The sequence below is a fragment of the Lagenorhynchus albirostris genome, chromosome 14, assembly GCF_949774975.1.
Source record: "Lagenorhynchus albirostris chromosome 14, mLagAlb1.1, whole genome shotgun sequence".
Classification (NCBI taxonomy): domain Eukaryota; kingdom Metazoa; phylum Chordata; class Mammalia; order Artiodactyla; family Delphinidae; genus Lagenorhynchus; species Lagenorhynchus albirostris.
The window spans coordinates 66,094,364-66,208,230 of NC_083108.1; the positions used below are offsets into that span (position 1 = coordinate 66,094,364).

General features: G+C 48.9%; 3 protein-coding genes across 8 annotated transcripts; 2 read left to right on the forward strand and 1 right to left on the reverse strand.

Annotated features, from left to right (window-relative positions):
• Positions 1 to 6,619: 6,619 nt before the first annotated feature.
• NIPSNAP1 (nipsnap homolog 1) lies at positions 6,620 to 22,829 on the forward strand. Its single transcript, XM_060122120.1, has 10 exons — positions 6,620 to 6,748; positions 14,235 to 14,362; positions 14,562 to 14,607; positions 14,858 to 14,952; positions 18,323 to 18,393; positions 18,539 to 18,679; positions 18,983 to 19,014; positions 19,366 to 19,460; positions 20,769 to 20,852; positions 22,494 to 22,829. The coding sequence occupies exons 1-10, from the start codon at positions 6,651 to 6,653 to the stop codon at positions 22,556 to 22,558; spliced, it is 855 nt and encodes a 284-aa protein (XP_059978103.1). The 5' UTR covers positions 6,620 to 6,650; the 3' UTR covers positions 22,559 to 22,829.
• Positions 22,830 to 22,955: 126 nt separating this feature from the next.
• THOC5 (THO complex subunit 5) lies at positions 22,956 to 56,664 on the forward strand. 6 transcript variants are annotated; one of them, XM_060122113.1, is made up of 23 exons: positions 24,116 to 24,546; positions 25,261 to 25,335; positions 26,549 to 26,680; positions 29,288 to 29,431; positions 30,546 to 30,659; positions 30,808 to 30,905; positions 32,777 to 32,923; positions 34,539 to 34,653; positions 38,065 to 38,197; positions 38,920 to 38,952; positions 40,237 to 40,314; positions 40,981 to 41,021; positions 41,250 to 41,349; positions 42,000 to 42,136; positions 42,968 to 43,080; positions 46,708 to 46,809; positions 47,382 to 47,478; positions 47,994 to 48,108; positions 50,150 to 50,253; positions 50,398 to 50,485; positions 52,646 to 52,761; positions 53,434 to 53,624; positions 56,427 to 56,664. In XM_060122113.1, exons 3-23 carry the CDS (start codon positions 26,585 to 26,587, stop codon positions 56,488 to 56,490), a joined length of 2,226 nt encoding a protein of 741 aa, XP_059978096.1. In that variant the 5' UTR covers positions 24,116 to 24,546; positions 25,261 to 25,335; positions 26,549 to 26,584; the 3' UTR covers positions 56,491 to 56,664. The 6 variants fall into 6 exon arrangements, with proteins under 6 accessions (XP_059978100.1, XP_059978096.1, XP_059978097.1 ...); XM_060122114.1 differs by having other exon boundaries at positions 24,494 to 24,546; positions 25,223 to 25,335; XM_060122115.1 differs by having other exon boundaries at positions 24,512 to 24,530.
• Positions 56,665 to 69,408: 12,744 nt separating this feature from the next.
• On the reverse strand, positions 69,409 to 76,896 carry NEFH (neurofilament heavy chain). Its single transcript, XM_060121241.1, has 4 exons — positions 76,029 to 76,896; positions 73,956 to 74,155; positions 72,854 to 72,978; positions 69,409 to 71,233 (listed from the first exon to the last, which is right to left on the reverse strand). Exons 1-4 carry the CDS (start codon positions 76,894 to 76,896, stop codon positions 69,409 to 69,411), a joined length of 3,018 nt encoding a protein of 1,005 aa, XP_059977224.1.
• Positions 76,897 to 113,867: the final 36,971 nt, after the last annotated feature.

Below are 113,867 nucleotides of genomic sequence, written 5' to 3' on the forward strand. Positions count from 1 at the left end.
CTACAGCAGGCACTGAAAAATGACTGTTTTCTGGCCTAAAATTCATGCTCATGCCTAATTCGAAATTTTCTGCTATTTCTTTTTCTTTCTTTTCTTTTTTTGAAGATGTTGGGGGTAGGAGTTTATTAATTAATTTATTTATTTTGGCTGTGTTGGGTCTTCATTTCTGTACAAGGGCTTTCTCTAGTTGTGGCAAGCGGGGCCCACTTCATCGCGGTGTGCGGGCCTCTCACTATCATGGCCTCTCTTGTTGCGAAACACAGGCTCCAGACGCGCAGGCTCAGTAGTTGTGGCTCACGGGCCTAGTTGCTCCGCGGCATGTGGGATCCTCCCAGACCAGGGCTCGAACCCGTGTCCCCTGCATCAGCAGGCAGATTCTCAACCACTGTACCACCAGGGAAGCCCAATTTTCTGCTATTTCTGTGCTCCTTACTGTGGCAGATAATTTTGAGTCTCAAGCTGACATTCTGTATTAGTTTCCAAGGCTGCTGTAGCAAAATCACACAAACTGGGTGGCCCAGAACAACAGAAATGTATTGTCTCACAGCTCTGGAGGCTAGAAGTCTGAGATCAAGGTGTCAGCAGGGCCCTGCTCCTTCTGTAACCTGTAGGGGAGGATCTTTTCCTTGACTCTTGTAGCTTCTGGAATCTCCAGATGTTCTCTGGCTTGTGGCTGCATCGCTCCAGTTTTCCCATGGTGTTCTCCGTGTGTCTCTTCACATCCTCTTCCCTCTGTGCATGGCTGTCTATGTGTCTGTTTCCCCTTTTTATAAGGACACCAGTCAGGCTGGGCTAGAGCCCACCCTAATGACTTCATTATAACTTGATGACCTCTGTAAAGACCCTATTTCCAAATAATGTCACATTCTGAGGTGCTGGGCTTAGGACTTCAATATCATTTTTAGGGGACATATATGAGAAAAACACTCCTGTGTTTCTCCTTTACTCTCATACCCACAATACTTCTGACACCAAATGCATGGGTTTTCCACACTAAGCAATCCTCTGGGACACCAGCTGCATGTCGTATAATTTAATCCAATTCTGATACTAACTAGAGTTAGTACAGACCCCACAGGTTAAGGGCTCAGTCCCACGAGACTGCCCCCCACCCTCGCCCCTGGCTTCAGACGCCAATCAGAATTCCAGGTTGTAATCTAAACTTCTGGAGGACTGGTTATAAATCAGGGATCCTGTGACCTCCTCCTTAGGTTTGATAATTTGCTAGAATGGCTTGTAGAACTCAAGGAAACACTTAGGTTAACCGGTTTTTTATTTAATAAAGGGTACAGATGAACAGCCAGATGAAGAGACACATAGGATGAGGTTTGCAGTGGTCCAGGGAGCAGGAACTTCCGTTCCCATGGAATTGGGGTGCACCACCTTCCAAGCACATGCATGTGTTCACCAACCTGGAAACTCTCTGAACCCCATACTTTTGGGATTTTTATGGAAGCTTCCTCATGTAGGCATGATCCATCATCAACTCAACCTCTAGCCTTTCTTCCCTTCCAGGAGGATGGGGGCTGGTGCTAAAAGCTCCAGGCTTCTAATGATGGTTTAATCTTTCTAGTAACCAGCCCCCCGTCCAGGAGCCCATCAAACATTGCCTCATTAGAGCAAAAGATGCTCCCATCACCCCGGAAATTCCAAGGGATTTAGGAGCTCTGTGTTAGGAACCAGGATCAAAGACCAAATAATTTGAATACACAGGGCTCCTGGTGCTTTTATCACTTAGGAAATTACAAGAGTTTTAGGAGCTCAGGTGCCAGGAACTGGGGTCAGAGACCACATAAAGATTTTCTATTATTTCACAGGACACAATTCAACCTACAACATTCCCCTTCGAGCAGTGGGCTCCAGGAGCCATATTTCTACCAGGATATCTGGGTAGGTCCAGGGAAGTCCCATTTTTTTCAGGAAGGATGCCTTCTGTAAACTTCACAGGATTCAAAACGTTGCATACCAAGACCCGTTTCCCCATAGGAATGAATGTGAAGGAGGCGATGAAACGCGCTCGCACAGCTCGTAAATCTATAACCATCTTACCATATCTTTGCTTTTGATGCTGCTTCGTGTCTTTGCTGCGTTATCTCTATCCGCTGGCACTCTCCCAAATTTTCTGCACCGCCTGTCACGGAGGTGGTTCAATCTTATTCACGGTGTTCTATCACGTCCAATAGCCGCTCCGAAGTACTGATTTGGGGGCGTGGTTTTCAGCATTGACCTCTCTACTTCGTGAACGATGTTGTTGAATGACGTTGTTATAGCTTTTTAAAGTTGTTTATAATGACAGTGAGTGGCAAAATAACAGCTCAGTAGTCACAAAGAGGCAGTTGCTGGAGTCCAAAGCATGCTAACAACTGTGTGATTTGCTCCATAGTGACACAGAATGTGGTCGTTTTCCGGCTGTAGTGGCGCCGCCTTATGGCATCAGCGTAAACACAATTTATAATTTGTTCCAACCCAACAGCTGTGAAATCGTTCAGTATTTAACCGGTTAAAATGTTCTCTTTCTCTGGCATTTGTATGATTTCCAGTTTACACATGGGGTGGCACTTTGATCATGTTTTTATGTGGCACTGTGTCAAAGTCACAAAATTCATATACGTATATGATGCATACTACAGAAAAGCTGGAACTTGGCAGTGCGGCTCATGCCCCAGCCGAGACATAAAAGCTTTCTTGTCTTTCCTGTCACTCCTGTTCGGGGTCTCATAGGAACTGGAGGATGCAATTCTCAGAGAGCAGTTGGGCCCGAGCATAAGAGCCCATCAATAAGGAGCAGGTGACACTGCCACAGCTGGATAATTTGTCTCTTTGCTCTTCTGCAGCCCATTTGGTGATGATCTATTTGTCCCAGGGAATAGATGATGGCAGGTTTGTCCATATTTTACACTTATGAACCTGCCTGCTCCTCTTCGCCTGGCTCTGCCCATCTATCTTTGTCCCTGCTCCTCTCATTTCACTTCACAGATTGGGCAGTAGGTCTTGGCAATGAGTTATGAAGGTAGATTCCATGAGGGCATCTTTGGGAAACAAGGGAGGGAGAAGAAGAAATGGGTCAGCTCCCTGCAGAGAGGGGAGGATGAACAGGTTCAGGAGAAAGAGATGTCACAGACTCAGTGGTGAGCAGAAAGGGACCTCAGAGAAGAAGGGGAAGGGGAGATCCTAGAACAGAAGACAATGATGCTGGGGAGTCCTGCTCGTAGAAGATGGCTTGAAGAGCTGAGTCCAATCCCAATAATTAAGTTGGGCCTAGTGCAGAACATAATTGTGGTAGCCAGCCTCCAGGAGTCTTGCGTGTAGATATTCACACCCTTGTAATGTCCCCTCCCACACTGAGCAGGGCTGACAGGTGTAACCAATGGGATATTCAGAAATGACAGAGTGTGATTTCCAAGGCCAATTCATAAAAGTCCTTGGGGGACTTCCCTGGCGGTCCAGTGGTTACGACTCCACGCTTCCACTGCAGGGGGCACAGGTTTGATCCCTGTTCGGTGGAACTAAGATCCCACATGCTGCATGGCCTGGCCGAATTAAAAAAAAAAAAAAAAGTCCTTGAAGTTTCCACCTTACTCTCTCTTGGATCACTCGCGCTCGGGGAAGCCACCTGCCATGGGGTGAAGACACCCAAGCAGCATCTGGAGAAGCACACGTGGCAAGGAACTGAGGCACCTGGCCAACAACCAGTACTGACTTGCCAGGTGTGTGAGTGGCCCACCTTGGAAGCAGATCCCACAGCCTCCGTCAGGCCTTCAGATGACCACAGCCCAAGACAATATCTTGACTGCAAAATTGTGGGAGACCCTGAGCCAGAAACAGCCCAGCTAATCACTCATTCCTGAATTCCTGACCCATTTGGAACCATGTGAGATCATAAATGTTTATTGTTTCAAGCTGCTAAATTTGGGGGTAATTTATTCTGCAGTAATTGGAAATGGTCTAATTATATAACTCCTTATTTGCAGAATTGTCATCCAACATCCATCTGGTTACTGCCCAGAATGCATGGTCCATGGGGCAGGGACCTATTCATACCAGGTGCTCAGTTAACGAGCATTGCATGTCACTGAGTGCCATAAAGACAGCCCCCCTGCCCTGCTACTTCAAGCAGGGTAAATGGGGTTAGTTAAGCAAGGAAAAGATTCTGGGGTGGAGTTGATGTGTGTCCCGGGGAGAGGGAAAGGGCCACAATTAGGATAACCATACATCCCAGTTTGCCCAGGATAGAGGGGTTTCCTGGGATAGGGGACATCTAGTGCCCAAACTGGGAAAGTCTGGGGTAAACTGGAATGAGCTGATCACCCTAGCTGGGGTGGGGGTGGAGATCTCGAAGCTGAATTTCCAGTGAGCCAGCCGCACTTGTTCACATGGCCTGGGTATGGAGACTCATCTCCCATCTCTCCTGGTCAGGGGTGAGACCATGCTCCCGGAGGACCTAGTTTGAGCCTCCTATCCCACTCGAATAGGGGGAGATGGGAAGACCATCTTAGAAATGCCTAGACCAGTGTGAGGAGGCTGCAGGTCAGCCCTCCCTTGTTTTCTCCAGCAGAGGTGGCCAGAAACACCAAGAATTTGGTGAGGACTCTCACCCTAGACCAGGAGGGCCAGCCCTTCCCTGTCCTGGCTTGGAAGCCAGGGGTCCTGGCTTCCTGTGGCTCGATTGCCAAATGCCCTACACCACATGGCCAATAAGTTGCTGTGCAGCCTCTGTTGGCACAATCCAGTGACAGGTCACCAAGGCTGCCCACTCCATTGTTAGGAAAGTATTCCTTGTACTGAGAGAGATGCCTTCACATCATCTCCACCCTCTGATGACATTCGATGGTGCTGAACAATCCAAACCTCTTCCTTCCTGGGGGCCCTTTCGCGTACTGTGCACATATTGCCTCCTCTGCCTGAGGCTCTCCTTGCCCTGCTCCCTTCTGGCTGACTCTCCCTGCTTAGCCTTTAAAGCTTAGGTCTAAAATCAGGCCACCTGTGAGGCCCGATCAAGATGGTCACACCCACCTCTACACGCCTGCCACACCTGGTTCCTCCACAGCATGACACCAGTGACACGTTACTTGCTACACCTCCATCTACCCATCAGGGCTTTTCCTGAGTGGCTGTGTCTGGGAACCCTCCAATCATGCTGACTTCCAGAATGAGGAGCCCACTCTTTTTGTCCCTCTGATAAACCCAAGGAGCAACTGGGCCCAGCTGTGTCTTCTTTGTTAACACAGAGAGCAGGCTCCAGGCTCATGGCCCTCTGCCTTAGCTACAAGGTACCGGCGATACTGTTATCTGTTGCAGTATCTGTTGCAAATACTTTTGCATTTATTTTGATGGTTCTGCCTGTGTATAACAGTTGATTTCGGTTTTTATTTATCATGATGATATACAGTATCCTTTTAAAATAAATCATGCAAAGAATACATGTTCATTGTAGCAACTTTAGAAAACACAAGAAAAAAAAATCATAGTTCAAGCCTCACTTCCTTATAGAAGTTATCATTGACCCTCAAAGTCTATATAGGACCTCGAATTTTCTCTTTCCCGCTCCCCATTATAAGTCCTCATAGCTTCACATACTTCTTCATAGCCTCTATCACAGTTGGCAAAAAATATTTTTGTGTATATTTTTCACTTATTCAGTAAATATTTAGTATGTCAGGCAGGAGAGGGGAGGGGAGGGGTAGGCCTAAGGCCTCTGCCCAGGAGGTTAGTACCAGTTTGATTTTGTCTCCCTGGCCAGGCCTTAAGTTCCAAGAGGGCTGGGGGATTGTTGTTCTGGCCGCCTTTGGTGTCTCAGAGTTAACCACATGGCCTAGCCACGTGGACTCAGTATTTGCTGAAGGAATCACAAAATCAAAGCCTGTCCTCACTCCTCCACCCCAGGCACACCACACTGACCGTTAGTGTCAGCCTCAGCGGGTGGACATTCTTTTACACATACAGTCTCTCTGGAAGTTATTAGTCTCCTGGGCCCCCCTGTGGGGTCTGCAGGGCCTCTGCTCCTGCTAAGGTCTGTGACCTGGGGGATTGTGGGCCGAGAGGAGACTAGTTTGGAAGTGAGGCACAAGACCTGGGCAGAGCAGGAGAAGGGCATGGGGCCCCAGGAGGCCCAGGCAGCGATGGTAGGCGGGGATGGAAAGGGAAAAGGAGATGATAGAGAGAAAGTGTCCCTGCAACCCAGAGCCTTGTCCATCTGTCTTAAATCGTTACGGGGTTTTCCTTTCATAATGTGATAAACGCTACCTGTGCCGCCCCCACCCCACCCCCGCCCAGGAACGCACAGGCGCACATAACTGTATAGGATTTCAGGGGGCTTACTCGCCCTCTGCCCCCTCATCCTTGAGTGCCCCGTTAAGAACCCCTGGTATTATTGTTCAATGCTCCCATTTTACCGGGGTGGACACCGAGGCCCAGAGTAGGCAGAGGGTTTGCTCCAGGTCACAGAGCAAGTCTGTAGCAGGGTTGCAGAGGCTCAGAGGACAAGAATCCGGACTTCTGCCCAGCATCTAAGTTGCTGAACGCACAGGGACTACACCCACCAGTCTGGGTGGAGAAGGGGCGGGCTACCAGGTGGGGCGGGGCTTACTCACGTTCCGCCTCCGCCGCCGGGTTCGGGGGCGGGGCCTTCCTCCAATCAGCAGCGCTCCAACATGGCTCCGCGTCTGTGCAGCATCTCTGCGGCGGCTCGGCGGCTGCTGGGGCGCCCGGGGCCCGGGGGCCGGGACGTTGCGGCTGTGGCTGCAGCGCGGTATGAGCCGGGCCGGGCCAGGCGGGGGCGGCGCGCGTGGCGGGTGCACGCGTGGGGGCCAGGGTCTGGGCTTGGGGGATGGGCAGAGACTCGGGCTTGTAATCTAGTGGTTAGAAGTGGAGCCATGGGGAGGAGGTCTGGTCAAAGAACGGGGGAGGTGGGAAAAGTAAGCTCAGGGTCTTTGTCCTGTTGGGTGCCTGGCTCTGGGCTAAGAATGAAGGGTAGGGTGAATGAGAGGGGCGGGTCCTGGGTCCTGGGGAGTGGGAGCTGTCAGAGGGCAGGAGGAGTGGCCCCTTCCCAGGCCTTTGCGGTGATTGTGAGATAGTCCCCCTGGGGGCTTCGAGGAGAGGCAGCACCTCCTTCCGGAAGTTCTGGGGGTAAGAGATATGGGGAGCAAATGGGAGATCCCTAAAGGCCGTGGCTGCACAGATCCTTTGCTCCCCAACCGTGAACAGTAGAAGTGGGGCAAAGGAGGCCTGAGAAAGGATGTGAGTTGCCCAAGGTCACTCCCCCTGCCATCCTGTGGCGGCACTGGGTCTGGACCCAGGCCTCCTGACACCCCTGTGCTCTTTGCACCACAACTGGTGGCCTCCTGGGAGAGGGAGGCTGGCTGGGCCATGGGCTGGGCCTGGGCTTTTGTTTGGTCCCTGCTCTGGGCTGAGGCAGGGCTGGGCCTCCCTGACTCCGTCTCTAGTACCCTATACTTCCCCCATCTCTGCTCTTACCACCCTGTACACACTTGCCTGTCCCTGCCACTAGAGCATCACCTCATATTTCTGTTTCCCCAGCCCCTGGCACAGGGCTCACAACAGTGTATGCTCAAGAACATTGGCCAAAGAAGTGAGGACACCTGTCCCCCCACCTGTGGAAAGGAGGGGTCTGTGCTGCCCAGCAGCGCAGGCATGAAGCTGCTGAGTTCTGTTAGGCTTTGCTGTGAGATGATCTAGAGTGCTGTGCAGTGGGGGTCAGGGGAGGCTGGGAAAGAGGAGCCAGGTATGTGCCCCCAACCTGACTGCCCAGTAATTGGGGAGAAAGCTGATAACATGGAGAGAGCCTACCTAGAGTTTGCCGGGCACCAGCACATCTAACTCAGCCTTTTTCAGTGGGGTGACCTTGCATGAGTCATTTGGCCTCTTGAAGTCTCAGATTCCTAATCTGTAAAATGGGGGTGATAAAGTAGGATGTATTTCATAGAGTTGTTGAGGATTAACAAGGCCATGTGTGCGACGTACCCAGCCGCTGATGAATTTGCTGCAAATGTTGCCCCTTGCCCAAACCTGTGTCTCAAGCAATTTCTTCATGAGCCCCGAAGATGTCAGGGCTGAAGGGGCTTTGGGGAGATCACCTCCTGTGAGCCCCTTGTTTTCCAGATAAGGAAATGGAAGCTGTGGGTGGGACCACACTGCCCCAGGGTTACAAAATTGGTTGGTGGTAAAGCCATTTGTGTGGCGAATAGCCAGAGGCCACAAAAGGAGCGTGGGACATTAAGGCAGCCTGCTGCTCCTCCCTTATCCACTCCTTAACCTTGGATGGGGCACTGAACCTCTGGGATCCTTGGTTTCCTTCTCTGTAAAGTGGGAATGGAGATCCCTGCCTGGTGTTTTTCGTAGGATTGCTGTGCAGGTACTTGGATTAATACTTATCAAGTCCCTAAAGGACTGCTTCAAAGTTACTTACTCCCTGGTCCCACCTTGGATACCTGGGAATCCTGCCGACCCTCCATCTGCCCCGTATCTCTCTGGAGTCACTAGAGGGGCCCTCTGGCCTCTGAGCTTTGGGGGCCACTGGGGTATAGACACCGTGTGGGCTTTGAAATCGGATAGACCTGGATTGGAATCCTCTTGGCCATTGAGTAATTGTTCTCGAATAAGGCCTGGTACATCTCTGAGCCTCATTTTTCTCTATTTTGTTTTTGAGCCTCATTTTTCTCAAGAACATATTGTGAGGATCTGTTCTCAGCACATAGAAAGTGCTCAGTACACAGCAGTTGCTACCGCTGCATCAGTAATGCTCTCGTTAACAGAACTTTAGTTCTTCCAGTTTGTCTTCTAAAGACACACTTCAGGAACAATAAGCAGAAATGTGGCCCCTTTTTTTTTAATTTATTATTTTTGGCTGCATTGGGTCTTCGTTGCTACGCACTGGCTTTCTCTAGTTGTGGCGAGCGGGGGCTGCTCTTCGTTGCAGTGCGCGGACTTCTTATTACCATGTCTCCTCTTGTTGTGGAGCACAGGCTCTAGGCACACGGGCTTCGGTAGTTGCAGCAGGTGGGCTCAGTAGTTGCGGCGCACAGGCTCTAGGGCACATGGGCTTCAGTAGTTGTGGCACGCGGGCTCAGTAGTTGTGGTACACAGACTTAGTTGCTCCGCGGCATGTGGAATCTTCCCGGACCAAGGCTCAAACCCGTGTCCCCTGCATTGGCAGGTGGATTCTTTTTTTTTTTTAATTAATTAATTAATTTATTTATTTTTGGCTGTGTTGGGTCTTCGTTGCTGCGTGTGGGCCCTCTCTAGTTGTGGCAAGCAGGGGCTACTCTTCATTGTGGTGCATGGGCTTCTTATTGCCGTGGCTTCTCTTGTTGTGGAGCACGAGCTCTAGGCACGTGGGCCTCAGTAGTTGTGGCACGTGAGCTCAGTAGTTGTGGCTCACAGGCTTAGTAGTTGTGGCGCACAGGCTTAATTGCTCCGCGGCATGTGGGATCTTCTTAGACCAGGGATCAAACCAGTGTCCCCTGCATTGGCAGGCAGATTCTTAACCAGTGCGCCACCAGGAAAGTCCTGTGGCCCCTTTCAGCCAACTCAAAACAGAAGAGTGTTTCAGGAATGTGCACAGAGCCAAACTTCCTAGCATATCAATCTAGAACATTCCAGAGCATTTTCATGTGGTGAGGCACCAGATCATTGATCCCTATTGAGAGTGCAAATGTGTCTCAGAAGTTCTCATCTGGGACAGATATTTACTGAGCAACTCCCATGCTAAAAGCATTGTGCTGATACCTTGAGGGGTGGACACCGTCAGCTCTGGGCTTCCGGTGTGGCTGGGGAGACGAGACATATTCACATGAAAATGATGGAGGGGCTGAGGGCGAAATAGGAGAGGTTTTTTTTTTGGCCGAGCCCCACATGTGGGATTTTAGTTCCCCTGACCAGGGATCTAACCTGTGCCCCCTGCAGTGGAAGCACAGTCTTTTTTTTTTTTTTAAATTGGAGTATAATTGCTTTACAATATTGTGTTAGTTTCTACTGTACAGTGAAGTGAATCAGCTATATGTATACATATATCCCCTCCTTCTTGGACCTCCCTCCCTGCCCCCCCTCCAGCCCCCCAGCCATCCCACCCATCTAGGTCATCACAGAGCACCCAGCTGAGCTCCCTGAAGCACAGAGTCTTAACCACTGGACCTCCAGGGAAGTCCCAGGAGAGATGTGTTTATGGAAAGGGTTGAACTGGTTTTTCTAGTCCTAAGGGGTGTTCTTCTTTTTCTTTTTTTAATTTATTTTATTTTTTGGCTGCATTGGGTCTTCATTGCTGCGCGCGGGCTTTCTCTAGTCGCGGCGAGCGGGGGGCTGCTCTTCATTGCGGTGCGAGGGCTTATTGCAGTGGCTTCTCTTTGTTGCAGAGCTTGGGCTCTAGGCGCGCAGACTTCAGTAGTTGTGGCATGAGGGCTCAGTAGTTGTGGCTCTCAGGCTCTAGAGCACAGGCTCAGTAGTTGTGGCACACGGGCTTAGTTGCTCTGCAGCATGTGGAATCTTCCTGGACCAGGGCTCGAACCCGTGTCCTCTGCATTGGCAGGCGGGTTCTTAATACTGCACCACCAGGGAAGCCCCACCTTAATACATTCTTAATATAGTTTAGATACCAGACTCTTTGGTGTTTCTGGGATGATTTACTGAGATTACATGAAGAAAAGAAGGAAAGAAAGTAAGTTGGGACTGCCTTAGAGCAGTGATTTTCGGGCCTGAGTGTGAATCAGAATCCCTTGGCAGGCTTGTTAAAACCCAGATTGCTAGGCCCACCCCCAGAGTTTCTGTTGCAGTAGGTCTGGGATGGGGTCTGAAAACTTCTAACACGTTCTCAGGTGTTGCTAACGATAGGGAATCTTGGCTCTGTGGTCACCAAATTTAAGAGGGAATTGGGGACTTCTCCGGGAGTCCAGTGGTTAGGACTCTGCACTTCCACTGCTGGGGGCATGGGTTCAGTCCCCGGTTGGTCGTGGAGCTAAGATCCCACATGCTGTGTGGGGCGGCCAAAAAAATAAACAAATAAAAATTAAAAATAAAAAAAAAAAGGGGAACTGACTCTGGAAAGCTTGGCAAAATAGATTAGAGCTAGAATCCCAAGTGGAGACATCCAGCCTTGTTTTATGGGCAGTAGGGATCCATAGAAGATTTTCAAGTGGACGAATAGCATCACAACCATGGTGCATTACAAAATTGATGGCCAGGTTAGGAAAAAAGGGAAAGAATGGGAGGCAGGAGCTCAGTTAGGAAGTTAGGTAGGAAGAGTGATATTAGCTGCACTGCCGTGTCTGCCCCATTCTCTACAAGGCAATCCTATTGCTGTTATTTTATGGATGAGGTAAATGAGTCTCAGAGAGATGACGCTGGGCTGGGATTAGTCCTGGATTTGTCCAGAACCTGTGTTCTTAAGCACTAATTCTGCTGGTGGTGGTGGGGATGGAAAGGGCCCCTGAGTCCCGAGTCCACACTCTGAGCCAAGGTCCACACTTTCTCTCCTTTCTTACCGCTCAGATTTCATCATTTTCATGCACCCGTGTCCCCCCACACGCCTGCACTCATTCCCCAAACGTGGTCTGAGCATGTGCCACATCCCAACACTTTTCCAGGCACTGGGGATACAGCAGGGATACACGAGACAGACAAGCTCCCTATCCTCCTGGGGCTCTGCTTCTAGTGGGAGACAATAAACAAGGCACATAATAAACAAAAACATTCTATAACGTGTTAGAAGGAGCTACAGAAAAATAGAGAGCAGGGTAAGAAGAGTTGGGGAGTTCAGGGACAGGAGAATGTTGTGATTTCATTGAGAAAGTGAGATTTGAACTCTTGAAAATGTGAACCCTCGGATGCTAGCTTCAAGTTCAGACCCTGCCCTGGGATATTCTTGGGACTTGTAGAAAAGATCCTTAGAGATAGGCTGCTCTACCCTGCTCTTTTGACACGTGGGGAAACGGAGACCCAGAGGCAGGAAAGATTAGACAGTGGTGGGAGGAGATGGGAGCCCATCAGAGCTCCTGGACCCCCTCACTCCCCAGCCCCCGGGGTCCCAGGCTGTCTCTTCAGGGCTGGCCACTTGGCTGTTTATCTTGGTCAGTGCTGATGTTAATAAATTACTCAAAGCCCAGTCCTGGAGCAAAGGTCTTGGTTGACAAATAGTAGGAGTGGCTGCCCTCCCTGTCACCACCCCTTCCAGCGGAAGCAGCCTCTCTACATTCAGACCAAAGGTCAGGTCCCTCTGCCGTGGCTTTGTTAAAAACACCTGGTTCTTCACAGTATCTACCTGATGCTAGTTCCCCAGGTTGGTGCCAGATCTGAGGTGGGGCTGACTATAGAGGAAAGAGATCTGGGTTCTTTCCTGAACTCTCTGTCCCTGATTTGCTATGTGACCTGGGGACAAGTTTCTTAACCCTCCCACCTCCGACCTTCTACTTTCTCATCTTGAAAATGGGGGCATTAATAATATCAACATTATGATATCCTTACATAGATTCAGCGGGATCACGTTAAGCTGATCACAGGTCCCTGGCACAGAGGATATCCTCAGCCAACGTTAGCCATAGTGAGGCTCCCTTATTCTGGTCCCAAATTTTTCACAGTCTACATCGACCATCTGACGATAACTGTCTGTTTTTTGTTAATGAAGCAAATACACACAAAATGATAGAAAGCCTATGAATTTGGAAATACTTTAAACAGTTTTTTTTTACCTTTACAAAAAATTATAATGAATAACGAAAAGTTTAACCATCTTCCTCTTCCCTCTCCCAGGTAAGCAGTATTAACAGTTTGGGACTGGGATTTCCTGGGCAGTTCAGTGGTTGGGACTCGGCACTTTTACTGCTGTGGCCCGGGTTCATTCCCTGGTCGGGGAACTAGGATCCCGCAGGCTGCTTGGCGTGGCCAAAAACCAACCAACCAACCAAGCAACAAAAAGCAGTCTGGGACAGATTGTTACTTATCTTTCTCTATGCTTATACAAATATTTCACCACTTTAAGTTGCTTTTTAAATTTTATCAGTCCCAGTACTTGCTCCATATTTTGGAAAAAAGCAATACTTTGATTTACAAAACGTTTATCCTAGCCACAGAAGAGGCTTGAAAAAGGAGAGGACTTGCTGATGGGGCCCCCACTGCCAGGCTCCTTGGCTAGAAATCATCCAGCGGGAGGTTAGTGTTTCAGGCCTGGCTACAAGCTGCACCACTGCTGTTAAGTAAGATGATTTACCACATTTGGCAGCCTAAAAGTAATCCCCACCCCTGCTGGGACCTTGTGTGGGGAGTGCAGTTATGATCTGGCAGGACCTGGTGGTTGGTCCCCCTGCTCTGAACAAGGCACGTCATTCATTCATTCATTCTCACAGCAACACAGCAATGTGCACAGGGCAGATATTTGTCAGGTAAGTGTTGGCTGGATGAGTGAATGAATCTTGCCTTGTGATGCCTTTGACCCCCTCTACCTGCCTTTATCTGCCAAATCAGCCCTGGAGATTTGGAGACTGGCCAGATCACCTCCTCTGGAGAGCCAGCCCAGACTTCCAGAGGCCAAGTTCAGGCTAACACATCTGGGCTCTCCCAGAGACCTCTGGCTGTAACTGTGTTCCAAGGTCCACTTCTCCCAGCAGACTGTGACCTCCTCAAGGACAAAGTGTGCTTGTCTTGGGCTCTCCATTTGTGGGGCTGGGATTGGGCACAGGCCAGGTGTAGTGTGAGCACCAGGGAGGACGGTGAGTGCAGCCCTCTTGTCAGAGGGGACAGAAATTGCAAAGAAAGCACAGAGTGAAAGAGCCTGGTTGGTTCAGGGAGAAACATAGCTGGAGAGCGGGATACGCAGGTTGGGGATGGACAGGATGGGAGGCTGCCAAGGTAGGTTGGGCTGTCATGGGCTTTGGACATCAGGCAAGATGGGTGCGGGGTTGATCCTCTTGGCAAGGGATGCAGTTGTGTGGTCCAAGTGGACGACCTCTTGGAAAGGGGTGAATTGGAGGCAGGGAGGCTGGAGAGAGAGGCGGGAGGTGGGGCTGCCTCTCCTGGCCTCCTGAGCCTCCGCAGAGCTTCAAGAAGCGAACTGGGGAGCCAGGATCTCTGTAGAAAGGACCAGCTGTGCTCAGCTGGCTCCAATGATATGACATCTTCTGGAGCTGCCATGGGATTCCGTGGCTTCATTCCCAGAAATGTGTGTCACTAGCATTGGGGAGCAAGGCGTCCGAGCAGATGTAAGCAGGTCCCCCCTGAACTCTGTCCCGCAGCTTCTATTCCAAGGACAATGAAGGCAGCTGGTTCCGTTCTCTGTTCGTACACAAGGTGGATCCCCGGAAGGACGCCCACTCCACCCTGCTGTCCAAGAAGGAGACCAGCAACCTCTACAAGATCCAGTGTGAGTGGCTGCTGAGTTGGCCAGCCCTCCCTCCCAGGGCCTCTGGGGGCCTGCAAGGCTCTGGCTGGGACTTGAGAGGGTCTGGGACATCCCGAGCTGTCCTGGAAGCCCACACCCTGTGGGGCTACCCCCAGCACAGCTCCCCACAGACACCCCGCTCCCCCTCGCTTCACCTCCTGCTCTCTATCCTCTGTTGCAGTTCACAATGTGAAGCCCGAGTATCTGGATGCCTACAACAGCCTGACGTGAGCTGACCCTAACCCTAACCCTCGTGTCCCAGTCCCTGCTTGGGTGGGGACCTCTATGCAAGCCCTGTTCTCCATGCAGAAATCCAGGGGGGTATAGATTTCAGAGCCACACATCCTCTCGTGCAGCCTCTGCATCTTAGAGATGGGGAGACTGAGGCCCAACTCTGCGGGCCTGAGTTGGAAGCCTCATCTCAGGGGCTCTGGTGGCTGGTGTGAGCCCTCCCCCTTCTCTGTGCCCCTCCCACAGGGAGGCTGTGCTGCCCAAGCTGCACCTGGATGAGGATTACCCCTGCTCACTCGTGGGCAACTGGAACACATGGTACGGGGAACAGGACCAGGCAGGTGAGCTGCCCACCCCCCAGCGCCACTGCTGCCCAGCCCAGGTGGCTGCCCTCCACTCCCTCTGCAGCGGCACCCAGAGGGGTCTTTCTAAGTGCAGCCCCCGTCAGCTCACTCTCCTGCCCAAACATCTGTGGCGGCTCCCTCTGCCCTTGGGGTGCCCCACGAGGCTCTTGAGCCCTTCCCTGCCCAGCGTCAAGCCTTGTCTCGCCACGTCCTGCTGCTCGCTGCACGATCCCACCCAGGACTCTTTTCTGTTCTTCAGATGGATAGTTTTTCCCTCTAGTTCCACGCTCTTGTTCATGCTGTTTCGTCAGCCTGAAGCATTCTTTCTCCTTTGCCTCCTCTACTTGGCTCACTCCTCTACTCACCTTTTATTTTGGTGTAGACATCACCTCCTCCTGGAAGCCTCCCCTGATTCCCTCCACCCCAGCTGGGTGAGGCACCTCTCCTGGCTCCCCAGCCCCCAGGACTTGCCTCTTCACAGCCCTGATCATGTGCCCTGTTCTGTCTGTCTCCCCGTGGAGGTGGTGAGTTCCAAGCGGGCGGGGGCCCTGCCTTTCTTCACCACTGAACCCCTGGTATGCCGTACATATTTGTGGAATAAAAGGGACTCTTGTCTGAGCTGGTTCCTTACAGCTTCCCAGCGGTACCCCAAGCATGCCCCATCCCACCCCAACATGCCCACCTCAGTTGGCACCAGCTGTGAGGACCCACACATGCATTTGGTTCACTCACAGCATCCCAGCCACTTACAGGGGCCTTGGCATTTAGATCTGCACTGTCCAGGAAAGTAACCACTAACCACATGTAGCTACTTAAATTTAAATTGAGTAAAGTTAAATAAAATGAAAAATTCAGTTCCTCAGTCACACTAGCCACATTTCAAGTGCCCATTGATAGAAATATGTGGCTCGTGGCTACCGTCTTGGATGGCACAGCTGTAGAACTTTTCCATCATAGTAGGAAGTCCTTTTGGACAGTGCTGATTAGACTGCGTACAGCACAGGGAGCTCCTCTGGTGCAGCCTTGATAGAGGGTCCTCTATGCTTCCCTTGAACACTCACAGCTATGGGGAGCTCACTACCACACAAGCCAACTTATCTCATCCTTCAACTACCCTGATAATTGTATGTGTTTTGTTTGTTTGTTTTTTAAATCTGTGATCTGCAGTTAGGTAGATTCTCTTAATCATATATTCTGTTTCAGTAACAGTCACTGACACATTAATAGTGGGGTAGGAGAAAAGCTGTCTTCCGTTCCAGCCCCTACAGTTTCCCCATTTTAGGTACAACCTAATCAGTTCCAGCAGTACTTCTTGGATTCTTCTAAGTATCTGTTAATTGAGAAATGAACTTTGAGGAATGGGAGCATGAATTTTTTTTTTTTTTTTTTTTTTTTTTTTTTTTTTTGCGGTACGCGAGCCTCTCACTGCTGTGGCCTCTCGCGTCGCGGAGCACAGGCTCCGGACGCGCAGGCCCAGCGACCACGGCTCACGGACCCAGCCGCTCCGCGGCATGTGGGATCCTCCCGGACCGGGGCACGAACCCGTGTCCCCTGCATTGGCAGGCGGACTCCCAACCACTACGCCACCGGGGAAGCCCGGGAGCATGAATTTTAAAGCATGCCCTGTATTTTGTGTATCTTGAGGGGTTGTCCCCTATGTAGAATCATCTGGGGAGCAGATCCACTGAGCCACCCCCTGGGAGTAGGGCTCAGGAATCTACATTTTAATGAATTTGTAGATTCGGGTTTTTTGTAAAAAACCTCCAATCCATCGTCCACTATCATTGTTAGAAAATTCTTTCTTCTCATGGGCCTTGGATGCCCTCTTTGTAACTTTTACCTCTTGGCCCCTAGAATTAGGCTAATGCCTCTTCCACAGGTCAGCATTCCTGGTCTTAATAGACTGCCATCCATACAGTACTTTTGCTGTTTCCCTTGGGAAAGAGGCCTTTAAACCCTAGGGCCAGACCATTTTGCAGATGGGAAAATCAAGGCAGAGATGGAGTCAAAAGGCAGGTGAGCGACCAGCTGGGGATAAGTAACAAGAGTCTGAAATGCCAAGCCACTGGCCAACCAAATGCTCTCAGCCTTAGCCTGCCCGATTGACCTTTTAGGGACCTTGCTCCCTTGGCCCCAGCCATGCTCCCAAGCATGACAAGACTGTTCCTTCTCTTGCACACAGACTAGGTTTCTTTATTACTGGAAGGTGTATCAGGGTTTTCCTGGGGCTGCTGTAAAAAGTACCAACTACTGGTGGGCTTAAAACAACAGAAATCTATTCTCTCAAGTTCTGGAGTCCAGAAGTCTGAAATCAAGGTGTCGGTAGGGGCATGCTCCCTCCAAAGGCTCTAGGGGAGAATCTTTTCTTGCCTTTTCCAGCTTCTAGTGGTGGCCGGAAATCCTTGGCACTCCTTGGCTCACAGATGCATTGCTCCAATCTCTGCCTCCTTAGTCACGTGGTGTTCTCCCTGGGTGTCTGTCTTCACGTGGTGTTGCCCTCTGTGTCCAAGTCTCCCTCTTCTTATAAGGACATCAGTCATTGAAGTTAGGGCCAACCCAATATGACCTCATCTTAGCTTGACTACCACTAGAAAGACCCTATTTCAAATAAAGTCACATTCTGAGGTTCTGGGTTGGCATGAATTTGGGGGTGGAGGTGGAGGACACTATTTAACCCAGTACAGAGACGGTGATAAAATATGCAAACGGTACAAAGAGTTTGCAACGAAAAGTAAGCCTCCCTCCTGCCTGTGAACCCCAGGCCTCAGTTCTTTGCCCCAAGGGCATCTCCTGTCACAATCTCGATGGCTCTCCATCAAGAGGTGGTACATAGACCAGCATCTCTGGATATGTTCTTCCCCCTCTAAACACACGTGGTACCATACCTCACATGCTGTTCTGTTCCTTAGCTTTTTTCCTTTAATTCAGTGTTTTGGAGTCATCCATCTCTGCCCATCAGACCTACCCCTTCCTCTGGCCCAGCCTGTCCCCCACAGGCCTGGTGGTCTGCTTTACGCATGCGCAGCTCCTAGGGTACAAGTTCATGTCTGATCCTCTTGTTGCTACTTAAAGAAGTTTGGGTGGGAGCGTTATTCTCATTTTCAAGATGAGGACATTGAGTCCTAGAGGGGTCAAAGGCCACCTGGCAAAGCTGCACCTCAAACCTAGGTCTCCGGGTCTTGTGTCTGGCTTTTCCGCCTGCCTAGAGCTGCCCGCACCAAGGCAGAGGGAACTCAGAGAGTCCTGGTGCTATAGGGAACCAGACTGGAGCCTCCCCTTTTACATACACACCTAACCAGCCTCGGGGTAAGCAGGGCAGGGTCCCCGCAGCCCCCTGACCTGTACCGTCCTCCCTGCCTCCCAACAGTGCACCTGTGGCGATTCTCAGGTGGCTACCCAGCCCTCATGGACTGCATGAACAAGCTCAAAAACAACAAGGTATGTTGGCATACACTCGGCAAACCTCTCCAGATGCTGGTTCTGGCTCAGCCCTGTGCTGGGGGCTGCCTCCGTCACCCTGTGGGACACACCGATGGGGCCGGGGCACTTCCTGGCTGCCGTGCCCAAACCACCATGCCCGCAGGAGTACCTAGAGTTCCGAAAGGAGCGGAGCCAGATGCTGCTGTCCAGGAGGAACCAGCTGCTCCTCGAGTTCAGCTTCTGGAACGAGCCACAGCCTAGAGACGGCCCCAACATCTACGAGCTGAGGACGTACAAGCTCAAGGTGCTTCCCCCGCCAGCTCCCCGCCTGTCTCCCACCCCTCCTGCAGCAGCGCTGCTTTCCTGGTACCCTGAGGTGGGCGGGCCTGGTGCCCCAGCACCTAGATTGGGGCTTCTGGCCCCAGAACAGAGGTGTGTGTGCATGTGTGCACATGTGCACACCCAGGCGTGAGTCAGGGCCCCATGAATAAGGTGAAGCGGCCCCAGGAGCTGCAGAAACGTGACAGTTTCCCATCCCCACCCAACAGTGATGCTTGAAGTACCAGAAGGGGGCTCATTCGCCTCCTCTGCTCTGGTTCTCTTTCAGCCGGGAACCATGATCGAATGGGGGAACAACTGGTGAGTGGTGGTTCTGGGGAGTTGGGGGTACCCTGCCCACCTGCCCTATCAAGGCCCCTGGTGGACCACCTTTCCCAGGGCCCTGTAGCAGGGAACCCGTCATCCTCCATGCCATCTCCAGGAGATGGTGATGATCCAACCAGGGGGGTGAGGATTCTCTAGACCACTGTGGTAGAACACCCAGCCAGCGGCTGCACCTCCGTCACCCTGGTCCCTGATCATTTCTGAGAGCCAAGGGCCCTACCTCAGGTTCCTCCCTTGATGTGTAACTGAGAAACCAGCCTGGGAACACCCCGGAGGGCCCTTTGCACCGGCCCTGGCCTCTGCCCCACACTTTTCTGCCATCCCCAGGGCTCGGGCCATCAAGTACCGGCAGGAGAACCAGGAGGCAGTGGGCGGCTTCTTCTCGCAGATAGGAGAGCTATACGTTGTGCACCATCTCTGGGGTAGGCTGGGGACCCTCCAGGACCCTCTGTGGCCCCCTTTCTCTACTTTCAGTCCATGTCAACAATGCGAATACATTAGGGCCCTTGTGGAGCTTACATTCCAGCAGAGGGAGATACCACCTCAGACATAAAGTAACAAAAAAGATAATTTCAGATTATTACAAATCATAAAGAGAGAGGGAGAAATAATGAAGAAAAATATGGGAAGTTTTATTGGCTTAGATAGACTAGAACGCCTCTCTAAGGAGGTGAAATGTAAGCTCAGCTAAAGGATGAGGAGTCAGCTGTGAATTGCCAGGGAAGGGTATTCCAAGTAGAGGGAACAACACGTGCAAAGGCCCTGCGGTGGGGAAAGGCCTTCAGGGTTTTGAGGAGTGCAAAGGAGGCCTATGTGGAGGGAGTGGGGAAGAGAGTGGGAAGATGTGGATCGACCAGGTTAGACTAGGTCTTGCAGGCCATGGGGATGAGATGAGTTGGGATTTATTCTTTTACTTTTTCTCCTTTTTTTTTTTTTGGCTGCACTGCGAGGCTTGAGGGATCTTAGTTCCCCAACCAGAGATCGAACCTGATCCCCCTGCACTGGAAGTGTAGAGTCCTAACCACTGGACCATCAGGGAATTCCTGGGATTTATTCTAACTTCAGTGGGCGACTGCTACAGCGTTTCAAGCAGCATGAAATGACCTGATTTGTGTTCTAATGGTTCCTCTGGCTGCCATGTGCTTTGTTGGGAGCACTTTGTAGGGGAGTGAGAGAGGATGTGGGGCATCAGGAGGTGGTTATAGTAGCTCAGGGGGGAGAGGATGGTGGCCTGGCCTAAGGTGGTGACAGTGAGGATGCTGAGAAGTCCACAGATTCTTTGGTCTGGAGGTGGAACCAATCGGACTGGTGGATGAATTTTCTGTCTGGGGTGGGGGAGGGAAAGAGGACCCCAGGACACCAAGACTCCTGTTTGAGCAGCTCTGTATTGCTTACTGAGACCCTTGGAGGAGCAGGTTGGAGAGTCAGGAGTGTACTTTTGGTCCTTAGAAGTGTTACCTTTGAGACACTGACAGATCTGAGTGGAAATGTCAAGTGGACACTGGATAATCGAGTCTAGAGCTCAAGGGAGAGTTCTGGGCTGGAAATACACAAGAAATGTACTGATTGGATGAGATTGTCAAAGCAGACAATGTTTGCTAACAGTTGGAGGCATCCGGGGAGGAAGAGACAGCAGGGCAGGGTTTGGGGCACCGGAAGGAGGGCCTTGTGCTGGATACAGGCTCAGATCCTCTGTGCCTCAGGAATGAGCCTATGCCTTCCCCCCACAGCCTATAAAGACCTGCAGTCTCGGGAGGAGACCAGAAATGCTGCCTGGAGGAAGAGGGGCTGGGACGAAAATGTCTACTACACAGGTGAGCACCTCCTCTGAGGTCATCTGCCAAGAGCCCTATCTGAGGATGGAATCCCCTCTGCAAGTAGATCTGACCTCGTTTGATTACCTCTCGTGATGGAGAACTCACTTTCAGGACAATGAGTTAGTAGGTTCCTGTCCTGGTGGCATGCTCCCCGGGATGCAGGCTGTCCTGGGTGAGTGCCCTAAGGGGCAATAACACAGCCAGGTGGTCCCTGCCTCAGAGAAGTGTTGTAGTTGAGCACACAGTGTGACCTTGGGCCTGGTTCTTCACCTCACTGATGCTGTTTTCAATCTGTAAGGTGGCAATGGTGAGAAAGCCTCCCTCAGAGGGCTGGAGAAGCTAATTTATGAAAAGTGCTTGGCCTAGACTCTGGCGCAGAGGAGGCGCACAGTCAATTTTTTCGAGCAAGTTTTTTGCCTACAGCATTTGCCACTTTGCAGGGACCCCTGGGAACCACCTGGAGTCAGTAGGTGCTGGGTGAGCACTCACTGTGTACCAGGGACTGTGGTGGGCGGGAGTTGGGAGGCAGAGAATGCCCTGCCCTTAAGGAACTTACAGCTGAGCTTCCACACTTACCAGCTGGTGTGTGGGAGAATGCATCTCCTGAAGGAGTTAGCGGGAGCCTCACTCTTCCAAGTGTGGTCCCAAATGACAGTGTCAGCATCCCCTGGAAGCTTGTTAGAAATGCCCAATCTCAACCCCCTACCTCCCCGCACTGAATCAAGATCTGCACTTGAACGAGAACTGTAGGTAATTTGTAAGCATGGTAAAGTTTAACTGCACGGAGCAGGAGGAAAGAGTCTGACCTTCTGGGTGACCTTGGGGTGATCCACTCTGAGCTGCAGTGTCCCCACCTGTAAAATGAGTCAGTTGAACTAAATCAGTGTTTTTCAAACTTTAGCCCCTTGAGGACACCCTCACAGCTTTTGTCCTGCCAATTTTCTTCTGCTACAATTATTTTCTTGATCTCTTCCTTTAAATCCCCCTGCTCTGTTCTTCACCTAGCTTTGTCCTAAGCAATAATATCTGTGAAATCACTTTTAAGCTATGCTGGTTGTTTTTTCACATACATAGGAAGTAAATACATAATTATGAAAAAAAATTTAATAAATAAATTTATTTATTTATTTATTTATTTATGGCTGTGTTGGGTCTTCGTTGCTGCGTGCAGGCTTTCTCTAGTTGCGGCGAGCGCGGGCTACTCTTTGTTGCGGTGCGCGGGCTTCTTATTGTGGTGGCTTCTCTTGTTGTGGAGGACAGGCTCTAGGCATGTGGGCTTCAGTAGTTGCAGCACGCAGGCTCAGTAGTTGTGGCGCACAGGCTTAGTTGCTCCACGGCATGTGGGATCTTCCCGGACCGGGGCTCGAACCCGTGTCGCCTGCATTGGCAGGCGGATTCTTAACTACTGCACCACCAGGAAAGTCCCAATTATGAAAAACTTTAAAAGCTGCCTTTCATCACAGCCTAAGTCCCCTCATATCCCACAGTTTGGGAGATGTGGCGCTCTCCATGGGCCATTCCAGGAGAGCAGTGGGGTTTCCCTGTCTCAGCATCCCAGGCCTCCTCCTCCTTCAGGGGCTAGTTTTGGGCGGTTGGCTCACCTCAGCCCCCTCGTGACCTCTGCCTCTCTCTCTGCAGTCCCCCTGGTTCGACACATGGAGTCTCGGATCATGATCCCTTTGAAGATCTCACCTCTCCAGTGATGCTGCCGCTGCCTCCACCTCCTCCCACCTCTCCCTCAGGGTAGCCATGGACAGAGGAGATCCCAGCCCTGATGTCTTGGTTTTCTCTCAGACTCTGTGGACTCTGGGAGTAGTGCTCAGCTCAGAGAAGGGGGAGCTGAAGGATGATGGGGTTCTGAGGACTCGCAGCCCTGTCCAGACCCTTCCCACCTTCCCCGCACACCCGTCCCCCTTGCTGGAAGCAGTTGTTAATTTCTCTGAATGAAGAACAGCAACCTTTTGTGTCTTTTCACATTTTCCCCTAAGATTCCTCATCTCAAGGCCACCAGTCCATAATCATCACCATGGAAATCCTCAGCTTTGCTTAAGTTGTACAAAAGGTAGTGTGTCCATTGGTTAGAGGTGGGGTGGGAAGGGAGGAGGTCAGACCAGGCCAGGCTCTCAGGAATTCCCTGGTCTCTACTGGCCCACCCACTTGGTGGACAGTCTGAGCCAAGTCCCTTCTGCTGGAGAAAAGCCTAGAACTGCCTCAAGAAGCAAAAGGGAAAACCCTCAAGTTAGCTAAGTCAGCAGGACATCCACATATTCCACCCAGAAAGGCTGGGAAAAGGGATGGGAGCTGGGAAGGACCTGGGGGAGGGAAGCAGAATGGAACAGGAACCCAGAAGGTAGAACTTAGAACTCAGAACTTGGGTTTGAACTGAAGAATTTGGAATACAGAATTGGGAAGATAGAACAGAGATGACAGAAGACCACTTGGGGAGGGGTTCCTAATACAAGACAGTTGGAGAGAGGTGCATCTCTTTCTTCCCACATAATGAGGTTGAGAACTTGAACAAGTTGTTCCAGCCCTTCTGTGCAGGGAGTGTCTTCTGCCCTCCCTATTGCCTTCCTGCAGGCAGAACTACGGACTAGGTCCCGTATTTCCCTCACCCCGTATTCCTTTTCTCCCTCTTCACATTCTCTCAGCCCAACCCTCATTCCACTGGGCCATCAGGTGTGTTTAGTGGGGTCAGTGACTTTGGGGACCTCCTCAGTGACCCCCACACCTCATGAACTTCTGAGTATCTTGATTCTGCCTCCGTTTCAGGAAAACTTGTGGTGGAGTCACTGATGGAACCAGTTAAATATTTACTATAACCATGGTGTCTTTTCTTCATCTGCAAGGAAATTTGGCAAGTGCCCCAGGCAGGGCCAGCTTCGCAGGTCCACCTGGCTGATCTACCCCACTGGAGGTTATTGCGTTCCCTGAGCTACTTTTGGGGAGGGCCTCCTTCTATGGCAGAAGGAAATACACTGCATAACCAGGGATTCAGGACATCAGTGTTTCTATCTTCAGATGAGTAGGATTTACTGAACCTCATCAGTACAATTCATACCAGGGGTAGAAAATACTTGAAGCTGTCAAATGCGTTAGATTTGTGACTCTGTCCTAGGGCAAATCGGGCCTAAAATAGGGATGAACTTGTGGGGGGAAAGAGGCGGGGTTAGATGGGATTAATGCCCACCTTGACTTGCTGCTCTCGCTAGTGTGGGATGTTCGGGAGAGTATGACAGTGGTTAAGAATCCAGGTTATGGAAGCAAATTCACAAGTGTCCAAATCGTGGCACTACTACATTCTTGCGTTATCTTGGGCTCTCGACAAATTCATTCAACAAATACTTGGCCGAGCACCTACTAGTTGCTGGGCATAGCTTTAGGCGCTGGGGAAAGAATGAACGAGGCACATAGTCTTTGCCCTTGCAACTTCGGTTTCCTGGTTTCAGAGGGCAGCATGAGGCTGTTGGCCGGCTGGGACCCGCCCAGACAACCCAGGTGCCACCAGCTCCTAGACCCCTTGCAGCCCAGCAGCCACCCGCACCGCTTGGTGGCTGCGTCGGGACCCTTCGCGCTCCGCTTCCGGCCTCCACGCCTCACTTCCGGTCGGCCACTCCTTCCTTCCGCTTCTCTGTGGTGCGGGAGCTGTGGGAAGTGGCTCGCTGGCCGCGACAGGTCGGGGTGCAGTGTGGTGAGGAGAGGACCGGGGTGGGGCTGGGCGCGCTGGGACTGGTGTGCGGACCTCCCGAGGGCGTCCCCGGGCTGGGGTCTGACCCGGTTCTCCGTCCTTATTCTCCGGGGACCCCGGCCGCTCGGCGCCGCACTCTCAGTTTCCTCCTGTGGAAAATGGTGGCTGCAGCATCGTCAGGCCTTATGGGGCAGCTTCTAGATAACGACCACCACGGTGGTGGTGATATCAGCTCACATTTATTATGCGCTTGTGTGTGCCAGGCACTGTCTACTGTCTTGCCAAAGTCAGGATTTCGCACACTTAACGCTTTTCGGGTCCCTCTGTGAAAAATCAACTTATCTTGTACGATTGTTTACTAAAGGCTTTTAATTGAGTCACTTTTAAAATTTAAATTTACTTTAAAAGAAAAATTTAAATCTTTACCATAAATAGAAAACTTTTCTCACTTGTCCTATGCAGAAGGTAGTGATAAAAATTAATGTATTTAATATGTAAAGGTTATCGTTAATAATTGTGGCTAGATTTCATTGTCTAAGGGTCTGAGATAGAGTCCTTTTGTTAACAAAAGGACGTTGTCATTCATAGGTGTTAAAGACTAACTAGGGAAATGACACGTTCTTCTTGAAGCAATCAGAAGTTTCTAAAAAGAATTGAAAGGGATTAACTTTCTCCGTAGGTGTTTAACATTATTAACCACTTGTGTACCATCTAAAGCCCTGCTCTCAGATCATCTTCATCACCTGCCCCAGTGGAGCGCCTCCTGCGTTAATGTCCACAGCCACCTCTGAGGTAGGGATGGCTATTTTCATTTGATATGGGAGGAAGTAGATGCAGAGAAAAGTGAAGTGACTTGTTGCAGGACTCAGCCATGAAATAGAGGACTGGAGACTCCAGCCCAGGGTTTCTCTGACACAACTCTGTTGAGGCATTGGCTCCCTCAATAAGTGTTGGTGACAGATTCACTGGGGTAGGGGGGTTAGTGCTGCCCACCTCAGAGGCTGCTGGTGACAGTCAGTAGAGGTAGCAGAGAGAGGATACTTTGTGACGCTAGAGGCCCATGAATGTATGTTCTGTTCTTTTAAATTTTTTATTTTCTATTTTATTTTATTATTTTCTTGGCTGCGTTGGGTCTTCGTTGCTGTGCGCGGGCTTTCTCTAGTTGCGGTGAGCAGGGGCTACTCTTCGTGGCTTCTCTTGTTGTGGAGTAGGCTCTAGGCGTGTAGGCTTCAGTAGTTGTGGCACGTGGGCTCAGTAGTTGTGGCTTGCGGGCTCTAGAGCTCAGGCTCAGTAGCTGTGGTGCATGGGCTTAGTTGCTGCGCGGCATGTGGGATCTTCCCGGACCAGGGCTCAAACCCGTGTCCCCTGCACTGGCAGGCGGATTCTTAACCACTGCGCCACCAGGGAAGTCCCTATTCTGTTCTTTTAAATTTTCGCGTCAACCAGGGAGTTGATGGCATCGCCAGATGACATGGTGGCAGCACTACAAGATACAGTAACGTAGTTGTCAGGAGCACTGCTGTGGCATGGGTTGGACCCTAGCTTTAGCACACTAGCTGTGTGACCTTGGGCAAGTCATTCACCTTCCTGACCCTCAGTGTTCTCACCTGTAAAATGGTGCTTGTTCATATCTGAGAGGATCCTTGTTATAAGAACCAAATGAGAACATACCTTTGAAGTGCTTAGATCAAGGTCCAGCACACAATGATCAATCAGCTGTGTTGAGAATGGGCTTATGTGCCTGGCTGAGGAGTTTGGTCAGTGGGGTTGTGGTGGTGCCTTTAAAGGAGGTGGAGTTGGGGAAGATGAGTTCATTTTGAACAGTCTGAGGGATGATTCTGCTTTTTACAGAGGATTAAATTGAGGCTTTGGAGGGTTGATGACTTTTCTTGAGTTACCAAGAGTGTAAGCGGGCACAACTGCTAGTTAGACTTCAGTATTCTGACTCTAGGAAAATCTCCAGTTCCAACTCTGGAAAAGCTCAGAAGCTTTCTCCTCTTAACAGGTCTCTGCTGTTTCCTCCTGACTTCACCAAACAACCATGTCATCGGAATCGAGCAAAAAACGAAAGCCCAAAGTGATCCGAAGTGATGGAGCTCCAGCTGAAGGGAAGCGTAATCGTTCTGACATTGAACAGGTGAGATCAGCCAGGGCTGCTGTGCTGCTGAGAAATTGCAGCTCGTGGCCAAGCACCTGGCTGTGGGTTTGCAGCAGCCGAGGATCATAGGCGTAACCTCCCAGGTGGCCTCTGTTTGACCAGGTGCCTGGAATTCCCTTGGCTCTTCAAGACCTGAGAATCCATATCAGATTTAGCTGCAGCATCCCAAGAACCAACAAGCCTGTACTAGACACGATTAGTGCCTGAACAGAGAATGCATTCTAGTATGGTGTGTGTCTCCAGCTTTCCTGATGGTCAGAAGAAGGCAGTCCATCCGCAGCGGCCACTAAGGCTTTGGAGATGTGACATCCCTGGTCTGCTACCGAGACAGTACCAGAACCATGTAGCTAAAGAACGTCTTCTGAGGCCTGAGTGCTGTTGTAGTCAGCAGGTTCTTCTTTTGCTGTTTCTCTGTCCTTGAATCTGTCAAGCTAATTTATGACTTAACAATTTTTTTCTTCTCCATTATGGTTTATTACAGAATCTTGAATATAGTTCCTTGTGCAATGCAGTAGAACCTTGTTGTTTATCCATTCTATGTATAATAGTTTGCATCTGCTAATCCCAAACTCCCAATCCATCCTTCCCCTTGGCAACCACAAATCTGTTCTCTGTGTCTGTGAACCTGTTTTGTAAGTAAGTTCATTTGTGTCATATTTTAGATTCCACATGTAAGTGGTATCATATGATATTTGTCTTTCTCTTTATGACTGACTTCACTTTGTACCTAATCTCTAGGTCCATCCATGTTGCTGCAAATGCTATTATTTCATTCTTTCTTATGGCTGAGTAGTATTCCATTGTCTGTATATACACCACATCTTCTTTATCCATTCATCTGTCGATGGACAGTTAGGTTGCTTCTATGTCTTGGCTATTGTGAACAGTGCTGCTATGAATGTTGAGGTGCATGTATCATTTCTAATTAGAGTTTTGTCTGGATGTGCCCAGGAATGGGATTGCTGGATCATATGGCAACTCTATTTTTAGTTTTTTGAGGAACCTCCATACTGTTTTACATAGTGTGCACCAGTTTACGTTCCCACCAACAGTGTAGGAAGGTTCCCTTTTCTTTACTCCCTCTCCAGCATTTATTTGTAGACTTTAATGATGGCCATTCTGACTGGCATGAGGTGGTACCTCACTGTAGTTTTGATTTGCATTTCTCTAATAATTAGCGATGTGGAGCATCTTTTCATGTGCTTCTTGGCCATCTGTATGCCTTCGTTGGAGAAATGTCTGTTTACTCTTCTGCCCACTTTTTGATTGGGTTGTTTGGTTTCTTGTTATTGAGTTGTATGAGCTGTTTGTGTATTTTGGAAATTAAGCCCTTGTTGGTCGCATCGCTTGCAAATATTTTCTCCCAGTCCATAGATTGTATGACTTAACTTGATTTTTTGGTTGGTTGTGGTTTTTGTTTGTTTTTTAACTAGAATAGAGAAACATACCAGCTTCAACTTAAATGGAAGATGATGCTTTCCTCAGATTTAGGAAATTAAAATTAACGAAGAACCTTATCCTTTGGGAGGTATTGATTCTGACTCTTTTTTAAAAAAATTAAATTGAGGTATAATTGGTATATAACATTATATTAATTTCAGGTGTACAACATAATGGTTGATATTTGTTTATTTTGTGAAAAGATCACCGAAATAAGTCTAGTTAACATCCAACGTGTTACATAGTTGTTACAAAAATTTTTTTCTTGTGATGAGAACTTTTAAGATCCACTCTTTTAGCAACTTTCAAATATGCAATGCAATATTTTTAATTGTAACTGACTCTCTCTTAAAGAGATGTGTTTGTTTATTCCAAAGTCTGGGAGACCAATTAGGATATTTTAGTTTCTGCTAAAGCTTGATTTGACCGTCTAAACACCCATCAGTAGAAATTTGGTTAAATGAATTCTGGTTCATCTATATGTAGCCATTTTGATGGAGATTTATATTTATTGTGATGGGAAATTGCACTAAATAGCATGAACAATATCCCATTTTATTTTATTTATTTATTTATTTATTTATATTTTTTATTTTATTTATTTTTTTGCGGTATGTGGGCCTCTCACTGTTGTGGCCTCTCACTGTTGTGGCCTCTCCCGTTGCGGAGCACAGGCTCTGGATGCGCAGGCTCAGCGGCAATGGCTCACGGGCCCAGCCGCTCCGCGGCACGTGGGATCCTCCCAGACCGGGGCACGAACCCGTGTCCCCTGCATCGGCAGGCTGACTCTTAACCACTGCGCCACCAGGGAAGCCCTTAATTATTTTTTTAATGTATTTATCCACAATACTAACAATGGAGTTACTTCAGGCTGGGAGGTGAGATTATAGGCAAGTTTTCGTTTTGTTTTTGATACTCCTCTCTATGTTCTGAATCTCTGACACCAAGCATGCATTACTTTATAATCAGAAAGAGGAAAAGAGGAATTCTTTTCCATTTTGAAAAAAAGAAAAACATTTGATTTGCAGATCAGATCCTTTAGAGACCTGATTTGGGGCTTCATTGTTACTCATCTCAGCCAAGTGTCCCTGTTCCAACAGAGAGACTTTTACTCTCCACCCAAGGCCTATATCCTTGCCTCCACAGGAAGGTAAATACTACAGCGAGGAGGCTGAGGTGGACCTGCGGGACCCTGGCAGAGACTATGAGCTGTACAAGTACACGTGCCAGGAGTTGCAGAGGCTCATGGCGGAGATCCAGGACCTGAAGAGCAGGGGAGGCAAGGATGTGGTAAGGAGTGGGGCTGGGAGGACACGGACCTGGTGGGTCTGCATGGATGGACCTGTTTCGCACCTATCAGAGCCCTTCTTTATATTGGTCTTATGTCTTGCCATCATCATGGGGTTAGAGCCTGAGGGCTCCAGAGACCTGCCTATTAATTTATTGTAACATCACCACCCAGTCATCAATTACAGTCATGAAAGTACAGGATAATTAATGTTTTCCATAACTGTAATTTGATAATTCATCCAAATGATATTTATTAAGTGCTGGGCGTGGAGAAATTATGGTACATGTCAATCACCATTGCTATTATAAGGCTAGATATGTACAAATAAATCAGAGACCAAAAATTAAAGTATTAATATTAAATGAAAAAAAAGGTTTCAGAGCAGAGAAGCAAAACAGTGTGACTGAAACTAAATGGGTAAGTTCAAAATAAAACAATCCATATTTTTCCAGGAATCTCACTTATTTGTTCTTATACTGGCCAATATTGTTAAGATTATTACATTCTATCTATTTTACTGTAGTCAAGTTTTACAGCTGTAATTCTGCTATTTTCATTTAAATTATTCTATAATGTTGTTTACAGAGGTCAAGTTGTATGGCATGATGTTGTCGTTGTTAGGATCTCTGTGTACCTTGTGTAGAGACAGCTGTTGTTTGCATTGGCTGCCTTTGCTCCATCTTTGATTCCTGTTACTTTGGTCCAAGTAGAAATTAGTTTTTTATGCCTGGGAACCTTAAGCATTCCCTTATACAGTCATTCTTCCATTTCCCCCGACACTTCTTATGGTTCTGAGCTCCTTCCAGTGTCTGTTTTTTTTTTTTCCCCCCCGGTATGCGGGCCTCTCACTGTTGTGGCCCCTCCCGTTGCTCCGGACGTGCAGGCTCAGTGGCCATGGCTCACGGGCCCAGCCGCTCCGTGGCATGTGGGATCCTCCCAGACCAGGGCACGAACCCATGTCCCCTGCATCGACAGGCGGACTCTCAACCACTGCGCCACCAGGGAAGCCCTAGTGTCTGTTTTTGACTCTGGATGAGGATGAGCAGTGAGGGGCTGAAGGAAGCTGAGCCAGCTCCAGTTGTCAAGGTCTTTACCAGTTTTTTTGGCCTGTAGGCAATTGAGATCGAAGATCGGAAGATCCAGAGCTGTGTGCATTTCATGACTCTAAAAAAGCTTAACCGATTAGCCCACATCAGGTTGAAGAAAGGAAGAGATCAGACTCATGAGGTAGGAGCTGAGAGATTTAACCCTCCTCTTCCTCCTTCTCATCCCATCTTTAATCTCCTTTACCCCTTTTCTGAGTTTGCTGCTGCTCTGCTTTGCCCCACCCCACCCCGACTTGCCCCACTCACCTCTGACCTTGTCCTCCTTTCAGGCCAAGCAGAAAGTGGACGCCTATCACCTGCAGCTCCAGAACCTGTTGTATGAGGTGATGCACCTGCAGAAGGAGATCACCAAATGTCTGGAGTTTAAGTGAGTGTTGGAGCACAGGGCTTTGGCAAGATGGTCTGTTGGTAACTGCTTTTTCCTACATAGCTCAGTATGAGCCATTTTTTTTAAAAAGAAGTCAGATGCCCTTGGAGACTACAGGATCTGGGGGAAGGCTGAATAGATCACTTTGAGTGGGAGAATTGGAAGCAGTAGTTCCAGGCTGCACAAAGAACCTCAGAAGCCTGTCTGACCCTTTTGAGTTTTGTGCTCTGAACCTGGTGAAAAACAGTTGTCTCTCCCCAGCAGGCAGCGCCTTTGCATTACCAGTTTGATTCCTGAGCACGTTGTATGGGAGCAGCTCACTTCCAATTACATCTTTTTAACCTTTTGGCCCAGCTTTCCTCTCTAAAGTTCCAGCAATTCATTTTTGCAACTGGATTTCATTATTTGGAACCTGAACTTCTTGCTGCCTAGCTGCCTTTAGGTGAACAAACTACAGTTTGTCAGTGTCCTTAAACTGTGATGCCCCTTGGCAAATCCAAGCTGAGAGATGTGAAAGAGGAAGGAATAGACAAAATAAGAGAAGGGAACGTGTTCTTGCCTTGTCAGATCTATTTGTGTAAACTGTAAGGAGTCAGGTTTTATTTGTAATAAACTTGGGATGAGGGGGACCACGTTAGGCATTGGGTCTGGTGTATGCTGATTTTTGAGAGGTTTCTTTATCTGCTTCACGAGTCCATCCACATAATAATATTTAAATACTAATAGAAGTGAAATCCACATCAGGTACCTGAGTTAATAGTATTGTACAATTGTCAGTTTCCTAGTTTTGACAATGTATTATGCTTAGATAAGATATTATCATTGGGGGAACCTGGGAGAAGGGTTCATGGAGGAAATAAACTCTCAGTTTAAGACTTACAAGAAGTTTCAAAAATAGTACTGTTTAAAAAGAAGAAAGATAGGATGCTCCACCTGTAACCGTTGTTCAGATGAAAGCCAGCAAACCCTGTAGCGAGGCAGGTGGCCATGTGGAAGGATCAGGGGCCCTGGAATCAGACAGTCTGGGTTCAAATCCCAGCTCTCCCTCTCCCTAGCTGTGTGACCTTGGGCAAGCTGCTTACTGATGGAAGCCTCTATCATTTGAAAAATGGAGATAAAAATCCCCATCTCAGTTATTGTGTGTCACTGTACATCAACAGTTAGAGCCTCTAGATCTTTTCACATCTGATCATATTATGTTGGATCTTCCCCATGCTATATTTAGGCAGTTAATAATTTGAACTTAAGTGTAGACTCTTATGTTTATTCCTGTTAAATGGCATTTCTTGGTTTCAACCTGACAGTCTAGACCTAGACCATGGTGTTTTTATTTGATTCTTTAAGCTCTTAGCTCTCTTGCACAGCTTGGAGAGGTCTATAAATTTCATAAGTGTATTTTTAGGTTTTCAGCTAAATCATGGATATAAAGCTTGGGCAACATGGATAAGGATCCTGTGGCATGTCACCAACTACCTCTCTTCACATTGAAACACCTGCTAATGAGCATTTGCTGAGAAGACTGGATTCTAGGTTCCTGGGTAGCTGTAGACCAGGGCTGAGTTGACGTACACGGGGTGGAACTCTGGGCCTGTTTAAGCCACAGTTTGGGTTTCTGAGGGCAGCAGCTTGACATTGAGTTTTTTGGGTTTTTTTTTCTGCGGTACACGGGCCTCTTACTGTTGTGGCCTCTCCCGTCGTGGAGCACAGGCTCCGGACGTACAGGCTCAGCGGCCATGGCTCACGGGCGTAGCCACTCCGCGGCATGCGGGATCTTCCCGGACCAGGGCACAAACCATGTCCCCTGCATCGGCAGGCGGACTCTCAACCACTGCACCACCAGGGAAGCCCTGACATTGAGTTTTTGACTGCAGGTCAAAGCACGAAGAAATCGATCTGGTCAGCTTAGAGGAGTTTTATAAGGAGGCTCCTCCAGATATCAGCAAGGTGGAAGTCACCATGGGAGACCCTCACCAGCAAACCCTTGCACGTCTGGACTGGGAGCTGGAGCAGCGGAAAAGGTAGCGTTTCCTCCTTCCTGCCCTTGTTCACCTGTGCAGACACGGACCTTTATCCATGAGGGACAGTGCTTTGTCCTGACCCAGGATCACATAGCAAAGCACTGTGGAACCAGCAGAATAGTCTCTAAGACCAAATCCCGTTTTGTGATTAATTCACACTTAGCAGTTCACACTTGACCAACTGAACTGCATCATAAGTGGGGTCGGAATTGCTTAACGCCGTTATGTGAAAGAGTAACCTTTTCTTTAAAATTTTAGTGCCTAAGACCTAAATACCTTTTGTATTATTAATCTGATTTTTTTTTGCCTTTTCCCCCACCTGTAAGCATATTTGTGTGGTATTGCAAAGCTGTGCAAACATTATTTTAGAAGGTTGTACAACATTCCAGGGTAAATTGTAAATCACATAATTGTTCCCATATTGAATTGGACTTTAAGTTGTTTGCATTGTTTTGGTATTATAAATAATGCTTTGAGGCACCCCTTTACATATAAAACTTTTTGTACTAATAAAGAGCTTTTATTTATTAACCGTAAGTAGAATGTCTATACTGTATAATTTAATCTAGATCTTCCTTAGAATATGGTATGTATATTTTTTTCATCCTGAACTTTTTTTCTTTTTTTTGCGGTATGCGGGCCTCTCACTGCTGTGGCCTCTCCCGCTGCGGAGCACAGGCTCCGGACGGGCAGGCCCAGCGGCCACGGCTCACGGGCCCAGCCGCTCCACGGCACGTGGGATCCTCCCAGACCGGGGCACGAACCCATGTCCCCCACATCAGCAGGCGGACTCCCAACGACTGCACCACCAGGGAAGCCCCATCCTGAACTTTTTATGGTTGCATCCCTTCCATCATGGTGACCTTTTTCCCTTTCATGTTTGTACACGAGTTCCAGGGCTTTTGGTTGGCACATTTGTTGTTTTCTGTCAGAGAAGCTGCTGTTTTTAATTCCTTACCTTTTTCTGTTGTTGAGTATATTTTGTGCCTTTGGTCTACATAATGAATTTAATAAGTACTGAGTCTGGATCTTAGGGACTTGGTGTCAGTTTTTTAGCAGATGGGGCTGGCCTGTCACACCCCTGTCCAGTACATCACTTGCCCTTGGCTAAGCCATAAGTGTTCCATTCCTGTGGCTCTGGTCTGGAATCTATCCCCACTCTGCCCCACTCAGGTCCATGGGCCTCATTTGTGTCCTATAGCTGCTGAGTCCATATATTTGTGAAAGTTCTGGGTCTAGCCTCTGAGGCAAGAAACGGAGCAGTAGGTGATACCAGTGGTCATGGGCACAGCCTTTGGAGCAGACAGGCATGGGTTCAGAGCCCAGCTCTGTGCTTGCTCTTACTGGATGACCTTGGGCAAGTTATCTACCTCCCTGAGCCTTTGTTTCCTCCTTCGGGGATAAAAAAAAGTCCCTATCTTCCAGGGTTTTTATAAGGATTAAATGCCATAATGCTTGTACACCATTTTCCAAACTGCCTGGCACATAGTAAGTGCTAGGTAAACATTAGCAGATAATCGTGACTGCTGTCATTAGGTAGAGTCTGATAGTGAACAGGTGTGTTGGGGTGTCCCTGGAGAGCATCAGGCGACAGTGCTCTGTCTTCCCCCAACAGGCTGGCGGAGAAGTACCGAGAGTGCCTGTCCAACAAGGAGAAGATCCTTAAGGAGATTGAAGTAAAGAAGGAGTACCTGAGTAGCCTCCAGCCTCGTCTCAACAGCATCATGCAGGTGAGGGTCTCCCCACACCCTGCCACCTCCTCGGCTTTTGCTTTGCCTTCACCACTCAGTGGCACATTGCTGACCTGAGGCCTCCAGCAGCCACATCACCCTGTGGGTTTTGTCGGGTCTGTTACCCTAATCAGTGTTAGAGCACAGTGCAAGGATGGTCCCGTCTGCATGCCCACAGCAGGTGTGATAAGGTTGTGTCCTGTGTGGAGGAATTGCTAGCAGGATTCGCTCTGGAACGTATACACACACGTACCTCGGCGTATTCTTTTCACCAGCGCCTATTCCGGGTAAAACGCTTTCACAAACTGTAAGTTTAGTTTACACCTTGTGTGATCTCCGCCAGCCCACAGTCCCCAGGTATCTAAGCATGCTTCCACAGATGTCTATTAGATCCCCCTGACTGCACCACAGGGGCCAGCTGCTCAGCAAATCTACTTGCTCTGCAAAGAACTTTACTCATATTTGAAAACCGTTAGGTACCTTAGGAGGAAAAGTCCCCACTTTACCTGTAAAATGTAATTTCTTTCTATATGGGTGACCTGATTTTTGTTTGCTTTGTGAAGCCAAGTTTGATCTAAATATAGTTTGATAAAGCAGGGTAAATGGCTAATATGGAGGAACTTTGTAAAAGGACCCTAGTGAAATTGAAAATTCACTTTTGTAGGATTTGGCAAGATCTACATTTCTTCTCTTCAACTCTAGGCATAGAATTAGAGTTAACAAATATGCTCAGTAACACTTCATATGGGACAAAAATCAGAAACTAAAAATTTTGGTTGTACTTCAATTTTTCCTGTTAACTGGAAACACTGAATGCTCCTAAATAGGGTACAGGTTAAATAAATTCTTGTGTGGTTCAGTCTTACACCTATAATGGAAGTATGGAGCATCCTGTTACTGACAGAATAACTGGACAGAAAGATCTATTAAATTATGAAATCAAAAACTGCACGTTGTAGAACATGTATAATCCCATTTGTATACCTTCATTTACAAAGTATTCGAATGGCTGTATATATGTGTAAGTCATGTATGTGCTTAGAAAAGTATGTTTTCACACCAAACCATTAACAGTTACCTTTGGTGGTTGGGAACTGGGAATTTTTGCCTTATAAACTAGAATACAACTTTAAAAAAAAATGTACATATACTACTTAAAAAAAATAATTTTATATAAAGAAAAGCATACAACTCGTAAGCATACTCACAGTTCAGTGGATAATTCCCTGTGTACACATTTGTGAACACATCTGTGTAATCACCCAAATCAAGAACATTAGCAATTTTCCAGAAGATACTTTATTCCCCTCCCAGTCACTGTCCCCCCACCCCATAACCTTTAATCTTGACTTCTAACATCACAGGTTAGCTTGGCCTGTTTTTGTTGGTTTGTTTGTTTTGTTTTTTTGACTGCTACGGGTCTTCGTTGCTGCGCGCGGGCTTTCTCTAGTTGCAGCGAGCAGGGGCTACTCTGTTGTGGTGTGCGGGCTTCTCATTGTGGTGGCTTGTTGCGGAGCACGGGCTCTAGGCACACAGGCTTCAGTAGTTGTGGCATGCGGGCTCTAGAGTGCAGGCTCAGTAGTTGTGGCCTATGGGCTTAGTTTCTCCGCGGCATGTGGGATCTTCCCAGACCAGCGCTCGAACCCATGTCCCCTGCATTGGCAGGCGGATTCTTAACCACTGTGCCACCAGGGAAGTCCTGGCCTGTTTTTTAACTTAAATAGATGGAATGATATAATACATATTCTTTTGTGTCTGGCTTCTTTTTTTTTTTTTTTTTTTTTTTTTTTTGGCGGTAGGCGGTCTCACTGTTGTGGCCACTCCCATTGCGGAGCACAGGCTCCGGACACGCAGGCTCAGCGGCCATGGCTCACGGGCCCAGCCGCTCCGCGGCATGTGGGATCTTCCCAGACCAGGGCACAAACCGGTGTCCCCTGCATCGGCAGGCTGACTCTCAACCACTGCACCACCAGGGAAGCCCTGTGTCTGGCTTCTTTGATTCAACAGTTTGTGAGATTTATCTAGGTTGTTGTGAGTACCAGGAGTTCATTTATTCTCGTTGATGTTTAGTGTTTGATTTGGGGTGTTTCCAGTTTGGGGCTGTTGCGAATAATGCCACTAGGAGCCTTCTTACACGTGTCCTTTGGTGTACATGTGTACACATTTCTTTTGAATATATACCCAGGAATGAAATTGTTGGATCATAGTATGCTATGCGTATATTTAGTTTTGGTATTCAGTGAAACAATTTTCTAAAGTGATTGTACTGATTTTTGAAATTCCCACCATCACCATGTGAAAGTTCTAATTTTCCACATCCTTGTCAACTCTTGATGTTGTCATTTTTCTTGATTATAGCCATTCTGGAGGGTATCTTTTATGGTTTAAATTTCCATTTCCCTGGGGACCAGTGACGTTGAGCACAGCACATTTTATATACTAACTGGCTTTTGGAGTACCTCATTTGTGAAGGGCCTGTTAAAGTCTTTTGCTCATTTTTCTGTTGGGTTGCCCGGAATTCTTTATATTTTCTGGAGATGAGTCTTCTGCAGATATCTTTCCTTTTCACTTTCATAATAGTATCCTTTAATGAGCAGATGTTCTTAATTTTAACACGATCCAGTTATCAGTCTTTTCCTTTCTCTGTCCCAAGGTCATGGAAATATTCTCGTATTTTCTTATAGAGCCCTATTGTTTAACCTTCCACATTGAAATCTATAGTCTTCCTGGAAGTGAATTTTGTATATAGTGTGAGGTGAAGGTCAGATTCTTTCCCCACATAGGTATTCAGCTGATTCATTTATTGAAAAGACCATTCTTTCCCCCACTGTTCTGCAGTGCCTTTTTTGTCATAAATCAGATATCTGTATATGTTTGGGTTTGTGTGTGCGTGATCTAGTTGTCTCTGCACCAATATCACACTGACTTATTACTCTAGCTGTATCAGAAGTCTTGATGCTCAATAATGTAAGTCCTCCAATTTAATTTTTCAGGATTATCTCTGTTATTCTTGGCCTCTTTTATTTACATATAAGTTTTAGAATCAGCTAGTCTATTTTCATCTGCTGGGATTTAGATTGGATTGCATTGAATCCATAGATACTTTGGGGAGAATTGACATCTGGGTGGTATTAAGCCTTGGAGGCCATTAACATGGCATATATCTGCATTCATTTAGATCTTTCATTTCTCAGGTGTTTGTGTAGAGGTTGACACACTTTTGACATTTAGATATTTGTTGTTTTCTTGATGCTAGACGAAATGGTATCTTTTTTTAAAGTTCATTTTCTTACTGTTTATTGCTGCTATCACTTTCATAAATAAAAAACTGTATACTAAGTAACTAAGAAGCCACATGTTCCTGTGTGTGCCTGTAAAAGAAAAACAAAATCCCTCCTTCCTTGCTCGCAGGCTTCCCTACCGGTGCAGGAGTATCTGTTTATGCCCTTCGACCAAGCTCACAAGCAGTATGAGACAGCCCGACACCTACCACCTCCCCTCTATGTCCTCTTTGTCCAGGCCACTGCATATGGGCAAGCCTGTGGTGAGTATGGGGCTGGGCAGGGAGGGGCTGTGGGAGCAGCAGCTGTGGCCAATTGAGTCATTTGGAAGCACCTCCTGCTGAGGAAAGCTCCCTGGCCCTACTCAGAAGCCCTCAGGTGATAGATGCTGCCTCCCCTCTGCACTGCCCGGCATGGCTGTTTTGACCAGCTGGCCTGAGGCTGGACTAACCTGATGGGCATTTCAGAATGGATGGCTTTGAATCTTTGATGAGCCTGACTGGTCGGCTGTTGTGTTCAGTGCCCAGGCAGCCTGTCTGGCCTCCCAAGCACTCACCCCATCAAGGCACACTTGGCAGGTGGATCAGTGCCTCCTGCTCTCTTCACAGAGAGGGTTTGGTGAACACAGGTCCCAGCCAGCTGTCTCAGGCTTTCACCAAGCCCTGGAACAGGCTGCATGTCATAACAGTGAATTACGGAAGGAGAGGAGGTGTCCTCATTAAGCTTGAAGGCAGCCCATGACTCCACTAGGATTTTGAGAAGCTTTTAGAGATCCTGCCTTTTGCCCTACTGCAAGCTTTCACCCAGCACCTAAAGTTTTCTTCCCTACGCCCACCCCACTGCATCAGACAGACACACATTGCGCCAGTGCATGCCTCTCCTCCCAGCCATGGGCATCAACACATTACTGTCTCTCTTCTTGTGTCTTCCTGGTCCTTTTGATCCTCTCCCTCCCCTTTCTTCTCCCTCCTGTTTTCATCATCAGCTCATATGAAATCCTCCCAGCCCCCTAGACAGGGTGAGTAATTTTCTTTTCTTTTGTGTTTAAAACCCAGCCTGTTTCCATTCCCATTTTACTGTAGAATTCCAGGAATAAACTAGTCAAAAGAACAGTCTAGCATTTGCCAGTGTTAATGGGGGCAGCCAGCTTGTTTGGGATGAGGTGTGATGGTTCATGAGGGTTGTCAGAGATAAGCAGTGGTCAGCCACTGAGGAATATCCCAAGGGCCCGCCACTTGGGGGAAGTTTGTCATCCCTCTTTGTGCACTTGAACAAACCCTTTCAGGCTCCTGTGACTATCTGCGTCTCTGTATACCCTTTTGAATGGAGAAGGAAGGGTGATGGCCTATCTGATCTCTCAGCGCTAGACCCACGGAGTTGCACAGAGGCAGGCCCAGGCATTGCTCATTGAGGTGTCAGGCCTGGTGCAGGGAGCAGGCCACTTAGCTTTGTGTTTGAGATACCAAGCTCAAGTTGAATAGACTTGGTCTTGAATCCTAACTTATTTACCTCTTGGTTGTTGTATCTAACTTCCTTGAGCCTTAATTTTCTCATCTGTAAATGGCTAGAGTAATAGTATTGCTCCTATAGGATTGCTGTGAGGATTGAAAATTAATTTTTAAAAGTAATTTTATAATTAAAATTCAGTCCTCCTAACCCAACTGGGCAGCCACCATTTGTCAAGTCCCTGTTTCATAGGTGCAGAAACTGAGGCTCAGAGCAGTGACATAACTTTCCAGGTTGTAAGTTTGGGAGTTGGTTGAGCAGAGACTCAGGCCGGGACTGGACTGCAGGTTCCAGGTTCCTACCCACTGTCCTGCTGCCTCCCAGTTAAATGTTGTGGTATCAGGCAGGTGCCAGGTGCTAGGTGTAGTGCAGAACAGAGAATAAGAACTGAGGGGAGAGCTGTCGTTTCCAGAATGTGGACAGTTACAGGTTCTGGATGAGAACCTTTAAGACAGTTGGTAGAATTGTGCCGTGTGGCTTTAGGCCATCGATTTGGATTTCTGTGCCTTGGTGTAAGCCTGAAAAGAGAAGCATTCACCCCTAGTCTCAGGTGATGCTTGGCCAGGAATCTGCATTTTGGGTTCCTTGTTTTCAGTAAATGATGGGAAAAAATGATGGGAAACTTAGGTTTCCCACCTTGCTCCTCTTCATCTGGAGAAAGGACTTTTGCCCTCCAGGCCCGGTCAGTAAGAAGCTGTGACAGAAGCAGAGGAAGTGCAGCCCCAGGGCGGGCCTGGTCGTGTAGCTTAGCTCCATCTCTCAGCAACTTTCACAGAAAGCTGTTTCTTGCTCCTAGATAAGACGTTGTCTGTGGCGATTGAAGGCAGCGTGGATGAGGCCAAGGCTCTGTTCAAGCCTCCCGAGGACTCCCAAGGTAAGTGGTGGTCAGGATCCTCCCCCACGTCTACTGTAGCTGGTTCCAGGAATGCCAGGTCACCACCCAGGGCCAGTGCTGGTCCTTTGGTAATTAGCCGTCCTGGTTCTGTGTGGCAGGGAGCTTAGCTTTAATGTCTTAGTGCTCGGGGTAGACAGGGAAAAGCACTGCCTTTGGATTTCAGCCTGCCTCTCACCAGCTCACTGATCCTAGGGAAGTTCTTTAACGTTTCGGAGCCTCGGTTTACTCTCCTGTCAAAACAAGATAGTAATACCTCATGTAGAATTATTGTGTGGATTAAATGAGGTCATGCATGCAGACCCCTTAGCATCATCCTCAGCACACAGTAACCCCTCAAATTATATGAGCTTCTGTTATTGTTGTTTATACTACTGTTATTACTGCCACCACCACCACCAATGGAGGAGCTTGTGGTCCATAGGATGACATTAAAAATCACTGAAAAAAAAACAGGGTGATGGGATTATAAGTCATTTTTCTTTTCCTTGCATCACTCTGTTTTCTATACTGAATAAGAAGCAGCAAATATTTATTCTAAAGGAACCCATTTACAAAAGCCTGGGCCCTATTATGCGCCCTGGGTTGAGGTGCTCTCAGGAGAATTGGGAGCCCTCACCTCGAGCTGCCTTCTCTCTGTCGCTGCAGATGACGAGAGTGACTCGGATGCTGAGGAGGAGCAGACCACGGTGAGAGTGTGGGGAGTGCCGAGCGGCTGCCCTAGGGGCCCACTAGTTGGCGGGTGCCATCCTCCCTAGAAGCAGAAGAAAGAGGTTTGAAAGAAAGGGAGCTGGGATCCTGGCAGCTGGAGAGCTGAAGCACGGGTCCCAGTGGTGAGGCCCTGGCCAGCAGGGAGAAGGGGACGGGGGAGATTCCCGTGAGCAGTGCTTACCGGCTCGACCCTTTCCTTTGTCCAGAAACGCCGGCGACCCACACTGGGAGTTCAGCTGGACGACAAGCGCAAGGAGATGCTGAAGAGGCACCCGCTGTCCGTCATGCTGGACCTGAGGTGCAAAGGTCTGGCTCCCCTTGGTCTGGGGGATCTCGTAGCGCCTAGGAGTGCAGCCAGCTGCCGCTCTGCGGGGTCCAGCAAGCTGATGCCTCCTTACCCAGGAAAAGATTCTGGTTTCATATTTCTGTTTTCCTTTGTTGTTCTTCATGGAGTTTGATTTTTTTCCCCCTCCTAAGCCATAACTTTGAAAACATAGCAAAAACATCAGACACATTAGGGATGCTTGATGGAACTACACCTCTTTCTGAACTTGACAGGTTAGATACACAGAGCAAGTTGCCAAGAGTATGCAGGCTTTGAGTAATATGACCAACCTGCTTAATTTAATAAATATAAGTAGAACTTCGTATTTTGCAGAGACAGTGGGTTTTGAAACTGGCTTCATATGGGTAAAGGAGCACATGGTAAAGCATCCCAGCAGGATGAGAGTTAGCAGTCAGATGTAAGTTTCCTTCTCACCCCAGACTTCCAGACCCTGGTCCTGGTCATTACCTTCAAGGGCAACCATTGTGACAGTTTCCTATGTATTTTCAAGAAATAAACTATGCATTTAGAAGCTTTTACACAAGTTTATACTTAACCCCTTCGCCTTTTATTTATTTATTTTTTTTGGTGGTACGCGGGCCTCTCACTGTTGTGGCATCTCCCGTTGCAGAGCACAGGCTCCGGACGCGCAGGCTCAGCGGCCATGGCTCACGGGCCCAGCCGCTCCACGGCATGTGGGATCTTCCCGGACCGGGGCACGAACTGGTGTCCCCTGCATCGGCAGGCGGACTCTCAACCACTGCGCCACCAGGGAAGCCCCGCCTTTTATTTTTTACATAAATGGAAACACTCTACACACTTGTCTTCTCTTTGCCTTTTTATAAAAAAATTTTTGAGATAATTTTAGACTCAGAAGAGTTTCAGTGATGATACAAAGATTTCACACCTGCTCTTCACCCCAATATCAACATCTTTCTTAACCACAGTAATCAAAATCAGTGTCAATTTCATTGGTACAGTACTATTAACTACCAAACTTATTCACATTCCCCTGGTTTTTCCACCAGTGTCCTTTTTCTCTTCCAGGATCCAATCCAGGATCTCACATTGCATTTAGTCGTCATGCCTATTAGTCTCCTGCAGTCTTTGCTTGTCTTTCATGACCTTGACACTTTGGAAGATGAGGTTTATGTATTATGTAGAAAGGCTCTCAATTTGGGCTTGTCTGTTGTTTTCTCCTGGTTAGACTGAGGTTGTGGGTTTTGGGGAAGGAATACCACAGATGGCAGTGTTCACCGTCACGTCTAATCGGGTCGGAGGTATCAATTCGTCTCGTTAATAGTGATGTTAACCCATATCACTTGGTGATCCCTTGATCGCTTCCTTTCCATGTTGTGTTAGTTAGAAGCAGAGTCTCTAAGTCCAGTCCACACTCAAGGGAGGGAAATGAAGCTCCACCTCTTGGAGAGAGTAGTAGCAAAGAATTTGTAGAGACTTTTTTTACTCAATGTTAAGTTGCCATCAAGTTGTTTTTATAGTGAAAGATCTTAAAAGTCTTGTTGACTTTGCTTTCTATAATACTGTTGACGCTCTTCTAGTGTTTAACTCATAAATGATGTCTTCTTTTCCTCCTCCCCTCCAGATGACAGTGTACTGCACCTGACTTTCTACTACCTCATGAACCTCAACATCATGACGGTAAAAGCCAAAGTGACAACTGCCACAGAACTGATCACCCCCATCAGTGCAGGGTATTGGACAGGTGCTGCGGGGGGTGGGGCATGGGAGGGGGGTGTGGTGGCAGCCTTGGTGCTGGGCTCCTCTCGGATCCTCCCTCATCTGGCTCTGAGTGGAGTTCATGGCCACCCTGGCTTCTGTTGTCACGTCCACACAGCCCCGAAGTCCTGGTACATCACAGGTATTTGGAAAGCACTCACTGACTTGAATTGGTGAAGTCCTCTCACTACACAGCAGATGCTAGAAGTGACTACAGCCTGTTGTAAATTGAGTGGGCAGGGCACCACCTTTTACACCAGTGGAAAGAGTGTGAATGTGAAAGTGAGATTTGGCAGACCTTACCAGGTTGACAAATTTAGGCCTCTCTTTTTCTTGTCTCTTTCTGTCCCAAGGTGCTGGGATTTCACTTTGCAGCTCAGCTCAATCCCAGGTTGTCCTTACCTGGGCAGTGGGAGGAAGACTGGCGGGTCCCTGTGGGGGTTTTGAGGAGGGTGAGCAGAGGCACGTAGTGGCAGCCACAGGTGGAGCATCCCCAGAAAGGCCCTGACCGTGGCTGCTTGTTCCACAGCCAGCGTGGGAAGAAGGGAGGAGGACCGAGAGGGCCTGGGGGTGAAATAGGCTCACCTGGCCTGGCACACCTCCCGACCCTGCCCCACCTGCTTCCAGTGAGTCCTCACGTCAGGTGTAGAAAGATCAGTGAGGGAGACGTGGGTCTGGTGGGATGGAACTCTTCCCAGGCCTGCCTGATGGTGGCGTTTCCCCTGGGTTTTCAACCCTGCACTTAGAGTCCACACCCCCTTCAGGCTGCATCCTTGGTCCCTGTGCTTGAGAGTGTTGCTGGACCACCCCGAGCACTCTGGATGGAGTTGACCTTGTTCCCACCTCACCCCAGCAGAGGGAGCCTAGGGCTGGCTTCTTCAGAGAACCCAGTTGCAGTGCTGGTCCAGTGAGCAGCTCGAGGGCCCCATGATGGCCCTGGCCACAGTGGAGCTCTTTGTCGTGATCGTTCTGCCTGCTCACTTCTCGGATGTCCTGTCTGCTAAGTCACGGGGCTGCAGGCTGGCCCCAGTGTGCACTGAAGCCCACTCCCCTGTGGGGCACTGCACATACCGTGATAGGGGCAGGACTGCACACTGGCTACGAGCTCTGCGAGTGCCGGGTCTCCCCTCACAGCTGTGTGTGCACCTTTAGCCAGATTACCTGACCTCTGAGTCTGTTTCCTCACTCCAGTCATTAATTAGATCCCCTCCCAGGGTGCCTGTGTGAGTCAGGTAAAATGCTTAGCATAGGTGAAATGCTTGGTAAATGACAGCTGTTTGTCATCATCAGATTTAATTCTCACAGTAGCTCTACAAGGTGAAGAAACTGAGGCTCTGCAGAGTTAAGAGGCTGCCCCAGGGTCACAGGTAGTGCATGGAGAGTGATGATTCAAAGCCAGCTGGGCCTGTGTACCATGGTACTACACTACTGTCATTGCCCTGGTCCCCAAAGGGGAGAAAACCCAAAAGGAAACACCACCCTGAAGCCAGGATTAGCTCTTTAAGGGCCTTCAGGTGTTGTCTAGCTCATCCCCCCCTATTTTACAGATGGAGAAACTGAGTTCAGGGGCATATGTCCAATTATGGAAGTGCTGGGCCTAGACTTCAGACTCGCAGCCTAGAGGCCTTTGCTCAAGGCTGCTTTTGCCCCATGGAGACACCATGGTGTGTGGTTTTATTTATTTATCAACTAAAACAGGGATACTTTTAAAAATTTCAATTTAATCACAGTATGACACTAATTCCTTAATATCAATTATCTAGTCAGAGTTCAGATTTCCCTATAAGTGTTCTTTGTTAGTTTTGTTCTTACAGTTTGGGTTTTGAATCTGGATCTTTTTAAGATCCATGTGTTGCAGTTGGATGAAGCTTCTTTCAGGTGTCTTCCCATCTGAATGTCCTGCCATCTTTTATTTGTTGAGGAAAGTAGGTTGTTTGCTCTGTAGGTTTCCCCCAGGCTGCATTTTGATGATTGCATCCCTGCGGTACAATTGAACGTGTTACTCCCTCCCCCTGTATTTCCTGTAAATTGTAGGTAGATTTAGAGACCTGATCAGATTCCATTTTTAGCGGGGGAGGTGGGTGTGCAGCACTGTGTCAGAGATGTTGCATGATTTTATCAGGAGGCACAGGCTGTCTCTATTTTTGAGATGTTAGCAACATTGACGACTGATGCCAGGATCTCTTAATTCATTAGGAAATTCATGTTTTTATTATAAACATTTTATTCAGAATTATATGAACCTTGCTGAATTTTCCTCAAGAAATTGTTTTCCAGAATGATCTCCATTAGGCCACTTTAATTCATTAATCAGTTTTTCATTAAGGCATTGAATTATTTTAAATTATTTTCCATTTCCACTTTACGAAGATTTTAAAAATCTCTTTTTTTAAAACTTTATAACAAAGACTTGAGTAATTGAACAGTGTTTTGAATAGTCATATTTTTATGAGTATATAGCCTTCTCTTTAATGGCCATTATTTTTACCAAATTCAGTTGTCCTGAGCCACATACTGCAGATGGAAATTTTGTCGAGAAGATTTGATTCTTCCATCAGGTTTCATCAATTTAAAATCCTAATCTTGTGCATTTTTAGCTGTTCTGTTTCATTTTGGCTGATTCTGTATATTAGTAACAGTCACTAAACATTGGCTAAAAGACTGACAATTATTCATTTTCTAGCCGGTTCTCTGTGTGAAGCAGCGAAGGGGACAGAGACCCTTGGGGGTCGTGGTGGTGCAGGGAGACACTGTCAGGAGAGAGAGCAGGGCAGAGCCAGAAGCTGCCACCCTCCCGGTGCTAAGTTCCTGGAGGCCTGCTGGCTCAGAGCAGCAGTTTCCGCCTGAGTCACTCCTGACGCTGTCCCTGGAAGGCGAAGGGGAACTCCCTTTGGTGAAGGGAAAGAATGGGCCTCGTTGACCTTTGTGATCAAATTACTCCATTCTCTCCCCATCTCTTCTCTGATTGTCACGTTTAATTACATGTTTAACCGTTGTGAGTAGGTGGCTGTGGCATCACCGTGTCTCTCTGCTTACAGCACTAGGTCACCTTGTCTCCAGTCTATGTGATATATCTTTTTCTGGGAATTTTAAAGGGGACCTATTTCTGTGATAGCATGAGATTTGGTAAAAAGTGAGATAAGCACAATATCAAAGCTTCACACTGGATCTCTCTGGGGTAGAAGGGATCTGTTTTGCTCCTATGAAAATTCTGATTATTCCTATTGTGTCACAGGGCTTTGCTCCCCTGAGGAAAAGGCTCTGGTCACCATGTAACTCTTGAAGGGATAGGTTTCTTAAAAAATTGGTGGTTAAGAGTATTACTGTCTTTGATGGAATAGAGTAAATCCTGGCTCCAGCACTTAATAGCAGTGTGATCTTGGACAAGCCATATCTTTTAAAGCCTTGATCTTCTCCTCTGTAGAATGGAAATGATGATACTCCCTACCTCATAGGGTTATGACTATCTGATGACCTCAGGCATGTAAAGGGTCTGGCTTTGATCATCAGTGAGAGGGGGCGTTACCACCGCCAAATGCCCACGTCTGCGTGGAAGCAATGGGTTGGCCGGCGTTCTCACTGCAGTCTTTTTCCTCTTCCAGTGACTTGCTGTCTCCTGACTCAGTACTGAGCTGTTTGTATCCTGGGGATCATGGAAAGAAAACTCCAAATCCAGCCAATCAGTATCAGTTTGATAAAGTTGGGTGAGTCAGCAGCATTTCCTCCTCTCCCAGCCTCTCTGCTTCTGAGTTTCTCCTGTGGCTCAAACCCAAAGCTGGAGACCTGTTAGGGCCAGAGGCCTCCCAGGGGACAGGGGAGGCGGCTGGGCAAGAGGGAGTGCTCTGTCCAGAGAAGGGAACACATGCCTTTTCCTGCTTATGAGGCCATGGAGGGTGGGGAAGGGTGGAAGGATCAAAACTCTGGGAACGTGATAATAGATGTATTTAACATTTTAATTCTCTGAGGATTAAAGTTTAAAAAATATTTTATAAATTGGTGGACTGATGAAGAGATCAAGTGTACTGCCTTTTTATTGATATTTGCTAATGAGTTGAAGGCTGCCAAGGGAAAAAGAGAAAAGTGACTAGGAGAGATGAAATTCACAGTAGGGAACTGATGAAGTTAAGAGGCTTTGCTGGCAGCCTGGCCGTGGGTGCAGCTGAGCCTGTGGGACCGTTCTGTTTTGGGGGGATGAGAAGGTGGGAGGAGGGATATATCCGGGGACCACTGCAGAAATGACTTATAGAATCATTTCATTCTGTGTTCTTATCTGCAGCATCCTGACTTTGAGGGACTACGTACTTGACTTAGGGCATCCCTATTTGTGGGTGCAGAAGATGGGTGGCCTCCACTTCCCCAAAGAGCAGCCCCAGGTGTGTCTACTGATCCGGTCCCCTCGGCTGAGGACCTCTATTCCTCTTGTCCCATACAGACTCCAGAAGGGCTTTGGGACTTTGAACTAGCAGAATGCTATCCCTCTGGGCTATGATCTATCTTCCCTCCACTCAGGATACTAAAATGTCCAAGGCCTACAAGTGTTTAAGTACCTTTTGCCTTTGCCATGAGCCTGTTAGCCCTCTAGGTCAAAGTAACTTGGATCCTTGCCCTGCGTGCAGTGCAGCTCCAGGCGCTGCTACCCCTTGGTCTTATGTAAGAAGGTGCCAGAAATGAACCCTAGGGGACCTCTTAAGATCTCAGCACCTTGTATCGTTCCTGTTGGGACTCAGCCTCTGGCCTGTCACAGTAGGGAAACCCTGCTGTCCCCAGAAGGCATCTCAGGACGTGGGTAGTCCAGGTTGCCACAGGCAGGCAGGTCCTAGGAGAGAGGGGTGCCTGGAGGAAGGGATGGGGAGCTACTAACATGTGTGCCACTCGCTGTCCTCCACAGCACACTGTGATCACTGACCACTCTTTGAGCGCCAGCCACATGGAGACCACCATGAAACTGCTGAAGACCAGGGTGCAGTCCCGCTTGGCCCTCCACAAGCAGTTTGCCTCCCTGGGTAAGCTGGTGCTAGTTAGGGCTGTGACCTGAGAGCCACTCAGACAACACAGGGACAAAGACAACGGAGCCCTGCACTCAGATTTCTTGAATCCTGATGACAAATCAAAACGGGCTGGCTTTCTGGCTCTTGTTGAGCAGAGGTGTTAGCTGGGCCACTGGGGAGAGCTGTAGGCTGCCAAGCAGAGGTCTGAGCTCTCCTCAGGGCCACCAGGGCTGTCTCAGCCCAAAGCCTTTTGGGGGCCCAGGTTAGCAGATTGGTCAGGAGCATCATGCTAGGTCAGTGCACGTCAGACTTTGATGTGCGTTTTATTTATTTAAAAAATATATATTTTTAATTATTTATTTATTTGGGTCTGTGTTGGGTCTTCGTTGCTATGTGCAGGCTTTCTCTAGTTGTGGCAAGCGGAAGCTACTCTTCGTTGGGGTGCACGGACTTCTCATTGCAGTGGCTTCTCTTGTTGCAGAGCACGGGCTCTAGGCACGCAGGCTTCAGTAGTTGTGGCTCACAGGCTTCAGTAGTTGTGGCTCGCGGACTCTAGAGCACAGGCTCAATAGTTGTGGTACACGGGCTTCGTTCCTCTGCAGCATGTGGGATCTTCCTAGACTAGGGATCGAACCCGTGTCCTCTGCATTGGCAGGCAGATTCTTTTTTATATATATATAAATTTATTTTATTTTATTTATTTATTTGTTATTTTTTGCTGCATTGGGTCTTTGTTGCCACGCGCGGGCTTTCTCTCGTTGCAGTGAGCAGGGGCTACTCTTTTGTTGCGGTGTGCAGGCTTCTCATTGCGGTGCCTTCTCTTGTGGAGCACAGGCTCTAGGCATGCGGGCTTCAGTAGTTGTGGCACACGAGCTCAGTAGTTGTGGCTCGCGGGCTCTAGATCACAGCCTCAGTAGTTGTGGTGCACAGGCTTAGTTGCTCCGCGGCATGTGAGATCTTCCCAGACCAGGGCTCGAACCCATGTCCCCTGCACTGGTAGGCAGATTCTCAACCACTGCACCACCAGGGAAGCCCCAGCAGGCGGATTCTTAAACACCGTGCCACCAGGGAAGTCCTGATGTGCGTTTTAATAGGAACCTAATTCATTCCAGGCAGCCAGAATAGTGCTGGGAGAAGAGCCATGAGCACAAGACAGAGCCCTGCTTTTGTGGAGCTTACGCTCAGCTTACTTGAATACAGCTGTCCAGGGATCTACGCCTCATCCCTCCCCTGACACCTGAGCTGACATCCTCCAGGGTGGGGCTGAGCCCCTGTGTTTTCCATAAGGTCCCAGGTTATTCTGATGAGCCCTTGACCAAGATGATGGCCATGTGGGGCTTTTCATTTGTTCATTCTGTAAATACTTGTAAGAGCCTACCATGTACAAGGGACTTGTAAGGAGTGAGGGTTAAGATCTTTCTGATCTAAAAGAGCCACTGTCAGGAAAGGCTTTGAGTTCCCAGGACCCGTCTGGAGGCCTCATGTGGACCCTATTTTCTCCAGGGCAGCATTACTTGCTCCCCATCAGCATTGCTTAGTTTGTTTTGTCCCAGGGTTGGGTGATTGTCATCCTGGACAGCGTTTACCATGTTGGCACGTTTGCTTATTGAAACGCCAGCAGGAATTCACCCTGGAGCAGTCCTCCTGCTCTTTTCCCTTAGAGGAACCAACACAGAACACTTCAGTCCTTTCTCCATCAAGGTCAGCTCTGAGAACAGCCCTCTTGGCTATTTGGTCTAATTAACAGTCACTGCTGCAGAGACACCGTACATCTCTGTTTCTGGCTGCAGGGGGTTTTTTTGTTTGGCAGGCCATCATTTGCATTAAGGATAAAGTGCTGTGAATGCTGGTGCTGGGTCCGGCCTCAAGCACAAGCACTGGGTAAAGGTCAGGTTGGTGTGCCTTCGTTTCTGGCACATGTTGACCTGGGCACCTGAGTACCGAGTGTACCTGGACAGTTGGCAGGGCCATCTGAGCCCTACAGAAGATGCTAGTTACACAGCTAGTTACCCAGCTGATTCCTACCTGTGACACCACCTGTCCTGCTCTCTTTTAGAACACGGCATTGTGCCAGTTACCAGTGACTGCCAGTACCTCTTCCCTGCAAAGGTTGTCTCTCGCCTGGTGAAGTGGGTGACGATTCCCCATGAGGATTATACGGTAGGTGGAGGGGTGACAGGCCACTGTTGCTGTCCTGGGGACTGCAGGCCCACGTCACCTTTCAGCTCCTGCTCCTCCACCAGAAGAGCAGGTGATTTGACTAGAGGAGCCAGCAGTTCACCCCTTGTCCTTGGTGACTTCTAGGAACTGCATTTTACCAAAGACATCATGGAGGCGGGACTGGCTGGGGACACCAATCTCTACTATATGGCACTCGTGGAAAGGGGCACAGGTAATTGCTCTGCTGATCACAGTTGCTCTAGGCAAGGGGAGCCGCTGAGAATAAAACACTCCTGGGAGTTGCCCAAAGGAAGCGAAAGATCCTGGAATCCTGTAGTGGGGACTTAGCAAACAGTCATAGTTGTGAGAGGCAGCATTCAGCCAGGACTTGTTCTGCAACAGTCATGTCCGTGGTTTATCAGCTAATCCTTAGGACAGTCCTGGGGCTGGTGATATTCCTGCTTTGTAGATGAGGAAAGTAGGGCTTAGTTACAAACCCAGTCTGACCTCTGAGCCTGAGCTCTTAGCCCCTTTGTTTCATTACATTTTAGAATCAGATGCTTGCTCGTCCCCCTCTTCAGGGAAGGGCTGTCAGTCTCAGGATGTGAAGTGCAGGACCCTCCTCCCTCTGCAGTCCCTGCACTCACTTGGGAGGCATCGAGAGCTGTGATACCTCACAGCTGTCCTGGCATCTGATCGGCCAGGGTTTCCTGCTGGAGCCACCCTGATGCTGCCTGTGGTGCTGTCATCCGGCCCCAGCCTTGGCAGGTCTGGCACAGCCTGCAGGATCCCACCCCAGGGGCTCAGTGCTGAGGCCACCGGGTGGAGGAAGTTGTCTGTAGTTCCAAGACAGTACGAGACATGTCAGGAAAGCTTGCACTCTTTGATGTTCAATTGTCTCTATTTCTTCCCTTCTCCTTTTTTTTTCTTTGCATGTTTTTAGAAATATTCTGAGGAAATTAAATAATTTCAGATACAGTTGAGGCTCCTTGATCCCACTTCATTCTCACCCTGACGATAGGTGACTGCTATTTGGAATTTTGCATTTGCTTTCCATCCTCTCCCCTTTTAAAAAATACTTTAACCTCATCCCTAAACAACAGAGTGCTATTTTGAAAGGGCACAAAATACGCATCCAGTAAATTTACAAAGCCCCAAGGGTGGGAGGTCATTGGAGGACATCATTTCTGCTTCCTGGTTGAGCGGAAGAAAGCTTGGAAAGATGATAAGTATTCTAGATTCATACATGGAATGAATGTGATCATTTAAATTTTCATTAGATGCATTATAGAATTTGAAAAATTAAGAGTGAAATTTAAATGAATAAGTGGACAACAGTTACATGGTATGGGTTAAAAAGCAAAAATTAGTGAATAGAGATAAACCCCGAAATATGTGCAAACTGTTACGGCAGAAACAACAGGAAAGTGTCACTTTTTAATAAATGTTGTTGTGACTGTCAGGGAAGAATTGTTTTAACCTACACTCTCTTGTTCTCTTATTTATTTGAATTACTGGTGGGTCAGAGAGTTCCTTTTTTCCTCCATAAATAATGAAAAGGAGTGGCTAAATGCCTAGCCCATTGATGGAGAGGATAAATGTCATCCTATTGAAAAAGGCAAAGGCTATCACCAGAGAAAAAATGAAAAAGTTAAAAAATGCAAATATTTCATTTAATGATTATGAACACAGCTTTGGCATCAGGTAGTTCTGATTAAACTCAGCATTGCTGCTTTGCAGCTGCTTGATGATCTTAAGGAAGTTTCTGTCAGAGCCTCAGTTTTTTTATATGTAAAATGGGATGATAATAATGGTACCTACCTCAGAATCGTTATTAGGATGAAATAAAATGTGTGCAAAGGGCTTAGCACAATGCTTGGAAAACAGTAGGTAGTCATTAAATGTTAGCTATGAAAAAGCTACACATAACAAAATAGATAAAGATAAAGAACAGAATAGAAAAAATATATTTGACTAATGTAACAGTTAATACCCAATATTGTTGAAAAGGAAAAACAGGAAACCTTCACATGGGAAAATCCTTAACTTGCTGGCAAATAAATGCCAATGAAAACAAACTTCTGCCAAAGGAGTAAATAGAACTCTTGGGCAAACTCATTGTGGACCAGACTCTGGGGAGTCCACACAGCTCTGTGTCCTTGGAGGGACCAGAGTCACAGGACCTCACTTCCTGCAACTTGGCAGTTCCACTTGGGAGATTCTAGAACAAAAGTAAAAGTCAGTACCAGAATGTGCTTTGAGCACTTGGATTAATGTGAGACACAGAGGGGTGTCGTGGCTCGTGTCCCCTCAGGGGTCCAGCGGGGAGCGTGCCTCGGCTAACAAGCCAGGTCTCAGAACTGAGTTTTCCTCCTTTCCCATCCCTTCCCAGCTAAGCTCCAGGCTGCCGTGGTGCTGAACCCCGGCTACTCCTCCATCCCACCCATTTTCCAGCTCTGTCTGAACTGGAAAGGGGAGAAAACCAACAACAACGACGACAATATTCGGGTAAGGACCTGCTGGGGGTGGTGGGAGGAGCAGGGAGAACCTTCTTGGGGAGGTGGGCAGTGGCCGAACCTGCCGCAGCTGAGGGCTTGGGCACTGGCACAATTCCCGGGGCAGAGGGGTCTGCCGGGATTTGTAGAGTTTGCTGGAGGGTGCATGACATAGTAGCAGAAAGAGCTCAGACCCATCCCAACCCCTTATCTAGCTTGGGGTCCACAGGTTCACCCTATTTATGAAATAGGGGTAATATAAATACCTGCTGTGAAAGGTTGTTGTTTGGGCTTCTGTGGAAATGAGAATAAACTCAGATGCACAGAAAGTGCTGGAATGAGATGATGTCCGAGATCATTGCACCTGTTAATTATTGTTATACCTGTGGATTTGATTCAGTAGTCATGGAGCACGTTTTTAACCCTAACACCTGATTTGGATCTCATCTTGAGATTCATCTTCTACACATCTTCGTCTCTGTCTGTGGATGTGCAAGGCAGGGAAAGTTCCGAGTCAGGATCAGGAAGACCCCATTGTCTTGAGGAGAGGGAGCCTCGGGACAAGTCGGTCCGGCTTGATCTGCAGAGGCCCAGCTCCTGCGGAGGCCCGGGTGCACTTCTTGTGAAACCATCAGACCCAGCTGGCCTGAAAGTGGTGCTTAGTTTCTGGTTTTCCCACCCATAGGCCATGGAGAGTGAAGTCAATGTGTGCTACAAGGAGCTGTGTGGCCCCTGGCCCGGCCACCAGCTCTTGACGAACCAGCTGCAGCGCCTGTGCGTGCTGCTGGATGTCTACCTGGAGACGGAGAGCCACGACGACAGCGTGGAGGGGCCCAAGGAATTTCCCCAGGAGAAAATGTGTCTGCGGCTTTTCAGGTGAGGTGAGGGGAGGGGTGGGGGTGCCGGGTCCAGGGACCTCCAGCCCTGCCTCTCACAGGGACCTGGGGCAGAGGTGAGCCTGGCATGGAAGGCACGCACGTTTCCCAGTGCACTAATCTCCATTCACTGTGGAAATTAAAATCCTGCTGCCAGATTTCCTGGGGAGAGCTTGCTCCCTTATTCCTAAAACTTTCCCTGTGGCCCCCATCCTACCAGCCTGGTCCAGTTTTTCATCATGCACACCCCCCAGAGGTGGGTCACACGCCAAGTGAGCAAGAGGATTTGACTGAACTTTCCTTTCTCTACTTTCTGTGGAAAACAGTAGGTTTGCTTTTCATGGTCCAAATGAATTTTTTAAACTCTATGCATTCCACCAGTCCCCAGAGTCTGCTATACTTCCTAAGGTACTCAAACATCTCGGGGGATCGCAGCTATAGGCAGTCAGGCGTCACAGAAGGAACCAGCTTTGAAGTAACACAAACACAAGTGCAGATCTCTGCTTTCCTGCTCACCAGCTGTGTGACTTTGGAAGAGTCACTTCAGCTCAGCTCTGAACCTTTCCCAAAGGTGTTACTTTCTAACTCATGATGAAGTAGAGAGAGTTCATGTAAAGCTTCCAGAATGGATCCTGGCACAGGCGGAGGCTCAGAAAATGCCAGCAGGCCCTGACAGCTTGGTATTTAGCGTGTCTACATGCACGGCACTGCTAGCTGCTTTTCCTTTCTCCTTGATGTTGGGTCCTTTCTTTCCCTTTCATCCCTTAACTAGCGTTCTTAGAGCCAGTTTCAGAACTCTATAGAGTCCACACTGCTCAGGCATCCCTTCCCTTTTGGGCAAGGGGTTGGGGAGGAATGATGTCTGCGAAGGGCTAGCATCTGTATCTAATCAGGACATCCCTTTGTTCTCTGTCAGTCTAAAAGGTGCCTTACCTGCCCCTTACCTTCTTCTCACACAGCCAGCTTCAGCTCCTGGAAGCTGTCCCAGCATCCTCCCACCTCCGTCTGGCACCTCCACCTGGCCTGGTTTGTCATGCTAGCTGATAATAACCAGCTGCAGCCCCGGAGTGGCTGCTGACAGGCAGAGCTGGCGGCTAGATGTTGGTGCCTTCTAGGACTTGCTTTCCTTGGTGTGTCTGCGTGAGAACTCAACTCTTACCCCCGCTCCCAGCCTGCTGTAGCACATTTCCAGGGTGGGAGTTCTCACACAGCCAGTGTTTATATTCTGTTATCTAATGGTTCCCGAAGGACCCATTTTCTGAAGTGGTTGGTATGTCTCCCAGGCTGAGCTCCTCTGGCAGGACATTCTGGGAAGGTGCTCCTTTGGCTACTCAGATCCAGTTAATTCCATGACTGATGAGATGTGGGATGTGAGGTTCTTGGCCTGGAATTCAGCTGACCACTGGGATCAGGCCAAGGGGCTGGGCTGCAAAGGGCTGGCCTGGGCCGCAGGAAACGCAAGGTCTGGCTCTGCCTGTGGCTGGGTACCTTCAGGCTATGGGGTCTCCATCAGCTGTATGCCTAGACTTACCTGGATGACTGCACCCTTCTGATGTTGGGGAGGTACATGACGTCATGGCTAGGAGCAGAGGCTTTGGGGGACTTGCCCTGGTGGTCCAGTGGTTAAGAGTCCGTGCTTCCAACGCAGGGGGCTCGGGTTCGATCCCTGGTCAGGGAACTAAGATCCCACATGCAGTGCGGCACGGTCGAAAAAAAAAGAGCAAAGCCTTTGGGGCCAGAAAGGCCTAGGTTCAAATTGCAGCTCCAGCCTATGTGATTGGGGTCTGTACTTAACCCCTCTGAGATTCAGATTCCTCATCCCTAAAATGGCATCCACTTCAGGTGTTGTTGGGAGGATGAAATTAAACCAGGCAGAGCATGCAAAGTGCCAAGCACAGTGCAGGCAGAGTAAGCCCTCCCTTAAGTAAGTGATTGCACACCCCTACACACACACATACCACACACTGCCTCTCACCCTCCCTCAGACCAAGATCCAAGGTGTCACCTCCTGGTTACCATTGAATGTCAGTCATAGGCAGATAAACGAGAGGTCCTTTAGCTGGATGCCATTCACTGTGGAGTTGTATGGAAAAGAACCCTGTGTGAAGTTTTGCTTGGGGGGCTCAGGATTGGAGCTGAAGCACCTAAGCTTCTCAGGGTCCAGGCTTTGGCTGTGATTGTCAGCCTGCCTGTGGCCAGCAGGCTTTGGCATCAGACCTGGTTTTGAATTTGTGCTGTGCTGCTTTCTGACCATATAATGTTGGGCAGACAGTTTACGTCCCTAAGCCTGTTTCTTCATCTTTAAAATCTATAAAATGATAGAAATAGCGTCTGAGAAGTAATGAGTATAAAGCACGTGGCTCTTGGCAGGAACTTTGTACAGATTCTTTTCACACCCAGACTCCTACCTGCATGGGAATCTCCCTGCAAAGGAGGATTTTATGGTTTTTCTTTAATCATAGAAATAAAACATGTTTGTTGTTAAGTATAACAAACAACAGTGAGCAGTTTGGTAAAAACACTAAAAAGTGAGGGTGCCCAGGCGCTGTCCCCCAAAGTGCACATCGTCAGTGAGGGCCCTTCCAGGTTTGTGTTCATGCCTTTGCAGGCACATAAAGACATTTTTTCAGAAGTGCATCACACCTTTCATGTTGTTCTGCAGTCTGCTTTTCTTACAACATTCCTTTTTTTTTTTTCCTTAACAGCTAATAGTAGTCCCTATTAGTGTGGATGAATTGTAATTTATTTTATCAGCCCAAAGGGTATAGTATTAACACTATTCTCCCTTCTCCTGTTTCTCTAGGGGCCCCAGCAGGATGAAGCCATTTAAATATAACCATCCTCAAGGATTCTTCAGCCATCGCTGACCTCCCACTCAGCCTGTTGTTTCCCCCAGACCCAACTGCTGCGCCTCTGCTTTCTGCTCTGGCGCACATGTGGCTCTTTTTTTTTTTTTTTTTTACATCTTTATTGGAGTATAATTGCTTTACAATGGTGTGTTAGGTTCTGCTTTATAATAAAGTGAATCAGTTATAAATATACATATGTTCCCATATCTCTTCCCTCTTGCGTCTCCCTCCCTCCCACCCCTCCAGGCGGTCACAAAGCACCGAGCGGATCTCCCTGTGCTATTATGCGGCTGCTTCCCACTAGTTATCTATCTTACGTTTGGTAGGATACAAAATTAATGCACAGAAATCTCCTGCATTCCTATACACTAATGATGAAAAATCTGAAAGTGAAATCAAGAAAACACTCCCATTTACCATTGCAACAAAAAGAATAAAATATCTAGGAATAAACCTACCTAAGGAGACAAAAGACCTGTATGCAGAAAATTATAAGACACTAATGAAAGAAATTAAAGGTGATACAAATAGATGGAGAGATATACCATGTTCTTGGATTGGAAGAACCAACATTGTGAAAATGACTCTACAACCCAAAGCAATCTACAGATTCAATGCAATCCCTATCAAACTACCACTGGCATTTTTCAGAGAACTAGAACAAAAAATTTCACAATTTGTATGGAAACACAAAAGACCCCAAATAGCCAAAGCAATCTCGAGAACGAAAAACGGAGCTGGAGGAATCAGGCTTCCTGACTTCAGACTATACTACAAAGCTACAATAATCAAGACAGTATGGTACTGGCACAAAAACAAAGATCAATGGAACAGGATAGAAAGCCCAGAGATAAACCCACACACATATGGTCACCTTATCTTTGATAAAGGGGCAAGAATGTACAGTGGAGAAAGGACAGCCTCTTCAATAAGTGGTGCTGGGAAAACCGGACAGGTACATGTAAAGCATGTGGCTCTTGATAGTCTCCAAAGACAGGTTTTCTATTTCTAGCCTATTAAAGTGTCACCTGACCATGTGGCCTTTGTGTCTCCTTAGGGAAGAAGGGGTGGCTTTGCAGTCTGCATGGGCAGGTGGGAGCCAAGGCACAATGTGAAAGAGCATGTGTGGATAGGCTTTCCCTAGGTGGCCAAGAAAAGCAGAGTGAGAACAATTCACCTTGCTTTGGCAGGTCCTCATTATCTTGGTATTTGTTATGCTAAGTCCCTGCTGTTAGCAGGTGGCCGGGGAAGCCAAAGTCGCATAGCACAAAAAGCAAAAGCTCTTTTTCCCCCTTCCCCTCACTCTTTCCACTGTCTCTGATGGCCAAATTCTCCTGATTGGTGGCTGTTATAAACATCTGACAATGAACTAAGAGACTCCTAGTCCTGCCAGGACCCTGCACTTTATAGGTGGAAGCCTGAGACCAGTGAGGAAAGGAGAATGGCACCTCTGGGGGTTGTTAAATAACCACCACCACCTGTGCCTTTCCTTCCCCTCAGTCTGGATCATTCCTTTGAATTCTAGACCTAGATACTCTCCAGCCCTCAGGTCCTTGAACTTCATTGTGTGTGAGAGTCACCTACCCTGGGAGTAGGTTGGAAACACACATCCCCACTGTAATATTTGGACTCAGATAAGATGAGCCAGGGAGGTATATTTTTAATGAGCTCCCCAGGTGCATGTTGCCCTAGTCTCTTTTTGGAAGTCGCTGTACTTTCCTCATTTTTCTTGGTGACTCCTCAGGTAATGCAGGAGGGCTGATTCTCTGAAAAGCTCCCCTCGTCTGTCTCCTGCACCTTGGACAGCAACATGAACCTCTGGGAGCTTCTTTCTCTCCCATAGTGAGATTTCTTTGTCTTTTCCCTGACCTACTTGCCTGGGACTCTGTCTCCGCCAGCATCTCCTTGGTCTGGCCACTTTCAAGCCTAGCATCTCACAGCCTGTGCTGAATAAGATTGAAATGGAGCCTAAAAATAGTTCCTTTAATGGCCCCTGCATTGCAGCCTTCACTGTCTTCTTGGCTGGAAGGCGGCCAAACTGACTCAGCACACAAGCCCGTCTCCGAGAGCTGGGACAAGGTTGCAAAGACAGCTTGTGAGGGCTGGGAGGAGGCTCTGCTTCCTGGGCAGAGGATATCAGGGCCTGTCACCCTCCAGAAGAGATTTTCCCTCTTGAAAGGAACAAGCTGAACAAAAGAATCCTTTGGCCTTAAGGAGTAAGGTTTTAAAACTAGTGAGAAGCCCAAGACAATCCAGCCCCTTTGAGTTACTGAACTGAGCCTTTTGTGTCACCAGTGGGCAGTTTAGGGGGAAGGGGCCTGGCTTGGGAGGACCTCAAAGCTTCCTCTTCAGCCTTGGCCTTGGCCTTGACTGGGGCACATCCCAGATGGCAGCCCCCTTCTGTCATCCTCCCACACCTGGGACTCAGCCCAGGTTCCTTGCCTTTTTAAAGCTACTACCCATATTTTTGATTTCTCTGTGTCTCCTAGTCTCTCCCTTTTTCCAAGCTTGCCCTCCCCTAATTGTTTTCTCTGCAAGTAAATCCAAAGACCCCTTTTATTTTAAGGGCATTCCTGATGATCACTCTGGGGAAACAAAGCTAAAAGCCCTATCCATGGGATGGAGCAGAGCTGCCAGGCTTCCAAAGGAACTTTCTCCCTGTCTCTGTAGCTAGCCCCAACTCTGGCCTTTCCATGGTGTTCAGCAGCCTCTCTGTTGAGCTCAGATGTCAAGCATCGACTTTGGGTCAGGCCCTGTGCTAGTCATGATTTTACATTCACTGTCCTATTTAATTACTGCAGGCTGCCAAGGGTACACATTCCCTTCATGTTTACAGATGAGGAAACTGAGACTCAGAGGGTTAAATGACTTGTCCATTGCTCACAGGGTTCTTGAGCTGCCCACCCAGGATGCAAGCCCAGCGAGGTCTGTCTGCCTCCAAGGCTTTCCTTTCCACAAGAGTAGCTTCAGGCTCAACGTAGCTTCAGGCTGGTGCTCCTTCTGGGCCATTTATTCATTTCAGCAACACAAGTACACCAAGAGTACTGTGGTGGTCAAGAGTTACAGCCTGGTGTCAGACCTACCAGCTGGATCCTGTCCCACCCCTGAGCAGCTGTGTACCCTGGGCAGATTGCATGAATCACTCGAAGCCTCAGGGGGTCCTCATCTGCAACTAGAGGTGACAGTCAACCTTCCTCCCAGGGTGGTTGTGGGAATTAAGAATCAACTCAGGACCGTGTCCAACACCAAGCACCACTCAGTAAAGGGGAGCGATTCTTGTCTCTGCCTCCAGGTTTCCGCCTGGAGAAGAGGCCTCCTGAGTGAGGAAGGCCTTACCTTCCTGATGCCCTTTCCCCTGCTGGAGTGTTCCCAGGCTCTGGAAGCCTCGCTCTCTCTGGCCCTGTCCCTCCTTTTCGGCCTCATGTCCACCAGTCAGTGGCCAAGCTGGGCTCTGTCCTCATCTGGAGTCAGGATCTCATTACCCATCACACTAGGCCAACCACAGCCTGTTAGCCACACCTATTCCCTGCTGTCTGTGGGCCTGTGTCCTGGTCCCCACCAGAGGATCACCTCAACTTCCTGGGCTTTCACCACATCTTGTTCTAACTTGGCTTTCCCCCACCTCTGCAGATGACCTAAGGTGGGAAAGGAAACCCCAGCACTCCCCAGTGGGGCTGGTGGAGAAGGACCCTCAGAGTATTTGTGAAATGAGTGAATGGATGGGGGTCCCAAAATATTTCGAAGATGAACCCAGTCTAACAAGTTGAAATGTAAAGTCCTACAAAAAGACCTAAAATCCAGTCACTCACCCATGTGCTGGGATGTAAAAACAGCTTGAGTTAAAATATGTGACAGTTTGGGTGAGCAACTGGTTTAAAATGCCGATGGGGCACCTGTTCTGGCAATGCAGAGAGTTGGTAGACCCTGAAATTATGCTATTCCTTCCCTGATTCCACAGAACCAGTACAATATTTACTTCCCACTGTATCCAGAATAACCACTTATAGGCTAGATGTTTTCTATTTTCTGATTTCATGCACATTTATTTTCTTACTAAACTTGGATCACAGTGTACAAATTGGTTTTTTTTAATCTAATTTTTAGAATAAGTGTAATACATTCACAAGCTTCAAAACCCAGAAAACATAAGAAGTGAAATACAGTGAAAGGTTTCACTACCAATCTTATCCCCCACCTGCCTAGTTCCCATCTCCCTCACAAATAGGCAACCAAGTTGCTTAGTTTCTTTTGTATCCTTTCAAATTCTTTAAGCAAACACAATTATTTTTGCACACAAATATCATACTATATGCATCTTGATTTTTTTTCATATCTTGGATATCTTTCCTTATCAGTACAGAGATACAAAGTTTCCTTGTTCTTTTTTAGAGCTGCATAATATTCTATTGAATGGATGTATTATAATTTATTTAGTCTTATTAATGGATATTTGGTTACTAACCTTTGCTTTAGTAAATAACCTGTGCACAGAGCCATTTCACCCATATGCTAATACATCTGTAGGTTAAACTTTCAAAAGTAGAAATACCAGAGTAGAGGGTCTCTGTTTTCATAATTTGGAAGGATATTTCCCAATTCTCCTCCATGAGAGATATACCAGCTTATGTTCCCACCAGCAACCTATGAGAGGACTAGTTTCTCCACAGCCTCACCAAAATATTATTAAACTTTTGGATTTTTGTTGATACAATAACTAAAAAATTGCATTCATTATAGTTGTTTGTTTGTTTGTTTTTTTATTTTTAAGCAAAAGAGAGAATTCATTGACCCAGGTAACTAAGAAGTCCCGCAGAGGAAGACTTCAGGCATGGCTCGATTCAGCTGTTCAAACCATGTCATTGTCACCTGAACACTATCAGTAATTCCAAGGTGCTGTCTTCTCTGCTGCTATTTGTTCTCGGGGTAGCCTTTGGTAAGGCTTCTCTGCACAAACAGCTCCCACAGTATCATTGGAATTGGCTCTCATTGGATAAACTTGCATCACATGTGAATCTGTGAACTAATCACAGAGGCCAGGGGATAGTGCATGATCCGCAATGCCTGGAACATGTTCATCTCTGAGTTCTGGGTACATGGGGTCACCCAAACCACGTGGCCTATATTAGGTTTCTGTGGCTGCTGTAACAAATTACCACTAACTTACTGGCCTAAAAACAACGCCAATTTATTCTCTTACTATTTTGGAAGCCAGAAGTGCAAAATCAATTTCACTGGGCTAAAGTCAAGATTTTGGCAGGGCTGGGGGCTCCAGGAGGGAATCTATTTCCTTGCTTTTTCCAGCTTCTAGAGCTAGCTTCCTGTTTTACTTGGCTTGTGGTCCCTTCCTCCATCTTCAAAGTGCATCACTCCAATCTCTGCTTCCATCATCACATCACTTTCTCCTCTGACTCCTGCTCCCTCTAATAAGGAGCCTTATGATGACATTGGGCCCATCCAAGTAATTCAGGGTAATCTCCCATCTCAAAATCCTTGACTTAATCACATATGAAAAGTGTCCAGGGATTAGGACTTAGACATCTTTGGGGGATCATTATTCACCCTAATACATGGCATGAGAGTGGGGACATGTGGTTTCTCTTTTTATCAGTAAAAGAAAAAATGGAAGCTAGAGTGGCAAAAGCCAACAGAGACCCACAAGAATGTAACATACAACCAATTTTATTACATAACCCTTTGTGTTTACTCTTCTTTATTTGCTCTCCTGCTAGACTGCAGGCTCCAGAAAAGGCAGAACACACCTCTATCTTGCTCACCTCTATATCTCCAGGATCTTGCACAAGGTGGGTACAGTAGGAGATCAATAAATATCTCTTGAGGGGCTTCCCTGGTGGCACAGTGGTTAAGAATCTGCCTGCCAATGCAGGGGACACAGGGTCGAGCCCTGGTCCAGGAAGATCCCACATGCCATGGAGTAACTAAGCCCATGCACCACAACTACCGAGCCTGCTCTCTGGAGCCCATGAGCCACAACTACTGAAGCCCGTGTGCCTAGAGCCTGTGCTCTGCAATAAGAGAAGTCACTGCAATGAGAAGCCCGCGCACCGCAACGAAGGGTAGTTTCTACTGTTTCTACCTTTTGGCTGTTGTGAATAGTTCTGCTATGAACATGTGTGTATATTTTTGTTTGAGTATCTGTTTTCAATTCTTTTGAGTATATAGCTAGGAGTGAAATTGCTCAGTTACATACTAATTCTATGTTTATCTTTTTGAGGACCCACCAAACTGCTTTCCACAGCAGCTACACCATTTAACATTCCTACCAGCAATGTATGATACAAGGTTTCCATTTTCTCCACATTCTCACCAACACTTGTTATCTCCCATTTTTATTGTATTATTATTTTTTAAAATATTTATTTATTTATTTTGCTGTGTCAGGCCTTAGTGGCCGCATGCAGGATCTTCATTGCGGCATGTGGGCTCTTCAGCTGCGGCATGTGGGATCTAGGTCCCTGACCAGGGATCGAACCTGGGTCCCCTGCATTGGGAGCTCAGAGTCTTAACCACTGGACCACCAGGGAAGTCCCTCCATTTTCAATCCTTTTAAAGTTATTGAGGCTTGTTTATGGCCTAAGATATATGATCTGTCCTGGAGAATGTTCCATGTGCACTGGAGAAGAAATGTGTATTCTACTGTTGTTGCATGCAGTGTTCTATAGATATCTGTTAGGTCTCATTGATATAAATTACTTTTAAAATTAAAAACTTGTTTCTTTTTTGCAGCAACATGTTTACTAATATAGAGGTAATTTAGGGACTTCCCTGGTGGTCCAGTGGGTAAGACTCCATGCTCCCAATGCAGGGGGCCGGGGTTTGATCCCTGGTTGGGGAACTAGATCCCACATGCATGCTACAACTAAGAAGTCCACATGCCACAATTAAAAGAACCTGCATGCTGCAACTAAGACCCGGCACAGCCAAAATAAATAAAAATAAACAATAAATAAATATTTTAAAAAATAGAGGTAATTTAATTTATTTAGCCAATCTCCTATTGTATATTCAGAGTATTTTCCATTTTTCCAAAACATAAAACGAAGTGAATATGTTTTGTATTTGAATATTTCTGTACAGACCTGATTATTTAGGATACATTCCTAAAAGTGGCATACTTTGGTTAGAGTGTCTAAGCTTTTAAGGCTTTTAATATGTCTCATTATGTTGCCTTCCAGGAAGGTTTTGTCAATTTTCATTCCAATCATTAGTGTCAGAAAGTTCAAGTTTCTCTGCACACCCACAAACACTCGGTATTACTGCCTATTTGGATCTTCTGCTACAAGCACTCAAGCCACTGTGGACAGTTATCATTGTTGCTGCCCAGCATCCACTCCTTTTTCTTCTGCTAACCATCCTCTAATTTTCTTTTGGAACCACACCTCACAAACTCTCAGTTTCAGTTTGAGGGCCCCAACGAGAATCAACCCCTGGACTTTTCCTGGAATATTGAAAAAGAGTTCTTTTTTCCCTCCCAAGTTTCCTAAACAGGTGGGATGTAAGCCTGAAGCTTCTGGAGACCACATGAAGAGGTCCTGCCTGAGAATGAAGCCTACACAAAAGGAAACAGCTGAGAGATGAAGAAACGAGTGACAGGATCTTGGGGAACATTACTTGAGAATTCTCCTGGCTCTAGCTGTATCTGAAGCAAGTCAACCTTCTTAAACTCCTTGGTTATGTAAGCTAATATGTTATATCAATCATTATTATCAGTAGCAAGTATTTTGCTTAAACTAGTTTGATTCTGTTTGATTCCCCCTAAAAGAGTCCCTACTCTCCTCCCTCCAGGCACTTGGTAGGACTGCTCTGCCCATCCCCTCTGATGTTAGATATAACTGTGTGGATTGCTTTGGCTGATAAAATGTTGTCAGAAGAGACCTGTATCACTTCTAGGTAGAAGTTTTAAGAGCCTGTGCCTGGTGTGCCACATCCTCTCGCCCTACCTTAGTGAACTTGGAAGCCTGGGTCTAGATGGATCCCCTATTAGCTTGGCCTTTGAATGACCATTATGAACAGAGACCCCTGCTGACCTACCCAGAGTGTATAGCATAAGTGAGAAAGATGCTTTTTTTGTGTTAAGCCACCGAGATGTAGTTGTTCATTATTATAGACAGAACCTAACCTCTTCTTTCTGAAACAATCCCCCTGGGAAAAAAATGAAGGATGGTTTTCATCAGCTCAGCTGTATCTGCAGGGCCAACAGCTAACCAGCAGGAAGGGCACATCCTAAAGCAGTCAGCTCCTTCCACATTTCGTCTCTGTCCCCCAGGCCTCTAACATCTGACAAGCAATTCCATAGCAAATTGACTCTATTGGTTTTTCCTAAGATTTGTTATCCTCCCAGAGGGAGGATGATTTTGTTTGGCAGATGGTTAAAGTCAGTCTGGCTGGTATCTGACCAGCGAATCCTGCCTACAGCATTGGGTACACGTCCAGTTAGGGCAAAAAAGGAGGGGCATCCTGGTCAGATCCTTCTGCCCTGCCTGTGCCACTTAGGGCCACCATGAGAATGATATCATCAAGGAGGGCTGGGGCTTTTGGCATTCTAAATACCTTCAGCATCTGGTTTAGGGGTGGCCATGTAATATGTCCCTGGAGAGGATGGAGGCAGGATGGCAGAGTAAGGACGAGCCTGGGTTCTGTGGTCAGGCAGGCCTGAATTTAAATCCAGGCTCCACCTCTTCCTGGCTCTGGACTTTGGGCAAGGTCTGCTTCTCTGAGCCTCAGTTTCCTCAACTGAGAAATGCAGGTTCAATAGTGCTCACTTCATTGGGCTGGCTGCTTTAGACTGTGGACATAGAGTGTATAGTCCAGGGCCCAGTCCTTGGGGATGCTCAGTAAGTGGTGACCATGGATTCTAGTCTGGACAAGTCCCATCTTTTCTTCTGTGGACATCAGCTGAGACAATGATTCATGAGAGAGAGCCCTTGTAGCTCTAATACCTTTCATGTCTTCCCTGTGGTTTCAAAACTAAGAAAATGTAGATTTTCTAAGTAAGGGTCACTGAGGATAATTTATTAAAAAATCAGATTCTTAAAAAAATTAATATCCATGTAATTCATGTTTTCTCTATAGAACAAATAGGAAAATGTAGCTCTGCTACCAACTGGCTGTTGGGCCTTAGGCAGGCTCCTGTCTCTCTGGCCTCAATTTCCTCATCTGTATAATGGGATTGGACTAGATGCTATTTGGGTCCCTATTTGCTTTGACTGGTTATGATTTACTTATAGTAATATACAGGGGCCTTTGCCTTCTCTTCCCAACCCCCATCTATTCTTATTTTCTTTCTTTTTTTTTAAGTCTTTATTGAATTTGTTGCAATATTGCTTCTGTTTTATGTTTCGGTTTATTGGTGGGGAGACATGTGGGATCTTAGCTCCCTGACCAGGGATCGAACACACACCCTCTGCATTGGAAGTCAAAGTCTTAACCACTGGGCTGCCAAGGAAGTCCCTATTCTTATTTTCAACCATAGCTCTTAGGTTTTGGTATTTACCTCCATGTTTTTAATCATATACAATTTATTGATATATCTTAAACTTTTTTCTTAAACTTTTTATTTTGAAGTAATTTTAAATTTACTGAAAAGTTGCAAAGACAGCATAGAGAGCTCCTGAATGTTCTCACCCAGCTCCATCTCATGTTGACATCTTACATGATCATGGTACATTTGTCAAAACTAAAATTAAAATTAATGTTGGTACATTACTATTAACTGAATTACAAACTTTATTTGGAGGTCACCGTGTTTTCCACGAATGTTGCAGGATCCAGTCCAGGGTTCCACATTGCCCTGTGTCATTATGTCATCTTAGTCTCCTCTAGTCTGTGATAGTTTCTCAGTCTTTCTTTTCATTTATCAATATTAAGCATTTTCTCCAGAGGAGTATAAGAGATGAGTATTTTTGTCAATTACACACTCCATTTTCCCTTTCCCATTTTTTATCTTGCTTTTTGGTATAATCCATATTCATTGCTTTTGTTATTTTTATGTAAATATTGTTACCTGTTGATCTGACTAATGTGTTATAATTACACTTCCTCTTATACGTAATTTTTTTGTTTCTCTTGGAGTTACTTTGTTTTCTTTGAAATTGACTAAATTTTCCCACACTCTCCAATAGTTCAGTAAAGGGCTTTCAATTCAATTTTATACATGGTGGATCATGTCAAATAATTTATCAGTTTAATTTTTTTCTTGGAACCCCCCCTTCTCTCCCCAGACCCACTCTAGTCTAGACAGGGCTGCACAGCTCTTGTCCATCAACTCTCCTCTGTCGTCATCCTGGGGATTCCCTTCTTGTCTCTTCTTTGTTATAGTCCCTGTTTTCTGTATTCTTAGATTTTCTATTTCTTGGTTTATAGTCTCCTGTTGTTGGAGCATGTCCCCCTAGTGATTTCAGAGAAAGGGTTTATGGGAAGTAAACTTTTGGGACCTTGTATGCTTTAAATTGCCCTTTATCTATCCTCACACTTGATTTATCAGTATAGACTTCTAGGCATTTCCCATCATTGAGAAGTTTGGGACCATTCTTGTTCTTGATCCTTTTTTTTTTTTTCCTCCTCTCTCTCTCTCTCTCTAGAAGATTTTAGAATCCTCTCTATCCCTGAGTTCTGAAATGTCAGGTCCAGTTTATATAATTCAGATGGCTGCCTCCACCCTGGATCTAGAGTTTGACATGTGACCCAGCAGGTCCAATTAGTATGTTCCATTAATTTCAGGATGGGCACATAACCTGACCATGTAATGAGACTCAGTTCTCAGACTTTGGTTGAACTGGTGAGGACACAATCTCTCTCTCCCTGATTTGTACCTGGAAGGGTGCAAGCCCATAGCTACTTAGGATCTCCATGAAAAGAAGGCCTTCCTGAGAGAGAAGCTGTATTAGTTAACTATTTTCTTTTATTTATATTTTTTGGCTGCGCTGGGTCTTCGTTGCTGCAAGCGGGCTTTTCTAGTTGTGGCGAGTGGGGGCTACTCTTTCTCGCAGTGCATGGGCTTCTCATCGTGGTGGCCTCTCTTGTTGCGGAGCACAGGCTCTAGGCACGTGGGCTTCAGTAGTTGCAGCACACGGGCTCAGTAGTTGCGGTTCACAGGCTCTAGAGCACAGGCTCAGTAGTTGTGGCACACGGGCTTAGTTGCTCCGTGGCATGTGGGATCTTCCTGGATCAGGACTCGAACCCGTGTCCCCTGCATTGGCAGGCGGATTCTTAACCACTGTGCCACCAGGGAAGTCCAGTCATCTATTTCTATGTAACATATTACCCCAAAACTTAGTGGCTTAAAACAACAAACATCTATCATCCAGGTGCCGTTTCGCTGGGTGCTTCTTCCTTAAGGTCTCTCAGAAGGCTGCAGCCAGTGTGTTGTCTGGGGCTGAAGGCTCAGCAGGGGAGAATCTGCATCTATGCTCAACAGTGTGGTTGTTGGCAGGATTTGGTTTCTTGTTGTACTGAGGACCGCAGTTCCTCACTGGCTGTTGGCCAGGGGCCTCTTTCAGTTCCTGGCCATGTAGGCTTCTCCTTCTTCCATTGGAATGAGCAAGTAGAATGAGCAAGAGAGAATAAGCAAAACAGAAGCCAGAATCTTTTTGTAATCTACTCTCAGAAATGACATCCCATCACTTTGCCATATTCTAGTCATTACAAGTAAGTCATGAGGTCAAAATTTTACAGTAAAGACCCCACATAAATCCACAAGAGCACCACAGCTTTCAAACTTGTGTCTGGAGAAGCATGTTGGAGTCCAGTTAAGTGACTATTGACAAATTGTTCCCAATAGTGGTGACTATAGTCTTCACTACAGGTGAATTAGCTACATATGGCCCCTATTCAGAAAGCTCGTCCCTCCTTACAAAAAAGGACACATGCAGAACTCTTAAACAGATGGCTCAGTGTCCTCAGGACCTCACCTGTTCCCAGGCTTCAGCGTGCATTAGAATCAAGTGGGACTTGGTGAAGCATTCACTGTCCCAGGCCTACCCCTCGGATTCTGATTCGGTGGTGTGGGGTGGAATCAAGGAGTGTGCCTATTCATAAGGCTCCCAGATGATGCTTATGTAGGTGGTCCATGGACCTCACTGAGAAACCACACACCAGGCCACCTGTCCACAAGATTTTAAAATAAAGCACCGAGCACATTGCCTGGCACATGGTGTGTGCCCGGGAAATAGCCCAAGAGAGGCCTTGTGACTGGTCCCAGACCCGCACAAGACCTCTGATTCCCATTCAGTCCTGTGTGTTCTTAAGAGTGAGATCAAGACCTCCCTCGCCCATCCCCCAGCCTGCCCACGGGAAAAGAATAAATAACAACAGCAGCATTTTCATTTTATAAGCACTTGGTTTTATTGCACAGAAGCAATTGAAAGTGGACTCCAGTGGAAAAGTGCGCCCTGGCATGGTTCAGTGGCCAGCGCCCAGCCCCACCTGCTCCAGCTCTTCCAGGACAGAGAGCTTTGGGCAAGGGCTCGACCACTCCTTTGGAAAACAGAAGGCATTCAGGAATAGGTTAAGACATCTCAAGCATAATATGTTTCTAACTGCTCATTCATTATTGCGGTCATCTGTCAGTTGCACATACAGGAAATAAATGCACTTATTTGGAGAGGAGGGGGCAGTTTTTATAGTCAAGTGTTTACATGTGGCATTCTGCATATATCACATTCGGCTACATAAGCTATCATAACATAATTGTCCATCGCCTAGGGAGGGTTTGGGGCGTGGGGCCGGGGTTTGGAAGGACCCTCTCTTGCTAACACATTGCTAAAAGAAATTCCTGTTTGGTGAAGGAGGGCCCATAGTCTAAGCAGAGTTTCTTCTTAAAGAAAAGGGAGAAAAAATGAAAATTGGTTACACCGACCCTTGAGCTCCCAGACCCTCCTGAGTTTCTTTGGCTGCTCTGGACGTTCCTCTCTCCCTGCCTTACTTCTCTCCCTTGGTGGCCTTGTCTTCTGTGGCCTTCTCTGGAGGCCTGCTGTCTTTCTGGTCTGTGCTAGAGGATTTCTCAGCCTTTTCTGCCTTGGCTTTGCCTGGTGTGGAGGCCTCCTTGCTGGGCTCCTTGGCTTGGGCCTCTGCTTTGGGTTTCTCCTCAGGCTTCTTGGCCTCTGTGGCCTTCCCCTCCTTGGCGTCTTTTTTCTCAGGTGCCGCTGGCGTCTCTTCCTTCTTTGGCTTTTCCGGCTCTTTCTCTGCTGCTTTGCTGGGTTCTTTGGCCTTGGCATCATCTGGTTCCTTCTTGGCCACCTCAGTCTTCTCTTTGGGTTTGGCTTCTTCCTTCCCCTTGGCAGCAGCCTCCTTCTCTGGGGTGGTTGCTTTTTTCTTATCTTCAGCCTCTTCCTTCTTGGCTTCACCTTTGGGTTCTTTGGGCTTTTCCACAGCAGGGTCCTTCTTCTCCTGGACCTCGGGCTTTGGAGCCTCCTTCTTGGGCACCTCATCTTTCTTGCTGTCCTTCTTCTCCTCAGTTTTCAGTGTGGCTGGAGCTTTCTCTTCCTCTGTCTTCTTTGGGGGCTCTTTGGCTTTCACCTCCTGGGCTTTCTCTTCCTCCTTCATGGGGGACTTTGCCTCCTCCTTCTTTGGGACCTCCTTCACAGGAGACTTGACCTTCTCTGGGGATTTGGCCTCCTCCTTGACAGGGCTTTTGGCCTTCTCCGGGGACTTTGCTTCTTCCTTCTCTGGGGACTTGGCCTTCTCTGGGGATTTGGCCTCTTCCTTCACTGGGGACTTGGCCTTCTCTGGGGATTTGGCCTCTTCCTTCACTGGGGACTTGACCTTCTCTGGGGATTTGGCCTCTTCCTTCTCTGGGGACTTGGCCTTCTCTGGGGATTTGGCCTCTTCCTTCACAGGGGACTTGGCCTTCTCTGGGGATTTGGCCTTTTCCTTCTCTGGGGACTTGGCCTTCTCTGGGGATTTGGCTTCTTCCTTCTCTGGGGACTTGGCCTTCTCTGGGGATTTGGCCTCTTCCTTCACAGGGGACTTGACCTTCTCTGGGGATTTGGCCTCCTCCTTGACAGGGCTTTTGGCCTTCTCCGGGGACTTTGCTTCTTCCTTCTCTGGGGACTTGGCCTTCTCTGGGGATTTGGCCTCTTCCTTCACAGGGGACTTGGCCTTCTCTGGGGACTTGGCCTTCTCTGGGGACTTGGCCTCTTCCTTCACAGGGGACTTGGCCTTCTCTGGGGACTTGGCCTTCTCTGGGGACTTGGCCTCTTCCTTCACTGGGGACTTGGCCTTCTCTGGGGATTTGGCCTCTTCCTTCTCTGGGGATTTGGCCTTCTCTGGGGATTTGGCCTCTTCCTTCTCTGGGGACTTGGCCTTCTCTGGAGACTTCACTCCTTCTGGGGACTTGGCCTTCTCAGGAGACTTGGCCTCAGCTGGCGATTTTGCTTCTTCTTTCATAGGGGACTCAGCCTTTTCTGGGGACTTGCCTTCTTCCTTCACTGGGGACTTGGCCTCCTCTTTCTCTGGAGATGCGGCCTCTTCTGCTGGGGGAGATTTTGCTGCTTCTTCTCCCCCTTCCTCCTCCTCTTTGGCCTCTTTCTCTTCTTCTTCAGTCACTTCCTCAGTCAGCTGGACCTCCTCTGTCTGTTCCTGCACAATCACAGTTTCCTTCTCTGACTTTTCTACCACCTTGATCTTCTCTTCGCTTTTGACTTTTATATGAGTGGATATGGCAGGGATTTTGGGGAGTCCTTCTAGAAGGGAGAAAGGACTCGGGCCAAAGCCAATCCGACACTCTTCACCCTCCAGGAGTTTTCTGCAGAATGGATAATGGAACACGTTACTATTAACTCAGAGCCGATCAATAAGTTAGGGGGCTTCCTGAGCTACTCTGAAGGTCCACCACATCCAGTGATATGCACTTTGGTGAAGGAAGGGGTGTGAATGGTGGGCACTTTGAGACTGGAGAAGGTCGCTTAGCAGATCATCCCAGGGACCACTCAGAATCCACACCCCAATGGCACTGCTCTTGTTTAATGCAGCTAAGCTTGCAACTTATAAAACTTTTTCTCCTGAAAAAATGGCCCTCAAGAGAAAACACCTATATTAGCAACATTTATACTTATTGTCCCTCAACTAAAATGTTATTCAAGAGAAAGGTGGGAATATGAGCAAGGAATTCCACATGTATAAACCTGGGTTTAAGAGGTCTTAGAATGTTCCCATTTGAATTTCAAGGGTCTCCTGTTACCTTATAGTCTCATCCTTTGGGTTTTAGGAACATGGTGGGGGCAGTTTCCACTCTTTCCTACTCACTAGATGTGTGACTTTAGCTAAGCCACTCAAACTCTTTCATCCTCAGTCTCCTCATTGGTAAAAACAGGGTCATTAAGAGTCCTAACCTCACAGGGTTGTTTCAGTGAAATAATAAATTAAAAAAACCTGGCAATACCTACCTCAGAGTAAGTGTAGGGGTTACCCATACAGACCAGTGCTTTGCGAATTTAACGGCATGCAAATCACCCAGGGATCTGATTAAAATGCAGATTTTGATTCAGCAGGTCTGGGGTGCCTTTCTAACCAGCTTTCAGATAATGTTGATTGTGCTACTCCATGGACAACACTTTGAGTAGCAAGACTACAGATTAGAGCCAAGACGTGGGAAGTGAAGGGCCATTAGCCAACAACTGGGACAGGTCTTCACGGGGTCAGTCCTGTTCCTTAGCAGGAAACTGCTAAGCTGGGAGGTCTCTTGGCTTTCTCATGGCTACTTTTTACTGAGGGCTTTCTCTGTGGCCGCCCAGTGGTACCTGTGTTACCTGGATTAGCTCAGGAACAGGATTAGCACCTCCTCCCAACAATCCCAGGACGTGGGTACCGTTATTATCACCCCTATTTTATTTCTCCAGGAAACAACTGCTCAGAGAGCTAGGAATCTCTAAGAGGTAGAGTTGTGAAGGCCCTTGACAACTGAAGTACCTCCTTTCCCTCCAAGCCAACCTCTAGCTGGCTGGATTTGGGAAGAGGGTGAGGAGCTTTAACCCTCTGAATCACTGTCAGAATGAAACTAAGTCACTCTCAATATATTTGTCTCTCAAAAGGTAGAATGGTGGTTGCCAGGGCTGGGGGGAGGGAAGGGAAGGGAGTGGAGAGTTACTGTTTAATGAGCACTGAATTTCAGTTTGGGAAGATGAAAAACGGTCTGGACATAGATGATGGTGATGATTGCACAATAATGTAAATATTTTTAATGCCCCTGAACTGTATACTTAAAAATGGTTAAATGGTAAATTTTCTGTTATATACATTTCACCGCAATACGAAAAGAAAAAATTTTTTTTTGTCTCTAAGACTGGCAGGCTACCTCACTGTGGGGCTTAAAATCCAAGGCTTCTCCTTCTAAGAAGCACCACCCAAAGGCCCCCTGGCCCCTCACCTGTAAGCAGCAATCTCAATATCCAGAGCCATCTTGACATTGAGCAGGTCCTGATACTCTCGGAGCTGGGCTGCCATCTCCCACTTGGTGTTCCTGAGCTCAGCATCCAGCTGCTGGATGGCTTCCTGGGGAGGAGAAGTCACATACATGTCACGCGCCAGTCAGCATTCTGGCCCTCAGCACTGGAGGAGCTGGGGCGGGCTACGCAAACCCAACGTAGTCCTGTTCAGCCAGGCGTGCTGGGGCCAACCCCCACCCGGTGAAAGCTACGGATCTCATTCATGGACGTGAAAGCCACCTGGCACAAAACTCCTGCTGTGTGTATAACCTCAGCCTGGGGAGTGGTCTGGAACGAAACACACCAGACACCAACAATGGTCATCACAGGTCAGTGGGATGATGGGTGAATTTTTACAGATCTTAAGCTTAGAAAGGGCTCAGTGGGAACACGGCCTTGTCTGCTTTGGCTCCCTATCGTTTCCCCAGTGCTCCAAAGTGCCTGCCACACAGTACAGGCTTGGGAGGCATCTGTTAACCGAGACAATACACAGAAGCACACTCAATACGAGCTGAAGCTTCTCCCCTGACCCCAAGGCCACTTAGCCACTGCTTGGAGTGAATCAGTATGGCTGATTTTTATTGCCTCCTTTTTCTACAGTCACCATATATTACTTGCATAATAAGCTCTTTAAAAGCAATATTTTCTTTTGGCGGTTGTCTTTAACGGGAGGTATCTGCCAAGGCCTTCCCCAGGCTACCCTCACTCATAGACACTGGTTATTGTTTACTGAATGCCCACTATGACCAAGACCCTGCTGAGCACACTCACGCCTCACGTGAAAAGTTCGTCTCTCTCTTTAAGCTTCATAGCTCTGCAAAGGAGGCTTTTTTTTCCCCCATTGCATTGAGGGAATTCAGAGTCAGAGAGGCAGACACTTTCCTGGGGTCACACGGCTAGAAAGACATACTGGTACCCCTGGTATGTCTGACTCCAAGGCCCATGGTCTTAACTACGATGACCCCACTCACAGAGGGGCAATGACTTGTCCAGGGTCACCCAACCAGGTGAGACAATCTGGCTCTCTGCCCCACCCCTGCCCACCTGGTAGGATGCGATGTCAGCCTGATGACGGTCCTCCAGCTCAGAGCGCTGCCTCTCCAGTGAGTCCTTGGTGCTTTTGAGCGCCTCCAGCTCTGTGGTCCTGGCCTGCAGCTGCCGCCGGTACTCAGTTATCTCCTCCTGTGCCAAGCGCATGGCGTCTGTGTTCACCTTGGCTGCCTCTGACAGTCGGTCCAGTCTCACTGGGAGAGAAGGGAGTAGGGCACAGGGTTAGACACAACTGGATTTGGATTCTACTGCCCAGATCTGGAAGGTGACACACATGGGTTGAGGACCTTCTGAGTGCCGGTGCCATCTTGGATGTTTAACTCACCGTATCCTTTGTGATAGGCAAATGACCACTGCCCAAGGCCGGTAGGCCAGTTTGAGCAGCAGAGCTGGGATTCAGATCTAGTGTCTATCTGGCTCTAAAGATCACACTGTCTCCCCAAACTCAGGATCTGGAAACTCTGCAGGGCAAAAGAAGCCCACATTTCTGGTCCTCCTGGTTCAGCTCCCCAGCAAAGGCTGGCAGTGCTGAGGGTCATATGTGAAACCTGACCCATGGGGCTTAACTCTGAGCTTGTGGTTGAACAAGTTAATGAGTCTGTGACCTTTAGAGGCATGAGGGCGCCGTGAGCCACCATGTAGCCATAGCCCCTTCCTTGCAGGTGTCTGCTTTGCAGAGACCAAGGTCACTGCAGAGCCTGGGGCCTGCGTCCCTTCCTCCCCCTTGTTGCGCATTCTCTAGCACAGGAGCCCCTGTGCCAATGGCAGCCACACCCTGGCCCCTGTGAGCAATGGGCTGCAGGTTCCCAGAAGACTTTTCAGGGACCAGTGGGGGTCTGGAGGCTAGTCTGAACCTCCTGAATGTGGACATCCTGAATCCTGAGATAATGACATTCAGGACCTGAGTCTTGGGAGTGGGGGAGGAAGAAGGGATGCCAGCTGGGTGGTCCAGAAGTCCTGAGATGGATGAAGGGCAACGCCCAAGAGAGCAGAGAGGTTTGCTTTGGGAGGAGCCTTGCTGCAGAGATGGGGGAGGGGATGGTTCTGCCACTGCAGAGGAGAGGAAGGAACTGGAAAAGCAATGCATCAAAATCCCAGCTTTTCTGGTTTTTCTCTGCTAGTACTGGCAAAGACTTAGAAACCATCCAAGTGGGTGAGGATTCTTATGCACTGTGGATCACAGACCTGTCTGAAAATCACTGAAGCCTCTGTACCCTCTCCCAAGAACAATGCAGAAGTTTTACAGACAGTTTCAGGAAGGCTCATGGAGCTCCCCAGGGTAAGAAGCCCAGTTAGTCGACCCCCCTTTCAACCCCAAAAGAAAACCAGAGAGGGCAAGTGTTGGTCAAAGTCACCCTGCAGGTGCTGCGCACAGCTTCAGAGCTGCTGCAGCTGCAACCTAGCTGACTCGGGGTGGCACGGAGTTGGGGGAGGGAGATGGGTTTGGGAGGCTCCCGGCTTTTCTGAAGGGGAGCAAGGACATTAAAGGGCCCACAAGCCACTTCAGCTTCAGGCACCAATTGGTTGTAATGGTGGTCCCTCTGGGGAGAAAGAATGTGAGAATGACCCACTCTCCCCAACTGTAGTGGGGAGGAGCCCGATAGGTGTCTGAATAGGGTTCCCTGCAGTGTGCAAGAAAGGGGGCGGGCAGCATTGGACAGGGAAGCCATGTTACTTTGAAGGGCAAAGAGCGCCCCAGCGACTAGAAGCCGGCACCGCTCTGGAGCAGTAGAGGGAACCTGATGAAAAGGGGCCTCATAGTGGGGTTACCAAAACTCGGGAGAAGGAGCAGAGAGGACCCAGAGTTGAAGGACAGATATAAGGACCCTGGAGAAGGCCAAAGGAGAACCTAGAGTTGCGGGGAAGGGGGGTGTTCCACAAGAGACCCAGAGTAAAACTGTTTTTTAACTAAGGGGCATTCACTCTGCAGGAGGAAGCTGAGCAGCGCACCATCCAGTCCAGCCACCTCTATGCAGAGTCCACCAGCACCCTGTCACGCCACCCTTCCCCTCACTGACCGACCAACAGAGGGCGCCCCATCCTCCCTGTCCCCGCTCGCCTGCGAACCTCGGAACCACTCCTCGGACTGTAGCGTGCTCTGCACTGCGTGGCCTTCCAGCTGCGCGCGGATCTCGCGCAGTGCCGACGTCACGTCGCACTTGAGGGCGTCGCGCGCCTCGGCCTGCGCCTGAGTCTGCGCGGCGCTGCTGCCCTGGATCTGGCCGAGCAACTCGCCCACCTCCTGCTGGTGGTGACGCCGCAGGTAGCCGCACTCTTCCTGCAGGGCCTGAGCTTTCTTCTGCAGCTCGACGCGCGCCGCTTCGGCCTCCTGCGCAAAGCGCGCAAGTGCGCGCGCCGCCGCCTCAGCCTCCTCGCGCTGCCGGGCCTCGTCGTCTAGGCGCTGGCGCACGTGCGCGATGTCCTCCAGCAGGTGCTCTTGCTCCAGGCGCAGCTGGCCGCGGGCCGCGCCCAAGCGCAGCACAGCGCCGCGCATCTCGCGCACCTCGCGCTCGTATAGCTCGCCCATGGCGGCGCGGCCCGCCTGCTGCTGCCGCAGCGCCGCCGCCTCTCCCTCCAGGCTGCGGTTATGTGCCTCGAGCTGCCGCACCTTGTCGATGTAGCCCGCGAAGCGGTCATTCAGCGCCTGCAGCTGTTCCTTCTCGCTGCGCGCCGCCGCCGCCGCCACCACACAGCCCTCCGGTCCGTTGCTCAGCGTGTCTAGCGAGTCGGTGCTGGAGGCGGCTCCCGCGCCGCGGAAGCGGCTCGGCGAGGCCGACACGGAGCTCACGGACGTCCGCGCCCATGAGTGGAAGCCGCTGGAGGAGCCGGCTGCAGAGCGCGCGCCGCCCTTGCGAGTCAGCCCATAGTGCAGACTGCCGCCTCCGTGGAGCGGCGCGAAGGCGCCCAGCAGCGCCTCAGCGCCGCTGAAGCTCATCTTGGCCGGAGCAGGTGCGGCTGCCGGCGGAGTGGGAACCCGAGGCCGGGACGGGGCGGGCGGCACTGCGGTAGCACCCGGCCGGCCGGCCCTTTTATAGCAGCCCGGCGGGGTCCAGCCCCTCAGCAGTTGCTGGGGGGGTGAGCAGGGGAGGAGGGCCCCGCCCTCTCCGCCTCCTCCCCCAGCGGCCCGGGGCCGGCTGGCTCCGCCGCAGTGAGAGGGGCGGGGCAGGGAAACCAAGGAGTGGAGGGGAATCGACGACGCAGCGTCAGAGAAGCACCCCCGAAGCAGTCAGGCGGTAGAGGACTCCCGGAGTGGACCGAAGGGGAGCCCCCTGGTGCGTGTCGGGAGACCCTGCTACTATGTTCGGAATTAAAGAAGGAGCCTGAAATGGAGGGAGGGCAAGGAGACCTGATGGGAATAGGGGCAGGATGCCTTCGGGATGGAGCGATAGAAAACTCGGTAGGATGGGAGGACCCCCGAATGAGAGGGAGCACAGGTTTTTCCTCATAGTTAGACCTTCAGGATAGGGGATGCAGAGTGTCTGCAGCCGGCCCGGAATAGGGGAGGGAGAAAAGTAATCCTGAATGGAAGCATAGTGGGCACTACAGAGGGTAGAGGTAGAAAACCCCTGAGTGGAGGTACACTGTTCCCCTAGTAGCTAGAGGGGCCACCAGGAGAGGGCTCAAGGAACTTTGCAGCCGGCTCCGGAATAGAGGGGGAGGACCTGGAGTTGGGGAGGGCGACAAGGCTGCCCTGAATTGGGCGTGTGGGAGACACTGCAGAGGATGGAGAAGGGAAGCCTGGATTGGGGGACACAGTGGTCTCCGCAGGATAGGAGGCAGGAGACCCTACAACCGGCCCCAGCAAGGAGGGCCCTCAGTGAAGTGGCAGAGGGTCCCCTGTAAAGGCAGGGTGTGTGAGGGTCAGAGAACCAAGAGTGGGCGTGCTGCGGGGAACTTGGCATGAAGCTGGGAGAGTTGATGCCTGTGGGGAGTTGGGGAAGTGACAGGAGGGCTAGGAGTCACTCAGGCCAGGGTCTGCACACTGAGGTCAGCTCCACAGTTGCTGGCAAATGACCTTGGACAAGTTGTCCCCCATCCCCCCCACTCGGTTTTCCCATCTTTACAGAGAAAGGACCTTGCCCTGGGTCAGGCTGCAACTTGAGACCCCCTGCTCCCCCAGCAGCTTCTGACTTGGGGGATCTCTGGCAGAATTGGGGGAGGAGAACCTCCTACTGCCCGTGGATATAGCAGCCACTTTCCCACAACTAGGAAGTCCATCTTTGTTCCTCTCCCCTCCCCATCTCCTCAGCTTCAACTTGTAGTCTCTCCCCAACACCCACAACAGACAAGTGGGTGCCATGATAGATTTCCCTTCTCCCCCCCAGAGAAGTGATGGGATGCTTTCAGGGTACCAGAGTCCCTCACCCCCATAAACCCTAATTCACGTAGAAAAGAGGACCCTGGTATTTGGAGGGCCCTGCAACAGCTGGTGGTTATTTGGCTTTTTCTTGGGTTTGGCTCCTGTCAAGTGCCTTGGGAGTGGGGGCGGCGCTGCGGCTGGTGCTTCAGCACCAGGGACAGGGCCTACTGCTCATTGTTGGGGAGGAAGGGGTTAATTAGCCTCTGCCTTTCCCTTGAGGGATGGGACGGAGGAATGCTATCTCCCCCTTGCCTGATCCCTGTGTTATGCAGATAGGGAGCTGAGGAGGGATGGGTGAATGATCCAGTGGAGAAACACCGGCAGCCAGAGACCCAGCCCCTTGACCTTCTGCTAGGGATCCGGTCCCCTGTTTTCTGTGACGTTCTCCCACATACACACCTGGGCTGTCTTGCCTCTCCATTGGGAGCTGAAGGGACACCCCTAGATGCCAGATGCCAGGAGGGAACCTTGAGACCTCCTGGGGAGTCAGTGTAGACTCCCCTCCCAGACCTGAGCCTCCCTCAGGCAGTTAACCCAAACCCCACTACATTTCCAGTTTAACATGGTTTTCATTCTGTAGGATCCCCAGGATGGGGACAGAAAAATACCCTAGGAAAGACCTATGCCAGTTCTTTTCTCTTTGCCCTCCACCTCACTCCCAGACCCCTGGTTCTAAGCAGACCCTCAGAGATGGGGAAGTGATGGCGCTGTCCCTTTAACCACGTTTTACAGGGAGGAGAGTGCGCTGGGGAGGAGGAGGGAGGGGGAAGGGAGTTTCTGGTTTTGCATGGAGAAGCAGAACATGATGAAGCATTTTTCCCCTGTTTAAAGATCCAGCCATGCTCCAGTTTGCAGGGGGCAGAAGGGCACCTTTGCAGTTGGTGGAGGATGGAGGTGAGTGTCTGGTCTGAGGCTTCTGAGAATGGCATTTGGGGGGCTCAAGAGGACTCCCATGCTCTCACATGGCTCCCCATTACTTGTCATTCTGCTTGGAATCTTGCCATTAGAGCCCAGTTCCTTTGGGTCTTTTCAGTCATCTGCATAATGCAGATGCATCCTCTGGGTGTGGGGAGGCTGACAAGCAGCTGACAGCAAGGGAGAGTGGTAGCAGAGGCTGGGTAAAAGAGGGGAGGGGCCAAGATGGATTCTGCCAAGCCTGGGGGGCCACAAACATGAGATTCTAAGCAAGAAGTCCCAAGCATGATTCATGTGGCTGGGGAAAATGACATGAGGGTGGGAGTCCTGGGGTCAGTGCCCCCCAAAGGGCCCTTCAGGCTCACCTCCAGGAAGCCATCCATTTTACCCCTACATGTAGTCAGTTATCCCCTCCATGGTCCCCAGTGCTAATCCACCACATCACACTTACCACTCCGAGTTGTCATTGGGTGAATGAATGGATGGATGAATAAATTCCATCAGTTCTCCAGCCAAACTTGTGGTCTAGAGGGGACTAAAAATGATCCTGCCCTGAGTCCTTGAGTCTCAAATCACTTTCATCTTCCTGCCCTCAATTCTTACCATTTGAAAGTGAGTAGAACAACATATTCATTCATTCATTCATTCATTCATTCATCCATTCTTCACATGTTTACTGAGTGCCTGCTATGTGATAGGCACACACAAAACACAGAGGTTCAGAACCCCATAAACCTCTAAAATTGCCTCCCTGGGACAAGGGTTCTCAAGTCCTTCCCAAATCCCAGTGCAGCATTTCCCAGGGCAACTTCTTGAGGATGGTGATAAGTGTTCCCCAAAAAGGAGAGGAAAAGAAGAATTTCACAGTTAAAGGAGTTAAACAGGGCTCTTGGGGCAACCCTTGGAGCCTGGACGTGGTAATGAGCATTGGGAATCTCCCAGAGGTGCCGACTTCCCCAAACTTATTAGACCACAGGCCCTTCTTGTCCCCAAGTGTCGCCCACATCGGCCCTCACTGCAGAACCCACTCAGACATGGGCTTCAGCCCCTGTTCCCCCTGGGCTGCCATCTGGGCTCCTGCGTACCCCCAAGGTTAGTGTTCTTCAGGAACAGGGCTGCAGTGTGAAGGGTAAAGCAGTACAGCCCTCGGTGAATATCAGCCAAGCATTGCTGCCACTTACTTCATTCATTCAGTGTCTACAGGATTAGACCCTGTGGTGAGCAGTGGGGACTCTGAAGAATGAGACCCTAGTGAGGGGGAATCCCCCCATGTGTACAGCAGAGAGAACTCGGCCACCACTTTCTCCTTGGTACCTCCTCAAACTTGGCAAGGATCACTAGGCAAGGATCGCTGTCCCTATTATAGATGAGTAAATGAAGGCCAGAGTAAGGTAGTGAGTTGCCCGAGTTGACCCAGTGACAGGGTCTCAAATCATCCAAGTTTAAGCTGGTGCTGTACACAGTGGGTGGAAATCCATTTCTCAGGCACAGTCGGGGCCCAGATGGCCTGAGGTTGGAGGAATGAGAGGCCCCCAGAGAGAGAACAGGCAGCTGGCTGGAATTGGGGTCTGGCCCCTGACAGATCGCCCAGCTGAAAGCCTCTGTGACCTGTGACCAAATGTCAGCACATCCTTTATGTGGGGGCTCACTCTCAGCCTGGGCATCCTGCACCACTGTGTCACCTCTCTGTGACCACTGTTTGGGGGTGCATTTGCTAAACTCATTCTCTTCCTCCTTTCCATAGAACTTGACCTTTTCTAACATGGAAAATTCTACTATCTTGTCTCCTCCCATACAATTTCAGCTTCATAAGGACAGGGACTTTTGCCTGTCTTATTCAGTACAGCTTTCCTCAGCCCTTGGAACAATGGCTGGCAAACAGTAGGTGTTTAACAAGTAGTCGAATACCTGAGCAGTCCTGCCTGAGAAGCTGGTGAGCACCTGGTCATTTCAGCACCAGGCATCTGGACAGCTCCAGGCCAGCTCAGCCCTTGGAGCGTGGCCGCCGCAGGCTTGGAGCCCCCCAGCCAGCCTGAGCTGCGCGCGGTCACCTTTGCTGGGGCTCAAGCCCTGCCCACTGCATTGCTTGCAAACTCACCTCAGTAATACCTTTTCCTTTTTGAGTTCCTCAATTACTTTTATGTATTTGTGAAGTGCCAAGCATTTCTCTTTCTCCTTATCTCTCTTTGGTGCTCATCATGCCTCACATACTCTCTCTCCTTCCCTTCTCTCTGTTCCTTCTTCTATCACGTTCTTCCATCTCTCCCCCACCCCCAGTTTCTCTGTCCTCCTTATCCCTTTCCTCCTCCCCTCTTCCTCCTCCCGCTCCTTAGAGTTGTCCTATTTTTGCAGGCCTTGATTTATAGTAAAGGGGAGGCAGCCTCCCTCCCCCTACTCCCTTTATGAAACAGACAGTAAAAACTGAACTACGTGCAGTTTTGCATAAGCCTCCCCCTCCTAGTATCCGCCCATAGTTGTAACCACAAGGGGACTGGCCCAAAGCTGATGAAAGCCTGCAGCAGGTCTGCCTGCCCACCCATCTGTCTGCCGCCCTGGGATGACACCGTGTGGGAGGCTGAATTCTGCCACAAAGGTCAGGAGCTGGTGGGTGGATTTACAGATCCGCCCCATCTCTCCCGCTCTGGTTCCCTTTGCGAGCAATTATGGATGAATGATTCTCCGGCTGTGGTTCCCGAGTCTGAGGGTGAGACGGTTCATTCGTTTTCCCTAAGGAAAAAGTTCTAGCAACTGGATGAGGCATTCGAAGTTACACACGCTCTAGGGCTGTTTTATTCTTGTTATCTAGTGCAAAAGGCTAAGCAATAATAGGACTCAAGGCTCTCAGCTAAGGAGGGGAAGACGTGCCTCTGCTTTTTTTTTTGGATGCATTTTATTTGCTTCAGTAATGGAAATCAAATAGTTGTGCTTTAACTAACATGATTTCATAAAAAAAGCATTATTGCATGGTTTGACATTTTTGCAGGGATCATCAAATATTTTCTTTAAAGCTTTGAACCAGTCATGTTCATTCATCATTATTTCAAAACATGTTCATCATTATTTCAGTTGAGTATGACACATCAACTGAAATTTTACATACGTGCAAAAATGTCCATCTCGTCATAATTTCACTATGCTTTTCTTTTTTTTTTTGGTTTTGTTTATTTCTTTTTTCTTTTTCTTTTTCTTTTTTTTTTTTTTTTTTTTTTTTTTTTTGCAGTACGCGGGCCTCTCACTGTTGTGGCCTCTCCCGTTGCAGAGCACAGGCTCCGGACGCGCAGGCTCAGCGGCCATGGCTCACGGGCCCAGCCGCTCCGTGGCATGTGGGATCTTCCCGGACCGGGGCACGAACTGGTGTCCCCTGCATCGGCAGGTGGACTCTCAACCACCGTGCCACCAGGGAAGCCCTCTTTTTTTTTTTTTAACTTAATTTTTATTGGAGTATAGTTGTGAGGTACCTCTGCTTTTGCACCTGGCCTCTTTTACACCTGGCCTCTCTCATTCCAGCAACCCTATGAAATAGAGACGGTTACTATCCCCACTTCATGGTTTGGGAAATGGAGGATCGGAGAGGTTGGGAAACTTGCCCCAGGTCACAGCTAGTAAGTGGTGAAGGTGGGATTCAAACCCAGGTCTGATGGGCTCCACAGCAAGTATGCTCCACTACAAGACTGTGCTATCACCTCTCACATTCATAGGAAGGCCCAGCTAGGTTCCCACAGGACCACTGCTTTAGAACTGGACCCAGCACTTTCCTGGTCCCATCACACTGGCTGGAGCTTTGCTCTGGGAGTTCCTTCCAGCATCTTGATGGAAGCAAGGGGGGTTGAGAACTGGCATTGTCTTGGGGAAGGAGGCCCCCAAGGCAGTACAGTCAGGAAGTTGAAATGACAGCTGGCAGCTTTCTGGATGGCCTACCCTGAGGAGACAGATAACTAGACAGCAGTCATGGAACCATGATTGATGTTCACAGTGTAGATCTTGAGTCATCAAGAAAACGATTTTGGCAACCTCTGTGTGGTGAGCACTTGCCTGCTGTGTGCTGGCCCCCTGTGTATGTGGTGTCTGCAACAACTGCCCTAGGTCTGCAGGGTCATCCCCCAATACAGAGTAGGACGTCTAAGTCAGAGAAAGTGACCTGCCAAGGTCACTGAGCAAGGTGGTGGTGGGGCTGTGGCTCACAGCAGGGCCACCTGCACTTCCTGGGATCCACAATGGATCTCAGTGGTGCTTCATCTCTTTATTCTGGAGGAGAAGGCTGTCCATAGTACCTTTGAGAAAGATTCTATGCAAATGAGTTTAAATTGGGGTGTTGAGGCTTAGGGGGAGAACTATCAGTTGGATAAAAGTTCATTTCTGATGGTTGGTGTTGGCAGGTAGATGAGGCATTACTGGGCCTTAAAAGAGGCCCCTACAAATGGGCACAGCCAGGGCTCCGGGGACATGAAGCTTGCTTTGCTGAGGGGCAGCCACATCCTGGCCCATCCCTTTGAAGTCAGTCCGCATAAGGACACACAGGGCCTGGCAGCAGCCTGGCACCACCCAAAAGTAGCAAACGCCAGCAGCAAGGAGACATGCCAGGTAGGTTTCTAAAACCTCTTCCTCGGCCCTGAGCCAGGCGCCTGCCACGGATGGGTGGACGGAAGACTGCAGGAGCCCATAGCAGACCTGGACCGGGCACTCGGTCACACACGCCGGTAAAAACTCTGCTGGGCACCTGAACCGTCTTCTGGCTTCTGGGGAGGTTAGTGGTGAAGGAAGGAGGAGACAGAGCTGACCTTGAGGTCTTTGCTCTCTCAGGGGGAGTTAGTGGAGAAAATGTGCTTTTTATTTAAAAATTTAAAACATTCTGCCACAATGCTGGTCACCAAAGCAAATCCCCCGGCCCGCCCATAACCTCTGAGTCAGAATCTCTGGTGGAGGGGCCTGGGGATGTACATCCTGAACCAGTGTCCCTACAGCAGTACTGCCTGTGTTGATCTGGCCTTGACCAACCTTCCAAGTTCACTGATTGAGCCCTGCTGTTAAGTCTTTTACATACCTTATCTCATTTAGGTGTCACATCCACTCTAAGAAATTTTGGTGAGAAAAATTGAGGCCTGGAGAGGTTAAATCACTTGCCAAGCACAAAACTTGGCTCTAGAACACGGCCACCAGGTCCCACCTCCCTGTCTTTGCTCACAACTGGACCTCTCCTGGGAATGCTGCCCCGCCTCATCTCTTCAGTCCGAGACTTCCTCCTCCTCCATGTCCTTCCTGCTGCCTTGAACCCCATTCATCACCTAGGTGCCTGTCCTGGGACCTAGGTGATGGCATGTGCTGGAGTCCCTGGTGCCTGTGCCTTCACATCCTTCCTAGACCATGAGCCCATGAGTGCAGGGAGTGGTCCTTGTACTGGGGCACTCAGGATGTGTGCAGTGGGTGAACATATGGGGGGGATATAAACACTTGAGGCACAGAGAGAAGGACACAAGAATGTTTCCTGGCGGTGGCTTTGGAGGGGGCAGGGCTGGATGGAAAGGACAGAGAGAGCTGGTATGCCCTCCCCTGCCCACATCCCTCTCTGCCCAAATCTCTCCTGCCTTCCAGGCCCACCTCCGTGAAATTTTTTTTTAATTTAATTAATTAATTAATTAATTTATTTATTTGGCTGCGTTGGGTCTTCATTGCTGTGTGCGGGTTTTCTCTAGTTGTGGCAAGCGGGGACTACTCTTGGTTGCAGTGTGCGGACTTCTCATTGTGCTGCGGAGCACGGGCTCTAGGCGCAGGGGCTTCGGTAGTTGTGTCACGCGTGCTCAGTAGTTGTGGCTCGTGGGCTCTAGAGCACAGGCTCAGTAGTTGTGGCACACGGGCTTAGTTGCTCCGTGGCGTGTGGGATCTTCCTGGAGCAGGGCTGGAACCCGTGTCCCCTGCCTTGGCAGGCGGATTCTTAACCACTGTGCCACCAGGGAAGTCCCTCCATGAAATTCTTGATTCTGCCATAATCTCTTGTACCCGGAACTTCTTCTCTGACATCCTTTCCCCCACCCCAAATTCACTTCCCCCATTTACATAACTTCTCTTTATGCTTTAGCTATTCCATGTTAACTCTGCCTTCAGGGAGCCTTCCCTACCCGCAACGTGTGGGCTCCCATAGCCCCCTGCCTTTCCCTCATTCTAGCCTAACACTGTATTCTAAAGGGCTATTTGTCTCCTAACTGTACTTTGGGCAAGGGTGACAGGCATCTCTTATTCAATGTTGCTTCCCTAGGACCTGGTACCAGAGTATTACCTCAGTGAAGTTTGTTGAATGAATAAATGCCAGTCCACGGTGACTTCCTATAGACTGTCCTCCACCTTATCCATCTATAATTAGAGCCATCTTGGACTGCGTTTCACAACCCAGAGTTCAAGGAAGCCAGGCTAGAGGGCCTTAAAGGCCATCAGTTGTACAGATGAGGAAACTGAGGCCAAGTGGTCCGTGGCAGGTCTGACTCCCAGCCAGTGCTTTCACTGCGGCTCACAGCTACCTTGCTTCTGGTTCTGAGGCTGAAGGTCCTTGGAAGCAGGAATAGACACGTGGACTTTATTTCCTGTCTTGGCAAGGAGGGTGCTTTGCCCATTATCACAATCATTGCCTTTTACTGGGTGCTTACAAGGTGCCAGATCTTTTACATGTATCTTTCCCACAGTTTGCAATTCTCACAATTTACACAGGAAAGGAAGGTACAATTACCCTTAATTACAATGAACAAACTGAGGCAAGTTAAATAGCGTGGATATTTACCAATGTGTCTTCTAGTTTCTCTCAAAAACTTATCGGGGTTCCATTGGAGCCTCTCAAGACTTGTCATCAGCCCATTTTCCAGAGGAAGTAATGGAGGCTCCAGGGTTACAGAGCCTGTTTCTGTGCCTGCTAATACGTAGGCCGGCTCTCTGGCCTGACAGACTCGCGCCAGCTGGGACTCCACCTTTGAATTAGGAGCTAAAGGCTGAAAGAAGAAAGGATATACAGAATTTGTCAGGCTCTCTGGCCTGACAGACTCTACAGGCGGAGGCGGGTACGCCTGCGTTCACCGTCAGCCTCGCCCCTCGGCGCCGGAAATGCCCGAGCGCTCCCTCCGGCTTCCGAAGACTGTCAAGCACTCCGAAGCACGGACTCGGAGTAGCCGCGAGTGCTCCCTACAACTCGGACCTAACTCCCAAGCAGCCTTGGTCAGAAGTCATCGGGTCAAAAGCATGTCTGGAGGGCTTGGCTTCCCTGGTGGTGCAATGGTTAAGAATCTGCCTGCCAATGCAAAGGACACAGGTTCGAGCTCTGGCCTGGGAAGATCCCACGTGCCGCGGAGCAACTAAGCCCGTGCGCCACAACTACTGAGCCTGAGCTCTAGAGCCCGCAAGCCACAACTGCTGAGCCCACGTGCCACAACTACTGAAGCCTACGCGCCTAGAGCCCGTGCTCCGCAGCAAGAGAAGCCACGACAGTGAGAAGCCCGCGCACTGCAACAAAGAGTAGCCCCCGCTCACCACAACTAGAGAAAGCCCGCACACAGCAACGAAGACCCAACGCGGCCAGTAAATAAATAAATAAATATTATTAAAAAAAAAATTATCCCTGGAGACCGCAGAAAGGTGGCGACGGCCTTGGTTGCCATCGCTCCCTTTGTCTTAAATAAAGCCGGGACAGAGGCCAAGAGGCCACCGGAAGGGCGGGACGAACAGCCTCGAACGCAGGGGGCGGGGCTCTGGGAGGGGCCCGGCCAGCGCTCTTCGGAGGCGGGGGCTCCTGGGGAAGGGCATCGTCCCTGGGGTGCCACAAGCGAGGACACCGGTGCGTCATGCCACGGGCCTGTGTCCGGGCGTCTGTGCATCTGTGGGCAGCAACCTTCCCCTCCCCAGACCTCAGTTTCTGCACCTGTACAATGGGGGGCTCTTCCAGGACACTTCCACAACTGCAAAAATCGGAATTTCGTCCAGCATTTCCAGAATTCCCGTCTCCAGGCAGGCACTGAGAAATTAGAGCTGCGTCCCCATGGAGGCGCAGAGCTCTGAGATCTCCTTCCCTTGCTGCGTTAGCACTCCTGACACTGGAGAGTTCTGGAGATTGGGGACCAGATCCTTCCTGGTGGAGCAGGCGCCCTGCAGCCAGAGATGTGACAGACATGCGACATGGCCATGAAAGTAATAAGTAATTGTGGTAGCTCAAATATGTTGAGCACTTACTATATGCCTCGCTTTGCATTAAACCTGTCACGTGTATTATTTCCATCACCCAACAGCCCTGCCTGGTAGGTCCTGTATTTGCCATCCCCAGTTTACTGATGAGACATTTGAAGCCCAGAGTCAGAAAGTAGTAACCAGTCCAAAGTCACCCAGCTAACAAGTGGCTGAAGCAGTAGTCCACAGTCTTACCCACTGTACTGTACCGAGAAACGTTTGACCTGGAAGGCAGATGGCAGAGGAGGAAAATGACAAGAGCCTACCAGTGTTAATAAAATATACCGTGAATTGAGCACTTAGTATGTGTTGGGTGCTGGCCTAAGGTCCAGCATCATTTATACTCCTGACAGTGAGCCTATACTATAGGTTTAATTATTGCCACTTCACAGATGAGGCTCTGATAGGTCATCTCATATGTCTGGTCACTGCTAGTACAAAACTGAAACTTTTGGGTCCATTGATGGTACACCCTGCCTGCCTGTATATCACTCTTAGAAGACCCCACTCTTCTCTGAGTCTCGGTTTCCCCTTCTGTAAAATGAGAGGCTTGGACTGGAAGGCCCTGGACGTTGTTTCCCGAGCTCACATTCTTTGATTTTAGGGAGCATTGACATGACATCTGGAGTCCTGGGTTTGTTCCTAATTACCTGTGACTTGGGAACACCTTGTCCAAGTCGTGTGGATCTCTGGGCCTCAGCTTCCCGCTTCATAAAATGTGGAGACTAGACAATCCCAGTCACCAGGGCATCTTCTGGCTTTAATATTTTATGACTGCAAATGAAGAGACAAGCTGAGGTTCAGCAAACTCTGCATCCTCTGAGAAATGGTAATGAATGTGAATCTACCACCCCACACAGAACATTCCTGGTGCCGGGCTTCCAAGGACAGATGCCTACACAGGTGAAGGGGAACAATCAACAGTAACTAATGGTTCAGAATCCACCCTCGAGGTCGGACCAACCCAAGACTGAATGCCTGCACTCCCTCTGGGATACCTCAGACAAGTGACTCTCCTTTCTGTGGCTTGGTTTCTGCATCTGTAAAACGGGGTGTAACAGGACCAGCTTCATTTGAGATTTGGTGAAAAAACATATGCAAAAAGCCTAACACCATTTCTGGCTTAGAAAACCCTCAATAAACACAACTGTTACCAATTGTGTCTGCCGCACCATTCTGGACACTGGGAGAGTTCCTGAGCCTTGGACCCTGCCGATCCTCTGCCCCTTACAACCAAGATGGTGTTAGGGTCGAGGGAAGAGAGGCAGGGTCCTGCTGAGTTATCGGGGGACCCAGATGTGGGATGCAGGCTTCCCTGCCCCGGAAGCTGAGGGCGTAGGCTGCCAGGCCTGATGGAGGCTTAAATAGCATTAACAAGCATTCCATCACGTCCCTGGCTGGTGGCAGCCCCTGGGGAGGGACAGTGGGCCAGGTGAGTGAGGAGGGAGGAGGTGGAGGAATGGTGTCAGAACTGCTGCATTGTGTGCCAGGGGCTGCAGCTCCACACAGGCTTAAGGTCGAGACAGTGTGCTGTGCTTCAGGCTCTGGTGAAGTGTGTTCATGTCAGTTGTGTCCCCAGGACAGGGCTGTGTAGCCTGTACAAGGTTCTCAACCTGCAGTACAGAGACTCGACTCCTGGAGGCCTGTGGATGAGCTCTAGTGGGCCAGGAGCCCTCAAAACTGGGCGCAGGATTGTGTGGGTGACTCCCCAAGAGGCATAGACCCACAGATGTAAAGAGTTCTAGATTCAGGAGTCAGAAGAATTGGTGTAAGACCCTGTGATTCTAGTAAAAGGCATCCTGCGATTCTGAGCAGACGGTTTAACGGCCCACACCACCCTCTCCCGCCCCACCCGCACTCCTCCCTTCCTTCCCTTTCTCCATCATCCATTCAACAAACAATTCCTGAACCTGTTCCAGGCTCAGGACTGCGCTGGGAATACAGCCACGAAGAAGGCGGGAATCCCAGCTCCCCTCATCACCAAGTAAGGAGCCGATTTTATGAGGGTTGGTAGAGGGGCAAGTCCAGGAGCCATGGGAGCCACACGCTGCGGCTCCTGACTCAGCTCGTCTGGTGGGGGAGGTTGGGGAGTCAGCAGGTGAGTCCTGGCTCAGTGCCTGTGGCCTTGAGCAGATCACTAACTCTGCTGAGCCTCAGTTTCCCCCTCTTGCCCATGGGCCTGATGACACCACTTTCAGGATGGGATAAGGGTGGAGGAGATGAGGGCTTCCTGTTTGGAATAGCCAGGAGGAAGAGCATTGGTGTGGGAGTCAGGAGTCTGGCCCTGCTCCCCGCTCTACCTTGTCTCACTCGGTGACCCCAGACACCTCCCCAGGGCCTCAATTTCCCAACCACAGAGAGGGAGCCAGGCTGCCCGGTCTTCTGTGGGCAAAGGCACATGGGCAGTGGAGTGCCAAGAAAGTGAGCAGCCAGGGAAAGCTTCTCAGAGGGGGTGGCATAGCTGAGGCCTGAAGGATTGAGAGCAAGGGTCATGAGAGAACTGTGTGTGATTTCTGGGCTTGGGGTTTCCCTGGCAGAAGCCCTGAGTGTGATGGAGGAATTTGGGGGTGGGGCCCTGGATTCAGGTAGAAGGGAGGGGATGAGTGGGGTACTCAGTGAGCTCCCAGGCTCCCTAACTGGGGGAGTTGAGGACAAAGAGCAGGGCCTCTGGAGTCAGGTGGGCCTGGGTTCCAATCCTTCCCATTACTGCTTCATTGAGGCCCTTGGTAAGGTTTTCACCTGTCCAAGCCTCAGTCACTTTCATCTGGGAAACAGGAGCAATAATAACACCCCATTCAAAAGGTTGCTGGATATTATATGACTCCATTTATATGAAATATCCAGAACAGGCATATCTACAGGGAAGAAAGTAGACTAGTGGCTGCCTGGAGCTGTAGGTATGAGGGGCTTGAGGGCTGATAGTTAGAGTACAGGGTTTATTTTGGGGGTGATGAAAATGGTCTAAAATTGATTATCGTGTGGTGATGGTTGCACACTCTGAATATACTAGAAACCATCGACTCATACACTTTAAGTGGGTGAATTGTATGCTATGTGAATTATACCTTAATCAACTGTCACCAAAACCCCAAAATGTTATTGGGAGAATTAGATGAGATGCTACATACCAGGCCCATTGTAAGCGCTCCCTAAACATTAGCTACCACTGGCATCGTTTATTCCTGGCAGCAAGCCGGCCCTCCCTCACAGAGGGCTGATAGGCTCTGGGAGGAGGAGGAGAAGGGGCCTGGCCCACCACTGCTGGCTGGGGCCCTAAGCAAGGCACATAACCTCCCTGAGCCTCAGTTTTCTCATCAGTGAATTGGGGGTGATTTTCCAGGCCTTGGCCACCTCTTGAGACACCATGAGGCTCAGATCAGACCGTGGGTTTTGCCAGACACAAATGCAGGGTTGGACGTGTCTCCACTTACATGGAGAAGTGGGGAAGGGTGGTGGGTGTGCCCTCTCTCTGCCCCCCACGGGGCTGGCTTCCTGCATCCACTTATCTTGTGCACTTGAGTGCAGGTTGGGTTGAAGGCTCCGGGTGGAGGAAAGAGCAGGGGCCAAAATAGTCAGAGCCCCACCTGCCCGGAGCTCAGAGTCCAGGAGGAGAGGCCTACAAGGGTCTCTGGGACGAGGATGGAGCAAGCCAGCTATGCAGGCCTCAGTTACCTCACCTGTAGAAGGGGGAAAAATAATGCCTCCCTCACAGGGCTGTGCTGAGCCTCACAGTGACTGGCCCAGCACCTGCGCTGAATCATTATTGTCACGATTGCTATGATTAATGTCATTATCCTCATCCATCAAGTGCCTTTTTTCATCCCACCTCAGCTATCTTGTCACACAGTGAATTGTGTCAGGGCTACATCTCCCCTGTCCCTGCCCCAGGCCATCAGTCAACTCCCTCAGGGCAGGGCCTGGATGCCCCCTTTCAGACCCAGCCCCCAGGCCTGAAGAAGCTTCTCCTCTGCGCAGCCTCAGGCCCCCTTTCTGCCCCCTTTCTTCAGGCCCAGCCACTAAAGCCATGTCGCCCTGGGGCCTGCAGGCCTGACCAGGCAGGGAATGAAAGCCCAACTCCTGCCCTCTCCTTCCGCCCAGCTGCAGGGTAAGGTCACCAGGCCACCCCCCAGCGGGCCTTTCTGAGCATTCTGCTCTCACTGCGGCTGGAGCTGGAGTGGCAGAGCCCGACTCAGCATCTCCTCCCACGTCCCTCCCTCTGCAGAGCTGCAGGCCAGGCTGGGGACTCGGCCAGGGCCGCAGCAGCCTCTGCAGCATCCCCACTGCTGTGGCAGCAGCAGGCATGGGTCGGGGGAGGGGGGTGGCAGGGAGTGGCGGCTGCTTCCTCTGTTGGGCACTACTCCCTGCTCCGGACCCTTAGCCGCAGTGCCAGTTATAGGGCTCCCCCAAGGCTCTCTCCAGCAAACTGCCTGCAAACCACTCCCTCCTTCCCCTTTTTCCTGGTTCCCATTTGCAGACAGCCAGGTTGTTTCAGGCCCCAGCCTGCGGAGCTTCCCTGAGCACTGGGAGGAAGGAGCAGGTCCCATCCCAGCCCTGCCGTAGGTGGGCTGGGCAGCCTGACGACGTGACTTACGGATTCTCTCTGGGCCTCAGGTTCCCCTTTTGTACAGTGTGAATGATCTTGAAGGTGTCCTCACTGCATCCTGCTTCTGATTTACCCTCACCTCCCCCAACCCTGGATTTCTCACCTTGGAACTGAATCTCTGTGTCTGAACAGGGACCTCGGCAGCCAGGGGCAGACAAGGGAGAGGAAGGACAGGGTGGGTGATGGGGAAGGTGGAGAAGCCCAGCCTCGGAGCCCCATGGTCTAGGGCAGGGCTCCCCTCCCTCCAGGCCGGTCCTCACCTCCCTGAGAGTCAGACCTGAGTTATTGGAGGTGTATCCCTGTGCCAGACATGGTACTAGCAGGTGACAATAAACAAGGGTCTCCTTCCCCTCTGAGGCCCAGAGCAGCCCCCTCAGCCTGGGGCGGTCAAGTCCAGGCCCCTGTGAACTGTGTCAGAGATGGGGGATGGGCTGGCAGTGGGCATGTTGTGACCAAGGTGGTTCCCAGATGTGGGGGGATGGGGGGGCATCACTGAACCTCCAGGCGATCTGTGATCCCTGCTCAGTGGTCAGGAAGTGGAGAAGCCAGGGCAGGCCCCAACCCTGGGCGTGGGCAAGGGGCCATGGGACTGTGCAAGGGTTTGGCAGCCTGTTTGCTCATTTGTTCATCCACTCGGCAAATATTTAAGCAGCATCATCTCCTTGAAGGCCGCTGTGTACCTGGGCCAGCAGAAGACAGCTGAACAGAGCTGTGTGTCAGGTCCTGTCCTAAGCACCTTACATGAATTAACTCACTTTTATCCTCACAGAAACAGTATGGAGTAAGCACTGTTCCCCTCATTTGGCACAGAGAAGTTAAGTAACTTGCCCAAGGTCACACAGCTGATAAGAGGTAGAGCTGGGCTCTGAAACCAGGCAATCCTTTAAGGTCGATGACAAAAGACTTTCCTCTGCTTCCCACTGCCCTTAGCACCAAGCCTCCTTCCTGTTTGTTCTGGAACAACCCATTGGGTCTTCTACCTCCAGCCCTTGCTCTTACTGCTTCTCCTGCCTGCATTTCCTTTTCTGACTCCCTTTCTCCTTTTTAAAAATGTTTAAAATTTTCTTTATTTATTGGCTGCGCCGCACGGCATGCGGGATCTTAGTTCCCTGACCAGGGATCAAACCTGTTTCCCCTGCAGTGGAAGTGCAGAGTCTTAACCAGTGGATCACCAGGGAAGTCCCCCCTTTCTCCTTTAACTGACTGACCAACCCCTGATCATCCTTCAGTGCTCAGGTGTGGCAACACCTCCTCCAGGAAGGCTTCCTTGTTGTCCTTCCCTCCCCGGGCTGGGTTAGGCTCCTTTGCTGGCCTCTCTTAGTTCTCTTTCCCTCATCCACCACGTCTCTCTTTTGTAAGCATCGGTTAATGTATCTGCCTCCCTCCCCCACCAGACTGTGAGCCCTTCACCCTTACCCTGGCACCCTGTGCCGGGCACCATATGCAGTACCGAGATCGCTAGGAAATGTTGAATGACCAATCTTGACTGTTAATAGTCTTGTGGATAGTGGGCAAGTTCTAGTGTCTCTGTTTCACAGAGGAGAAAACAGAGGCACAGAGCAGTGACATAATCTACACAAGTCACAGAGCTAGTGGCAACAGAGCTGGCATTTGCTGGAATGGCCTCCATATTGAGGATGAGATCCTGGAAGGTGACAGAGGACTGTGGCAGTAGCCCTTGCCTGGGGTCTGTCAGGCAAATGCCCAATAATAATAATAACAATCCCATTCTAGGAGCTCTTATTGTGTGTCAGGTGTCATGCTTAACTCTTTGCATGCATGCTTTTATTTGTGCTTTACCCTTACCCTATGGAGTAAGTGCTATAATTAACACTCTTTTACAGTTGGGGAAATAGAGGCTCAGAGAGGCTAAGTGACTTACTCAGGGTCACACAGTGATTTACCAATCCAGGATTTAAATTTTTTTAATTATTTATTAATGGTTCAAGAGTCCAAGGGCCCAAAGAGTAGACAGTGAAAAGTCTGCCTCCTCTGCCTTGATCCACAGCCACCCAGCTCCTCCCCTGGAGGCAACCAGGATGATTCTCAAGTGTCCTTCAGAGCAGGATTGTGTGCTCACAGGCAAACCTGAATGTGTGTTATTCAGAGCCAGGTTTAAACCCAGGTCTGTGAGTGGCTCAGGGCTTGACATAGAATGTCTGTCATGCCCTGGTGGAGACGTGGGGTCACTGAAGGCCTCCATCCCCCCACCGGGGCCGCTCTCCCCGCTGCCGTTGTGCCCACCCCCACACCCCAGCAACTGCCTCTTCTCTTCAGGCTGCAGCAGAGCCTGGGCTCTGGTCCAGGGCCCTGCCCGGCGACTGGGAAGGGCTGCGGCAGGCCTGGGGAGATCTCTTCTGCCCAATCTGAGACCCACTTCATTATCCCTCATGGACGCTGCTCAGTGTGTGGGAACAACCCGTGCAAAGGCTGGGAGGCCAGAGTGAACAGAGGGGGAGTGTCAGGGCAGGCGGGGCAGCCTTGGTCTTTGGCAACCAAACTGACTTAGGTGTGGGTCCCAGCTCCAGCCCTTCCTGCTGTGGAACCAGGTGAGTCCACCTCCCTGAGGAGCCTCTGTTTTCTCATGCATGAGGATTAAGAGACAAAGTACCTCAAACTGGGGAATGTAGTTGGCCCTTGATAAGTGATTAGTTGGGTTGTTTCAATTATGGAAGCCTCTGCTCTGAGCTTTTCCACCACCCCCTTCTTATATCTGACCGCTGAAAAGCACAGACACGAGACCCTCAGAACTCTTCCTTCCTTCCCACATGCAGAAGGAATTGAGTGTGAATAAACATTAGGTGGTATTATTATTGTTGTTGTTGTCATTGTTCTTATTTGGTGCCCAGCTCTGTGGTGTCCTTGGGTGTGCAGACCCCAAGAACCCCCACCCCCACCCAACTCTCTGGGATGACACTTTGTGGGGAAGCTCAGTGGCAGGAGTTTACCCCTGATGGGGGGCAGGACAGCAGGGGGTATGTGCACGGGTTTGGAGAGTGGGGAGCGGGGGAGCTAACAGAAAGCTGGGGGAGCTAAGAGGACAGAGCACAGGGCTTGGAATCGGGTGTCTTGGTCAGTAGCCTTGATCTGCCTCAGCCCCAGTTTCCTCCTCTGTGAAATGGAGGTCATCTTCCCTCTCCCATTAACATCAGGGGCTTTGGGATGCTCAGGTGGGAGAATTCATAAGAGGGTATTTGCCACCTGCAAAGTGAAGGACATGCAGGCTGATGTTGGCTGCAGACCAGCTTGGTTCAGCCCCAAGGATATTAAAAGGCTCTAATTTACAAATGGATAGTCGTCATGGTTGCCCAACATTGTGAATGTAATTAAAGCCACTGAACTGTACACTTAAAAATGATTAAAATGGGCTTCCCTGGTGGTGCAGTGGTTGAGAGTCCGCCTGCTGATGCAGGGGACACGGGTTCGTGCCCCGGTCCGGGAAGATCCCACATGCCTCGGAGTGGCTAGGCCCGTGAGCCATGGTCGCTAAGCCTGCGCATCCGAAGCCTGTGCTCCGCAACGGGAGAGGCCACAACAGTGAGAGGCCCGCGTACCGCAAAAAAAAAAAAAAAAATTAAAATGGTAAATTTCATGTCATATTTTTTACCATTTTTTTTAATGTGGGGGAAAAAGAGGATTTGAATTAGTTACTGTATCAGTCAGAAAACCAGAGCCCACTTTAAGGGGTTCCATAGGGGCAATTTTGAAAAGCCAAACAGGAAATGGGGGAGTAGTTACTGGAACTCCTGGCCTGGGATCTTGGAGAATGGGCTGCAGGCGGGGCAGTGGAGCTTCAGAGGACACCCAGCCACTGCGCAGAGAGGGGGAAATACCCTGGCTTCTTCCCATCCTCCCGTCTCCCTTCAGTGCCTCCCATTGGCTGAACCAAACCAGGGCCAGTTGGCAAAGGAACTTGGGAAATGTAGTTCACAAGGGTCAGCCCCCGGGATGCCAAGCAGAGCCGCGGAAGGGTAGTTTTGAGATCACATACCAAATGACCAGAACTGTTGTCTACATTTAACAACCAGGTGGGGACTTCCCTGGCGGTCCAGTGGTTAGGGCTCCGCATTTCCACTGCAGGGGGCACAGGTTCAGTCCCTGGTCAGGGAATGAAAATCCCACATGCTGCGTGGCACTGCCAAAAAACAAAAACAAAAGAAAACAACCAGGTGATGTAGCATAAAAATCTGAGTTTATAGCTTCTCCTAAGACACCCTTGTGCCCGTTTTCCCAGTAATCACCCCAAAGAAGGTGGGTGAAGAAAGGAAGATGGGGGTTGGGGAGTGGTGAGGCCCACCTCTGCCTAGTCGTGCTGGTGCACTGGCCTTGGGGGGCCCTGCTGAGGAGTCCTGAGACGCCCAGGGTCCCTAGTATTCTGACTTGCACTCAGTGAGGCATGAGGGGACCCCAGGTCCTCTAGAGTGGGATAGAGGGGGGGAAGCGTGAGGACCCTGAGCCAGGTGGACTGAACAGGCAGCCAGAGGGGCCTGTGGGGCAGGACTGGCCCCTAGAAAGAGTGCATTGGGTATCTGGGACTGTGGGAACCTTCCTATCGTAGCTCTTGGAGACTGTCTGGGCCCGTGGGGGTTCTGTCTGTCTGTCTGGTTGCTGTTTTAGTTCACTTTCTGAGGCTGTCGGGCCCTGTGTTCAGATCAACTCTTCCAGGAAAGCCCAACATGTAAACGCATGGCAGAGCTATCCTGGAGGAAGAGGTTAGGTGGCCCAGAGTTTTCCTCTGAAAATCCAGAGGCTTTGGGGGATATGGAAGCATTCAGGAAGGGTCTCAGACCTACCCAAGGTTGCACATGTTGTTTGAAGAGAGGTGTGCTTAGGCCATGGGCCTCTGGGCTCCTAGGAAGCAGAGAGCACCGGCTCCGGAGTCAGTCAGACTTGGGGCAAATCCTGGGTGCAGCCCAGTGACCTCAGACAAGCCCCTTCACATCTCCTTAGAAGGGGATACCAGGACCTCCTTCACGGGGTGTGGGGTGGGGTAGAGGGGCTTATGCTTGTCAGGTGCCCACACAATACCCAGCATCAGGGTTGTCCTGGTTACCAAAGGGCTAGTCCCAGGGCTGCCCTCTGACATCCACCCCCCAGTGGGGAGAACTCCCCAGATTCCCTCCTCTGCTCTTCCTGCCCCCTCCTAGGCCACGCAGCTAGCAGGGACTTGTCCTCTGCAGGAATGTGCAGGGAGAAAGTCTCCTTTTTTGATGAAACAGCGATGAGGTGATGTCTGGGTTTTTTATATCCCCATTGCTGAACTGGTGCCAGACACAAAAGAGTCCAGGCCAGATTCCATTAGCCACATTCGTCCTCTGGGCTCCTGGTCTTGTGGGAACCTTCTGGGGGTCCAGCTTGAGACCCAACAGCTGGGAAGAATTTGGGGGGGCAATGAAAATGGTACCAAGACCTAGTGACTCTTCTGGGGACCCAGGCAGGGTCTTTAAGAGCCTGCCTCATTCAAGAGTCTTTTCTTTAAAAAAAAATTATTAAAAATAAGTAAATAAATTAATTATTTTTCCTTCTTAGCAAAGTAAGAAACCCTTTGAGGCATGAACTGAGGATAAACTCCATTTTGGAGGGTAAACTGAGGCCTAGACAGGTTAATTACCTTGCCCGTAGGAACCCAGTATTAAGTGTCAAGTCATGGTCTTAATCCTGTTGATCCCTTGCTTATCACGCTTCAGAAGCCTGAGTCCTCAATACCATCTGGGTCCCTGGTTGACTCAAGGTGCTCAACAAAAGAAACAATGGCCTGGTGAACTCGGGGTTGTTGGTGATACTATAATAGGATCATATTTTAAATGGGAATAAGAGAAATCCCTAAAAGCATACAATTGTTACAAAAATATTCAGTTCCAAAAATGTCTGAGGTACACAGTAAAAGCTCCTGAAACCCCACACCCTAGAGACAAGCTCTGGAAGAATTTCTTATATAGATTCCTTTAGATTTTCCTATGCATTTACAAGTAAATGCTAATATTTATGTTTTTAAAAAGATGATACCATACATTCTGTTTTGCAGCTTGCTTTTTGAAAATAACAGTAGCTCTGGAGATACAGAGGTTCCTAACCAGGCAGAGTCCAGAGTTGTGGCAGATCTGGTGGAGGAGGCAGCTGGTAATGTTTGATGCAAAATTGTGTGTTGTGTGTGAGCACTTTTTAGGGATAGTGATTATGACTCTCATTAGGATCTTTTTTTAAAAAAATTTTTTATTGGAGTATAGTTGATTTACAATGTGTTAGTTTCAGGTGAGGATCTTTAGAAAAGATTCAGACCCAAGCCTCTTGTTTTTCAGATGGAGAAAGCGAGGCTGGCTGAGAGGGAAGGGTGTGGTGAGTGGGGAACCCAGCCCTGCAGGATGGCCTGGAAGGATGAGGGCAAGAAAGCTGCAGTCGCCTGCCCTGGGCATCCTGTCTGGGCCACAGACAGGAGCTGTGCCCTACAGAGCCAGGAGGAGGGCAAGGGAGTCAGCCCTGCCTGAGCTGCCAGGCAGCGCCTCTGCAGTCCCTGTGGGGAGAAGATTTACAGCCACTAGGAGCTGGGGAGGGTACAGGAAAAGCCTGGTGCAGCACTTTGGAAGTATGCTGCCTGCAGTGCCTGCAGTGGGCCAGCTTTTGGGCAGGCCTGGCTCCTCCAGGCTCAGAAAAGCCCTCCAAGGGGAAGGTATGGGGGTGGGCAAGGGGGAGGGGTTAAAGGATGCTGTCGGGATAAGAAACACCCCCTCTGCCCCAAACATACACAGAGCTTGTGCTGGGCCCCAGGCCCTGAGGAAGGTGCTGAGCACGGGGCCTGGCCAGCTCTTGTTACTGATCCGTACAGCCAGCAGGCTCTACAGAGTTTGGGCTGCTCAGGACTTTTCCAGCTGCCGCGGTGGGAAGGGGTGGGGTATGATATCACCAGTCCATCGGTCTCATCTCCTATGTGGGCCTGTGTACCCCAGCCTTCAACGCCCACAGCAACCCCCTGGGGCGAGTTCCTGTTATTCTCCCCACTTCACAGTGGCTCAGCAAGGCTAAGAGTCCACCCAAGGCCAAGGGGTCATCAGTGGCACCGTGCAGATGTGAGCCTCATATGCCCGGTGCCTGAGCCCCTGTCCTCAACCAGAGCTGCTCTCCTCTGCCCTCCCTGGGCGGAGCGGGGGCAGGGAGCCACACCCTGGTGCAGGAATAAACTATACAAGGTGAGGGTGGAGGAGTTATTGTTGTTTTTGAACTTTAAAAAAATATATATATATATTTATTTATTTGGCTGCACCGGGTGTTAGTTGCGGCTTGACGGATCTTCATTGCCGCGTGCGGGATCTTCGTTGCAGCATGAGGGCTCTTAGTTGCAGCATGTGGGATCTAGTTCCCTGACCAGGGATGGAATCCCGTGTCCCCTGTATTAGGAGCATGGAGTCTTAACCACTGGACCACCAGGGAAGTCCCTGAACTTTTTTTTTTTACCACAAGTACACATCACTTTTGTAGTTAAGGGGGAAAAAAATTTTTTTTAATCTGTATTTCTTTCTTTTAATTTTTATTTTATATTGAAGTATAGTTGATTAACAATGTTACATTAGTTTCAGGTGTACGGCAAAGTGATTCAGTCATATATATACATGTATTTATTCTTTTTCATATTCTTTTCCCATTTAGGTTATTACAGAATATTGAGCAGAGTTCCCTGTGCTATACAGTAGGTCCATGTTGGTTTAATCTGTATTTCTGAAATGACTAGCAAATAGCTCAGCTTAGTGCTTTACATGCGGGGCCCAATAAAGGCCCACTGAGGCTGGACACCACAGGCCTCCTGCCCATGGGCGCCCTTCTCAGGCGCCACCTTCCTCAGACCCAGCCTTGGGCCAGGAGAAGCTTCTTCCCCTGAGTTCCTGGCCTCAAAGCAGGGTGGGCTTCCTGGCTGAGGAGGCTTATGGGCTGCTGGGGTTGTGGTGGGGTAGGGGTGGGGTGGGGGGCTTGGGAAGGGTGTACAGCCTAAATAAAGGCTCAGAAATGTGGGCGAGTGTGAGCTGATCTTAGAATAAGATCAGCTCAGGAGAGCTTCTGGAACACTGCCAAGAGCAGAAAATTCTAGGCAACAAGGCCTGCTCACTGTTGGTGAAACCGCTGTGGACAGAGGGCCAGGGTGACACGGGAGGCAGGAGCCATGGTGGGGGCCCAGGCATTTCAGCGAATCCAGACCACCCTAAGCTGCTGCTTAATCACGTCATTTCTTCCTTCAGCCCAACAGACTCTATTTAGCCCCGCTTGGTGCCAGACCGCGTGCTCATAGCCACTAAGACAGGAGTATGCAGTGACATGGGAGGGGCAGGCACGCACAGCTCAGGGTGGTGGTTAAAAGTCAGGCTTTGAAAGGAGCCTGACAGGGAATTTCTTGGAGGTCCAGTGCTTAGGACTCAACACTTTCACTGCTGGGGCCCCTATTCCATCCCTGGTCGGGGAACTAAGATCCTGCAAACCACGCAGCACAGCCAAAAGTAAGTAAGTAAGTAATAAGTAAGTAAGTAAATAAATAAATATAAAAGGAGCCTGCACATCCCTGCAGAGGACAATTCCCTGCTGGCTGCGTGGCCTGGGAGGGGGCAGGAAGAGCAGAGGAGGGGATCTGGGGAGTTCTCCCCACTGGGGGGTGGGTGTCAGAGGGCAGCCCTGGGACTAGCCCCTTGGTAACCAGGACAACCCTGGTGCTGGGTATTGTGTGGGCACCTGACAAGCATAAGCCCCTCTACCCCACCCCACACCCCGTGAAGGAGGTACTGGCATCCCCTTCTAAGGGGATGTGAAGGGGCTTGTCTGAGGTCACTGAGCTCAGCTCAGTGCCTGGCATACACTGAGACTCAGTAGATGGTGGTTCTGAGTTAGAACCACAAATCTAGTCATTGAGGAAGGTGGAAAGGGCTGTGCTAAGTGGACAAAGGCACAGGGTGGTAGGGGAGCCCAGTGGAGGGGCAGCAAAATTTTCCTGGAAGAGATGCAGCTGAGCTGAGTCTAAGGGAACCTTGGAAGTGTTCTCGAGGACAGAGGGACCAGCACAGGTAGAAGGACATGAGGAATTCAACAGGTGGTCCCTATGGCCAGAGCTCAGAGTGGGAGGGCGGGGGAGGAGGGGGAGAGGCTGCAGAGGTCACAGGGCCAGGTGCCAGGTGGAGAGCTGGACCAGGGAAGGTTCTGAGAAGGGCTCAGGCGGTGGCAGTATTTGAAGGCTCCTTCTGACAGAGGCTAGATCTGGGGGAGCTGGGGATGCGACGGTGGCGGGGAGGCACTGCTGGGTGGCTGTGTGCCACCCTGGGCTGGGTGCAGACAGAGAGGGGCCACAGAACAGGCTTGGGGGGCTCACTCTTTGGCTCCCTGCCGCGGGTCCCAAAGCCTCCTCACCAAGGCTTCATGCCAGTACCCTTGAGAGCAGCTCAGCATCCCCACTTCACCTCCAAACCCACCTCTAGCTCCCAGGTGGTGGTGCCTAGGTGTCTCAGGAAGGTGGGCCTTGGCTGGGGTGGGTAATCGTGATAGCCCCAGGCTGTGTGCGCTTCTCTCCGGTGGCTCCGGGAGGTTGGGACTGTTACTCTCCCTGGTTTACAGAAAAGGAACCTGAGGCTTGGGGAGGTCGAGAACCTTGGCCAAGGTCCCACGGCCTCTGAGTGGGGGCAGACAGAGCCAGGACCCAAATCCAGGGTCCCAGTTCCACTGAGAGCCCCTAAGTCCCCCAGATCCACAGGCCAAATGCAGCCTTGTATTACTATTCATTAGTTCATTCATTCATTCATTCATTCACTCATCATCACTCTCATGAGCCCCAGCTGCTCTGCTAAGCACTGGCGAGGCCTCAGGGAGGAATGCAGGCAGCAGACCCTGTACTACCAGGGGGCTGCCCTGACTCTGTGTGCAAAGGATAGCAGCTCCAGCAGCAGCCAGGTGGTGGGGACTGGGGAGACCAGGGACACCGCCAGCCCCACCCCTTGATGGCATCCGCCAGACGCTACTGCTAAGGGACACAGCGTAGATGCGAGCAACGTCCTCTTTGAGAACAGTATCTCCTCAGTACCCAGGCAGGTAAGCCATGTTGGGGCAAGGGGATCCGCCAGTTTGGGGGTTACTGGGTGAGGAATCGGGCAGGAGTTTGGGGCTGGGGGGACACTAAAGCAGTATCTTCTAAAGGGCAGCTCATGAGGTTATGAGGGGTTCCATTATTTGTGGGTTTGGGAAACTGGAAACTGAGGCTCCAGCAGACAAATGCCTTCTCACCTTGGACACTCAACAAAGAAGTGGTGCCGTGTGCATTCCTGCCCTGGCCCGAATTCAAGTCACTCTGCCACCCTGGTGAGGCCTGGGAGGTGCTCTCCTGCCCTGTTGTCCAAGCCTCTGGAGCATCCACAGTGTGTCCCCCGCGCTGCAGCCCCACGTGCTGTCCCCCCACTGGATCCTATCAGGCCAGAGCTCTGCCACCAGAACTAGTGCCTGTGGGTGGACCACAGGGAGGCTGAGATTAGGCAGCTGAAGGAATAGGTGAGCATATGGGGGAGGGGGTGGGCTTGACAAAGAGGACCAGCCAGCACGGCCGGGAGCACACTTTTCCCATCACAGCTATTTTCAGTGTAGGGGTCTATGCAGCACGTGGCATTTCACACTTGGGTTTTTGTCCACATCTTCTCATGCAGCAGGTGGGGAGGGTGCTATGATCATCTCCACTCTGCAGATGAGGAAACAGAGACTCAGGGAAGGCAAGTGTCTTGCCCCAAATCACACAGCCGGGCCAGGTCATCTGGCTTCTGACATCCTGCTGCACAGTGAGTGGCCCAAGAAAGTGTCCTCTTTTTGGCCGTCCTGCCGTGGCTTGGCAGGAGCTGAGGTGGACGTCATCCTGGTGCTTCACCAGCACCACAGTGGCCACGTTCAGCACTGGGGACCCACCGCAGGTGAGGCACTGTGCTGAGGCTCCACATTCATTATAAGGTAAATCCTCCCAGCAACTTCCAAAGGGAAACATTTTGTCCCCATTTTATAGGGGATGGAAAGGAGGCACCAGCAGGGTAAGAAACTCACCCAAGGCCACGTGGCTAGGGTCAGCACTGTAGCCCAGGTCCTCTTTCTCCTTTTATAAAATTGAGATATAATTCACATATTATAACATTTACCATTTTTTAAAGTATAAAAGAAGCAATTTTATTAGATGAACTCATTTACTTGGCACATTAAATCAGACAAAGAAAAATATATGCACTGTGTAAAAAGAATCACATACTCATACTCCTTGAACACTCAGTAATGGTCAAAAATAATGAATGTGGAATGGATCCCAGGATTGAATGCCAAAGACACGCTGTACAGAAAAACATCGGCTTCTAACTTCACTGAATCCAGTACTAAGCGTCCTCCTTATATTCCTCAGCATCTTCCAAGTCTTTTTCACTCTCTAACAACTGCAGAAGATCGGTAGAGGCAGCTCCCATCCTGCACTGGCAGTCTGGGATCAGCAGCTCTGGAGACCCCCAAGGCTGGGGCAGCTGCTGGGCGTCTGGTCATAGGGCTCTCCCAGGACGTGGTGGAGAAGTGGGATGCGAGCTGGGCCTGGCAGGGGGGCTGAGAGTCTGGTGAGATCCTGGGGGCAGAGGCCGGCTCTGAGACTGCCAGGATGGGATGGCAGAGGCTGCTGCCCAGGTGAGGCAAGAATACCTGTGCAGCCTGGGGGCAGCCACACCTGGCTGGGGAGCTGGGCCTGATGTGCAGCTGTGGCGACCTGGCTCCTCTAGGGGGCAACCTGAGCCTGTCGTGAAATGGGAGTTCTCAACCCAGGCGCATCTCACCTCCTGCTTCTGCAAGGATTTACCCAGAGAGTCGAGAGCCAGGGCTGTGGGATCCAGTGAACTGTGGTTCAACCTCAACCACAGACAGTGATGCATTTAGCCTAGAACAATGGTCGATGTCCACGGTGTGCTCCCTGGGCACCAGGCATTGGGCATGACCTCCTTTGGTCCTCATGGCTGCCCTGTGGAGTGGTCATCAGAGGACACAGAGGCACAGAGAGGGCTAGTGATTTGCTCAGAGTCACACAGACAGAAATGGCAGAACCTGGGTCCAAGCCCAGGTCCATGTGATCCTGGGCTAGACTCTTCCCAGCTGTGCTGTCTCCCAGCTCAGCTCCTTTCCAGCTGTGTGAGCCTCTATGCCCTCACCTATGAAATGGAGATGACAACTGTGCCCACCCTATGGGGTCATCATGCAGAGTAAGGGACACAGCCCAATTAAATTACTTTTTCCTTTTTTTTTTTAAATTTATTTTATTTATTTATTTTTGGCTACGTTGGATTTTCGTCGCTGCATGCGGGCTTTCTCTAGTTGCGGCAAGCAGGGGCTGCTATTTGCGACACACAGGCTTCTCATTGCGGTGGCTTCTCGTTGGGGAGCATGGACTCTAGGCGTGCAGGCTCAGTTGCTCCGCGGCATGTGGGATCTTCCCGGACCAGGGCTCAAACCCATGTCCCCTGCATTGGCAGGCAGATTCTTAACCACTGCACCACCAGGGAAGTCCCACTTTTTCCTTTTTTATGGCTGCGCCGCGTGGCATCAGGGATCTTAGTTTCCCGACCAGGATCAAACCCACGCCCCCTGCAGTGGAAGCGTGGAGTCCTAACCACTAGACCACCAGGGAAGTCCTAATTAAATGACTTTTGTACAGAGTCTGGCACATGATGAATTCTTGGCAAGTGGCACCACCATCACCATCGCCACCATCATCTCTATTATTACTGGTAAGCTGGGAGTCACCTGAATGATCTTCCAATCCACCCCCTTATTGTACAGATGGGGAAACTGAGGCCTAAACAGGGGTCGGTGGGTCACATGATCGGTAAGCAGTGAAGGAGTAACAGAAATCCTCACGCAGCTGAGGCCTGCCACATCCGGCCTCCCACCCTGCATGGTGATGGCCTCAGGCCTTCCAACAAGTGTAGCCCTCCTGGGGGTCCCAGGTGGCACCAACCCAGCTCTGTACTCCAGCTGCCCACGGTGGAGCAGGTGGAGCCAAAGCACCCAGGGTTCCTACAGATACAGTGGGCATTTGCCCTGCTCAACCTTGGAGACCCCCATTCCTCTACCCTGGATTCTTCCTAACTCCCAGGCACCCTGACACCCCTAGGGACATCACTGCCATCTGAGCATGGCCTCAGCGCCCCCTGGTGGCCACCCCAAGCCTGAGCTGCAGAGTCTGGCCATCACAGATGTCCAGTTCACCTGTGTCTCTTTACCCAGCTGAGTTCCGGAGCAGGGTTCCACCCTGGACGCTGAGGCCCAGCCCTGCTCCTGAGGAGCGGATGACCCCATCCTGGTGGTGGTACCCACCCACGGAGTCACAGCACCAACTTTGTCCCCAGGGTGCCCCAGTTTCAGGATGCCCATTTACCAAAATACCCCCTATGACACAGAGCATCTGATTTTTATGTAAGATTCAGTAGGTAACTGCAGCTTTTTGTTGTCAGCATCAGCTTGGGAAACTCTGTCCTCCTCCACTGATAGCTGCGGGACAGATAGGAAAGGTGGACTCTGAGCAGGCCTGGCGGGAGGACCCCGATGATGGTGACCCTCGGAGGCCCTGAGCTCTAAGGGCCCACCTGCTCTGAACCACTGTCTCTCCTCTGATGCAGTTAGGGCTCAAGTGGAAACACCCGGCCACAGAGAGTAAAGGATTTGTCACAAGTGTTTGAACTTAGGGTGACTGTAGGGGCATCTTAAGCTGTCTCTGGAAGGCTGTATCCTTGAGTCTGTTGCTGGAGCTTGAAGCCACAGGGTAGGCTGTCGGAAGGGCAGGTAGCGGGGGAGCAAGAACGTGCTGGAATCCACAGGCACAAGCCCATGCAGACAGGCTGAAACCCAGGTCAGTTCTACTGCCAGGCTGCTCCTCAAAGAGCCAAACACACATCATCGGCCTAGGAGTTGAAGTTGAAGGCCCAACCCTGGGGAAGGTGGGCCAGTGGCAGGCATGCAAGGACCTCTCCTGTGACCCACCCAGGGAAGGGAGCTGTGGGAAATGTCACTCAGTCTAGCCAGAGTGACACGTTACACGTCCACCACAGCCTCTGAGGCAGCCATCACCATCCTTCTAGATGTTGATGTGGACCTGTCAGTTCCCTCGTGCCCTCCCTAAATTCCAGTCTCCATCAGGGAAAAGAGCCTGGGCTTGGAGGCCCACAGACCTGAGCTCAAACTCTCCACCTGGATGGACGAACTGAGCTTTGAGCCTCAGTTTCCCCATGTGTGAAACAGCAGTAATAATAGTACACTGCCTGCAGCAGTAATATGAGGATTGAAGATAATGCACATAACACACCCAGGATGCTGTGTTCAGGTAACCTGGTTCATATTAACCTAAAGAAAGCATAATGAACAAATTTAATCTGTGGTTAATAAAATCATGAGCCCAGGGTAATTTGTTTGGAAAAATGGTTGATTCCAGTGCTGGGGCAGAGAAAATACAAGATGGGTCTGGAAACTTCTTTTTTTTTTTTTTAACAGAAATGTTTAATATTATCAAAATGTGTAACATTACATTTTGAACAGTTTTTCTTTCATAAGGTGGCTGGATATTTGAGGGGTTTGCCAGGGAAAGGTTGTGACTCTATAATCTCAAAGCTTAATTTGTGGTTGATGGGACGGGACATCATTTCAGATATTTTTTTTTTTTGGCCGCGCCACACGGCTTGCAAGGTCTTAGTTCCCCGACCAGGGATTGAACCCCGGGCCCTTGGCAGTAAAGCTCGGAGTCCTAACCACTGGACTGCCAGGGAATTCCGCATTTCAGATTTTTAATCCAAAGTTGTATTGATTTTATTGGAGCACTGGATCTTCCATGAACAAAGACTCCTTTTTTTTTAACCCTATTTTTTAAGTTGAAGTGTAGTTGCTGTACAATATTATATGTTACAGGTGTACAATATAGTGATTCACAATTTTTAAAGGTTATACTCCATTTATAGTTATTGGAAAATACTGGGTATATTCCTTGTGTTGTATAATATATTCTTGTAGCTTATTTTATTTATTTATTTATTTGCGCTACGTGGACCTCTCACCGTTGTGGCCTCTCCCGTCGCGGAGCACAGGCTCCGGACGCGCGGGCTCAGCGGCCAAGGCTCACGGGCCTAGCCGCTCCACGGCATGTGGGATCTTCCCGGATCGGGGCACGAACCCGTGTCCCCTGCATCGGCAGGCGGACTCTCAACCACTGCGCCACCAGGGAAGCCCTCTTATAGCTTATTTTATACGTAATGGTTTGTACTTCTTAATCTCCTACCCCTGTATTGCCCCTCCCCCTTCTCTCTCCCCACTGGTAACCACTAGTTTGTTCTCTATATCTGTGAGTCTATTTCTTTTTTGTTATAGTCACTGGTTCGTTGTATTTTTTAGATTCCACATATAAGTGATATCATACAGTATTTGCCTTTCTCTGTCTGCTTATTTCACTTAGCATAATACCCTCCAAGTCCACCCATGTTGTTGCAAAATTTCATTCTTTTTTATGGATGGGTAGTATTCCATTGTGTGTGTGTGTGTGTGTGTGTGTGTGTGTGTGTGTGTGTATACCACTTCTTCATTCATCTCTTGATGAAGAACCTGGAAATTTCTTGAGGTACCAGAAAGTAAGGAAGTGCTGGAAAAAAAAGATGAGGGCTATTGACAGGAGCCAACCTTAAGGAATTCCCAAAGGCTGAAGCTGGACAAAATGATCCACAAAATAAATAAGTACAGAATTGGATTATAACTCAGAAAAAATGTTCATGAGTTCCTAAGGCTAATAATTGGATTTAAATTTAAAAATCTAATATGAATAGAAATAAATAATTGAATAAATAAATTAATGGGGAAGAAAGGGCAGCTCTTCCTTACAGTAGAATTCCAATTAATACATACAGAAGAAATGAGGGAAATAGAAAATCATCATTAGGCAAACACCATAGTGATAACTGTTGCAGTCAAGAACCAGTGAGGGATGCTAAAATTAGTGGGAAAAAGTGCAATATGAAATAGGATTTTGTATAATCTCACAGTATTTCCCCACAACATATTTATTACTTACAAAGGAAAAATAGTAACTTTACAGTGGAGAAACATGACAGATAAAACCTCAACCAGGTGACAATAGTCGACATCACCAGTAATAAGACCTATGGCCATCATGTACCATGTATCCCCTGATACCACGTACCAAGAAGGGCACATCACTTTTGTGGTATTACCAAAAATGCATGATGCTTAACGTTGATAAATTAAGGGAAAGACTGAGAAACTGTCACGGACCAGAGGAGTTGAAAGAGACATGATGGTGAAGTATAATGTGGCATCCTGGATCCTGATGCAGAAAGGACATTAGTGGGAAAACTGGTAACATTTGAATAAAGCCTAGCATTTAGGTACTAGCACCGTATGAACAGTTTTGATGTTTTGGTTTTGATCCTTGTACTACAGTTAGGTAAGATATAAACATTAGAGGAAGCCAGGTGAAGGGTAAATGGGAACACTCTGCTATTTTTGTAACTTCTCTGTAAGTCTAAAAGTATTTCAAAATGAAAAATTTAAAATAATTTTATAGGTTGAAAAGGAAGTTCAGTGGGAAATCTCCTTTCTTCTGGTGTCCTTCAACTATGCAAGTCCCTTCCCCACAGGGATCAATGTTATCAGTTTCTGATGTTTCCTTCCAGAATAATCTATGTGTCTGCAGCAACTAGTCTAGATCATATCTGTGGGGTTTTTTTAAAATTTTTAAATTTTATTTTATTTTTTATACAGCAGGCTCTTATTAGAATTAAATTTTTTTTTTTTTTTTTTTGCGGTATGCAGGCCTCTCACTGCTGTGGCCTCTCCCGTTGTGGAGCACAGGCTCCAGACGCGCAGGCTCAGCGGCCATGGCTCACGGGCCCAGCCGCTCCGTGGCATGTGGGATCCTCCCGGACCGGGGCACGAACCGGTGTCCCCTGCATCGGCAGACGGACTCTCAACCACTGCGCCACCAGGGAAGCCCTAGTCATCAATTTTATACACATCAGTGTATACATGTCAATCCCAATCTCCAAATTCATACCACCACCACCACCACCACCGCCACTTTCCCCCCTTGGTGTCCATACGTTTGTTTGTTCTCTACCTCTGTGTCTCTATTTTTGCCCTGCAAACCGGTTCATCTGTACCATTTTTCTAGGTTCCACATATATGCGTTAATGTACGATATTTGTTTTTCTCTTTCTGACTTACTTCGCTCTGTATGACAGTCTCTAGATCCATCAACATCTCTACAAATGACCCAATTTCGTTCCTTTTTATGGCTGAGTAATATTCCATTGTATATATGTACCACATCTTCTTTATCTATTCATCTGTCGGGCATTTAGGTTGCCTCCATGACCTGGCTATTGTAAATAAGGCTGCAATGAACATTGGGGTGCATGTGTCTTTTTGAATTACGGTTTTCTCTAGGTATATACCCAGTAGTGGGATTGCTGGGTCATATAGTAATTCTATTTTTAGTTTTTTAAGGAACCTCCATACTGTTCTCCATAGTGGCTGTATAAATTTACATTCCCACCAACAGTGCAAGAGGGTTCCCTTTTCTCCACACCCTCTCCAGCATTTATTGTTTGTAGATTTTCTGATGATGCCCATTCTAACTGGTGTGAGGTGATACCTCATTGTAGTTTTGATTTGCATTTCTCTAATAATTAGTGATGTTGAGCAGCTTTTCATGTGCTTCTTGGCCATCTGTATGTCTTCTTTGGAGAAATTTAGGTCTATTTAGGTCTTCTGCCCATTTTTTGATTGGGTTGTTGGTTTTTCTAATATTGAGCTGCATGAGCTGTTTATATATTTTGGAGATTAATCCTTTGTTGATTCATTGGCAAATATTTTCTCCTATTCTGAGGGTTGTCTTTTCGTCTTGTTTGTAGTTTCCTTTGCTTTGCAAAAGCTTTTACGTTTCATTAGGTCTCATGTGTTTATTTTTGTTTTTATTTCCATTACTCTAGGAGGTGGATCAAAAAAATCTTGCTGTGATTTATGTCAAAGAGTGTTCTTCCTATGTTTTCCTCTATGAGTTTTATAGTGTGTGGTCTTACATTTAGGCCTCTAATCCATTTTGAGTTTATTTTTATGTATGGTGTTAGGGAGTGTTCTAATTTCATTCTTGTACATGTAGCTGTCCAGTTTTCCCAGCACCACTTTTTTAAAATAAGTTTATTTATTTATTTTTGGCTGCACTGGGTCGTAGTTGCTGTACACGGGCTTTGCTCTAGTTGCGGTGAGTGGGGGCTACTCTTCATTGTCATGCACGGGCTTCTCACTGTGGTGGCTTCTCTTGATGTGGAGCATGGGCTCTAGGCACACAGGCTTCAGCAGTTGTGGCTCGCGAGCTCTAGAGTGCAGGCTCAGTAGTTGTGGCACACGGGCTTAGTTGTTCCGCAGCATGTGGGATCTTCCCAGACCAGGGCTCGAACCTGTGTCCCTTGCACTGGCAGACGGATTCTCAACCACTGTGCCACCAGGGAAGCCCATCCCAGCAGCACTGACTGAAGAGACTGTCTTTTCTCCATTATATATCCTTGCCTCCTTTGTCATAGATTAGTTGACCATAAGTGCGTGTGTTTACCTCTGGGCTTTCTATCCTGTTCCATGGATCTATATTTCTGTTTTTGTGCCAGTACCATATTGTCTTGATTACTGTAGCTTTGTAGTATAGTCTGAAGTCAGGGAGTCTGATTCCTCCACCTCTGTTTTTTTCACTCAAGACTGCTTTGGCTATTCGGGGTCTTTTGTGTCTCCATACAAATGTTAAGATTTCTTTGTTCTAGTTCTGTAAAAAATGCCATGGTAATTTGATAGGGATTGCATTGAATCTGTAGATTGCTTTGGGTAGTATAGTCATTTTCACAATATTGATTCTTCCAATCCAAGAACGTGGTATATCTCTCCATCTGTTTGTGTCATCTTTGATTTCTTTCATCAGTGTCTTATAGTTTTCTGAGTACAGGTCTTTTACCTCCTTAGGTAGGTTTATTCCTAGGTATTTTATTCTTTTTGTTGCAGTGGTGAATGGGATTGTTTCCTTAATTTCTCTTTATGATCTTTTGTTGTTAGTGTATAGGAATGCAAGAGATTTCTGTGCATTAATTTTGTATCCTGCAACTTTACCAAATTCACTGACTAGTTCTAGTAGTTGTCTGGTGGCATCTTTAGGATTCTCTATGTATAGTATCATGTCATCTGCAAACAGTGATAGTTTTACTTCTTCTTTTCTAATTTGTATTCCTTTTATTTCTTTTTCTTCTCTGATTGCCGTGGCTAAAACTTCCAAAACTATGTTGAATAATAGTGGCGAGAGTGGACGTCCTTGTTTTTTTCCTGATCTTAGAGGAAATGCTTTCAGTTTTTCACTATTGAGGATGTTTGCTGTGGGTTTGTCATATATGGCCTTTATTATATTGAGGTAGGTTCCCTCTATGCCCACTTTCTGGGGAGTTTTTATCATAAATGGGTGTTGAATTTTGTCAAAAGCTTTTTCTGCATCTATTGAGATGATTGTATGGTTTTTCTCCTTCAATTTGTTCATATGGTGTGTCACATTGATAGATTTGCATATATTGAAAAATCCTTGCATCCCTGGGATAAATCCCACTTGATCATGGTGTATGATCCTTTTAATGTGTTGTTGGATTCTGTTTGCTAGTATTTTGTTGAGGATTTTTGCATCTATATTCATCAGTATATTGGTCTGTAATTTTCTTTTTTTGTAGTATCTTTGTCTGGTTTTGGTATCAGGGTGATGGTGGCCTCATAGAATGAGTTTGGGAGTGTTCCTCCCTCTGCAATTTTTTGGAAGAGTTTGAGAAGGATGGGTGTTAGCTCTTCTCTAAATGTTTATAGAATTCACCTGGGAAGCCATCTGGTCCTGGACTTTTGTTTGTTGGAAGATTTTTAATCACAGTTCCAATTTCATTACTTGTGATTGGTCTGTTCATATTTTCTATTTCTTCCCGGTTCAGTCTTGGAAGCTTATACCTTTTTAAGAATTTGTCCATTTCTTCCAGGTTGTCCATTTTATTGGCATAGAGTTGCTTGTAGTAGTCTCTTTGGATGCTTTGTATTTCTGCAGTGTCTGTTGTAACTTCTCCTTTTTCATTTCTAATTTTATTGATTTGAGTCCTCTCCCTCTTTTTCTTGATGAGTCTGGCTAAAGGTTTATCAATTTTATTTATCTTCTCAAAGAAACAGCTTTTAGTTTTATTGATCTTTGCTATTGTTTTCTTTGTTTCTATTTCATTTATTTCTGCTCTGATCTTTATGATTTCTTTCCTTCTACTAACTTTGGGTTTTGTTTGTTCTTCTTTCTCTAATTGCTTTAGGTGTAAGGTTAGATTGTTTATTTGAGTTGTTTCTTGTTTCTTGAGGTAGGCTTGTATTGCTATAAACTTCCCCCTTAGAACTGCTTTTGCTGCGTCGCATAGGTTTTGGATCATCGTGTTCTCATTGTAATTTGTCTCTAGGTATTTTTTGATTTCCTCTTTGATTTCTTCAGTGATCTCTTGGTTATTTAGTAACGTATTGTTTAGCTTCCATGTGTTTGTGTTCTTTATGTTTTTTTCCCTGTAATTGATTTCTAATCTCATAGTGTTGTGGTCGGAAAAGATGCTTGATATGATTTCAATTTTCTTAAATTTACCGAGGCTTGATTTGTGACCCAAGATGTGATCTATCCTGGAGAATGTTCCAAGCGCACTTGAGAGGAAAGTGTAATCTGCTGGTTTTGGATGGAATGTCCTATAAATATCAATTAAACCTATCTGGTCTGTTGTGTCATTTAAAGCTTGTGTTTCCTTATTACTTTTCTGTCTGGATGATCTGTCCATTGGTGTAAGTGAGATGTTAAGTCCCCCACTATTATTGTATTATTGTCGATTTCCTCTTTCATAGCTGTTAGTAGTTGCCTTATGTATTGAGGTGCACCTATGTTGGGTACATATATATTTGTAATTGTTATATCTTCTTCTTGGATTGATCCCTTGATCATTATGTAGTGTCCTTACTTGTCTCTTGTAACATTATTTTAAAGTCTATTTTATCTGATATGAGTATTGCTACTCCAGCTTTCTTTGGATTTCCATTTGCATGGAATATCTTTTTCCATACCCTTTCTTTCAGTCTGTATGTGTCCCTAGGTCTGAAGTGGGTCTCTTGTAGACAGTATATATATGGGTCTCGTTTTTGTATCCATTTAGCGAGCCTGTGTCTTTTGGTTGGAGCATTTAATCCAGTCACGTTTAAGGTAATTATCAATATGTATGTTCCTATTACCATTTTCTTAATTGTTATGGGTTTGTTTTTGTAGGTCCTTTTCTTCTCTTGTGTTTCCCACTTAGAGAAGTTCCTTTAGCATTTGTTGTAGAGCTGGTTTGGTGGTACTGAATTCTCTTAGCTTTTGCTTGTCTGTAAAGCTTTTGATTTCTCCGTCAAATCTGAATGAGATCCTTGCCAGGTAGAGTAATCTTGGTTGTAGGTTCTTCCCTTTCATCATTTTAAATATATCGTGTCACTCCCTTCTGGCTTGTAGAGTTTCTGCTGAGAAATCAGCTGTTAACCTTATGGGAGTTCCCTTGTATGTTATTTGTCATTTTTCCCTTGTTGCTTTCAATAATTTTTCTTTGTCTTTAATTTTTGTCAATTTGATTACTATGTGTCTTGGCGTGTTTCTCCTTGGGTTTTTCCTGCTTGGGACTCTCTGCACTTCCTGGACCTGGATGGCTATTTCCTTTCTTGTGTTAGGGAAGTTTTTGACTATAATCTCTTCAAATATTTT

Coding starts and splice junctions, on each gene's coding strand:
- NIPSNAP1 (XM_060122120.1), top strand. CDS start 6,651: ATGGCTCCGCGTCTGTGCAGCATCTCTGCGGCGGCTCGGCGGCTGCTG. Junction 19,015..19,365: donor ATCGAATGGGGGAACAACTG/GTGAGTGGTGGT, acceptor TGCCATCCCCAG/GGCTCGGGCCATCAAGTACC. Junction 20,853..22,493: donor CGAAAATGTCTACTACACAG/GTGAGCACCTCC, acceptor CTCTCTCTGCAG/TCCCCCTGGTTCGACACATG.
- THOC5 (XM_060122113.1), top strand. CDS start 26,585: ATGTCATCGGAATCGAGCAAAAAACGAAAGCCCAAAGTGATCCGAAGT. Junction 32,924..34,538: donor GAGCTGGAGCAGCGGAAAAG/GTAGCGTTTCCT, acceptor TTCCCCCAACAG/GCTGGCGGAGAAGTACCGAG. Junction 48,109..50,149: donor CAAGCAGTTTGCCTCCCTGG/GTAAGCTGGTGC, acceptor GCTCTCTTTTAG/AACACGGCATTGTGCCAGTT.
- NEFH (XM_060121241.1), bottom strand. CDS start 76,896: ATGAGCTTCAGCGGCGCTGAGGCGCTGCTGGGCGCCTTCGCGCCGCTC. Junction 74,156..76,028: donor GTCCGAGGAGTGGTTCCGAG/GTTCGCAGGCGA, acceptor CTTCTCTCCCAG/TGAGACTGGACCGACTGTCA. Junction 71,234..72,853: donor ATTGAGATTGCTGCTTACAG/GTGAGGGGCCAG, acceptor TCCATTCTGCAG/AAAACTCCTGGAGGGTGAAG.